This window comes from Danio rerio, chromosome 24 (assembly GCF_052040795.2).
Source record: "Danio rerio strain M-AB ecotype USA chromosome 24, GRCz13ab, whole genome shotgun sequence".
NCBI lineage: Eukaryota > Metazoa > Chordata > Actinopteri > Cypriniformes > Danionidae > Danio > Danio rerio.
Genome location: NC_141044.1, coordinates 10,828,620 through 10,931,801, shown reverse-complemented (window position 1 = coordinate 10,931,801; position 103,182 = coordinate 10,828,620). Strand labels below are relative to the sequence as shown.

At 35.9% G+C, this 103,182-nt stretch overlaps 3 protein-coding genes and 1 long non-coding RNA gene across 9 annotated transcripts in view; 1 reads left to right on the top strand and 3 right to left on the bottom strand.

Moving 5' to 3' along the window:
* Window positions 1-1,976: 1,976 nt before the first annotated feature.
* LOC147837961 (uncharacterized) lies at window positions 1,977-44,786 on the bottom strand. 5 transcript variants are annotated; one of them, XM_087309308.1, is made up of 12 exons: window positions 44,667-44,765; window positions 44,414-44,562; window positions 40,591-40,988; window positions 35,294-36,319; window positions 31,491-31,667; window positions 25,196-25,483; window positions 22,811-22,896; window positions 22,584-22,690; window positions 18,198-18,341; window positions 17,128-17,256; window positions 14,343-14,612; window positions 1,977-2,523 (listed from the first exon to the last, which is right to left on the bottom strand). In XM_087309308.1, exons 3-12 carry the CDS (start codon window positions 40,722-40,724, stop codon window positions 2,308-2,310), a joined length of 2,577 nt encoding a protein of 858 aa, XP_087165434.1. In that variant the 5' UTR covers window positions 40,725-40,988; window positions 44,414-44,562; window positions 44,667-44,765; the 3' UTR covers window positions 1,977-2,307. The 5 variants fall into 5 exon arrangements, with proteins under 5 accessions (XP_087165434.1, XP_087165437.1, XP_087165433.1 ...); XM_087309311.1 differs by having other exon boundaries at window positions 35,294-36,316; window positions 44,667-44,764; XM_087309307.1 differs by having other exon boundaries at window positions 44,414-44,786.
* Window positions 44,787-45,131: 345 nt separating this feature from the next.
* Window positions 45,132-52,017, bottom strand: LOC147837960 (protein YAE1 homolog). 2 transcript variants are annotated; one of them, XM_087309317.1, is made up of 3 exons: window positions 51,760-52,017; window positions 51,418-51,669; window positions 45,132-45,990 (listed from the first exon to the last, which is right to left on the bottom strand). In XM_087309317.1, exons 2-3 carry the CDS (start codon window positions 51,477-51,479, stop codon window positions 45,561-45,563), a joined length of 492 nt encoding a protein of 163 aa, XP_087165443.1. In that variant the 5' UTR covers window positions 51,480-51,669; window positions 51,760-52,017; the 3' UTR covers window positions 45,132-45,560. The 2 variants fall into 2 exon arrangements, with proteins under 2 accessions (XP_087165443.1, XP_087165442.1); XM_087309316.1 differs by having other exon boundaries at window positions 51,418-51,539.
* Window positions 52,018-54,747: 2,730 nt separating this feature from the next.
* LOC147837959 (uncharacterized) lies at window positions 54,748-60,389 on the top strand. The gene is made up of 3 exons (XR_015524798.1): window positions 54,748-55,329; window positions 55,424-55,477; window positions 57,806-60,389. It is a non-coding gene; the product is annotated as an uncharacterized LOC147837959 (long non-coding RNA).
* A 20,448-nt stretch (window positions 60,390-80,837) lies between these two features.
* LOC147837958 (POU domain, class 6, transcription factor 2-like) overlaps window positions 80,838-103,182 on the bottom strand; it is a 58,536-nt gene continuing 36,191 nt past the window's right edge. Inside the window, exon 5 of the mRNA XM_087308948.1 lies at window positions 80,838-85,249. Within this exon, the coding sequence (XP_087165074.1) occupies window positions 84,742-85,249 (508 nt within the window). The 3' untranslated portion in view covers window positions 80,838-84,741. The remainder of the gene's footprint in view (window positions 85,250-103,182) is intronic.

The following is a 103,182-nucleotide window of genomic DNA, read 5'->3' as shown; positions in this document are numbered from 1 at the left end:
GAATAGTCGGATTTCATTCATGAACCAAACACTGTTGTTTTCACTGACAAAAATCTCAGTATTAACATTTTACTGAACTGTTGTATGAACTCAATATATCACAGTTAGATTTGCATTCTGATATTTGGCAAATGGGATTCTTGCTTGCGATACTTCTTTAGATCAGGGGTGTCAAACTCAGTTCCTGGAGTTAAGTTCAAACCCTGCTTCAACACACCTGTAGGTTTCAAACAAGCCTGAAGGACTCGATTAGTTTGATCAGGTGTGTTTAATTAGTGTTGGATCTAAACTGTGCAGAGCTGCTCTCCAGGAACTGTGTTTGACATCTGTGCTTTAGATGGTATGTTTTAAAAATGAAAGCAAAAATATTCCTGTATGGGATTTAGATGTTTATAACTAATGGTGGCACTCTTAGTTGGCATCAGCATTGAGTAAATGCTTTTAGAAAAGGATTGATGTTTCTGCACATTAAAACAATAATTATGATCTTAGACAATACATATCACACACCCCTACATGGCAGTGTCAATCAAAACCAGTATTAGACATTTGTCGCAGTGTGTCCGTTTATGATTAAAAAGTATAAAAAAAATATGATTAAGGATATTTGACAGTCTTTGTTTTGTAAACGCCACAATCCCAAGCCAGACTCATTCTGAAAACGTACCGCTATATACATTTCTGGAGTGCGCAAAATACATTCCAGGAGCTGTTTTTTTTTTTTTTTATATTTGTTTTTGCGAATTCACCAGAGGCCGCTGTTTACACTTTTTGAGCTCTGAAATTTCTCTCTCATGTACCATTTGTGCCTGCTCTTGCGTAAATCCACCATAGGCCGCTGTGTATGCTTTTTGAGCTCTCAGCAAGTACCATTTGTGCCTGCTCTTCTCATGTAAATCCACCAGAGTACGCTGTGTATGCTTTTTCAGATCTTGAATTTCTCTCACGAGTGCCATTCATGCCTGCTCTTCTCACGTAAATCCACCAGAGGACGCTGTGTACGCTTTTTCAGATCTTTAATTTATCTTGCGAATGCCATTCGCACTGGCTGTTCTCACAAAAATCCACAAGAAGACGCTGTGTATGCTTTTTTCAATCTCAATTTCTCTCCCAAGTGCCATTCGCACTTGGTGTTCTCAAGTAAATTCACCAGAGGATGCTGTGTATTTTTTTCAGATCTCAAATTTCTCTCGCAAGTGCTATTCGCACCTGCTGTTCTCATGTAAATCTACCAGAGATACACTTTTTTTTAGGATCTCAAATTTATTTCGCAAGTGCCATTTGCGCATGCTATTTAAGCGTAAATTCACCAGAGGCCGCTGTCGACTGATTGTTTGACAAACTGACTAAGTGATGGATCGACTGACCCACACTTCTCCTTCCCTAAACCGAACCAATAGTATTTTTAAAAGCACCGATTGACCCGCCCACCCCATTTCCAAAACCCAACTGACAATTTTAAAAAGCAATCTAGAAAAAGAAAGGTCCTTGCTTAATTTTTATCAGGTTTTTAGATTTCACTATATTCTCACCCTGTTATTTACTTGTTTATTTATTTTTTTGGCTTCTGTTTTTGTCTTACCCGCTTTCTGGAATCGTTCTTTACCAGACTCGAACGCCGTCGTCGTAGTCAACTCTTCTATGCATCTCAATTCCACCACAGGAAAGCAGTCCATACAGAAATAAGCGGTCAGCTGGTAGTCGCAAAAAGGAACAGCGTCATACCGCCGCATTGCGTTCGTTTTTAAGATGAAATACAGCCATACGTACATCTGGCTACATAATTCGCAAGCTTCTTATATAGGGCTACGCTTTCAGAATGAGTCTTGCAGAATCCATGCCAGTGACTTTTATGTAGAAATTTTATATATTGAAATAATAGAAAATTTAACTAATTGACTTACAGTAATTATACCATTATCTCATTTCCCTTACTAAACCCACAATACATTCTTTTGAATTAAAATTCTCTAAAATTATTGTTGTAAACTCTTTAGTATTTTTTTTTTAAAAGAAATTTCCAACAGTGGGGGAAAAAAGATCATAGCTACAGTAGAAAGGCAGTAAGGTTTTTTTTGTTTTTTTCTTAACCAGTGTTAATCATCACAGCGTTTCCTGGCAGACAGATGTTCATTCTGTGATTCATTTGGGGGGGAAAAAACCTGAGCACTTATGCATGCAATTTGATCTTGGTAGATTGCTGTAAATTCCCTTCGTGTTCATTCACTGCATGAGCAACGGATCAAATCAGAAAACAAAACGTCATGCCACTTTGTAGATCAGCTTTGCTCTCTGAAGTGTCTGCCGTTAGGTCATTGTGGAATCATCTCTGTGCTGGTGTTGAACAGTCCTCCTGACGGGAACATTGTAATGGCGATCGTCCTCCGTGACGATACACACACATGGCCACTCGTGCTTGTGGTCATCTGGGTAATGCGTCACAAACTCTTCTGTGTCGGTCATGTACAGACGGAAGGCTTGAATGGTGTAGTTTAAGGCATAGCCCAGCAGAAACATCTCTACCTACAACACACAAAGTAAAAATACATTCATTTCAACCAGTTTTCTAATTTAACCCTCTATGGCAAGGGGGGGCAAACTCGGTCCTGTAGTTCCGGTGTCCTGCATAATTTAGCTCCATCTCTAATCAAACATACCTGAACATGCCAATCAGTGTCTTCAAGATCACTAGAAATCTATTAGCAGGTGTGTTTGATTAAAGTTAAAGCTAAACTGTGCAGGACACCGGCCCTCCAGGACTGAGTTTGCCCATCCCTGCTCTATGGCATGAATTTTTGTTTTAGGGGGAAAAAATATTTCACCCTATTTTTTTGAATGCTTGGGGGTCCCTTATAATAAATCAATCATAGAATGTGCTCCCCCCTAGCCCCCCACTAGATTTTGGTTTGTTGTCTTTCAGGGGACTAAAACAACAATATATTATTATATGTCAAATGAGGAACAAACGAGATGTAAATACATGGTGTCCTGCAGAGTACAGCTCTAACCCCAATTGGACAGCTACTCAAGCATTAACCAGCATATGTACTGGCAGGTTGGCAACTAAACTCTGCAGGACACCGGCCCAACATTACAGAGTTTGGGCACCCTTCTTTAGATGAATCTTTGCATACTCTGTATCTCCCTTTCTGTATGATCATCAAGTGGGCTGAATCCAGATGCGCATCAAACTTAGTTCCTGGAAGGCTGCAGCCCTGCTGAGTTTAGTTGCAACCCTGCTTCAACAGACTCACCTGTAAGGTTTAAACAAGCCTGAAAAACTCAATTAGTTTAATCAGGGTTAAAGATAAACTGTGTAGAGCTGTGGCTTTTTGCATCTTTGAATGCCGTAAGCAGGCTACAGTCCCAAAAATGGCTTGTTTGCCTCCAAAAGAAAGGTCTAACCCACACTTTGGGCTTTGCGGTATATCAAGTTCTGGGGATATATCGATATGATTCCCCAACGTGATGAGGTATTATCTAATATTGTTCATATCGATTTGGTTTGAGGCCACATGTGTGCATTCTGTGAGAAACAGACCACTCTAAGGCAGCAAGCGCAGTATTGTTAACTAGTTTCATTGAAAAGTAGCAAACCGTTGCCAGATTACGTCATGCAATAATTCGCATATCAGTGACATCACCCCGTAGTATCTGACAAGCGTAAGCCTGTCATGTCTCTACTCTCAGAGGAGCCGTGTATTATATTAAGACATTACATCCAGATGCATAATAAATAGGTTCTTATTGACATATTACTTTGCGTGATGGCATCATTGCGTAATCACAACTCAGAACTACATCTTTATGTAGTATACAAAATAATTACTGTTTTCTCAAATTGACTGGCCATCTCAGCAAAAAGATTATTTGAAATATGTCCATTCAGATTTGCATGAACATATTGACCTTATTCTAAAATGCCTGTTTTCGTGATTGTCTTAGAACAGGGTTGCTCAATCCTGTTCCTGGAGATCTACCTTCCTGCAGATTTCAGTTGCTACCCATATCAAACACACCTGAACCAATTAATTAGGACCTGAATACCACGTGATAATTACAGGCAGGTGTGTTTGATATGGGTTACAACTGAAATCTGCAGGAAGGTGGAAGGAAATATCAGTTTGCAACATCAAACAGTGAAACAAGCAGTTTTTAATGTCTAAAAATGAATGGAAGTGAATGAGACCGGAAGTCTCGAGCTAAAGATTCAAATGGCTGCGCCCGCTCGTCGGCGAAGAATAAGGTGAATAGTTGTGACTATTGTATACTATTTGTAAAAGTAAAACACTTTCTTTATAAGACTTTTTTATTTTTAAATGTGAAACAGTTACATTCTTTTAAACAATCACAGCTTGTGTACTTACTCTTTTTAACTTGTAAAAAATAACACATTTGTGAAAGTGACAATTATAGCACTGTTGGAATTTATTGCTACCTAAATTACCAACAATTATATGTGCTAACAAATATCAGTAAATTAACAGTTATGAAAAACAATACTCTACTAGAGCAAGTACTCTACTAAGTGAAGCCAACAGCCACTGCTCTTTTGAGTCACTTTTTAAAAATTGCTAAAAGTAGCCAAATGAATGTTAAAAATTGCTACATTTGTTGCTAGGTGCTTTTTGAAAAAAAAAAAAAAAGCTGCTAGGGTAGTGTTAAAAGCTGCTAAATCGAGCAACAAAATTGCTAAGTTGGTAACAATGAGCAAGCGAGCTCCGCTTGCACAAATGTGCAAATGCACAAATGAATGACTCACTCCAAACACACAAATGATTTGTTCAAAATGAACGATTCTATCAAGAACGACCCATCACTGATGTGACATGGAGGAACATGCAGTACTGGTCTTGTATCGAAATCTGACTTTACGGACAAATATGAATCCTGCTCGAGTGCACGCACATCACAGCGCCAGAAGCTGCCACAACGGTTTATCAGAAACCTTTAATCGATCAATTATTCCGCAATTGACAGCAAGAACAAACATAGAAGCCTTGTCAAATTGACAAGCAGCACTTGAATGTGTTCAAAAGAATTAAAAAAGCTAAAATGGGACGAATTTTTACTGCATTTCGAAAGTGAAACCACCTCATATTCACTTCAGAATTTATTACACGACACTCTCTTCTTTACATTTACGTTATAACACATTTAGCCCTGCGTTCTGGTCTGTTATAATGACTGTTTACATCTATATGTTTAACCAGCATTTCATCACAGTACTCTGAAACTATTTCGTTGCTTCTCATATCTATAGTCTATTCCTTTTCATCTCCTTATTTAATATTTAGTAAAACAAGTTTAGCCAAAACGAAAGAAAAGAAAAAGTGTAGGATTTTTTTTACGTGGAATGAAAGACTTTTTTTTAGATATCTTTAATAATTGTGCACAATACATGTAAATGTGTAACTAAAACATATACAGCTGATTTAATTGTTTATAAATCACACAACTGTAGTGTACAGGATTACTTATAACACTGTAATTGTGACATAAAATATCATGTTTCATATTTACATTCAATGTGGTTCTTTTCAAACCTACAAACTTTTTGTTGTTACTATTTAAGTGTTTCTTTTTTACTCTGACAATGTAGCTATGTTTTCTATGGTTCTGTTTTTGTTTTTTGTTTTTTTTGTTATTTGCACAGCAGCACAGTAGAGCTGTATATAGTATTAAGTAGGGAAAAAACCCTGTACTGTTTTTTTTTTTTTCCAAATCGTTTGTTTCCCTACTGCTCTACCTTCATTTCGAAAGAATGCCCCCTTACACCCTACCTTTTCCTTTTCTAAGGGGAGCTCTCAAGACCTACCTGATCTTGCATCCCCTTATATGCCTATTGACTGGGTGAGAGCCTTGGGCTCAAGTATCTCTGAGCTCAGGGTTCTCTCCCGGGACAGCATGCCAAACCTGCTATTAACGCAAATGCTTGAAACAGTACCTATAGGGAAGTGACAATGTGTCTTTGCCAGCTCGGTGCTTGTATCCATGTATAACTTGCCATGTGTGTAAGATGTATATCTGCTATTTGGGAATAATGTGAAGTAAACCCACACTTTGCTGATGATGCATTAGGAAAAATTTGAGCATGAGCATGACTTTGTATGTTTGTTTGCAAATGACTTTAATATATAGACCCCTAAACAACTTACTATGCATGCGCGTAACATCATCGTTTTCAAAGACTTTCATTTTCGAATGTTTTCACGGACACAATGAGTACATTTACATGGACAACATTAATCGACAGTACTATGATTAAGAGTCCACCATGTAAACAGTGATTTTTGACGACCTTTATCTGACTAAAGTCATATTCAGACTAAACAGAAATCAAATGAAGACATGTGGAGTATGCGGATTTTAGTGGCATAATTGAAGTGCAGTAAAGACATGTAAACACTGCAATCAAACTATTACCATCATGTTGGACTTTTCACTGCATTTTGCGACAGGATAGTCTAAACACACTATTTGTTTGACACTATTCTCTGCACCTACCGAGTCAGTAAATGACCACAGACACATTTAAAACAACACTATGCAAGCAGTTCAGACTTGCATCTAATAATTTGTTTGTCATGGGGGCATGCAGGAAATGTTCCCGAATGGATATGAAAGTGTCAAACTGCAGTTAAAGTCCGCAAATTAAAAATGAAAGATCCAAAACTACATGAAACTCCAGAGGAATTGTGGATAGCGTGATGACACAACGAAGTTAATCAAATTATATTCTATAACATGTAAAACAGGATCATGAATGGAACATTCAAAAAGCAGCTCATGTAAACACCTTAATCATATTATTTTCTTATTCATGCTTGCTTACATATGTCCAAGAAACAGGCAAAAAATGCTGTATTGTGTATGCCACATCAGAATTTGTACTGTCAGCTTGTTAATAAACAGTACCTACAGGGAAGTGACAATGTGTCAGCAGCGGCTCAGTGCTTGTATCCATGTATAATTTGCCATGTGTGTAAGATGGGTATCTACTTTTGGGAATAATGTGAAGTAAACCCACACTTTGCTGATGATGCATTAGGATAAAATATAGTGCGATTTTGTATGTTTGTTTGTAATCTACAGACCCCTGAACAGCTTACTATGTGCATGGACGTGACGTCATTATTTTCAAAGACTTTCATTTTTGGATGTTTATACGGATGCATCAATGACAGCGTTTTCAAAAACATCGACTTTGAAACCCATTTTTAAATGTATGTCTTCATTCCCAAAAATGGCACCAAGTAATTGAACAGGCAAAACGCTTCCAAATTTTGGCTGAAAGCATTGTCATGTAACACTAAAACCAAAAAGGGACTGACACTCAAGGGCTAAATCTGTCAGTATTTCAATGAATCAAAGTTAGCAAGTTGAAAATGTTGTGATTGATTTTGAAATTCCAGTTTGTTTAAAAGGGTACATTTGCTAGGTTTTGATTTGGAAATTTAAGGTTTGATTTTTCCCTGACTTTGTGAGGCAAGGACAAGTCTCTCACAAATCCCACAAGGTAGAGGGGAACTGTTTCTTGGGAGTAGTCATGATACTGGAATTCGGTACTGAAATTTTTGAACATTTGAGCGCTATCGAGTGCGATCTTAAACATTTGCTGTTATGTTCTCGTGCTCAACAGAAATGACTGTGATTGGCCTTAAAGGTCATCAATTGCTCACTGCTGTTCACTTAGTGTAAACTACAGATACACGGACACTGGAGCATTTTAAAGTAACGAAGATCAGCTGGTCTGTTTATGAGCTGACATACGAATGATCCGCAGATGAATCAACTGTTCTTCATGGCTTTAAAATCAGAGGCACTCTGTTAAGGGCTGTCTCGTCCCTTTATGAACGGAGTAGGATTTTGGTTTGTGTTACGGGCAATCTACGTTCCTACTCTCACCTATAGTCATAAGCTTTGGGTCATGACCAAAAGAACAAGTTTTTGAATACAGGAGGAGGCCTCAAGGAAGACCCAGGACACGCTAGAGAGACTACGTCTCTCGGCTGGCCTGTGAATGTCTCGGGATCCCTTTGGAGCAGCTAGAGGAAGTGTCTGGGGAGAGGGAAGTCTGGGGTTCTCTCTTAAGACTGCTGCCCCCGCGGTCCGGCCCCGGAAAAGCAGAAGAAAAAAATAAATGAATTGATGTTTCCCTATTTAGACAGAATGCCTGAGTATACTGCCCAAAAGGCAATTCAAATATGGCTGTCGAATTAAAAGACTTGCCTTAAAGGGACTTTGCCAGTAATCACACAATTATGGAATCATATCACAGAATGATTCATTTTAGACATTTGACTAAAGTTATTAGGTGAGTTTGGAGTAAAGAATGTTAACTGGGGTTTAAAAACAGATTATGCTGCTCAGAATTGTCTTGTCTTAGTCCTATTAGAAAACTGCAGGGGCCAAGGTTAAATTGCTGGTATTGGTTTGGCCAGGAGTCGAAACCAAAAACTGGTATTACCATCCAGGCCTGTAGCCAGCCTGGTGAAAGGAGTGGTTCTTTTTTTCTTAAAAAGTTGACTATTTTGCAGTTATTTGCCTATTTTTTACTTAATTATGAAATATAAATACTGAATATAAGTGACATTTTAAGCACTGTTTTAGCTGAATTAGCCTGTCGTATGGTCTTCATAACCAAATTTATTTCCTAAATATTTAGAATAATAAAATGTGATATATTTATTTTTAAAATACAAATTTATTTCATCAAATATCATTAAATAAAAGGTTTTAAATTAAAAACTGTAGCCTATTTTAATTTACAGGCAAATAACAAACTGGCCAACGGCCAGCACAATTCACTTTCCTCAGTCAGAATTTGGTCATTTCATATATAAACCATATTAATAATAATAATAACTAGATTCTTAAAGTTTGAGGACAAACTTTGAGGCTGGCTTGTGAACGTCTGATGTTAATAGTTTATTTAGTTTAAACAGTTTTAAAAAGTATGAAAAGATAGATAGATCGACAGACAGACAGACGGACGGACGGACGGACGGACGGACGGATAGACAGACAATAGATAGATAGATAGATAATAGATAGATAGATTACCATGTTACTAGCATGATTCTAGCATAAATTAGCATGTTACTAGCATGATTCTAGCATGACTTAGCATGATTCTAGCATGAATTAGAATGTTACTAGCATGATTCTAGCATGACTTAGCATGATTCTAGCATGAATTAGAATGTTACTAGCATGATTCTAGCATGAATTAGAATGTTACTAGCATGATTCTAGTACGAATTAGCATGTCACTAGCATGATTCTAGCATGAATTAGCATGTCACTAGCATGATTCTAGCATGAATTAGCATGTCACTAGCATGAATTAGCATGTCACTAGCATGATTCTAGCATGAATTAGCATGTCACTAGCATGATTCTAGCATGAATTAACATGTTGTAAGCATGATTCTAGCCTGAATTAGCATGTTACTGGACGGACGGACGGACGGACGGACGGACGGACAGACGGACAGACGGACAGACGGACAGACGGACAGACAGACAGACAGACAGACAGATACAGATAGATAGATAGATATAGCTGCTGTTATATCGTTGCTAGATTAGTCTGTTTTGTTGCTATGGAGTTGATTGACAGCTTAGACTGATGATGTATCAAAGCTTCTTGCCAGTATGAACAGTTAAAAGCAACACCCATGTCTCTATCACACTGCAGCATGACGATATCAATCTGAACCTCTATAATGGCAGTCTATGGGACCGTTGCTAGGGGGCCATATCTGGTTGTTAGGGGTGTGGCTAGAAAGTTAAAAGTTCATCAGTTATAGGTAGTTTGGTAGTCTGAGTTAAATGAGCCCAGTTCAAAGTCTGTGCGACAGTCTGATGTAGAGTTATGAGCTCACAAAGTTTGGTGCAATGTTAAGTCAATGGGATTTTTCCGATGGTCCCGGGACGTTTTTCGGAAAACCGAAAGTCGGATCAGTCCGAAAAGATATAGCAACCCGAGTCAGACCAGTTTGGAGGTCTGGTGTGAGTTTGGTGGTCATAGCTCGAAAGCTCTAGGAGGAGATAGAGTTTAATTTTTAGTCTCAGAAGAAAAATAGGATAACAATAGTCTGGCTTGCTACACAAGCCAGCCTAATAATGTAGAGCTTCACAATTTTTCTAGCATCTCTTGTAGTTCATCTGAAAATTCACCGATAAACACACAAGCCAAAATAGTATTCAAATTGATTTTAATATGAGTCGCTTTGATGCTTTACACTTTTTTACTGGTCATTTTTGTTTCAAGAATAATGTCCCAGATTTAGAATAAAAGTTACTTGTCAAATCTTTTCTCCATTTAAAAATAATACAGTAGGGAAAGATGTCTTTGCATGTGTCAGATATTTTTTTGCACAGCTGAATGTTGGACTCTTGAAAAAATTATTGTTTGCATTGGTCAAAACCGATTAGCTGAAGTCACACCAGGATTCCGCTTGGTCTTAAGCCTTTTTCAATGGGTAGCAGTCAAAATAGGACAAATGAGCTCACGTTTGGGACAAATTCTGGACCTTTGTCAGTGAGGGGTGAGTCTTCTGAACCAACTAAATCCCCCCTGGCTACGTGCCTGTCGTCGCTGATGCCATCGTAACATCACATCTGCATCACCACCACTGCTCAACACAAGCCAAGCCAGAGTTTACAAACAGCCTGAGCAAAACGCGCCACCAAAGCAGCTTCCACAACAACATCCTTCATATTACCTATAAAAAAAACTGAAGCACATCTTATCAACCAGATCTGCCTCTTTGGAAAGAAGAAAAATGAAGTTGGGTAACTTAAAATGAAGAGGAACTCGAGAAAAACAGAGATGTTTTTTTTTTTTTCCCCAATGGTTTAAGTGGCGCTTCCCCAAAGAATTGTCCTTTTTTTTTTGCCTATGGTCAAGAAAAACATTTTTAAAAAGGCTGTAAGACACTTGTCTCATCCCAAAAGCTCAAAAGAAAAAATAGCTACAGATCTTGAACTGTATTGCCAGGAATTCAGCCCCACTTTGCAAGAGACTGAGTGCTGATGCTCAAGTTGGGGCAAAAGTCTGGCACAAAAATGAGAAAAAGCTACATAAGGGTGCTGTGACCCTGTATAAAAGTTTACAAGAAGTGAGCAACAGAGGCTGTTAGATGAGGGTGCAGTAGAGGACAAAGATCTTCTTTGATTGATCCCGAAACTTGTCACTTGTGTCAAGAAAAAGGACTATCCAGGGTTGCGGAATCAAGTGACACAAAAGACAATGAAGACCATACCAGATTCAGAGCGGGCAAAAAGGGTGGGGGGAATCTGGAGCAAAGCTCACCAAGGCCACTCATCCAACACAGATAAGAACAATACACACCACAAACCACACTCGCTCATACTCTAAACTGCAGTGATGACTTGCTTTCCTGTTTACATGAACACGCTTTAGTAAACCAAAAAGGTACAAGTAGGCTCTATTTTAATGATTTAGCATACAAATAGATGGCTGTTTTTGTTAACAGGTAAATGCCCTGCAAAAAATAAATGTACATATTGGGTATTTCTATTCTCCTGTGTTCAAAGGTAATTTAAGTCAACTAAAAGATACACTCACCCACCCACCTTTCTTAATCCCTTACAGCTATGCAGGCTTTCACCACATCTACGGATTTACAACAGTCGGTGAGGGCTGAGTACAAGCCCAAAACAATCTGGTTAAAGACCCAAGACAAGTAATTTTTCCTAAAAACTTCTCTAACTTTGCAAAAGTTACGCATGGTTTAGATCACAAGTGTCAAATCCAGTTCCGTGTGGGCCGCAGCTCAGTACAGTTTAGTTCCAACCCTGCTTCAACACACTTACCTGTAGGTTTCAAACAAGCCTGAAGGACTCAATTAGTTTAATCAGATGTGATAAAGATCAGATGTGTTAATTAGAGATAAAGCTAAACTGTGCAGAGCTGACAAGATTTGACACCTGGGGTTTAGATCATGTAAAAAGGAGAGGAATGATTTGCTAAATCAGTATTGGTTCACAAAAAGATTTACTTCCTTTGTGGACAGATAATGCAAGTGATGCATAATTAGTGCCACAAATGTTGTGATCTGAGGACAAACAATAGCTTTGTTTACATCAAGGGTGTCCAAACTATGTCTTGGAGGGCAGGTGTCCTGCATATTTTAGTTCTTAACCCAACTAAACACACCTGAACCAGCTAATCAAGATCTTTCTAGGTATACTAGAAACTTCCAGGGAAGTGTGTTGAAGGATGTTAGAGCTAAACTTTGCAGGACACAGGCCCTCCAAGACTGAGTTTGGACATCCCTGGCTTACTTGAACCCAAGAAATCCACTTGTAACCAGACATAACTCAATCGGAATAACAAAAGTCATGAGCTAGCGGTCCAATCCCAGTGGAGAAAGGGCAGTACAAATACTAAACAGAAATCAGCACTGTGGATATTTAATCTCCCCCAGTGTCTCATTAAACGGTGTACTACAGGACTGCTCTCAGTTGTACATTTTCAGAAAACACTGATATTTTCAGCAGCTTAAAAATGCTTTGGTGGACATGTGGCTTGATACCCTTTCAAAATGTTCCTTCCACTTTCAGAGAAATACTGCAGGACCGGGTTTCTTCAGTCATCCATATACAGATGCCTTGTTTAGTTGGGGGAATGCAGATATAAAGCTTAATAAATAAAGGCAGCAGGTCATAAAGGTATTCTGTGGCATTGATGCAATGCTCAATTGGTACTAATGGGCCCAAAGTGTGTCAAGAAAATATCCCCACACCATTACACCACCACAACCAGTCTGAACTGTTAATACAAGGCAGGACGGATCAATGGTTTCATGTTGTTGATGCCAAAATCTAGCTCTACCATTCAAATGTCGCAGAAGAAATTAAAACTCATCAGACCGGGGAATGTTTTTTCCAATCTTCTACTGTCCAATTTTGGTGAACCTGTGAGAAACTGTAGCCTAAAGCCTGGTTTATACTTCTGCATCAAGTGACCGGCGTAACCCACGGCGCATGCAACGCGCGTAGCTGTGCATTTATACTTCTGCGCACTGTCTCTGTTGGTCTGCATTAACACTTCCGCAACGCTAGTTGGCAGTGAGTTGTAAATGTTTCTCTGTGTCGAGTTTCTTCGCTGTTGTTTTGTTTTCCTGAACACTTCCGGGATGTACAAGTGGCTCAAACTCGCTCATTTTGAGGCAAGAACTGGCGGACGTGCAACAACTTTGACTATGAGGTAAACACAAAACAAAAATTTCCATCCGGAGCTACTTCACAGGACTCCACACTTGTAAACAATTGCTCCACATGGCTCTCAGTCCCGCCCAGACTCGTCAGCGCTACCAAGCAGACCAATCACAGACCTTGCGCTACGCGTCGTTGCAACGTGTAGTTACATTTTTTGAGCTACGCCGACGGCCACGGCGAAGGACTATGCGCCAGCGCCGTAGCATACGCGGGCGTTTGACGCAGAAGTATAAATCAGCCTTTAGTTTCCTGTTTTTAGCAGTGTGGTCTTCTGCTGCTGTAGGCCATCTGCCTCAAGGTTAGACGTGTTGTGCATTCAAATATGCTCTTCTGTATACCTCGGTTGTAACGAGTGGTTATTTGAGTTACTGTTGCCATTTTATCAGCTGAAACCAGTCTGGCCATTCTCCTTTGCCCTCTGGCATCAACAAGGCATTTGCACCCACAGAACTGCCGCTCACTGAATATTTTCTCTTATTTGGACCATTCTCTGCAAAGCCTTGAGATGGTTGTGCGTGGAAATCCCAGTAGATCAGCAGTTTCTAAAATACTCAGACCAGCCCGTCTGGCACCAACAACCATGCCATGTACAAAGTCACTTAAATCACCTTTCTTCCCCATTCTGATGCTCGGTTTGAGCTGCAGCAGATTGTCTTGACCATGTCTACATGCATTGAGTTGCTGCCATGTGATAGACTGATTAGAAATTGTCATTAACAAGCCGTTGAACAGGTGTACCTAACAAAGTGGCCAGTAATGGTATTTGTCAGTTATTGTTAAAAATTGATTTCTAAGATAGAAAAGGAATATCTTTCTGGAACCAGACTCACACGGAACGAGACATACTCTTTCTGGAACAAGACATACACCACACGTGCGTGAATGCAGCTTGCTGCCCCCAAACAAACTGATGACCTCAAAATCAAAATCTGAGTTTTCTTAACAATTGTACAAAGTCAAACTATCCAGCAACATTACTGACAACTGAGATTGTTCTATGTGAGCATGTGCAACTGACAAGAAACAACAAAATAGGATTATTATTACAAGCTGTACAGACTGCATTAAGTTTGCCGGTGCGGTCATACCTGTTCTACTCCTCCACTGAAGCCGATCTGGCTCAGGTGATTGGCCAGGAGGGATTGTGGGTTTTCTGATGTGTCGCGGGCAAAGAGAAGCCAGCAGAACACAGGCACTTCTTGATCTGTCACCATTTTACGATGAAGCTCAATGGCTTTGGCCAGCATCAGGAACTTGAGTGCTTCCAGGAGACCATATTCCTCATCTCCACCTTGAAACACATGTTCACAGAGACTCTGCTTCTCCTCTGGGCTCTCACAGGCCACTGCTGCTCTCCACTGAATATGCAAAACATAAAGACACTAATACATGAGAAGAAAGTAACATTGATGATATTTTCACTTTCATAACCACACAAAGTTCTGTCAAAACTGTAATTGACTTAGAGTAGGGGATTATGTACACTACCAGACAAAAGTCTAATCCCCTATCCAAGTTTTAGGAACAACAAATAATAACTTGACTTCTATTAAGTTGATCATTTGGTATGTGAAGGGGCTTATATGAAAGGTAAAGCCCTTCTACATTATGCTTATTTTACCAAAATAAAATCTGATCATGTCTTGATTTTTAATTATTTAATTAGTACAGTAAGGTCTCACTTTGCATAGACAGAAGTCTTGTCACTCAACAGAAATAATGTATTGTACAGAATATAAAGTCAGGGTGCAGTGGAAAAAGAGTGAATATTGTGTATGACTCCAATGAGCTTGAAGGACTGCCTCCATACATCTCTGCAATGACTCAAAGAACTTAATAAAGTCATCTGGAATGGCAAAGAAAGCGTTCTTGCATGACTTCGATAGTTCATCAAGATTCTTTATATTCATCTTCAATACCTTCTCCTTCATTTTAGCCCAGACATGCTCAATAATGTTCATGTGTGATGACTGGGCTGGCCAAACCTTCTTTGCTTTCAGGAACTTTGATGTGGAGGCTGAAGTATGAGAAAGAATGCTATCCTGCTGAAGAATTTGCCCTCGCCTGTGGTTTGTCATGTCACAGCACAAATGTCTTGACACCTCAGACTGTTGATGTTGTCATCCACTCTGCAGATCTCTCACATGCCCCAATACTGAATGAAACCCAAAATAATGATTTTTTTCTTCACCAAACTTGACTAATTTCTGTGAGAATCTTGGGTCCATGTGGGTTCCAATAGGTCTTCTGCAGTGTTTGTGATGATGGGGATGCAGTTCAACAGATGATTAAACAGTTATTATTTGTTGCTCTTACAACTGAGATCAATGATGATACTTTTGTCAGGTAGTGTACTTGGACTAATCAGAATTAAGCACTCCATAAAGACCTGTACATTACTGGATAAAACATTCACATTTCACATCCTTTCCACATTCTATTACATTTATGTAACTTTGGAACTACATTTCACAAACAAGTCATTGCTAGACTTTCTGCTTAAAATCTGCCAACACTTGATTTTGTTGAACTCCTAACAGACGTCCTACTGTCTATAAAAATGATAAAAGTATGACTTTTTTATTTATTTATTTATTCATTCATTTTCTTTTCAGCTTAGTCCCTTTATTAATCTGGGGTCACCACGGCGGAATGAACCACCAACTTATCCAGATTATGTTTTACGCAGCGGATGCCCTTACAGTTGCAACCCATAACAGGGAAACATCCATACACACTGATTCACACACAGAAAAATTTAGCCTACCCAATTCACCTATACCGCATGTCTTTGGACTTTTTTGGGGGAAACTGGAGCACCCGGAGGAAACCCACGCGAACACAGGGAGAACATGCAAACTCCACACAGAAATGCCAACAGACCCAGCCGAGGCTCGAACCAGCGACCTTCTTGCTGTGAGGCGATCGTGCTACGCATTATTTATTTATTGACTAACCCTAATCTAACAGTCTACTAATCCTCTAATATGTGAGTGGTGTGTTGTTGTGAAGTTATGTACAGTACAACCTACTGAAAAAAATGCATCTTACACTGTACGTTCCAGTGTATTCATTTACTTATTCTTACTTGTCTAAAGTGATTTCAGAAATAAACATACATTATTAAAAAAGATAACCGCCTTGATGTTTTTTTATCTCTTATTTATTTATTTATTTACTTACTTAATTACCTATTTACTTACACTTCAACGCTTAAAAATATATATGAAAAAACAGAATGGCAAAATATGGGTGAAATAATAACATTGAATAAAGTCATTCAGCATATAATCATACACAAATACTGCAGAAGACCTATTGGAACTCGCATGGACCCAAGATTCTCACAGAAATCAAGTTTGGTGAAGAAAAAATTATGGTTTGGGGTTACATTTAGTATGGGGGCGTGCAAGAGATCTGCAATGTGAATGACATCATCAACAGTCTGAGGTATCAAGACATTGTGCTGCCCATTAAATTACGAACCACAGGAGAGGGCAAATACTTCAGCAGGATAGCGCTCCTTCCCATGCTTCAGCCTCCACACCCAAGTTCCTGAAAGCAAAGAAAGTCAAGGTGCTCCAGGATTGGCCAGCCCAGTCACCAGTAATAAACATTATTGAGCATGTCTGGATTAAAATTATATAATAATATCAACAAAAAAAAACAACAACTTTAACTAAATTATTAAAATGCGGACAAAAATAATCTTGATGCCCAAAATGATTATATTTTAAATAATTAGTTCTTGCTAACAAATGTTTAAAACTAGAGCTTAAACTAGTGGCAGTGCATAGCGATTTTAAGGTTGGTGTTAAACACATTCATTTTATTTAGGCATTTCTAAATAAAAGCAAGAAAACAGAGCTTTACCTGAGTTTTAAGAAGATCCAAATAATATTTCAGCTTCTCCACAGAATTCTCCTCACTTCCCAACTTGCATTGTGGGGGAAACACCCATCCACCAATCAAATGCTCCCGAGTTTCAATACTCTCTGGCAACTGTAAGAATAATTCGCAGCTGAGAATTTGAGCTAGAAAGCATTTGTAATCTTGGGGGGGTTGGGGGGATTGCAGATATTCGTCCAGCACTGTATTTTCTTACATCAGTGGTAAATTAAGATGTTTCTCTGCTACAACAAAATCTCTGTTTAATAGAACACTCCACTGCAAAAAGTGGGCTCATTTTAGAACTACCCTGTGGTATGGCAGCAAAGTTCCTTCATTATTATGCCAGAATGAGAGGATACTTCCTAGCCATAACAACCTAGAAAATAGCAACATTTCATATTCCGTCAGTTTTAGTACAAGATTTAACTACAGATGGGTCAAGCTTTAAATTGGAAAATTATCTTTTTTGAAATTTTCGAATGGGATGCTAATGGTTTAATCTGATTCAATGATCTAAGCTAAGCTAATCGTGCTCCTGCCAGACCCACTGACTGGCTAAATGGATTCAAATATGGTAAAACACAACGGTCAAACTTTAGAAATGAGTTTAAAAGTGCTGTGCTCCTTTATTTACGGGCTAATGTCTCATAGATAATGCACTGTCCTGCCAATGAAAACCCAGAGAATTACATTTGTTAAATCTCACTACAGCAGTTTTCTCTGCTCTCTCTAGCCATGTAGCCACTGATGGTGGATGAGGAGATTCAGCCCAATGTGTAAAGCACTTCCAGCACTGTCCAGAAAAAGCGCTATATAAATGTAAGGAATTATTATTATTATTATTATTATTAGGTACATATTACTTCTACCACAACCACCACCACTAATAATAATAATAATAATAACAACAACAATCACAATAATCATAATAAAAATGAAATTACTAAAAAACAACTACTCCATAGCTGGCCACATTCCCAAAGATGAATAAGCCCTAATATAACATTCAAAGACATCAACTGAGCTCCATAAGAATCCTCAGGTCTCCTTACCAATAGAAAGCTTTCGTCCTGCATCCAGGTGGGCATGTTTGTGCTGGTTGCCAGCACCTGGTACAGTGTAGCACGCAGGGCACAGTAGTTATCGCCTCTGACTCTCCTCAGACCACTGAAGCTATGAGACATCTCACTGTAGCCCTGAAACAAACATAGTCAAGCAAGTCAACATTTGCATGCATCCTTAAATGGGATGCACTTTTTTTTTTTTACACAGCCAGGATTACAGCAGTCAACATTTGAAGTGGATCAAAGCCTTTTATCAAAGTTCTCCTAAAACTATTGAACCCCTTCCTGTCTACTTTGAAATATCACCAATCTAAGGCCACTGTTGCTCAGATTGTACGTCATGTTCTGCACCATCACATGAAGTCCAATTTTTGGGGACTGAGCATGTTGAAGTGGCATGTTCAGATTCTGATGATGGTGAGAGCGACAGTGAGAAGTGACAGTGACAGCAGTGAAAGTAAGAAAACGAGAAAGTCCAGTAGATATAAAAACAAAAGTCCATTCTCACTTTACGCCATCTTAGCACAGAATTCCAAGGATTCACAATAACCTTCTGGAATTAGGACAGAGTTCAACATTAAAATGATAAGCAAGCACTCCCTTTTTGAATGACAAATGTGTGTCACGTACTGATATAAAGATTTATTTCCCCCTTAGGCAAAGCATGTAGTTCACTGTTGTCTCTGGCTGCATCCAGCTAGACTTGTTTTGAATTAGTAATTACTTTACCACTGCTAAAAAATGTGTCTATACAGTATATCTGAGCCATATGAATCTATTCTGGCCTAATGGAGTAGTTACATGTACATTGTATGAAAATTTTACAATCACATCAGAAGCCTACTATATCCATCTTTTGCCACACATGACAAGTCTAGATCACATATATCATAACTTATGTGATGCTGTACAACAATAATTCATATTTTTACAGTACTGTGAGGGTTGAGGTAGGAGTAGATGTCAAAAAATACTGTATAATGATTAGTTTATTAAATAATATGAACAATACTTTTACTATGATGGTTGGTTTTAGGGTTGGGGTAGACATTAAAATACAAATAATAGGTAATTTAATAAAGAATACAAATAGTTCTTGGTAACTTCTGGCAATGGCACATGACCAGGGCTATTTTTGCTATTTCTGCAGAGAATTTTGATAAAAATCTGCGCATTTCTGAGGAATTATTTTGGAAGTATCCAGCGGAGTATTATAACTAAAACCTTAATATAATAAATAAAAAGTAATAAATTACTGAATAAATGCAGATTTACACATTTACTCAAGTAAATAAACAGAGTTAATGATGGGCTAAAAATCTGCAGAAATTCTGTGCGCGCAGATTCCGTGTGGGCCTACACGACTACTGTTTCAAATCAGAGGTTACACTTCCTGGTTGGAGAACTTATAATCAAAGAGATTAAAATGAATCACTTCAAAATTCTGGTTGCACAACAAACAATCCATACTTAACCAAAGACTATAGAACATACAAGACATGTTACTCTTAATTTTTTAATAGGTAAAAATGCAATAGTCAGTATGGATGCTCTAGCAGAGGAAGCCCTGCCTTCTATTAATGGAGTCAATTAACAATCGCTAAAGACTGACTATTTTCTGGAAGAGGGTCTTGGATCAGTGTGTTTTTTATGAAAGTTTCTGCTTTGCTATTGGGTCATTAAACATGCTGGATTATCATTGAATACTTGTCGAATACATCAAAAACAATTGTTCTCTGGTTTTGTAATCTGTACGAAACAAATGCAAGGTGCACTCTTCCTTGTCTGGGCTCTATTTTAATGATCTAGACGCATTTTAAGTCCTAAGCGCATGGCGCAAAAGCATTAAGCACTTAGCACTTTAAAGACAGAAAAATATGCTTTGCACCCTGATGCATGGTCTAACAAGGTTGTGCTTATTCGCTTCATGAGTTATGGGTGTGTATTAAACCAATCAGTCTTATCTCATGTTCCTTTTAAGAGTTACTTTGCTATTTATTTATTTATTTATTTATTTACATACTTTATAAAAGGAAAAACTGAACACTTCACTAGCAATAAAACTGCAGTGCGAGGATAACGAATAAGTCTCTTTCATTCGACCTCTATACTTTCCTTTTACTCTATTTTACAACTTTACTTTCGTGGATAAGGAAACAGTGTTGTACGCACTCCACTGAAGACATCCATTAGCATACATATTTAATTAAGTTCGTTAAGCACAACGATTTGTTTCAAAACTATTTCTAAATTCAGTTCTACAAATAAATGAACAATAATAACAAAGTGTGGTCAAAAAACAGTAATATCCAAACACACATCCTATTTTAATGCCCCATATGGTGATGAATACGTCTCCAATACCTGACAGGTGGACAAATCTAAATAGGTTTTTAATAAAACAAACATAAATATGCTTATAATAAATGTAATATGTATTTTTGTTAATGTAATGTGTATTTTATATAGAGCATTTATTGTGTATGGCCATACACCCAAAGCGCTTTACAATCATGAGGGGCGTCTCTCCACACCACCACCAGTGTGTAGCATCCACTTGGATGATGCCACGGCAGCCACAGGACAACGGCGCCAGTGCGCTCACCACACACCAGCTATTGGAGTATTATAAATAATACTGCTAATTATAATAACATTATAAAAAAGCTAATTGTTATAAGTAAACTGAAAAAAAGCCCCACGAGATGAAGAAGGCATGGAGGTGGAGTTGTTTTTTATATGTATGTAGAGAATAACAATTTTTATAACATTAATTATTATTTTTTCAAATGTAAAGATATTTGTGTATTGTTGATCATGTTTGTCTTGAGCAATGTGTAAGCATTTTGGACCTGCATATGCGTATAACTAACGCGTTTTTCGCTAGACTTCAGACCTATGGACTTTTAGCCTATTTTAGTTCTTCAAAATAGCAACGCGCCAACAATGCACATTAACCAGTTAAACTCTGCTGTTATTTTGGGATTTCCGCCTTGATTATGCCTACCCAAATTTAAAAGCTTCCCAAATCCACATGCAGAGGTGTAAATGCAAAAATTTGGTATAATTTTAAAGCAAACCATTTTCATAAAACATAATTGAAAGTGTTTAAAATAACTGTATATGTTGTCTGTTGTAACATATTGTTACACTGTGTTATAATAAACACCTAAAAAAGAGGCGCTTTTTGTATTTTTTTTTATAAACTCGAATTTGAAAGTGTATCTTTTAGGTTCTGTGTGCTCTAGCTTGCTGTAATTAATTTTGGTGGTTCCTGCACATGTCTGTAATCATAGGAAAAAAGAAAAATGTCTCTACCATAGTCTATGCCAGGGGTGGCCAACCCTGTTCCTGGAGAGCTACCTTCCTGCAGATTTCAGTTGCTGCCCATATCAAACACACCTGAAGCAATTAATTAGGACCTGAACACCATGTGATAATTACAGGCAGGTGTGTTTGATATGGGTTGCAACTGAAATCTGCAGGAAGGTAGATCTCCAGGAACAGGGTTAGCCACCACAGGTCTATGCAAAAGTTATTGTATTCCAACTGATGAGAGGTGCTGTACAAGCCACAGGGACCGATCATTGTTTTCATATTTCACTATTCTTTTGTTTGATCAAACATAGTTCACTATGTTTGGACAACATCAGACATATAAAAGGATTACTCATGCACACCACCTCAAAAACAGAGGAGAAATGGCCCTGAAGAGCACAGCATAAAGTAAGAGATGGCAGATGTCAAAGAAGTTGTAACATTACCGATAATTTCCCGGAATTATGTGCTGTGTGAACGCAGAAGGATGATTGCCGGAAAGAGCGCGTGCATATCTACAATGCGCTGATGGAGACGTCTGCTTTAGCCAATCAGAGCAGTCAGACGCATTCACGTCCGCACGGTTTATGAGAATAAAAGCCTTTGATCACATGGGAGTTGTTGGGATAATTAGGTAAAAATAAATGCATAATATAAGACAATGAAAGTAATTTTGACCTTGCATGTGTATCACCTTCTTGTTGGAGCTCCAAACCAAAATATGACTCTTTTTAATGCATAATAGGGGCTATTTAATACTAGATGCGTGAACTATAAGGAGCATAATGTCAACACTGTACCCAATTCACTGATTATCTACAGTTTAATGAAAATCACGTATTCTAAGCAATGCACCATAGGACAAAAGAAAAAGGTGAATAGTTGATGACTAGCACAAGCTGGGAACAGTCATTTTCCATCTGCACTTGTTCTTCAATTTTGGATTGGTGTGTCGTTGCAAAATACCAAACCAATGTATATTTATTTAAAATAATGATCATATTTATATACTATAAATTATACATCAAATCACAGAAAAAAAGATAGTTAGATCACCTTTCGTATGCGAGCACTTTTATCTGTGCTCCCCTTCCATTCTCGCTCACTGTAGGCCAGTATGTCCACAGCTGATGCTAAGCTACATCTGGTCTCGACACCAGGAACTAAAAGAAAAAAGGAAAGTTATCAGATTTTAACATAGATTTGACTGTCTCTAATCACTTTCCCAAACAGCAATATTAGCACGATATTCCTATATTTCTGACATAAATGAATCTGTGTACTTGTGAGCTCTAGCAGTGGTTTGGATGGCTTGTTATTGCTGGCTCCCATTTCAATCTCCTCAGCTCCCAGATACAGATCTGCACTCCTACAACATAAAGAGGAACTGTCATGCATATTTTTTCCACTATGACATGCAGTCATGAGTAGTCTAATATGAAGAGCTAAACTGTTATATTTATGTACAACGTGCATGAAATCACATCCAGATAATGATTCATCATGAAGGGCAAGACTTTACACTCGGTGTAAAGTGATTTTTTTTAGCTCTTTTAGATCAGTTCCTTGTTTTATCAGTCACACATCAAACATTAGTCTGTTTAGTTATAGCTATGATTGTCTTGTTGATTTAACAGAGGCTGATTAATAGCTTTATTCACACAAGGACGAATATTTTAAATTTACACTCACCGGCCACTTTATTAGGTACACCATGACCAACTGCTTGTTAACGCAAATTTCTAATCAACCAATCCCATGGCAGCTACTTAATGCATTTAGGCATGTAGACATGGACAAGACGATCTGCTGCAGTTCAAACGGAGCATCAAAATGGGGAGGAAAGTTGATTTAAGTGACTTTGAACGTCGCTGTGGCTAGATTGGCTTGTCTGAGTATTTCAGAAACTGCTGATCTACTGGGATTTTCACACACAACCATCTCTAGGGTTTACAGAGAATAGTCTGAAAAATGCACAAATTATCTTAGAGTGGTTTCTTGATAATGACATTGAGTTCAATGTACTCAAATGGCCTCCAAAGTCACCAGATCTCAATCCAATAGAGCACCTTTGGGATGTGGTAGAATGGGATATTCGCATCATGGATGTGCAGCTGAGAAATCTGCAGCAACTCCGTGATGCTATTATGTCAATATGAACCAAAATCTCAGAAATATTTCTAGAACCTTGTTGTATCTATGCCAAAAAGGATTAAGGCAGTTCTGAAGGCAAAAGGGGGTCCAACCAGTAAGGTGTAACTAATAATAACGGCTGGTGAGTGTAAAATCTATATTTTATGTTCTACAGAAGTGTTGATTGATTTACATTTCATATTTTATAATTTTATTAGACTCTACAGCATTTTATTGCCAAAAGTTAAAAAAAAATATATTCATTAAATTAAATGAACGTAAATTAAAATTGCAAAACTACACTGCACAATTACAGTTGTAATATTTAAATTTTTAATAAAATAAAAATTGTAATACAAAAGCTTTCCTAATTAAACATCTAAATAGATCTATTCAGAGTTTTTTGTTTTTTTTTGGTGGCATTGGCACAAAAGGACTGACATATATAAAAAAAAAATAATAATAAATATATATATATATATATATAGTCGTATATAAGGGATGTAAATTAATTAATACACATTTGAAAACAAACTCAGGCTTCCAAATCTTAAATAACTCTTTGTGTTGAAAAACAAATGTAGTTTTTAGGTTGTAAAGAATATGGTATAGAGGGATCAGCCTTAAGAGGATTGAAGATACTCCAGTTTATCCATTAATTTGATCTAATTATCAATTAAAGGAATAGGTCACCAAAAAATATCATCATTGTCATCATTTACTCAAACTTCACTGGTTTAAAACCTGTTTGAGTATCTTTCTTCTGTTGGATAAAAAACAGACTTTGATTTTGTTCTTTTCTAAATAGTTTCCAAATTATGTTTAACAGAGCAAGGAAATTTTCACAGTATCTCTGATAATATATTTTCTTCTGGAGAAAGTCTTATTCGTTTCATTTTGACTAAAATAAAACCAGTTTTTAATTTTTAATCACCATTTTAAGGACAAAATGATTAGCCCCTTTAAGCTATTTTTTTCGATTGTCAACAGAACAAACCATTATTATACACTAACTTGCCTAATTACCATAACCTGCCTAGTTAACCTAATTAACTTAGTTAAGCCTTTAAATGTCACTTTAAGCTGTTTAATAGTGTCTTGAAAAATATCTAGTAAAATATTTTTACTGTCATCATTGCAAAGATGAAATAAATCAGTTATTAGAAATTAGTCATTAAAACTATTATGTTTAGAAATGTGTTGAAAAAAATCTTCTCTCTGTTAAACAGAAATTGGAAAAAAATAAACAGGGGGGCTAATAATTCAGACTTCAACTGCCTATTTGAAAAATGCTGATTGCTGGCACCCATTGAATTCTATAGAATTTATTTATTTTGTTCCAGCTATGGAAGTCTATGAGTAACAGCAACCAGCATGCGCTCAACAGAATAAAGGTCATGAATGTTTAAAACCACATGAGGCAGAGTAAATGATGATCTTTATTTTTGGGTGAACTATCTGGTGTCCAGACATTATCTGACCATGTGTTTTCCGAAACCACAGCTGGAAAAACTAAATAAAAGAGTGACACATACTCATCTAGTGCCTCCTGCACTTCCTCCACATTCTCTTCTGGCTTTCTTATGACCTGAACCTCCACTGAGGTACTGCTGAAAATGGTCTCTGATTTTGGGGTGTCGGAAATGTCTTCATTTTCCCGGGCAACACTAGTTTCGTCTTCCTGTTTGTCCTTTTCTTCTTCTTCTTCAGTTTGTTGAGGTCCAGTCTCTGCAACATCTTTTACAACTTCCTTCAGTAATTCTGCCATGCTCGACTCTGTAACCTCGGCTTTGGCTTCAGTGTCTTCTACAGCAACAGAATCACTGTAAACACAAAATGACTGAGTGCCAATTTTGGTGAAGAAAAACAAGTTGATCAAACACTACTTCACAGTAAAGGCTTGTTTACATCAATTATATGAATATATCTGTTTTAATAATTAAATATTATTCATTCACTCACTCATTATCTTTTCAGATTAGTCCCTTTATTCATCGGAGTCGCCACAGTAGAATGAACTGCTAACTTGACTGCTAACTGCTATCTAGCATATGTTCCAACTGCAACCTATCACTGGGAAACACCCATACACTCTCATTCATACTCATAAACTACAGAAAATTTAGCTCACCCAATTCATCTATAACGCATGTCTTTGGACTATGTGGGAAACTGAAGCACCCGGGGGAAACCCAAGTGATCATGGGGAGAACATGCCAACTCCACAGAAATGCCAACTGACCCAGCCGAGGATCAAACCATTGACCTTCTTGATGTGATGTGACAGATCTACCCAATGTGCTACCCTGCCGGCCCCCTAATTATTATATTATTTCACCCATATTTGGACACATTGAAGACGTTTTTATAAGTATTACCTGCATTTAATGTGCTTTTCATTTATATAAAATAACTATAAAATTAATTTGATTAGAACATCAATATGTACTTGACTCATATCATGTATTTTAAATAGCATTTTTATATTTTTCAATACTTTTTCTATTTATTCAGACCCCAAAATATTGCAAATATGACTGACTAAACTAAATAATACTAGTGTTTAAAAATGCAATAAAATAAAGCTAAGATTTTAATACTAATTTAAAAACTATTCTTTATATATTATTTACTGACGATTTCAAATTTGTATAATTTCTCAGTGAATATAGCCAATAATTTTTGGTGCATTTAAACAAAACCATATTATTAAACAGTTATATCCATCAAAATAAGAGATTGGTTACCAAACATATTTAGGAATAGAAAGATAATACATTTAAATTTAAACAAGTAAAAAAAAAACTACATGCTATATAATAAACGGTAACACTTTACAATAAGGTTCATTAGTTAATGCATTTACCAACATGAACTAATCATGAACAACACATGTACAGCATTTACTAATCATTATTGAACATTTACTAATGCATTATTAACATCCAAGTCCATGCTTGTTAACATTAGTTAATGCACCATGAGTTTACATGAACTAACAATGAACTACTGTATTTTCATTAACTAACGTTAACTAACATGAACAATTACGGTAGTAAATGTATTCTTCATTGATTGTTCATGTTAGTAAATGCATTAATTAACATTAACTAATGAACCTTATTGTAAAGTGTGACCTAATAAACTATAATACTTAAACTAAATTTGATATTTTTTATGTTCCTCTTGATTTTTCTTGTTAATTAAAAGTGTGTTGACTATTTTCCCACAACATATTAAATTTGGCATAATAATTATTGGACTGCATTCCTACAATTTTTTTTGTTTGTTTCTGCTGGTTTCAAAGTCAAATTTAGGACTTTTTAAGACCTTTTTACGACCATAAAGAATTACATTTTAGACGTATATAGGGATAAACACGAAAGATTTTTTAATAGCCCATAAGAAAAAAATGTACTTGCCCTAACAAATGATTTGCATAAAATTATAATTAGCTATTTCTTGGCCACATATTTTAAATAATGTGTCAAAACAAGCAGACCCTAGTATATACATATTAGGGCTGGGCGATATTGCAAAAATAATATCACAATATCATGTTTTATATCATTCAATATCGATAATTTTAAAATATTTTTAACAATCCATTTAGGAATATATATTTTTTTATTTAACTGCCTTATTTTAATTTACCAACATTATTAAGGCAAATAGTTTTAAGTCAAAAACTAAAATATTTAATCAAAATATCTGATCTCTTTATAATAAAATAACATAAGTGTTCAAGAGACTCTTAAACTTGATAAATAAAATGTTTTAAAGTGTGTGCAATGGTAAAGGTAAATCAACATCTGTAAGGTGTAAATAATAATGATACAGTAAACCTCAAACTCTGTAAACACTACTAATTATGATCATCACATTTGAGCTTTCAAGCAAAGGAACCAGCCATCCGGATTCAAATACATACTGCAACATTACTAATTGTGAAGTTGGATGACTACATTACCCCCATGCTAAAAATCTTTCAGATGGGGAGCTAGGGGCTGGGATGCACAAGAAAAGAAACCAAAAAGCCACTCAGGCAACTCCCTTACATCCTTTTTCATTTACAATCACCTCACTTTTGCGTGTGTTGCTATTTCTAAAGTGACCAGCGTGGCACGTGCTTTCCTTCACCATTTTCTATAGCGTCTCTCGTAAATAGGCGACCATTTTGTCAGAGGATTACAAATGGAGAAACTATTGCTACTGCTCCGAAGCAACTTTATGGAGAAAAGTAAAAAGCACTGCAGTGTTTGGATGCCCTGTGCTTGTCTGAGGTACTTAGTCGTTACTGAAATGTATATATTCCATACAAAATGTGAAGCAGATTGGTTAGTTCTACTTACATAAATCGCAGTGCCCCCGGGGCATTCAGAAAAGTTTAGATGTTTTTCAACTAGGTGTACCTGGAAAATGGACATGGGAGAGACATGCTTATAGTGTGCCAATGGTACGCACATTACATGCGGGCCACTTGCACACTATGTGCACGTCGCTCCCATGTGCATGTCGTGCACGGCGCACATGCGCCTCCATTGGAACTGACACCCTAAGCTTATTAGGGACTGCTTCCAAGGTGCATGCTAACATGCAAGCTACATTTTAATAAAACTATATTGCTTTATACCGAAACTACATACCAAACCTTTTTTATTATTGATATTGACAATGGTGTTCGGTCAATAAATACCAATGGACGATATTATATCGAATCGTGATAATATATATGTCAATAACAATGATAAGCTCTGGGCTATTTTACACTATACTGATCTAAGAGCCAATCACACCTAAAAAAAAAAAAAAACCTAAAAGTGTGTTGATACTTCAGTAACTGCTGGTGTACTCTTTTAAATCTGGAAGCAATAACTGATTTTGATATATATATTGTTAAAGTTCAATATAGAAAATAATTATCAACATTGCATTTTTGCCATATCGCCCAGCCATGCAAGCGCAACAAACTGTTTATTCTGTTAATTTTATTTACTTGTATTTGTTGGTGACTGGATGTGTGTTGGAATAATTGGGTAGCTTTACACACTGTAAAACCCAATAAGTTAAGGTAACTCAAATCATTTGAGGAAACTGATTGGAACAAACCATTTAAGTTCAAAAACTAATTTTAATGAGTACTGTGAACCTAATCCAATTTAGTAAATGAAGCAATTTGAGCAAAGTAAAACCCAATAAATGAAGAGAACTCAAACCGTTTAAGGAAAGCGATTGCAACAAACCATTTGAGATAAAAAAACAAATATATTTGAGTACTGTGAACTTACTCCATTTAAGTTGAAGTAATGAAGTATTTAATTAACTCATTACCTTCAACACTGAGTTCAAAACTCTTTTCAAATGAGTAGAATGAACTTTCAGTGGATTTTGAGTTCACACTCTACACTCATTTCAATTGATAAAGTTGACTGTTGGGTTTTACAGTGCAAAAACAAAAGAAAATTGATTTTAGATCTACAAGACAATATTTTAGTCAATCAGTCAAAGACTTTTTAAGGCCTAAAATTATTCTTTTGAAATGTAAGACTTTTTAAAACTCCACAGATACCCTGACAAATATATTACTGTAAAGCATCCTGTAGAAAATATTAATTTTAAAAAGAGGGCAGGAGAGGTGTACTCATTCTCAGCACTAAATATGAAATATACAAAAGGCCTGGGCGATTAACCGAAAAACTTTAAATCGAAAATCGACATTCAGAACCTACAATCGATCTAATTTTCCCAGGTTAATTTTTTCAAATATTTCTCTTGCAGTGTATGGAGTCACGTGACCCCGCTCCATCAATAGCACACGTATGGTCCGGTGCAGCCTTTACGCAGTCGCATTCCCATGCACCTCTCAAAAATTGACCAACACATTGTGATGACGCGTTGTGGAAATTGTGTGAATGGTTGGTTTGTTAGTGTTGGCAGCGTGGAGAGCCGAAGGACAGCAGAGAGCCCTTCGTTGGAGTGAGTGTTTACAAGTGTGACGTCCCGTCAACTATTTTAAAATCAAGCAATGCACCCTTCATTCAAAAATCTCTGACTTGTAATTTGCGAGCATATTTACTGTATAAAACTTGTTTGTGAACTATGAAGGCAAATGGTTCATTAATCGTAATCAAGTTAAAATGTTCAATTAATCGAGATTTTGATTTTAGGCCAAATCGCCCAGCCCTAAAATATGATAACTACTTAAGTGCCACATGCTTTTTTTTTTTTTTGTATTAGTCATACTATGACAATTTGTTTCCTAAAAAAACATTTCTGCTTATTATCACTATAAAATGTAGTGAGCAAAAGAAGAGGAACTGTTCAGACTGTCTAAATGTCGCCATCCCAGATATCTTAAACTATGTCAAAGGTCACTATGCACTTCAATCACAAATTCCCAAAATAAGAATGATAGGAATGAGTTTATCTTTTTTTTAGCTATTGTAAAAACAACTGAATAAATACTTAACCAAAATAGCCTGATCACAAATAATAAATAAATCACATAAATAATAGTACCACAGAAAGTAGACAAAGAATTTAACACTGTTTCAATAAGCACTCAATAAATGTTTTGCTACTTCTTCAAACTAATTTATAATGAGCTAAATCAACACAACTCTTTAAGGGTTATTTAGGGTATAACTTAACTGTTTTATGTTCAATTACGTTTGCAAAAAACAATTAAGTGTAACTATTTGTGTTGGGATAACATGAAGTAATTGTGTGAAATCCTACATTTTGAGGGTAAGACAACATTAATCTAGAAACAAAGTGCCCAAAGTAGGATCCTTTGTAACCTTTGATTTGGCCCACCATACTAAGAGGAGAATGAGAATGAGAGGGTTAGGGTGAATGTCTTTAACAAAGAGATCGTCATTTTTAATTTGACATAAACATTTGTGTTAGTTTTATTGCTGAGCTACAAAAAAGCAAACTGTAATTAAATGTTTCAATTAAATGTTGTAATTAAATCCGAGTTTTTAAAATGTAAATACTGTCACTCCACGGATAGAGGACTACTGTATGCAGAAGACATTGGCAAGCAAATCAAGGCAAAAACTAGTTTAATTCTGGGTAACACTTTACAATAAGGTTCATTAGTTAATGCATTTACTAATATTAACTAATCATGAACAACACATGTACAGCCTTTATCAATTATAATTGAACATTTACTAATGCATTATTAACATTCAAGTCCGTGCTTGTTAACATTATAATGCACCATGAGTTAACATGAACTAACAATGAACTACTGTATTTTCATTAACTAACGTTAACTAACATGAACAAATACAGTAGTAAATGTGTTGTTCATTGTTTGTTCATCTTAGTGCATTAATTAACATTAACTAATGAACCTTATTGTAAAGTGTGACCTAATTCTGTTATAAATGTTTTGTTTTTGCTGTAACAAGTTCATAATAAAATGTAAAAAAAATACTGTATTAGTTCATATAAAGCAATGTTTTCTTGTCATTTTTTTTTTAATTTTATTAAATAAATTCCAAAATTACCTATGGCAACCTTTTTTTTACCTTTGGCCCACTAGCCTCAATCAAGTTTGGTTTTTGGCCCTTCATAAGAAAAGGTTTGGGCAGCCCTGATCTAGAGGAATGATGCAATATTATATCATTTGTTTGTACGTAATGGCTAGTTGTTTGGCTTGGCATGGCAAATAAGCTTTTGTTATATCATCATTGCTAATATGAGAGGTCTGATTATACTGTGTTAACTACTGTACATTTAGTAACTGAACACTTCTGAATGTAAACTGAGAATGTTACACCACCTAATGGTAATAATGGTGAACTGCAGAAAGAATACCTCATAGTCTCAGTGGGTCTGCTTTGTTCAATAGGGCTTGACGGTAAAGAGGCACAAGTGGAGTCCAGGCCATTCTGAGTGGGTTCTGTAGCTTCACTCTTCTCCTCTGAAACCTTCTCACTCTTCTCTTGATCAGTCAATGAGTCTGAGACTTCAGGTATGTCCAACTCAATAGTGCTGTAAAAGAATACAAAGACTGGTTAAAATATACACGAGAACCAAGGCTATTAGGGGTAACTAAGGCCCAATCCCAATATTTGAAACAGAGTGCCAAGGGGAAAGGCTTCAAAATTTACCCCTAAATGGGATACCACTACAACATACTGTATGAGATTGAAGATGGCGACTGCTGTAGTTATTACAGTTGTGTATTTTTTGGTATTTCTAATAATAAAAGCAATGAAATCATGTTATCACAATGATATAATGTGGCAATAAAATCCTAACTGTACTGTGAATTTACACAGTGGCCATATTAATTTATGTAAACACACAAAACATTATACCCGACACTGTAAAAAGCTCTTCGAGTGTCAGAATGCTGTGGGACTGCTATACAGGAGTTATTATTGGGGATTATAGACGTTTTTTTATAGACGTTCATTTTTTTTTAACCTGACTATAAAACATGAATGTGGTTTTGATTGTATTAAAACATGTGCTTGTTTGTTGTAAAAATTTTGTAATAATGACAAAAAAATATGAATTTGTGCATTTCTTTACCTGTTTGTTCAGCCATGCTGCTGATGTAGATGTCAAATCATACGGTTTTCAGTGACAAATTTATCAAGTTTCTATTATTTACAAATATTTCATTGGCTTAGTCCAGGGGTGCTCAATCCTGTTCCTGGAGATCTACCTTCCTGTACAGTTTAGCTCCTACCCTGATCAAACCCACCTGAACCAAATAATTAGGACCTGAAATCCACTTGATAATTACAGACAGGTGTGTTTGATAAGGGTTGCAATTGAAATCTGCAGGAAGGTAGATCTCCAGGAACAGGATTGAGCACCCCTGGCTTAGTCCCTTTATTCATCAGGGGTCACTTAAGCGGAATGAACCCCCAACTTATCCAGCATATGTTTTACACAGCTGATGCACTTCCAGCTGCAACCAAGTATTGGGAAACACCCAGACCCTTTCATACGGTCGGATTTCGTTTGAATGCCCAGAGAGCTTGGTAGCCAGGTTTCAAAAAACGTAAGAGGGCGATCACCTTCTATATTCTCTGGAAGCCCAACGATACGTATGTTCTTGCTTCTTCCTCTATCTTCCAAATCGTCAAAATGTTCGGCTAATTCCAGAATTCACCTCTCTAGCGCCTGTAATTTACCCTTGACTGGAGCAGCAGCATCTTCCATGGCGGAGATTCGTTTCTAAGTTTAGTTTTTCGTGGTCATCGAGTTCTTCGTTCTGTTGTTGCAATAGTTGAGAAACTTTTTAACTCAACTTTTCATCTCACTGGAGATGTTACTTCCTGTCTCCGATTTGCGGGATTTTTTGTGTTCTGTTGAGGCATGGCGATTGATTGCTTCAAAAAGTATGTGTCTAAACTCATAGCAAAGTGTGCTGCAAGTAACACAGAGGATAATGAGCTCCTCCGTCAAAAATAATGATAATTAAATTTCAAAGCATGCACCGTCTGATAAACGTGAACGTTCTTAGATCTCCCCACCCATACACTCTCACATTTACACACATACACTACGGCCAATTTAGTTTATTCAATTCACCTACTGTATACTGCAGGTCTTAGGAACGTGGGGGAAACCGAAGCTCCCGGAGGAAACCCAAGCAAACACAGTGAGAGCAAACAAACTCTACAGAAATGCCAACTGACCCAATCAGGACTCCAACCAGCGACTTTCTTGCTGTGAGGTGACAGTGCTAACCACTGAGCCATCGTGCTGCCCCATTCAGAAATATATTAATGAAAAAAAGATTGGCATTTACTGAAATAGCCACTTGTAAAAATAGGCCTGACGTATTTAATATTGATTTTATGCTTGAGACAGAGACAGAGATTTGGCTTAAAAAGTTTTTTATAACAAGAGGTTGATGAAGGGCTAGGCAACGTTTAGCCATTTACTACATTGTTAATGATGATAATACTAATTATATACGCTTGTGTCATGTGTGACACTGAAAATGCAATGTCATGTCAACAACCGGGCGACGCAGTGGCACAGCAGGTAGTGCTGTCATCTCACAGCAAGAAGGTCGCTGGTTCAAGCCTCGGCTGGGTCAGTTGGCGTTTCTGTGTGGAGTTTGCATATTCTCCCAGCATTCGCGTGGGTTTCCTCCGGTTGCTCCAGTTTCCCCCACAGTCCAAAGACATGTGGTATAGGTGAATTGGGTAGGCTAAATTGTCCGTAGTGTATGAATGTGAACGAGTGTGTATGGATGTTTCCCAGAGATGGGTTGCAGCTGGAAAGACGTCCATTGTGTGAAACATATGCTGGATAAGTTGGCGGTTCATTCCGCTGTGGCGACCCCCTATTAATAAAGAGACTAAGCTGAAAAGAAAATGAATAAATTAATAAATTAATGAATGTCAACAACCCATATATATAATTTCACATTTAGATTTAGTTTAACTTCAAGTACTAAAATAACGACAACTGGAACAAGAAAACAGAATATACAGTGCTCAGCATAATTGAGTACAGCCCATTTTGAAAATGAACATTTTAATCCATTTCTCAGTGAATATAGGCAATTTATGTTGGTGCATTTAAACAAAACAGATTTATTAAACAGATATATTTATTGAAATAACATTTTAGCTACTAAACATGTTTAGACATTGAAAGATAATACAATTAAATTCAAGTAAAATATTGCAAAATAATTACAACCTACAAAATTTTTACTACATTTTTCAAATTAGAAAATTTGCTTCTCTTGATTTTCCCTTTTTAAAATTTGTATTTAATATTTCTCTATAACATATACATTTGGCTGTACTAGTTTTTGGACCGTTATTGTAAGGTGTTTTGTTAGATAAGCTCCAGATTTGGCTTCAATACTGACTAATCTAATGTATATGCACATATTAATATTGTATAGCCTCCTATTAAAAATATGAATTTAAAAGATAGATTTGTGATGGGTGTACTCATATATGCTGAGCACTGTATAAAAAGTAAATAAAATACTGTAAGATAAATAAAAATAATAAAATACAGTCATTTATTATCACAGTGACAACTAAAATAAAAGTGACATTAACTACTGCAATGTTGATTGAATGTTGGTGTTAAGACCAAAATTGTATTTTAAAATATATGACAATTATTTTTTTTTTATTTTATAATCATGAATGTTTAGTAAAACTTATTGAAGCTGCAGAAATAAAATTAAAAACTTAATGAGAGAATCAAAAATTACCATCTTATAATCATTTACTAAATTCCGCTGTGGCGACCCCTGATCCATAAATAATGGATTAAGCCAAAATAAAAATAATTAATGGTTTTATGACTTTTTGCATTCGGCCGGACTCGGATGTTAAGGACTAGAACTGAAGTCCGACTCAACCCCTTTTGGACTCGGACTTGTTCTCGACTGGTTAAGCACTTGATCTTGACTTGGACTCAACAAAGTTGGACTCAACCCCAACTCTATTATTTAGAATAGCTTAAATTTTATATTGTCGATTAATATACAACAAATAAGAATGATAAACTTTTATAATGATAGACTCAACTTTCTACCAGTTCATTGTGTCAACCAGTTTACTTCCTACCTCTAATAAATTAATTGATTGGTGATTAATTATAATTGAATATTTATCATTTACCTTTCAGTTTGTGCTGAGAGTTGACTCTTGGTTTCCAAGACTTCCTCATTTGGTTTCTGGACTGCATCCTCTTTCTGAGGCAGCTTTTCTACCACCACGACATCAGCACTTCTTTCAATCTCGCACTTCAGACTCTCAGAGTCTTTCACTAGACCGTTCTCAATGCCAGGAGATCCTCCATTGGAAACATCTACACCTGGGGATTTAACTTCCTGTGAAAGTTCCTGAGTATGAGAAGCTTCAGATGTTTCTTGCTTCTGTTCTTCCTTCTCAGACTGAACATCCTCTGAAAGTTTCTCCTCCACTTCAACTGTTGGTTCAATCACGGGTTCCTCAGCAGTCACTTCAGGTACGCTTTTCTCAATAACAACCACCTCATTAATTTGACCTAAAAGGCAAAATTCAGGTTCAATGCTACTCTTCTCCATCAGTGAAACATCTCCAGTGTTACTGAGACTAGCATCTTCAGTGGCGTCGTTCAAAGCTTGTTCCACTTCCTTCTCATTCACAACATGTGTTTCAGGCTCTGGTTCCGGCAAGTTCTTTTCAGCTTTTACCTGAGTAAGCGCGATCACCTCTTCAACAGGTGCTTGTTTAACAGGTGTCTCCTCAGCAGGTGTGAGTGTTAAGTCTGAACTTGCCGGAGCAGCAGCTGCATCACCTGGCGGAGCAGCTGTGATGTTTCCCTCTTCAGCTGACCCATGCTGACCCTCTATCTCCACTTTCACCAAGGCAACGGTTTCCGCAGGTGCTTCGACAGTTTCGTGAGGTGCTTCTAAGACTTCAGTTGCAATGTTTTGGAGTTCTTCTGTCATTGTTTTTGGCGTTTCTACAGCTGAGATTGGAGTGTCTGTTTCAGGCGAAACATTGTGATTAACTTCAGTAGCAAGAGAGGCTTCAGTGTGCAACAATGATATGGTTTGAGAGTAAGAGCTCTGTGCTTTGGGAACTTGAGCCTCGGCGACTGGCTGCTCAGTTACAATGTGTTCATCCTTCGGCTGTGGGGGTTTTAGTTCTGCATGCCTGCTGAGAGATTACAAATGCTTTCAAGTCAAATGTGTCATGAAAAAAAACATTGGAAAAAAACATTCACTAAACTTGATGTACCATTAATTTCACAATGCAGAGCTCTCTGCAGACCATCTACAGATACTAAAATAAATAAGAAATAAGCTACTGAAAAAAAACATTATATTTTTATATTATAGTTACACAGCAAAATCCTATGAGTAAAATTTACCAAGTTCAGACAGAATTTGGTCCCTCTCTACATAAATTTTAAAGTAAAGCCGTGGTCACACTGGACTTTTCTCCCTATAGACTTCCATTCATTTGCACGCGAATGTATAAGACCGGAAACGCAAGCTCTTGCAAAAATTTTCACAGTTCGCTGAATTGCAAAGTTGAAGCTTGGTGAACTTTGACCTGCGTCATCGCATCACTTGACTGCATGATACCAATCGAGGATCAAAACTTGACCTCTCTGGACAGAAATTTAAAATATGGACCAATCGCTCGCTTTTTTAAATAATCTTGTTTATTCCCGCCCCTTTTATGCAGTGCCGTACAACAGAATTTCGCTAGCACAAACCCTATTGTGACCGCAACATTTAAAGGATTGACAAAGTGATTATTGAGCACTGATGATGAACACCTGCTGTTAATTAGCAGAAACACAGAAGAGAAGTAAAACTATAACTGACTTCAAACAGCAGGTGTCACTTATTACTAACTTGGGGTGCGTTTTCCAAACAACGACATACTTCAAGGCTGAACTACCATAGTATGATGCATCGTTTGGAAAAAGAAAGATGTAGTGACGCGTGTTTCCTAAAACCACAGTTGCTTTGTCGCAGATTCATCGTTTCAATGTAAGTTATAATGTAAAACGTCCACAATGATGCTCTAAACTAAACGTAACACTTTTAATAGAGACAAACAAAAAATGAATGAATGAATGATCACTATATGGAATCTTGTATAGTCTGGCAGAAATAAGGCCAAGCAGGTTGGTAATAAATAAAGCGGCTGTTTGTAGAGTTGCTTAATGATCCTCTGTGGTGATTCAATGTGTTTTATTTCAGTTGATTTAATCTAAACCGCGACTGAAGTCAGTTGTACTGTAGTTTTGTATTTCTCTTCTGTGTTTCTGCTAATTAACAGCAGGTGTTCATCATCAGAGATAAATCAACACTTTATTATCTCATTCTATAATGAATGATGAGCATATATAATGAGCATATATAATGTAAAAAGCAAGAGACAAAGAACTGAGCCTTGTGGTACTTCAACAGTGTCCTTTTGATTTATATGATGTCTTTGTTAATTGATGAAATTGGTAAGCAAGGCCTGAACCAAGCCAATGCTGTTTCAGTAATATCTATATATATAAGTAATTTAGTAATGTAATTAAGTGTAAACATAATTACATAAAAAGCTAGTAAATAAATTAAAGGGATGGTTCATACAAAAATAAAAATGTAAAAACTTACCGGAATTTTGTTAGGCCATCAAAGGTACATGTAAGTTTTTTTTTTCTTTAGTAGATCATTAAAAACTAAATCTGTGCTTTTTTTATGATTCATTTAATGTGATTCAATGGTTACCCGTTTTTTATATTAAAAATAAACACACAATGTTTCATTTCATTATATAAATGTTCATATTCTTTCACAGACCAATCATTTTGATTCATACGACCTCAATATATCCTCAGAATGTATCATCAAAATAAGTTGTACTCATCTGTATGTGTATCTATATTTTAACCTCAAAAATGGGTGACAATTAACTTACATTATACAAATTATACCACAAATTTAGCTAATAATCTTCTTTAATGTTCTACTGAAAAGAATAAAATTCGCCTTCAATGGCCTGAGGGTGAACAAATTTACATTTTCATAATTTATATATAAGTAAAATGCTAAAAAAAAAAAGTATTCTAAAATGTTGCTCTCATTGCTCAAATTAATCGCTCTCATTTTTAAAATTAGCCTACTATAGCAAAAATAAATGAAGTTTAAGATCCATGTTTAATAAAATGTTAATTGAACTGAACATGTTTATTAAAAAAAAACTTTATTTTTATTCAGTTTATTATACTACACATTACTTCTATATACAGTGTATCCATAAGTACCCATAGTCCTTCTCCTTTTCATTTTTTACAGCTTTATTCCACAATTGGGGAGAAAAAAAAACTGTATTTTCATCTAAATTAACATGAAAAAGTTCGTATAATAATATACATCAATTTAACATGCAAAATCAAGCTCATGTTGTTAACTCTGAGCAGTAATGTTAACATACATGCATTGTAAAAATTGATTAATAAATGTTAAACTGTGATTAATGATAAATTCTGTGTGAGTATTGTAAATATTTATATTAGTAAATGCAATAATAACATTAATTAATGAAACCTTATTGTAAAGTGTGACAATTTTTTTCTAATATCACATTTTGGTTTGGTACATCATTTGTATTGGGGGTTTGGACTGTACTAAAATCTAACATTCTCACTGACGTCCTATCAGTTTTTCCGCAATCTTTTCAGTTCATAGACAAGAAAATAAAGACCTAAAACACAATACTTAAAGGAGCACTCCACTTTAATTATTTTTAAATGGTCTCAGATCTCCAGAGAGCACTCTTAGCTTAGCTTAAATCAGATAAGACCACTAGCATTTCACACACACAAAAAAGAGTTTTAATTTTCCCATTTAAAGCTTCACTCTTCTGTAGTTACATACTACTATTACTCTTATTCCAGAGTTTTAATTAAGGCACTTTGCTACCCTACCATGGCTGCAGCAGGCTTAATGACATTATGTAGCGCTGTTACCTAGCTGGGGACTATTTTCAGATGCTGTGTAATATCATTGTGCCTGCTGCAGCTGTGGTACAGCATTAAAATTCCTTTATTATAACACTGGAACGAGAGTATTGTTCCAGGTCATATATTTAGGTGAAATGAAAGTATTTAAGGCCTAAAACTTTGTTTTTTGAAATTTAAAACATTGTGAAGGTAACATCGGATGAAATGTTCAGGGGGGGTTTGTTTGTTTGTTTGTTTGGCAGATATTTTGTATTTAGCAAAAAAAAAAAATGTAAAAGGATTTTGACACGGTTAAAATTGTGTATATTTACTCCACAGTTGAGACATGTAACAAAAGTAAGACACTTTTCATTAAAACCACAAAGAATCATTTCCACTCATGCAAAACCCACTTCAAATGTTATCACTCAATGTAATGGGCGTTATCAGTGGTTATCAGCTGATAGATATGGGCCTCTAGGGGCCTTCTGGTATGCCCAGAAGGCTGTTATTATCCATCCACATGGTTAATCAGCTGTACTAATAGCGAAGACTCCAGATCTAGATCTGTTTTTACATTACTGTGACGGATGGGTTTAGGATTAGGGTAGGGGTAGACATTAATAAAATACAATTAACGGGAAATGTAATAACTAATATAAAATATTCGCTTATGGCCACAGCCGTACGTAATCTATAGCTTATTAACCATGTGGATGGATGATAATAGCATTCTGGGCATACCAGTAGGCGCAGAAGGCCCCTACTGGCTCATATCTATCAGCTGATAACCACTGATAACACCCATTTAACCGAGTGATAACATTCGAATCGGCTGATCTTTAAGTGCAGGGACACACCAAGTCGACACCAAACAACTAGCGCAGACCAATACCAGCTGTGTTGTCAGCTTGTGTATGGTCCCATCTGGACTAAATAGCTGCACCTGAACACACCAAACGGACAGCAGCCAACTGAATCAAGAGTGCACGTTCTCTGTCTGCATGAGAGGATGTGTCTTTCTGCAACCTTAAGAGGCTGTAATCTGTATTCTCATTCAACAAAGAGAAACCTAAAGATAAATTGCACACAGCATTTAGTACCATCACAGTTATTTTCACTTAACACAGAGGGATTTGCTTGTGCAAATATGTCTGATTATCTAATAATCTATATCATTTGCAAATATTTGTGAAAAGTAGTGAAATTACAGCCAGTTTTTTTTTTCTTTTTTTTTATTGTTTACTTGGTTATTTGATTACAGTTTTTGTTCTCATGGTCTGATTCAATGCTGAATAACCAATCAAAGCACTCTCTAGATCAATCAACTAGATGCATCAATAACCTGAAGAGAGGTGTGGAACACACCAGTCAAACAAGTCTGACCAATGGACGATCGTTGGCTTGGTGTGTCCCAGCCTTATGACTTTGGAAATTATGAAATAACCTGAATTAAAAAGACAATTCATATATTTACCTGCACTCCTCATCTGGACTGGTGCAAACTTCTGTTCCAGTCTTTGATTCAGAGCTGGGCAGTAAACCTTTAGTTTCATCCTCTGTATGGTCACATGGGGCTTTTTGTCCACAACAGTCCAAACAGTTCCCCATATTGGCACAGAACTCAGTGAAAACTTTTAATAAATCCACTTTCACTGGGTCTAAAACCAAAGTATGTGCAGTTATCTAGCGCAAGCCGCTTTCACTTCCAGAGGGTTAGCCATATACAAATATTATTTCTCCAGACGGGATCCTACATGTCTTGTACAAATACATTTGAGCAGTGTCTGTGAATAAAATCTTTCGGCAAGACTAGTCCAGCTGCAGGAGCAGACTGTAAACTGCACTTCTTGGTATCTGGTCATCTGTTCAAACCTGTAGATGAAATCACAAAACTCTTTATTAGTCTGTACATTTAAAAAAAAAAAATACACACACACACAAAAGCAAAAAAACAAAACTGACATCACATATTTACAATGATAATCATGATTACAAATTTACAAATTAAAAAAAGAACTATTCTAAATGTAATGTTATTTCTACAAATTATTATTGCTTTTATTATGACTTACTAATAATTATAATAAGCTCATTAAACTGTAGCTAAATTAAAGACAAAATTTGCCCTAAAAAGAAAATTGTCAATAGCTGGTCACTATTCAGGCCCAGATTGGCTAATCGGGAGGACCGTGAGAATTGGGTCAGCCGGTCCGTTTTTTGGCCGCAAGAGCCGGTGTCCTTTTTTTCATTTATTTATTTATTTATTTGACTATAGCCTCACACTTTTTATTTAATATTTTGCCGCAGTTCTGCTCTTTTTATTTATTTTATCGCAGCCCCGTGAGCAAAATGCAGCCTGCAGGTTAATGATGACAGCTTTAGTCATTTTACATTTAGTCATTTAGCAGACGCTTTTATCCAAAAAAAAAACAGCTGCACCTTAGTGAATACAAGAATTACAATAATTAATATTAATGAATATTACACATGCTCAAAGAAAATCAGATGATGAACAACATTAATAAATCTAACATTACTTGATCAGAAATATAAAAAGGGGAAAAAAAGTTTAGGCCAATAAGCCAAAGTCTTGCAAGTAACAGTACAATGCTTATTTTTTATGCCACACGTGCCAACATAACAGCGCCATTGTGGTCCAGTGGTCAGCATATTGTGTTACGACGCCGCCGACCCGAGATTGAACCTCACCTAAATAATAATACTTTTTTTTTGTGTGTGTTTAGACATATAATACTGTTTGGGTTACTTACATAGGTGTACATATTTTATTTTTATGTGGAAGTTCAAACCTCACCTAAATAATAATACTTTTTTTTCTCATATTTTGGTGTTAAGACATATAACTGTTTGGGTTAGTTATGTAGGTGTACATATTTTATTTTTATTTTTTGTGTGACCACTGTTACAAAGGACTGGATATCTACAAAGAATTTTGCACCGAATATACATTCAGATATTGCAGGAAAGGACATTGTGATGTTTTAAAGAATAGTGTTGGAGATTTAGCTACCCTTTAATGTTCTCATATTTATGAAAAACATTTGAAGTTTTAAAGCAGTTACATATGCTCACGGACACAACCTCTCATTCTTACAACTGAAAAAAAAGTGTACTTTGACAAATGAAACTACGTTTTTGTATCTTAAGTATACTAAGATATTGAACCAGGCTTTGATACAACTTAAAATTTTTTCTCTATTATGGGTTTTTGAAAATGACCCTCCATGGTGTTGTTGTGTAACAAATCTAAGTAAATGAAAACATCTGAGGTTTAAATCTGAAAGTTCACCATGGTTAAAGCTAGAATCGCTCCAAAAAAGTGGACTCAGAGTCGTTTTACTTTCGAATTTTTAGCTGTTCCGTCGTGACGCCTAAATGTAACATTGCCCAGGGAAAACTTGACCCTCATAAAAGTCCTTTTACTGATGACTGCTACTGTTACCTAACCTAGCAGGATTCGCTGGATGTTTGATCAGCACCAAAGGCTACTGATGTATGGGACTTTGTCACACAGTTTATTTAAACCAGCTTCTTCTTCCTCAAAACCACCTGAAAGTGTGATTAAAATGGTTGCCTCATTCTTCTCTAAAGCTTACAAACTATGTATTGTGTGTTTTATTCGCTTCAAGCAGCTTGTAGCTCTCTACTTATCTGGCTATGGGGTTATTTTACATTGTCTTCTAAACTGCATAAAAACACAAGGTGAGTCGTATCCAACAAATGTATGATGGCTAAGTGAACTATTTTCAAAATATTAATGTGATGAATGTGACAGTACTGAGAACATTAACATAAACCTGAATTTGTAGTCATTTTAACTATTAGACACATTGAATCCCCTGATTACTGAATTAAAACAATCGCAACAAACTGTATGTTATTGTTTTAAAACCTTTTAAAACATTTACACTTATTCTGTTCTTTTCAAGATTTAGATTTAAGAAAATCTGATGGTGTTGGGATCTGACGGTGTTAACATTTTAGCTATTTCTTTCACAAACCATAACGGAGCTTATGCATAGTTGCCATTGTTTGTTCCCTTGAAGCAAGCTGCTAGTGCAGCCAGTTTCAGAGAAAAATCATTTCCTCAGAAACTGGAGGACGGTGTTGTTCATATATCCTGATTGTGACAGGATATTTTACCATTAGCATTCTAAAACTATAAAACATATATAAACCTATCTGACACTGATGTACTTTGCAGAGGTAAACTGTGGCAAGGGGTCCTTTAGAGTGATGACTACCACTTATAACTTAACACTATAAAAACAATATAAAACAACATAAAAATAACAATTGATATAAGTGTCTAAATTGCTAATAACGATATAAAAAACACCATACAGTGTTGACATTAATTGCAGACATAACTTTAAAATCATAACATATGTCATTGTCACAGAACATTAGTTTAATATGAGATGTTGCTATTGATAAAAATGTTTGATGACATGACTAACTCTTCTCTGTAGAAGCACTGTTTTAGATGTAGCAAGAATTTGCTAAAATAAAGATAAACATCAATTCTAAAAGAAAAAAAGGAATAGTTGTGTTAAATTGATTATTAATGCACTATTTGCCCCATGTTCCATGAATCAGTGATAAATACTGGTTTTACTAGCTATAGGATTCAATCAAATGACAACTGATCTGACTGAAATTTAGGGTCATAAAATAATGATTTATAATTTCATCTGAAGTCAAAGCATAATCTGAGCTGTCTAAATAATAGTATAAAAGAGTTTGCACTAAATGGTTAACATTTTTATGCAAATACGAACTAATCTGACGACATTTTTGCTTAAATTTGTAAAAGTGTCATACATTGTCTATCTATACACTCACGTTTGAACCACTTTCAATAGTTCCAGCTAAACAGGTTGTTGCTAATTACTTCTTTCAGTTTCACGAAGACATTGATGTTCGCTATCCTTGCATTCTTCCTTATACGAGTTTTAGTGCGTTTATTTGTTATGGTGACAGAGGGTGTATAGCCCAGCATGGCACAAGCGTCCGCAGCCTCGGAATGATGGTTGTTGACAAGACACAGTTGCAGCACTTTGTCCAAAACACATATTCGAAGTGCTCTTATTTCAAAATAAATTAAATTTTAAGAGATTCAAATACAAACTGAATATATTTTTTACTAATGTTCAAAGGTTTGGCGTTAACAACGTGAACTGTCAACAACATCACGTGTATCTGTAGGCTAATCAATATTGCACATTTATCTTTATGTCACGAACGCTAAAATATATAAATGCCATGATTCCTACCTAAATCTGAAGACTTGTCCTTTCACTTCTCAATAGAATCGTCCATTTTTGCGTCCAGGAAGATCGACGTGTATTAATGACTGTAGTTTCACTTTCCGTCTATGAATATACTCCCCACAGGAACTCATTGAACTGCAAGCTTTCTTGAACTGTTAAAAGTAAGTTTTAATCGAATAAGTTGTTTTAACTGACCAATAATATGACTTAAAAGTAGCCCAGGGAGTACCCTTATTTGTTCTTGAGTTTTGCTTACATGTGAGAAGCAGTGCAGTTTCAGATTAAAGGAATGTAGTGAAATCTGATTCTAAAGGTCTCCACATCCATTAGCCACATATTATCCACACAGCACACAACTATATCAACCCCGCCGGTCAGAACTAGGATTAGGAAAGTTATTATAACTGCTTTGATACATTTAACTAGAACTGCACTTTCACTACAATTAAGCTCACTTATTTTCTGGAAGGGTATAGACTTTTCCTCATAGATTAATGTTCAAAACAGGATGGTTTATAGATTACTAATAATTCTGCTGACATTTCTAGAGATGCAACCCGCTAAACAAAAATACACACACATTAGAAATCGTGCCCTAGTTATTTGATACCTGACCCATGCTCCAAGCTGCTTAATTTTGTTTATATAAATACATCATATAAATCAAAATGGCTAAATAAATAGGATAAATAGAAGCATAAATAAGTTGCTACACAACAGCTTGCTTAAACGAATCGCTTTATTGGGTGGTAATTCGCTCAGTTTGCCCATGTATGGTGGAATTAAAATGAATCACTATACAAAGTTGAAATGTTTTATTGCAAAACATAGATTTCTTATCAACTCATTGCATTTATTTTTTTTATCCCTGACAAGTGAATAAGGATTCAACTGTTCACATCATATCACACAATTCCTCAAAAGGTCTCAAAATGCTCAGCGTTGATGATAGTGTATGTAAAAAAATGCAGAAAAATCAATCACAGTGTAAAAAATATATAAATAAACTCCCTCAAGTACTTAATCAGTTTGAGTCAACTGATGCACAGGCTATTTTCTTTCCAAGAATATGCTGTTTGTTTCCTGCCCACACAGGATGTTACTCAGACGTTATGCCGCAGTTATTAGCAAATGCAATCCTGAATCCACTTTAAGTGTCTATGAGCTGCTGAATGTGCAGTTTTAATTCTTCTGGAAGCCCGAGTTCTGTTACCAAGTCCAAGCAGCGTTTCTGCAGCTCTCTGAGACTCTCTCTTTTAGAGAAAGAACCATGAGGGGGAACTCCTGGGGAATCTTTACTCTCTGCTCTGACGTCACAGCATTCACGATTCGCTCCATCTCTCCGACAACAGTCCCCATCATTTGAGCATTTAGATTCTCCACCCTGGTTGGTTTGCTCAACATTTAGGTCCTCCATGTCATCCACCATCTCAGTCACACTAGGTATAGGCCTCTGCTGGGCTTTCCTCATGGCTTCCACCAGTTCATCCTCATGCGTCTCCAATCTCTGGAGGAGATCAGTGACAGAGGCTAACTCGGGGCTTTCAGGCAGCTGAACCTGACACCAGCACCGCAGCGCACTGTGAAGAAGAAGAATACAAATACAGTGTCAGAAACAACAGAAGACTGAAATGAATAATCTTAGTATTGTAGAATCACCAAATAGAAACAACTAAATTATTGTCAGTGATAGGGCTGCACGATATTAGAAAACTTTAACATTGCAATCATTTGTATTTGTGCGATCATTACTGCGATATAATTTCACCACATGACTTCGACATGAGATCGACATGAGTGCATCTCCATAAAATCTAATAAGCAATCTATAAACTTTTTGGGGTTCCCCGACACATTTTCATTGTGTTCGGATAGCATAGTGTGAGTATGCCCTAAGTCTTTTATCGTTTCCCGAGTCTAACGGTTTTCAAGTACAGTAATTGAATGATAAAATTAATTCAATAAAATTTGTTGTAGTAAGGGCACAAATGGTACAATTTCTTATACCTGAATGCTTTTAAAATCATTATACAATCAGAGGCATCAAAAACACAAGTGATAAATTATAAAACAAACTCAACATTGCATACATCCTGCAACGTGACTATTGCGAATGATCACATTGTAATCAATGTTGAAATACTATATTGTGCAGCCCTACGTTGTGATATCAATATTGAAACGATATACTGTGCAGTCCTACGTTGTGATATCAATATTGAAACGATATACTGTGCAGTCCTGCGTTGTGATATCAATATTGAAACGATATATTGTGCAGCCCTAGTCAGTGACTGATTTTCTTTAGGCTCACACAACTCTCTTAAATACGTTTAAACAAAGATTTTATGCTTGACAGCTGTGGCTGAATGATATAATTATTACAGCGTATAAAATATTTGAAGCTTTCCTTATAAATGTTTTTAATTTTCAGTTGAATTTGAGTTTTAGGATTTGTTCACACTTGTAGGTATGTTGAAAATGATACATATAGTCATGGTTTGCTAAGCATCTACACTGTAATTTTTGAGTAAAACAGATTTTATGATGTGCATATTTTGTAACAGACATATAAACCAAGTCAATACTGTGTGCAAAAAAAAAAAAAGTATTATTAGCAGGGCCAGACATAACCTGTGGACATTTTTTTGCTATTTATGCAGAGAATTTTGTACAAAATCTGCAAATTTAAGGAATGATTTTGGGAGTATAATACCTAAACACTTAAAACAAGAATTAAATAGTAAGAACTTTTTAACTTATAAGGTTTACCATGCAAATCTAATTACAGCCCCTTATTTGTTAAACAAAGCAACCTTTTCATGTAAAACATTTACCAAATGACAGAAAATATTTCTTTACAAACAGTATAGTAAACAAATCGTTTAAAGATGTGCATATTAGTAAATAATATTACAGAAATTAAAATAAAACCGAAAAAATATACAATGCTCAGCATATACAAGTACACCCTGCACAAATCTATCATATTTTGAATCGAAAGCTATACAATATTATATTTGTACATATACAGATTAGATTTGTCAGTACTGAAGCCAAATGTGGAGCTTATTTAACAAAATAACTTCGATATCAGTCCAAAAACTAGTAAACCCAAATTTATAAGTTATAGAAAAATATTAAATACAAATTTAAAAGAAAAAGAGGAAATTGTAAAAATTTTGTAGGGTGTATTTTTATTTTTTTTGCAATATTTTGCTTGAAATTAATTGTATTATCTTTTAATTTTTAAAGATGTTTCGTGACTAAATTTGTTTTTAAATAAATATATCCGTTTAAAAAATCTGTTTTGTTTAAATTTTCCAAAATACATTGCCTATGTTCACGGAAAAATTTTATAAAAATGTTAATTTTCAAAATGGGTAGTACTTATCCCCATCCTGTCATCCTGAGCACTGTACATTTACACATATTTACATAGTAAATAAACAGATTCAACAATAGGCTAAAAAAAATCTGTCGAAATCTGTGGATTTCCAATGTGGTCTACTATTGTACATGTGATGTTGATTTTGTTATTGTTTCCATATGGTGTAAAGAAGTGAAAACAACACTAGGATTTCCTATTAAGCGACACACAAAGATTTGCAGCAAAGACACCATTCATCGTCATCACTGCCTGAACTGAATAGTAATGAGCAAGACACAGACAAAAATCTGAGGGCAGGTACACTTGAAGAATTTTGTCCTGTTGTTGGTTTGTTTACTGTTTTTTTTAAATCTGTGTTTTATTCATATTTCAGACCCACCAAAACAGAGTTTGTTTAAAATCTGACTAAGCCAGCTGAAAAGGCTTCTTGTTTAGTTGGAGAGCAGTGTTCAGTCACACACCACTAATAAACAAGAAGTGGTAGAGAGGAAGTCAGTCATTTTCTGTGTTCAGAATGCATAGAATGCAACCATCTGACTGGACGTAATGTATTGCAGTTAAAACTGTAAGCTTCAGGATAAAAATACCAGAGCATTTTGACTAAATGTTATTAGTCCAAATGTTATATGTTATAGTTTATTATTATAATATTCCATTTTCCATATCTGTAATGCCTGTATTTTGGCATTTTTTGCAGTCCACTTAGAATCCAACATGGAAATCAATGTTTTTTTTTTATTTTTTTATTGGCATTGAAATTGGCATTTTATTGGTTTTAAAATTCAAATGGCGTTAACATGCCTGTGTTTTAATTTCTGTAATAAATATGGCTGTCAAGCCAGGATCTTGATTGGGGGTATGTTGTTTACATGAAGAAATCTGTTACAAGTTAAACAAAAATTCTAATAACAATTATATTTTGAATTTAAATAGTTTTTGTCTTGCGTTTACATTAATTTTACATTTGAATAGCCAAAATTACAAGTTTCAGTGTTTTAAATGCGATTATTTTTTTTAAAAAGGTGCAATTTAATTAGTTAATTTTTTTTAATCGATTGACAGCACTAATATATATATATATATATATATATATATATATATATATATATATATATATATATATATATATATATATATATATATATATATATATATATGTGTGTGTTTGTGTGTGTGTGTGTGTTCATATATATTTTGCACAAAGAAACACCCTCATCACATTCTCTGTGAATGTCTAGATTTCCCCATGTGAGTGTACAGTATTTCATCACAATAGGTGTAAAAAGTGTTTAGCAAAAAAGTATTCATAAAAGTTAATGGTAGAAGATTTTTATTGTGTGTGTGAGCATATGTGTTTGAGTGTGCCTATAGTCAGTGTGCGAATTAAACATTGACCATCAGCGGGGTCAAATTTTTTGGTTGTTAGTTTGTGTAAGACATCCTTCAGTCATTTATGTATTCATTTAAAATGACATCTAATTTATTAATAAAACATATTTAAGTTTTCAGTGTTTTGAGACATTTACATTTAGCAGACGCTTTTCTGACCTACACTATCCTCTGATTAGCTATTTCAGAGGTTACTGTAGGTCAAATTATGTGTCTAATTTGACCTTACTTTCAGGCTTTGTGTAGAAACAAACAACTATTTTACAAGAAAACAGTCTTGTAAACACTTAGGGCCCTATCATACACCTGGCACAATAAGGCACAAGATGTGTTTTCCCCAACGTGTTTCTATTTTGTTTTCCACCATGTTGTTTAAATAGCAAATTCATTTACGCCACTTTGTGGACTCATGGGTGTTGCGGTCTAGAAAAGGTGTGTTGTGCGCATTGTTGGTGCGTTGCTATTTAGAGCAACTAAAATAGACAGTGCAATAGTCCAGCTAAAAGCAGGTCCAAAGTCCAGCTCAGAGCGCTTTTGTTATGCACCTCACTTACACATTGCTTAATACAGCAATACGCAATTTTTTTTAATATATGTAAAGATATCTAAGGAATAAAATATTACAAAAATTATTATTTTCTACATGAATATAAAAACCACTGCCTCCATGCCTTCTTCGTCACACATTATTTTTTTTTTTAGTTTATTGACAACAACTTGCTTTTGTATAGTGTTATTATCAGTAGAAGTTTTTATAAGCATATTTATATATTTTTTTTTTTTATTAAAAACAAGCTTAGATTTGGCCACCTGTCAGAATTTGGACCATATGGAGCACAGCATGTGTGTTTGGATATAAAGTGACCACACTTCGTTATTATTGCTCATTTATTCGTACTGAATTTAGAAATAGTTTTGAAACAAATATCTGCGCTTGAACAAAATGAATTATGTAGGCTAATGTATGTCTGTGCATAGAACACCGTTTCCATATCCATGAAAAGAGAGAAGTGAAATTAAGGGCCGAATGGAGGAGGGTCATTCTTTTCCTTGCGCTGCAGATGCTCTGTTTAACTGTTTTCTCGCTAGTGAAGTGTTCAGTTTTTTTCAATTACAAAGTCCGTCATACAAATAGCAAATGCGCCATGGCGTGACGCAACTGACTCTTAAAGGGAATGGGAGACGAGATTCCGATTGGTTTATTCTCAAAACACACTCATAGCACATTAGGAGATTAAGCACAACCCTATTAAACCATGCGCCGCAGTGCAGTACGTATTTTACCGTCCTTAAAACTGCAAAAGTGAATTTGGACACGGCCTTAATGCTTTTGCACACTGTGCTTTAGACTTTGTGCCTAGATCGTCAAAATAGAGCCCTTACGGTGTCTATCGGAGCACTAGATCTGCAGTTTCAATCTGTTAAATGAATGTTTATTCTTGCATAGACTGATTAGCGCTAATATCCATTCAAAATGGTATTAACCATAAAAAGGGTGGTCAAATGCATATATTTTATTATTTTATTAAATATTATTATTTAAAATACAGATCAGAGAAACAATTTTTCAGTAATAAAGGGCTTACCCCCATATATCTCGTTTTCATGTCCTTCAGGGGGGGATCTAGCATAAATTAGGGGGGTCAATCCCCCTCAAACCCCCCTGTAATTTGCACCATGCCTATAGTTTATTTGGTGTAAAAATGTTTTTTTTTTTTAGCTGGCGGTTCACAATTGTACCCTAAATATGAACAGTATTCATGAAAACAAGAAGATGTGATTCATTTTTTATAATGTTGGTGTCATTTTAAAAGAAGTCACCAAATTTTGGATAAAATTTAAGGTTTATTTCTCCTGTTAAAATGTATTGAAACTGGCAACATTTAATTGTTTACTTTAATATTTATAATTAATGACATTCATACTTTTGACTACCAGAACATTTTGAGAATGTAGTTACAATAAATTAGCCTTACTTCTGCAATTCTGTTGGCTAGTATTGTTGGTTACTCTCATAATTATGCCATTGTTATGTGAATTTCACATAACAAATATGTATAATAACAGTAAAGTATAATAATTAAAATAATTTGTAAGAACTGCAAAATTAAGTATCACTCCTACTAAATGTATCTAAAAAGCTGTCTGACTATCTAAAAAGTCTCACTGACGGTGTACTAAAAGAAACCTTGAAATAATGACAAATAAGACAAAAGCACCTACTTACCTTATGATTCCTTTGAGCTGACCGATGACTGTCATTTTAGTGGCTCCTTCTCTGTATCCCATGTTGAAACCAGCCTGTAGTGACGCTTCTTTCCCTGCATCAATGCCTTCTCTGAAACCATCCTGACAGAAAACCACATGGCAGTCGTTTCTAGACTGCGCTGCTTTCTCTTGCTATACACCCTGATTGTTGCTTTTGTCATCGGTTTTTGTAAAGACTTACAACCAACATATGAACGGTCTCATTTACATTCTAATAAAATAATAGATTTTAAAAAAGGATTTCAGTACACACAACGATTTAAGTAAAAGGTTCGACGTTCATAAAGGACTGTTCACATACCTTTACGCGTTTTTCCATGTTGTATTTCCATTCTTTGTTCTGCAGACTAATATCATCCACATCCTCGTCGAACACTTCCTCGCTAGAAGCCACTGATTTCAGCCACGACATGATGTTACCAGTCAACGAATGGCGATGGTTAATTTCACTGACAGCGAACTCAACCTAAAGAAGGCGTCCGAAGAGTAAGAGATGCTTGTTTCGGCCTGTGACAGGAACCATAAACCATATTCACATCCACGTGGTCATGTGACTGACGTCATTAGAGTGCATATTAAGCGCTTTTCTTCTTCTGGTCGCTTCTGGGCTTATTTGCTCAGTATGTCGCCCCTGCTGGTCTGCCCGTGAAGAGCATGATTTTATTTAACCTGTGACTTCACAAACGTTTAACATAATACTTTTGTGTACAATATCCTGTTCACATTTTTACATTTTAAATTTTTAATTGTATATTATCTGTGTTTAATGATGTTGACAATGTTTTAAGTTACAAACTATTTATGAATCTCCATAACTTCTGCAACTTTCCATATTTAATACCTTAATAAAAGCTATTGCAGCTGGCTTAAAATAATAAGCCAAAAGTTATCTTCTGTTTAATAAAGCTAGTAGTGATATTCCAGATATTTGGGTTGCATTGATATCTTAGATCGGAAATTCATTCATTTTCTTTTTGGCTTATTAGTCCCTTTATTAATCTGGGGTCGCCACAGCGGAATGAACTGCCGACCAATCCAGCACACATTCCATGCAGCAGATGCCCTTCCAGCGGCAACCCGTCACTTGGAATCACCCATGCACTCTCATTTACACACATACACAATGGACAATTTGAGTAAACTGATTGAAACCATTTAAGTTCAAAAACTAATCCGAATGAGTACTGTGAACTTAATCTAGTTGAGTAAACGGAGCAATTTTAGCACAGTAAAACCCAATAAATAAAGAGAACTCAAACCAATTGAGTACTGTAAAACCCAATAAGTAAAGGCAACTCAAACTGTTTGAGGAAACCGATTGCTACGAATCATTTGAGTAAAAAAACAAATCTATATGAATACTGTGAACTTACTTCATTTAGGTTGAAGTCATGTGGTATTTAATTAACTCATTCTCTTTAACACAGAGTTTAAAACTCTTTTAGATTGAGTAGAATTAACTTTTAGTAATTTTTGACGCTTATTTCATTTGATAAAGTGGACTGTTAATCAGGTTCACAAAATATTTCAACAGAAGAGAAGAATTACCCCCAGAGGTAAATTCATCTGGGGTTCCTTTATATAAGATGTGAGCTGGAGAAAGGCCTGGCTTTGGGCAAATAAATTTGGTATAAGGTTAAAGAGATTCATTAAGCCTCCACAATTTCGCTCAAAATTTACCCTGTCAATTTATCTTCATCAAATATGCTGATGTTGATGCGTCTTGTTCATTTTGTGGATTTGTTGAAGAAACAGCTCCCTATTTCGTCACCTTGCAATTATAAGGTTTTATCTTCTGAATAATTTTGAGATATTGAGCTTTAAAGTTTTTGCATTCCAGCAAATGTTATGTGTGTAACATTTGTTTTTTTTAATAAAAAGTCTTAAAATGTAAACAAGTTATAAAAAAAACATCTGATAATGTAAATAAGTTGTAATTTAATAAGAATATGTCAATAACTCAATTTTAACAAAATTAGATAGTCAGATAGAACCTATACTTCTACTATACTTCTTCTTATACTTCTTATGTGGCATAACAAAAAGATTTTGGATTGAGTTAAGTTTCTATGTTTTTAAGTTTACAAATTTGGCACACTTTTGTCCTCAGAGATATTTTTTTACTTTAAAATCCCATTTTTTTGGTCTATTGAATACACTGTTAACTTTTTATAATGCAAATGTTTTTAAGCATAAATTACTTAAATCTCCTTTGTATTTTTCCCTTTTTTTTTTGCTGAATTTGACTCTCACCTTCTCTCTCTTAGACTAAAAATAAGAAAAATTGCTAAATTTTTGACACATCATGACAACCTTTTTAAGGACACATAAACCCTTGTTGATTTATATTTTCTCTATTTTCTTGTTCTTGTTATTATTTCTTTTACTCTGTATTTACAATTAAGAATTGTCATATTTCCCTGTTAATGTTAAGTTTGACATTACAAAATGTAAATACGATTGAAATAAACAAGCTAATCAAAAAAAAAGATAAAAGAAAAAAAGCTGTGTCAAAAATGTAAATAAATGCAATAAATAATAATAAAAAATGTAAACAAACAAAAAACAAATTAGATTAAAATGAATAATCCAATGTGATGTAAATGAATAAAACATATATTAAAATAGGCATATAAATCAATAATAATGTATAACATAAATTTACTACAATTCAATAGAATATTATTGTTATTATTATCATTATTGTTGTTATGATTATTAGTATTATTAGTATTTAATAATAAACTATACAAATGGCTTTTTGTATAGGTATATAAATCAATAATATTTAAGACCTATGTATAACATCAACTTATTGCAATTCCCAGTATAAATAGATTATTATTATTATTATTATTACTATTATTATTATTATTATTATTATTATTATTATTATTATTATTATTATTATTTATCAGTAAACTATATAGATGACATTTTGGTATAGGCATATCAATAATATTTAAGACCTATGTATAACATAAATTTATTGCAATTCCCAGTATAAATAGATATAATAATAATAATAATAATAATAACAATAATTATAATAATAATAATAATAATGAAAAAACCTATTGAGATGCGTTTTACATTTTAAGATTATGAAGTCCTAAAAAGGCAACTATAAAAACTGTACTGTAGTATAAAACCGCTAGATGACGCTAAATACATAATAATTTGTGTTTGGTTTCGAGAGGGGGTTGAGCTGATGATCTGTCCGAGTCCTCTATGAGTTAGCCTTGTTGTAATGAATCGACCGGGGAGCCAGAGCACCCGGAGGAGACCCACGTGAACACGGGGAGAACATGCAAAGTCCACAGAGTAATGCCAACTGACCCAGCCGAGGCTCGAACCAGCGACCTTCTTGCTATGAGGGGATCGTGCATTGCGCCCTGTGATAATATATCTATAATGTAGTTTTTTTTAAGGACAAAAATACAATTCTGCTGCCACATTAAATAAATTAAAACTGAAATTGCATAAGGAATCAGAGCAGAATGCGAATTCAAACGTCTCGGTCAATAGCCAATAATAAGTGTGAACAGTTTATCGGAAATGAAAGAATCTGACGATGGTCATTAGACAAACAATACATGGAACAATTTAGATTATTGAAAGACCCATTAAATCAATACTTCAAGTGTCAACATCACTTAAGCAACACCACTTTATTTCTCAAAAGTGTCATGTTTAATGAGAAATCTAATTAGTTTGGCTTGTCGAAGCTATTATGCTACATATGCTAAACAGAGCGGTTATTATAATGTGAAGATGAATCCACCTCGACAGAACTGTGACCTTTACAATTATGCTAATTAAAACGCTTCATTCATCTCCACTGCTATTTTGGGAAAGGGATAATTTTCAGGTATGCAACTTTCAAAATGAGTCGTTTGTCATCCTGGTGCCTTGCACAACAGTGAATAGTGCTTGATCCTGGTTATAAATTATGTCTCATAAAGGGCCCAATTTTTACAAGCCGGTGTGATGGTTCAGACAGTGAAGTGGCCCAGCAGGTGAGAGTTTTATGAGAAGAGAATCATCCTCTGTTGCCCAGTGGGTAGAAATGTATCCATTTAGGGTTCTTTTCCTCACCGTTAGCACTTTGTTCAGTGCTGATATCAGTGTGGAAAATCCAAATTCATCACAGGTGCCGGGAACCCTCAGGAATCCATGGTGAAATTTAATTGAAAAACCACCACAGAGTGATGTTACTCTGTGGAAAAGTTAAGCAGCTAAGCAAGTTTCAGCTTATAGAAGACTTTCAGAAAAGAAGTAACAGAGATTATGACATTTAAAACGTAAATGTACTATTCATTTCTTAATAAAAATGTATCTATATTTAAATAAGTTGTATAGGTATATAAATATAATATATTAATTATAAATGAAGGAGAATTAATTCTAAACTTGGCAGAAAATCAATATGATTCATTAATATTTGGAATAGGCTTAAATAACATTCATTTATACTGCATGTTTGATTTTAAAGAGTAAGCATTTTTTATATTAAACATTTATAAATACGCAAATAATATATTAGTAAATTATGCATCAGGAAACAATTTAGGTCACACTTTAGAATAAGGTTTATTTAGCTAATGTATTTACTAATATGAACTAAGACTGACCAATATATGTACATTATTTATTAATAAACCAAAAAACAGAAATGTGTGCACATCTGAGATTCTCAAAGGGAGGTGTTCGATCAAAAACACAGTGGAAAAAGTCCAAAGAAAATCGGCAAGAGGCCACTTTACCTCTCAAAATTGTTTTTTATTGTAACTATTAACAATGACAATAATAACTGTTACAATAAACGTTTTTGAGAGCTAGTGCTGCAGTGTGCTGGTTTTCTTTTTACAAAATCCAAAGTAAAATCCAATTATAAAATTAGGTCTTTATTTTTAGATCTTGTCATTTAAAATCCATCTTCTATTTCTTATTGGAACAACATTTTTAAAGATATTAAATGGTTGTATGTTTGGTCACTCCCCCAGAATTAAAAAAAAAAAGTAAAATTAAAGAAATGTTTTTTTGTTTTTTTTATTCATAGATTTTATCCAGTAAAACAATTTTTACAAAAATTCTGAAATGCCATTAAAGTCTTGTTCTTTCTGTGAGACTTCTTCTGAGTCTGTTGAACAATTTCTTAATTCAACTTTTTGTAAAAACCTCATTTAATTATTAGAAAGTTTTATATATATATATATATATATATATATATATATATATATATATATATATATATATATATATATATATATATATACATACATAAATGCAAATATACTCAATGTAAGCTAAAATTTGTATTTTTTTAACAAGAATTGGAACTGTACTTAAAAACCATAGTTCACCAGTCTAATAACAAGAAATTAAAACGTATCAAACATGTGCTTTATTTAATATTCTGCATTAATTTGTATTATTTTTCATGTGCCCTCATTTATATATTTATTTTTGTTTCTTTTTCTTTCTCATTGTCTTTCTTTTGCTTTACCTTTATTATATTTATTTAAAATTGCCACACTTCGCTTGTTGCAAAAAGTAATATTTGTATGGCATGTACTTCTGTCTGTTTGTACTTCCATCTGTTGTAATTGCCTATTTTGATTGCAGTAAAAAAAAAAATGTTGTTAACATGAACAAACAATGACTAACTTTTATTTTCATCAACTGACCCGAACAAAATAAATCAATTCATGAATAAATACTTTAACTTATGTTTTATGCATTGTTAGTTCATGTTAATGAATACATTAACTAACATTAATTAATGGAACTTTATTGTAAAGAGGTATTATTTTACCTCAAGATTGACTTTCAAAAAGCATATTCAATTATAGATATCTAAGTTTAATTCAAATGGGCATATTTTGTTAATCTGTTTGACTCAGTTAATAGGTACAGTAATTATAAATAATGGTAAATATTAAAATGTATAAATAATCTGACACATATTCATTTTGGTATAAGAACTAAAAAAATTATTCACTCACTGTGTCTTTAAAAATTACTTCGAAAATAATGTCTACATATATTTGAAAACATTTTAAAATAAATAATCTGATTCGTCTTTTTTTAGGTCAGTTTCTATGTAATAAAGCATGTATTGATTGTCTGTTTATTTAAATGTTGAGTAAAGTGTTTGATAAAGGAAGTATAACAGTAGAAGGGATTGGCTTTACTATAATATTATAATTATAATATGCCTACATAAATAAGTTAAAATGAATGCATATAAAAAAATATATAGTTCTAACACTGATTATTCTTTTAAAGCATGTTATCTTCTGGAGCAATATTTAGTTTTTTTCCTCTTCATCTTTTGTACTCAGGTTCTGGAGATACGCTACAAGTGATGACAAACACATTACTCTCATCAATATTGCATTTTCCCTTTCTTTCCTGCGCACCACAGAGACAAAGAAAAGAGGTCCCTGCTTTATTTTAAGATGGGCTATTCTTCATCTCGCGCTTTAAGGGAACACACAGGAGAGATGCAGCCAGTGGACAAATGCATTTCACCTTGCACAGAGTGCATTTGCAGGAGCCGGACAACAATGGCCCAGAGAATACTCGGGAGGACCGCGGCGAAGGCCTGAAAATGGATTCCGAGGGGCCTGCATGCGGATGCCAGGCTTTCTGCCGCCACACCTTCCTCCAGCACGGCGCTCTTGCTTCCTCGCTCTCTCTCGCTCGCTCTCCAGGAGAGCAAAACAAGCAGCCGGGGCAATCACCTGACACATTTCCATCCAATTTCCACTGCCGAATGTGTTCATTTTCGGCCCTAATGGCATGTCATTTCAGCGGAGCCTTTGGTCAAGAATTAATCCTGGAATCAAAACAGATTTTCCGGGGAGCAATCTTCCATCAAGTATTGATTTTTTTACACTCACAGAGCCTGTACTCCCTAATTTAACCTGACAGCACACTGCACAATGGACTAGAGAGCACCTTGGCGACTCGCAGAGGGAACTCTCTTGCGTTTTCTCTTTCTCTCTTGCTCCCACTTTTCACCCTCTCACCCCCCTCCCCCCTCCTCCCCACCTCCACCTCCTTTTGAGCAGCTTTTCAAAAAGTCAGAGAGAAAAGGAGAATTTCCAGGAGAGAGCTTTAAAAACAAAGGACTTTGCGATGGTTACGTGCAAGGATGATGGGAGATGCAGTCACTGTTTTACCTCTAATTATGCTTTCAAGCGCACCGCGTCTGAGGCGTGGAGCAGCGAGAAGGGCTCTAGGAGAAGGAAAAGAGGGAAATTAAAAGAAAGAAGAAAAGGGGGAAAGAGAGAGGAGTGTTTTCCAGGGGCTATCAGGTATCATTATGGGCCTGTTGACATCCAGGACTCTCTGTGCAATGCACCTCTAAGATTTTCTCCTCCTCCTGCAGCCATTTTCTTGCTCTGAGTGGGTGAAAAGGGTTTCATCAGGGCCTGGAGTGGAGAAGAGGGGGGACAGGAGAGTCCGAATGTTCAGGGTGCAGCTGACCACTAATGAGTGGACCCTCCTGAAAGGGCTTCCAAAATCCACTATAGCCTCAACCTGTCTCCTGGCAGAGGTTTTCCAGCTCATTTTGACACTCTTGTTGTTTCTCGGTTGACACAGAGAAGTCTTTAAAGTGATCCCTAATGCTGTTTTAGTGACTTCGTTAAATCTAAAACTATGTCATGTATAATAAAAATGACGTGTGCTAAATTAAAGAAATATTAAAAGGGATTGTTTGCCCAGTAAATAAAAATTAACTCATCATTTACTTACCCTCGTGTGGTATCTAGACATGGGACGATAGCCGTTTTGAAGGGACCGCTGTTTGGAAAAGTCAATGTTTTAAACCGCCAAGATTTTCTGTTATATCGTTCCTATATGTAAGTATATGTAATATTTTTGTTTTACGTTTTATTTCATTTTTAGTACAACAGTATCTCCAGCAGAAAAGATATCCAAAGTTGCCATTTTAAATTGTAATGAAATCTGTGATTCATTTGTATTATTTAGACACGTTTACTGTTCCAAAATATTTTAAATGTTTCTCAAAATAAAATATATATTGTGTTTAAAGGGGGGGAGGTTGTTGTTTTCTACCCAGACATTTAAAAAGAACATGTTTTGGAGCAGTAATCACAATGCGGTGAAACCATGTTTTATCGGAGGTTATCATACTATCAGAATCCTACCGGCCCATGCCTAGTCGTAACCATTGACTTTGATAGTAAGAAATGGTTACAGGCTTCCAACAGGAAAATCTATAAGTAAATGATGACAGATTTTTTAGTTTTGGGTGAACTATTACTTTTAAGATTGACATGAAATGAAAATGTCATATTCAGTAAGTCATAAGTTAAACTTTTAGTCATCATTTGCTCACACTTTAGAACAATACATTACTGTATTGTCAATGCCACATCATTCTTTTTCATACCTCAAAAAGTAATGTTAAGGATGTGGCTGACACATTATTTAAATGTACAATTCACACTCTTAACAAATCAATAACTAAGAATAGCTTAACAAACTACAAATTAGCTGCTTATTTTTAGTAGTAATAGGGTTTAGGTAGATTTTGGTAGGATTAGGGAAGTAGAACAAGATCACTTTATAAGTACTAATAAACAGCTACAATCTTATAAGCAGGTGATTGTTCCTTAATCTAAAGTGTTACCAAAATATCTAGTTTGTTTTGGTTGTAAACAATGGCAGTAAATATTGACAAGCATTACACTTAAAAAAAAAAAAAATCAAAGATTCAAACGAATGGTCCCATGGAAGTGTCCTGGGACTGCCGGTTGCAACCCAGGCTCATTCTGATAACGTACCCCTACATTTCTGGAGAGAGCAAAATATGTCCCTGGAGCTATGTTTTTTTTATTTTTATTTTTTATTATTATTGTTTTTTTTTTTTTGCAGTTTTACTAAGCAATCCAGAAAAAGAAAGAAAAAAAGCCTGATTTTTAACATGTTTTCAGAATTTACTTTATTCTCCAACCCATGTACAGAATTTATTAATCATAGTTCAACATTCAGTGGTGATTTCTTAGAAAATGTTTGGGGAATTTCAATAGACACCTGACAAAGATCAACTCAAGCAGGTTAATAATATGTGAAGTTGTTGATACACTGTAAAACCCAACAGTCAACTTTATCAACTGAAATGAGTGTACAGTAGGTGAGAGTTCAAAGTGACTATTACCGCCGCGTTATATACCGCCGCCGTTTGAAATAGGAGCCGCTTTGTTTTTACTGTATGACCGCAGTTTGTGAATGAGCCGCCAGGGGTCGCAAAGGGACGGGATGCAAACCGACAGAAATAGCCCACACAGCAACCTTAAATATGCTATTGTGCTTGTAAATGAGATTAAACAATAAGTCAAAGCCTTATAATTCCTTTATTAATCATTTAAAATTTGTTAACACGATTTATTGTTATTCTAAACTTTTTAAGTGCAAAGAGGTTGCTTTCACTTTAGTTGTCTTTCATTTCTTCAATTCTATTTTCCAAAACGAATCCTCTTTGCACTTAAAAAGTTTACAATAAACCAGGTAAACAAATTTTAAATGTAAGTTGAGGTGATCGCAAGTTCACAACTGTGAGGTGATGTGCTCTACCGGCAGGATAATCTATATTATTTTGCTGTTTTTCATATGCGCACGTTTAAGATTTGAGATAATAACATTGCCATGATAGTCAAAGAAATCAAAACATTATTTTCACCCCAACGCAATTTAATCGGGCACTGAAGGCTAATAACTTAATTCTTATATTTGCTTTTTGACTTCTCACCATGTATCTTTTCTACAGCATAGTATAGTGTAAGAGCATGTCTATTACCAGAAAAACTAAATTAAAATTATATTTTAATTGAACACATCACATCACACACAGTAAGCTACGCCTACAGAACAGTCTGTTTAGCATTGTGAAAAGGCAAAGCTGAATATCTGTGGTTAAAGTGTGGCGGCACAAGGAACACATTGAAGTAGTAACATCTGTAATTAACTCAAAATTTACTAAAAGTTAATTCTACTCATTTGAATAGAGTTTTAAAATTAGTGTTAAAGGTAATGAGTTAATTAAATAGCTTATTACTACAACTTAAATGGAGTACTCATATATATATATATATATATATATATATATATATATATATATATATATATATATATATATTTTTTTTTTTTTTTTACTCAAATGGTTTGCTGCAATCGGTTGCTTTAAACGGTTTGTGTTGCCTTAACTTATTGAGTTTTACAGTACTCAGTTGGTTTGATCTCATTTATTGGGTTTTACTGTGCTAAAATTGCTTCATGTACTCAAATAGATTAAGTTCACAGTACTTATTAGGATTAGTTTTTTCACTTAAATGGTTTGTTGCAATTGATTTCCTCAAGTGGTTTGAGTTACCCTAACTTATTGGGTTTTACAGTGTACCAATGTATTATTTAAATTCAAATTTAGGCTTGCTAACATTAATTAATGCACTGTGCGTTAAAATGAACTTTATTTCCATTAACCAACATTTGCAAAGATAAATAAATACTGTAATGAATGTGTTGTTTATTGTTTCTTTATGTTTGTAAATACATTAAGATGAATTAAGTAAATTAATATTCAATAAAATAGTTTTCTGTTTTGGTGCAAAAACATTGGACACTTCACATTTGTAGTGTGGTTCTCTTTGAAGAAACCTTTTTTTTCTATTTTAATTTTTTTTTTCATAAAACAATTGATGAAAATTATGCAAAAATTAATTTTTCCAACCCAGGCTCTTCCTGAAAACATACCCCTGTATTTAGGAGGTACATTATTTTGCAGTTTTTGTTTTGCGCAAAGAAGCCGCTGTGTATGCTTTTAGAGATCTCAAATTTCTGTCACGAGTGCCAGTTGTGCCTGCTGTTTTTGCGTAAATCCACTAGAGGCCGCTGTCGACTGACTCACTGATCAACTGACCCACCCTCCCCCTTGCCTAAACCCAACCAATAGTGTTTTCAAAAGCACAGATTGACCCGACCACCCACTTCCCTAAACCCAACCGACGGTTTTAAAAAGCAATCCAGAAAAATAAAAGCCCTTGTTTGATTTTTACCACATTTTCAGATTTTACCACATTCTCACCCTGTTATTAACTTGTTTGCTTATTTTTATTTTTTGGCTTCTGTTTTTGTCTTACCCGCTTTCTGAAACCGTTCTTTGCTGAACTCGAACCCCTCATCATGGCTAACTCCTCTCTGCGTTTGAAATCAGCCAGCATATATGGCAAGCTAACTGGAAAAACTGGTAACAGCAGGAAAGCCGTCCATATGAAAGTAATCAGTCAGCTGGTGAGTGTGAAAAGGAATGGCGTCATACCACCCCATATTGTTCGTTTTAAAGCAAAATGCAGCCGTACATACTTCTGACTACATAATTTGCGATATCCAGAAACGTATATAGGGCTACGTTTTCAAAATAAGTCAGTGTTAAAATTATTAAATGAAAAACAGGCCTATTTGTTATCAACAGAAAACAACTAATGCATACATTTTTGAAATCTTTCAGGTAGTAGCTATACAGCATTTTGCATTGCATCCTGGAGCTCAGGGCATTTTGTTGTTGGCCGCTCTCACCTCAAAGTTCTACTTACTGAACGCTAAAACGCGGCTTTAGCTGCTAAAGATAAATGGAGCGGAGGGCAATTGGATCTGTTGTCCCAGTCACATCTCCATCAGCATCAGAGGCAGGGGCATTATTTACCCTGTTGATAATGGAGAGGAGAGATGGACGGAGGGAGAGCGTTGGGACGGGAGCCCATCCACTGACACCTCAGACAGGCTGTGAGCATCGGTAATTGCCCCTCCGGAGGCAACAAGGTGTGCACAAACAGCCGAGATGCCTGAGTGGCTATATATTTGTGTATGCGCCTCGGAGTGTGCAAGGTAGACGCGTTTGAGGTATATGGCGACAGTTCATTTTCAGAGAACATCGTCCTGCCACACGTCCAGCACTGAGGAGATAAGCCAAGAGAGCACCTTGCCGCTGATGGAAAAACAAAAAGAACAATTTAAAAGCATCGGGATCGCACAAACACACGCACACATTCACCCGCAGCCGAATATTCTCTCTCACTTTCCTTTTCAGAGTGTCTTGACTGATATTGAACAGTAATCCATTTGAGCTGCTGACATTTCATAATGTTTTCTTCTCTCTTGTCTTCCTTCTCTCTTTCTCTCTCAGGGCAATTTCTGACACTTGGAAGTTGAGCAGAAACGTGTTCCACTGAAGCAAGCAGTAAATATGAGAGGATTCTGCTTTTGAAAAGCAGCGTGAAGTCTAGCGTGAGGATAATTATTGCTTTCACTGCCCTGAACAAATCGATCCAGATACGGCGCATTATCGAGACCTCTGCTTTTAGGAGAAGTTGGTCCACAAGCAGGACGCGCTTCTGCTTTTCATAAAGGATAAGAAAACATTACGGAAAGCAGAATGAAAACAAGCACTGGTGCATTCACGTAACTTATCTTGTGCTGAAGTTCTTACAATTTATAGCTGGGAAAAAAAACAGCTTGCAGGAATAGATTTGTTTTATGAAATGTATTAGTAAAAGACATTACGGAAGTTATGTGAAGCTGTTCAGTTGGTATGTTAGTTAGTTTAGACAAGATTCATTTTTATTTAGCTCTAGTAGATCAGGGGTTCCCAAAGTGTGGGTCGCTGAACAATGACAGAGAGTTGCTTCAAAGTTTCCAACAGACAAATAAATTTTATTACACTAATAAATTATTATTTATGTAATAAACTATTATTTATGTAATAGTTACATAAAAACAACAACATTGCAAATAAAAAGACATCAGCCTTTCATTTTTTTGGGGGGGGGATTGGTGTGTTTGCGTTAGATTAACAACACAGCAATAGCGTCATCTGCAGAAGATTGATTTTATCGCAGCAGGTTAAACATTCTGACACCTTTCTGGCAATCAAATACATTAAAAATAAATATATGCTGAAAACATTGTGCCCAACAATCTCATTAGGTGAGGTAAATAATAAATTAAACTAATTAATAAATGACTATAAATATGATATAGTTGTTAGACTGTTGCACTTTTTCGTGTTGTCAATATGCTCATGTTTATGTAGGAATTGTTGTGCGCTCAACATTTGTATATTTATTACCCCCTCAGAGGATATTTGGGTCATGAGTCACTGGCATTGTTATTTTAGAGGTCGCGGGCTGAAAAGTTTGGTAACTCTGTAGATCAGGGGTGTCAAACTCAGTTCCTGTAGGGCCGAAGCCCTGCACAGTTTAGTTCCAACCCTGCTCCAACACACTTACCTGTAGGTTTCAAACAAGCCTGAAGGACTCAATTAGTTTGATCAGGTGTGTTTAATTAGGGTTGGAACTAAACTGTGCAGTTTTGGAACTGAGTTTGACACCTGTGCTGTAGATCAGGGGTTCCCAAACTTTTCAGCACGCGACCCCTAAAATAACAATGCCAGTGACTCGCGACCCCCAATATAAATACAGAAAACTTGCATGCAATGGCGCACTTACACACCAATAGACCAAAGTCTATTCTTCGTTTAATTTTTTTTAATGTATATCAGTGCTGTAAATGGGCCAGAAAGTTTAAGCTGGTGTTATAAAATCAATCTACTGCATCTGACGCTATTGCTGTCTTTAATATAATGTATTTACCCCAGGGGTCGCAATCCAATAGACTAGTAAAAAAGCTACTATAGTAACTATAAATAACTGTTTTATTCTCTTCAGTTGGTTATGGATAAAATATGGTAATTCTTATGGCCTAATAATAATAAGTAGATTTTTGGAAATAACCAGGCGACCCCCCTTCATTGTTCCGCGACCCCTCAAGGGGTCCCGACCCCCACTTTGAGAACCACTGCTGTAGATGATCACTAGATAATGCTCTTTTTACCAAAGTAACCCTTGTTCCCAGAGGGGTGGAACAGAAATGCTATGTGGAAACTTCCACTATGGGATTTCATCAGAATCCAATCATCTGAAAGAGTATACAACTGGGAAATGAAATGCCAATGGGTTGGCAGCATCAGCACGCACAGCTGGCGCTACTTGCAATCAATTTGGAAATAAAAGCACAGCGCGTGCCAAGCTGAGGCATCCTTTTCTAGCTGAAGAGACTTTCACCTCAACTGCTAAGGGGCGATCATTGTGGTAAAGGAACATAGCATTTCCGTTCCCCCTCTCAGGGAACCAGGGTTAGTTTAGTAACCCAACCCCAACCTCCCATGTTTAAACAAAAACCTATATTAAAATATTTCCTGATGTTAAAATAGGATCTAAATCCCAGTGATTTTGAGTCCTATTGCGAGGTGACATACCAATGTGGTTTTCCCTGCCCACCGATATTAATTGGCAGATGCATATTACCATGTGTCAGTATTAATGTGTAAAAACATGTCCACAAGACAGGATTTGCTAAGAAACTGAGATTAAAAGATCTGTTCTGTGATTCAACTGCATTTCAAAAAGAAGTAAGTGGTACACAAAAAAAAAATATAGCATTTGAAAATACTTTTTGAACTACGTAATTCATGTTAGCTGGAATCACCATAGCTGCATAGTGTACACAACTATAAACGAGGATGCTTCAATCACACTGGAGTCCCAGTTTGTGGACATTAAATCAAGTTTATTTAGTATAGTAATATAGATATAATGGATCTCTATATACAAGCATATTTGCCTGTTTGGAGGGCAACTTATCACATTTGCTCTGAATAAAAACAGCATAACATGTTAAACACATGCGCAGCTAGCATTGTTATGGCATTTGTGTGTGCTCATTCCTTTTAATGTGGTATGTGTGGTACTTGTGATACTTAAAATATCTGCACAGAGGAGTCAAGTCTTGATCTTCTGTCAGAAAATCGCAGATCAGAGTTCAGAGTTCAACAAACTTGAACTTTTGAATGCACCGACATGCAAAACCTGTTGCACGAGCTTGCTGTTCCAGTCAGCCACATTTGCATGCATATGAATTTAAGTCAATGGGGCAAAAAGTGATGTGTGACTGCAGCTTTATACTTCTCTGAGGGTATATGTCCCAAGAGAAGGCAGGATTGGGAGAACCAGCTCATTTTTAATTGACACATGTTAAAGGCACATACGCCAAAACTGCTACAATTCCATCTGACCCCAAAACTGACATTTCCATCAGGCCATAATAAATCATCCGATTGGTATTTGACCTGAAACTTCACAGACATTCTGGAGGCAGAAAAGACTTATTTTACATCTTGCAAAAAGGCCAAAATTTGAGCCCTTTAATGCTTGATCTCCCCTGAAAGGCATCAAAACAAGATGTGGAGAGGGTCAGCCCTTTAAATTGTGGAGTTCACACTGATCTGTAGCTTTAATAATAATAATATGGAGTCATCAGCGGTAAAATCAGATACCTGTAGAAATTAATTATTTACATGAACAAATACTGTAGCCAGCTGTGTTACATTACCTTTGTGTTTAAGCTTATTAGTTGACAGATGAACTGGAGACAGTGGTTCTTTTGGTCAATGAATCAAGATCTGTCCTTCAGTCTTCTGAAACCAAAGCCACAGCTTGCAGATTTGGTTTTTGATCTAATTAACATTTGCCTTTTAATTAACATTATCTCAGGCTCTGTTAACACTAATATGTTTGAAATCCTTCGTTTGCTGTGGATAAGCCTTCTTTTCACACTTCCCTGAAGTTATCGACCACTGAAAACGGAGAGTTTTGAAAATGCTGAAGAGGCTATATTCATTTGAAAATGCTGGTGCTCCATGTCACTGTAAATGGAGGAAAATGGAGACATCTGAAAACGGAGGCTTGGCTGCTGATATTCACTCCCTGATTGGGGTCGTTTCTCAATATCAAGTACACAAATTTCCAACTTGCATCCTTTCCATGTAAGTTCAGACTTAACAAGTTAGATAGGGAGAATGAACCAGCGAGAATGCAAGAACATTTGACATAATGACATTTTATTTTTATTCATAGTTGAAAAACATTATGCCTATTTTAACGTAACAAGAGTATCACAACCATATCTCTTTTGGATTGTGTTTTGGTCCTTAAGATTATTTTGTTCTCCCTAGAGTAAATAATGAGAAATAATGAGAAGTGTGCACAAACACACACTTAATTGTTTTCATTTAAATTGTTTACAAAAATACATATCAACACAGGAGGACAGAAAGCACATCTAAAATAGTGGAAATAACTACTAAAGTAATACTGAAGGGAACAACACACACAGCATAAATGTGTGTATGTGATTTATGTGCATCGTTGACTCTTTTAACTGTATATGTGGGTTTAATATACATTGTAAATTTTTTTTTGTCAAGTTATGTTTACCTTGTCACAGTCAAATTTCTTCAGACTTTTTCAAATCCATAACATGTTAAACCTTGAAGCAGATGAGCAACAGCAGCAGAAGTGCACTGCTGCAAGCTGAAAACATGACATGACACAACTTCTGCTGCCACATGTTTAAATGACACAACTGTACAGTATTGTTGTCGACCATGTCCATTCCCGTAGTGACCACACTGTACCCATCTTGATGTCTAATTTCAGCAGGATGAATTAATTCTTGAACATGAGTTCACTATACTCAAATGGTCACCTAAATATCTACAGTAGATTTTAATTTAATATAGCACCTTTTGGGATATGTAAAACTTTGTTGTGTATAAAATAAATCTCTCTCAACTTAAATAACCCCTCCACTCTTATTAGACCATTATCATCTCACTCAAAAAAAAAAAAAAAAAAAAAAAAGAGTTTTAGGGCCCTATCATCATACACCCGGCGCAATAAGTGTAAATGTTTCTATGACGTGTTGCTATTTTCAGACACTAGTTTTCCTGCATTTCCACCACATAGTTTAAATAGCAAATCCATTTGCACTTTGTGGACTCATGGGTGTTTCGGTCTAGATAAAAGGTGTGTTAAGGCGCATTGTTGGCGCTATTTTGAGGAACTAAAATAGACGGCACAATAGACCAGCTGAGAGGAGGTCTAAAGACCAGCGCAGAGCATGTTAGTTGTGCGCCTCGCTTAAACATTGCTTAAAACACACAGGATGTACAGCGATAGGCAAATATATTTACAAACATTAATTATGTAAGCTAATGGATGTCTGTGCGTACAACAAGTTTCCTTATCCCCGAAAAAGAGAAAGTGAAAGTAAAGAATGAGGAGGATCATTCTTTATCCTCGCGCTGCAGATGGTTTGTTTAACTGTTTTCTCACTAGTGAAGCATTCAGTTTTTCCACTTACAAATGTACAATGGCAGGACGCAACTGTCTCTTAAAAGGAATGGGAGATGAGACTCTGATTGGTTTATTTTCAAAACACACCCACACACTCATTAAGAGAATAAGTTCAACCCTGTTACACCATACGCAGTGGCGCAGAGCAGATTTTTCCGTCCGTAAAATAGAAAAGGTGGATTCAGACACACCCTTAATGCTTTCGCGCCCTGCGCATTGGACTTTGCACCTAGATCGTTAAAATAGAGCCCTTAGAGTTTAGAACTTGTTGCTAGGGGCGGACTGTACATAGGGAGCAACGGGACATTTCCCGGTGGCCTGAAGGTCAATTGTGAATGTATGCATTTATATTGAGGCTGTAATAACATTAGAATCATTAATGTAACATACTCCCTTGTAATACCATGTTGTAAAGCCAACATATACTTTTTTTGAGCATGTCAAAAACAAAAAGAACATAAATTCTGGTTTGGAACAAGTCAAGGTTGAGTAAATGATAACAGTTTTCCTTTTTGCGTGAACCATCCATTTAACCCAATTTAAGTTAAACCCTTGCTTAAAAAAGTTGGCCTAATTAAAAAAAAAAAAAAAATTACAGATAAATTAAATCATGGATTTGGAACTTATAAATCTGCAGGAACAGTGTGATGCTGTCATATGAGAATCAAAATCTCCCTTTTTGGGTCTTCGCTAGATAATGGAAATATATCTGAAGACATAAGGGAAAGGGACTAAAAGAAAATGAATGAATGAACGAACATAAGGGGTCCAGCCTGGTATTAGCAGCGAGCACTTAACAAATGGCATAAGTTAATGGTTTCAGGCTATTACAATCCATGTACATCTATTACTACTTCTCGTTGCCTGAATCGCTACCCGAGAGCAACTAGAAAACTGGCTTATTTAGCAGAAAGATCCCTGTAATTGCTTCAAAAATGGAGCCGTTGTACTTTCTTCCTACTTGGAAAAGTTTTTGAAAAGCTTCAGCTCGAACGGCAAAAACAATGGCTGCAAAAATAGCACATCTCTGCGCGTTCATTACAGAACTAATAGAAAATATGATGAAATGGTGTAGACAAAACAAAAGAATTTCAAATAGCACAACTTTTAGCCTATACAACTGAAAAATACATCTGCTACGTTTGAAATGAAGAGCAGGATGAGAAGAAAGGACGGCGCAAACATCAGTTCTCAGCCTAATGTTAATAATTTATGTTGTATGTGCTTCTTTATGATTAATATTTATTTATTTACCGCTCTTCAATTTGCCAGCCAGTCAAGCTTTCAAAGGCTTCGTGGACAAGAGAAGCCGTCACAAACTTCAGAGTTTACTTTCAAAAGCCTTTCAGCAGAGAATGTGCTTTCTCTCTTAGAGACGGCTCATTATTGTTATCTGTTGCAGCAAAGAAATGAAATATTGATGCGAAATAACCCTGGCAATGGATTCCTCTCTACTGACCCTATGGAAATCTAAATGAATTGCTGCTGACCCTGGAAGCCCGTGGGCCGCCGGTTTGCTTTTAGGTGTGAATTCACCATTGAAAGCTTGTTCGGCTTTAAGAAGAAAAGCATTTCTGTGCGCTCTTCGCTTTATATCAGCGATTACATGGAAGGACGCTGCATTACAGAGCGACAGAATGAAAGACGGCTATTGTTCACAGGAAGAGACGAATCACTGGAAAATCTAGTGGCTTTAACGTGGTTAAAATAGCAAGACAATGTGTCTTTTAAAGGTTAAACGAGATTGTTTTGCCAAACAAACGTTTGAATTCAGCCAAACTCTTGAAAGTACATCGCTCTGTTGCGTGACAAAAGCTTCTAAGGCATTATTCAGAGTATGCGCAAGTAATTTCAAGTTTGACCATATGGCTATTATTTACCATCATCATCATATCTCTTTTAAGCTTTTGTTGTTTTAAAAAAAATATAACATTTTGCTGTTTTATACTTGAAGTTGAAGAACTTAGAGAAACAAACACTGTAGAAACTTCTAATTAAAAGTTAGCTGTAGGTTGTGCTATCGAATTGCATTATGGGAACTGGATCTTTGTTTTGTCAACTTTTCCAGTCGAGGCAAGCTTTATTGTCATTCTGCTACATGTGTGGACATACAGAGAAACGAGATGTCATGTCTCTAAATAATATAATATAAATAATATAATATAATAACATAAATTAATCATAAATACAAACACAACACTGGACATAAGGTCTTAAAGGACACCTATGGTAAAAAATCTACTTTTAAAGGGCACCTATGGTGAAAAATCTTCTTTCCAAGCTATTTGGACAAACATATGTGTATATATAGTGTATAGACCATCATATTGGGGTGATACAAACACACCCAGTCCTTTTTTTTAATTTAACAACATAAAAACGGTGGACCAATTAGAGCGGTTTTCAGACTGACCGCAACTTTACATAGGAGTGCGATCCCCCCGCCCACCGAATTGATTGACAGCTGCACGCATTAACATGTTTCGGTAGTCACGTGTATATGTCAACAAGACCAGGCAGACATACGCAAAGCGACCGGGAATAAAAGGTCTGTTCTGTTCGCTAGGATCAGCAATCATCATCAAATGTGATTAAGAGTAAGTTTCACATGTTTAAAGTGTTTTAAAACAGAGTATTTGTGTACTTAATTAAAGCAATTTACTTCAGCTTTATTTCATCAGCACAGCCGCGTGTCAGAACAATTATAAAAGAAGACGCCTCAATCCCGGTTTGTGGAAGTTAAATCAGGTTTATTTTGTACATTAACATCACAGATATCCACACAGTACTGAAGGTTAGCCTGTATCCTGTCACATACGAGTGCAAAAACAGTGCTAAGCGCGCTCTGTCTGTCTCCCTGCCTGTGTGTGTGTGTCAGCTGTGGTGTGCGTGTACATCTGTGTGTGTGTGTGTGCGCGCGCGTAAACTTTGTAATGATATTGTGTTTGACTCATCCACGCAACTTCACAATACTGATTAGTAAAGGTTAGTTCTTACTGTAGTATTTCTCACAAACGCTACATGAGACCTTCTTCCTTTAACTCTGTCTGTTGTCTGACGCAGCCGAGGGAGGAGATTAAAGCACGCGGGAAGGCATGTAAAACAGTAGGCGGGAAAGACTCATCTTAAAGGCGCAGTACGACAAAACCACCCCCTGCTGGAAATCAGTATAAAACAGCATCTTGTAAAAGGTATAATGAAAAATCTGATGGGTGTTTTGAGCTGAAACTTTATATACATATTCTAGAGACGCAAAAGACTTATATTAAATCTGAAAAAAAGGGGTAACCTAGGTGCCCTTTAAAGCTGTTTGGACAGACATGTGTGTAAGTTTAGTGTATATACTGTCATATTGGGGTGAAATAAACACACCCAGTCCTTTTTTTTTTTCAAATTTAACAACATAAAACTGGTGGACCAATTGGAGCGGTTTTCAGATCAACTGCAACCTGTCCCCCCGCCCACCAATATTGATTGACAGCTGCACGCATTAACATGTCTCCGTAGTAACGCATATAATCATATCAACAAGACAGGATGAGCGCAAAGCAACCGGGAATAAAAGGTCTGTTCAGTTTGCTAGGATCATCAGTCATCATCAAACGTGATCAAGAGTGAGTTTTACAAGTTTAACATGTTTTAAAACGTATGCACGGGTGTAATTAATTACAGCTATTAACTTCAGATTCACTTCATCAGCACAGCCGCGTGTCTCTCTCTCTGTCACTCTGTGTGTGTGTGTGTGTCTGCGCTATTTGTGTGTGTATGTCTACGCTATGTGTGTATGTGTGTGTCTGCTCTATGTGAGTGTGTATGTGTCTGCGCTATGTGTATGTGTGTGCGTGAACTCCTTGTTGCAACTCCACAAAAAATGCATCAAATACTGATTGATAAAGTTCTTACTGTAGTAAAAACAGCAACAACCTTTTCCCAGCTATAATACAGACACTTCAAACACCTATAATAAATAATCTGATGGGTGTTTTGAGCTGAAACTTTACAGACACATTCTGGGGACACAAAAGACTTTGAGTGATGTGAGCACTGGTGAATACTATAGCAAATCAGCGCTGTTTATTAACGCACTCAGCAGCGCTTAAATGTTAGCGGGAAATGGACCTTTTAAAACTTCAGTACCAGGACAACACTATTACAGACAACACGAGGATGTGCTACAGAGGAATGCAATGTTTTATCACTCACCGGGTATATCGCTCACCGGTATTAAGGTATATAAGGCTTAATAGTTCAGTTCAGTTATTTACTGTAAATAATATGCTGTACTAAACAGAAACACATTATAGTATATAACCGCAAAAACAAAAAATCCAAATAAAAGCAGGTGTTACATATATATGGTCACGAGGAATCCTGCTTCAGAGAAAACACCTCTCTCCACAGTCATCTTACCAAGCAAGTTCACACTGGTTCATACCAAACAAGGGCAAAGAGGCGGAGAGTGAGGGGTACTACAGACAACTGCTGGCATTTTGCTTGGACCTGGCTTAGACAGACTTAAAAACGCAGAAATGACGAATGGTGATAAAATGACAATGACGAAATGTTGGATGTAATACATCCGAATTCCACTAATACTTCTAACATTCATACCGTATAGAACATACTTTTCTAACGCCTGAGTAGTATGTTTAAATACAAATGCAGTACCTACTGTGTACTAGGAGGTTTCGGACGCAGCCTAACACCTAACCCAAACACACATTCATACATGTTGAAGAAAAGAGTAAATGGAGAAAAATAAGAGTTTAAGAGAGTGTTAATCATGAAAAAACCTCGGATTCTGTAAGACCAAACCAAGCAAACCAAAAATAATCAATTTAACCCTTCTATGGTTTCTTTAGGGTTGCATTTAATTTACACCAGTTCAGTGGTAATCTGGAGGCATTACTTGCATTCTGTTTGTGATGTGAAGAACTTCCTCTGTTGAGCTATTCCCACATGCTCAGCTGGTGGTCGGCTCTTTGTCCTCGTGAGGCTTGGAGTGGGGTGGAGTCTGGATTTTCAGTTGAGGTGGCAAAAATGGTAGTGGTGTTGACTTTTGGTTTCACGGCACACTAAACTTGAGCAGACTCTCGACGGAAAAAAAAGAAAGAATGTTATCGAAATGGGAATGTCTGAGCTGTGCGGTTAACCCATTTTTCTAGGGTCCAAGTCTCTTCACTAAATCTTAAGAGAAACTGTGTCGGTTCTCTTCCTGTTTTGTTTCTCTCTGGGGTTCTCCTGGGGTTTTGTACCCACCCTCTGCAGCTGAGTTGACCAATGAGAAAGTTATTTTCCCATAGGAAGTTCTATGGGGCGAGGCAGTGGCGCAGTAGGTAGTGCTGTCGCCTCACAGCAAGAAGGTTGCTGGGTCGCTGGTTCGTACCTTGGCTCAGTTGGCATTTCTGTGTGGAGTTTTCATGTTCTCCCTGCCTTTGCATGGGTTTCCTCAGGGTGCTCCGGTTTCCCCCACAGTCCAAAGACATGCTGCAGGTGAATTGGGTAGGCTAAATTGTCCATAGTGTATGAGTGTGTGTGTGTGTGAATGTGTGAGTGGATGTTTCCCAGAGATGAGTTGCGGCTGGAAGGGCATCCGCTGCGTAAAAACTTGCTGGATAAGTTGGCAGTTCATTCCGCTGTGGTGACCCCAGATTAATAAAGGGACTAAGCCGACAAGAAAATGAATGAATGAATGAAGTTCTATGGGCCTTTGTTCCAAAGCATAGTGATCTGCATATGCATTCTGGGTGTAAGCTGATGCAGAAATGTTTAAAGCTTCGTAAATGTTAATATGTTGCACACATATTAACATAAAATGTAAACAATTGTTCAGTTCACCAAATTAGTTCTCAAACATAAACTATCTATGATCTTGTTTAGCTGTGGTAGATTTAAACATTGATTGCAGAAGTGTTAAAACCGTAATATTAATACATGAGCAAGAGACTTGTTACAAAACACCTGATTACACATAAAGAGGGAATAAATGTTTACATTAAAAGTGTCAGTCTTAAGCAAGTCATTTCTCAACATTCCTTCGTGTCGTAAATACCTTGGAATGGTAATACACACTGACCATTAGGGATGCAACGGTTCTCTGTGAAAAAACACATCGTCCTGTTGTACTCCCATGGTTCGGTGCGCCCTGTGATCTGCAGTTCAGAATATGCAGCATTATTATTGGTTTCTTAATAAAAACAACTGTAACAACTGACTAACTACGCTTCTGTTTCCCATCCATTACACATGCGAAGACCTGTCCAGTCACCTCTTTGTATGTAAATCTGTTGTTGACATCACGTTTCCTCAAGTGTCGGTGTGTGCGTGTGGAGCTTCTGTGTGTTTCAGCATGGCAATTAAAGGAGATAACGATGTGCAGGTGAGGCCAAATCACAGCACATTGCCATCATTATTTCAACAGACACTCAATATAAAATCAGACAGACACAAAAACATAATCAATGTCATTGTGTTGTTGTTGTTGCAAAGCATTAGATTGGTGGTCACTAACAGTCGGATCGAGGTCTGCGAACATACAACAGGTCTGTTACTTCAGTCCCGCTTCTGCTGGGCGTTCTTTTACACACCTGATCACTCCCGTTATTCCCTCTGTTTACCCGCTGTCTGCTAAGAACAGGGGCCTGTTTCATAAACCAAGCTTAAAGAAAGAGTCAGGCTTATTTTGCTAAGTTAGGTTTATTAATGGCGAATTTGGTTTTATAAATAAAATTTACGATAGTTCAAACTCAGCTACTCTGGCAACTTATGCTGGGATCTAGCCTGGTCCGGGGCAGGCTAACTCTCAGGCTAAGTCTTAAGTTAAAGCTTAATCAAGGTAATGTTAAAATTCACCTGCTGTAATTTGATGCCATTTTAATTCACTTAACCTCTTAATAATGATTCAAACTTTATAGTCATTTAGCTTTAAAACTTAAAATTAAATTTCATAGTAAATATATAGTAAATATATCCTCCGGGTGCTCCGGTTTCCCCACAGTCCAAAGACATGTGGTTCAGGTGATTTGGGTAGGATAAATTGCCTGTAGTGTATAAGTGTGTGTGGATGTTTCCCAGAGATGGGTTGCGGCTGGAAGGGCATCCGCTGCATAAAAACGTACTGATATATTGGCGGTTCATTCACCTGTAGCCACCCCGGATTAATAAAGGGACTAAGCCGAAAAGAAAATGAATTAATGAATAACATCCCTTTACGTATTCATTTGGGTGTACTAATATTTGGACTGATCTTCAGTTAATTGTTTTGTTCGATTAGTTCAAAATTTAGCTTTAGTACTGAATAATATAATGTATATGCACAAATATAGTATTGTAATGCATTCTGTAGAAAATAGTCATTTAAAAGAGATATTTGTGTATATATATATATATATATATATATATATATATATATATATATATATATATATATATATATATATATATATATATATATATATATAAAAGCCTTGGAATAATGGAATAAGTGTGGAATAATCGGAGATGATCGGGGCCGAGCAGTAGCCTCACATTAATATACAGATATTTTCCCACGAGCTGCATTTTATTTGAACATACATTTTTCAGAATGCCCCATTTTTATTTAATTAATGGAAGAGCACAAATCTACAGTCATATGCATGAAGATGTTGCATTGTCTGATGTTTGTTACCCAATAAATATGTATATTGTTCTTTGAATTGTTCTGTTTGAACTTTTTTTAAAGCGTAGCACAAACCGTACCGTAACTGTGATACATACCGAACCATGAGTAGATTGAACAGTTGCACCCCTACTGAACATCCAGTCTTTTTCTGGGTAGGAGAGGTTGATGGGGTATTATTTGTGGAATAAAGCTAAATAATTATGTGTCTGATCAGCCATATTCGTTACGTACATTTTGGTGATGTAATTAGTATAAATTATGTTTGCAAAGTAACTTACCCAACACTGATCCTCACCAATAAGAATCAAGTATTCCACAGATTTTATATGAAATAGTAATCTACTATATATCATCTGGGGCCAGTTTTTTAAAAGGTTTAATCCAGATAAAATTTATCCGGATTTAGTAATACTTTTTTTTTTTTTTTTGCGATCAGTGATCATGTAATCCATCTTACTTTTTGAGCCAGTTTTTCAAAGCAACATCGGATTGGATCAATCTGATCCGGATGGGAACTTTTCAGGATCACTAAATCTGGATAACCAGTGCTCGAACAGGATAGGAAATCACAATGTGGAACTATAGATATGTAAAGAGAAACAAGTAGAATAGCCAGTGTGCGGTCACTTTTTTTTTATTTGATATGAAAACACACACAATTTAAAAAAATAAATAAATAAATAATGAAAAACAAGAAAACCCCCCACCCCATTCTCTTCCAGCAGTCCACTCTTCTGAGACCTACAACACAAACACAGTACATTGAGGATATTTAGAACAAGTTTTAAATATAGATGTATTGAATTAAAAAAGGACTTAATGTCAAAACCTCCACAATAATTTCAGACTTCCTCATCTGATGTGTAGAGACCAGCTTGTCTGAGCGAGCCTTTAGGAGGTGGATCTCAAGTCTGGCCTTGGTTTGCTGCAGTTTGGTCAGTTGTTCCTTTGCCAGATGAAGCTGTGCTTCTGCCCTTTCAGGCTCATTTTGTAATTGTTAAAAGTGATTTCAAAAATCAGAGATTGCCATTCTTTGCATTTTTTGGTTATTTTGTAATCATTGTGTGTATAACTAATAAATATTCTAAAAACAAAAATATTTTCCTTTGTGATGAATATTTAAATCAATTAGTGACAGAATAAAATTTATTGTTTTTGGTCAGTTTTGAAAGCTGTTTGGGGGATTATTTTAAAAGGCCAAACTCTTTCTACTTTGCTGTAGGCCTATACTGAAAGGCTGAATACATTAAAGCCTACCTAATTAATGTAGCCTGATGGATGAACAAATACAATTAAAACCTTATGAATAAATAAAATATATTGTAAGATACATGATCCAAATATAGTATTATTTGATACGTTTTTAAAGTTTTCATTACATTTTGGGCATGAAATCCACGCAGAATCCACCCTTCTGATGGGATCAGTTTAATCCAGATTTTTTAGGTCAAAGTGATGCAAATCCTACAAAAAAGGTCTAAAAAACCCTCAAACTAAATGTTTGATCCAGATCAAAACCAAGATTAGATTACGTGATCTCACCCAATTATGTAATCCGTGTTTTTCTTTTGAAAAAACAATTTTCAAGACTTGATCCAATCCGTTATCCAAAATCCTAGTGGATTACTTAAAAAAAAAGGGCCCTGGCTACATGGTAGCTTAGTACTGTTGCCTCACAGCAAAAAAGGACGCTGGTTCGAGTCCTGGCTGGGTCAGTTGGCATTTCTGTGTGGAATTTTCATATTCTTCCTATGTTGGTGTAGGTTTCCTCCGAGTTCCCCTACAATTCAAAGACGTGTGGTATAAATTAATTTAATATACTAAATTGCCCATAATATATGAGTGCCTGTGTGAATGCTAGTGTATGGGTGTTTCCCTGTACTGGGTTGCAGCTGGAAGGGCATCCTCAGCCTAAAACATATGCCAAATAGTTGCCGGTTCATACCGCTGAGATGGCCCCTGATAAATAAGGCACTAAGCCTAGGAAAATGAATGGATGAATAAATGAATATATTACTTATAGGGGGTGTTGGGGGGTGAGGTTTAGAACTGGGATAGGATGCAGCGGGTTTTGGGTGGCCGCTTCGATCGGGTACTGTGCCAAAGTTGGCAACCCGAGGGTGTTTAGTTTACAGACTGTACCAAAGAGGGGGGTGGGTGAACTTACGAGAGTTTTTTTTAGAAAGACATAAAAACGGGATGTTTGCGGGAGACTGGTCTGAAATATGGGATACTCCCATGAAAAACGGAAGTGTTGGCAGGCTGCTTACCAGTTTAATGTTGATTTGATCTGCTATAGTTAGAAATCAGACTGTTATATCTTCTAAGCGTAAAGGTTTATTATGCTGTTCAGTCGCCTTCTTGAAGATAGAAAACGTCAACTGTCGCCGACGAGCTGTCTCTCAGAAATTGTAAATATTTTAAAATAGGCACTATTCTTGCAAACAAACTGCATAGTTGCAATCTAAACAACTATATTCTCAACTAAAAGGCCTCAAAACTATATTTTGTTGTGTAACGGTAGTACTATTTGTTAAACTGTAGTGTCTGCTTGTTGCTGGCTGTATGTGGGCGGAGTAATACACAAAGGGTAAAGAGGCTGTACTGATGCTGATATTACTTATTATATATATATATATATATATATATATATATATATATATATACACGGATGGATGGATGGATGGATGGATGGATGGATGGATGGATGGATGGATGGATGGATGGATGGATGGATGGATGGATGGATGGATGGATGGATGGATGGATGGATGGATGGATGGATGGATGGATGGATGGATGGATGGATGGATGGATGGATGGATGGATGGATGGATGGATGGATAGATAGATAGATAGATAGATAGATAGATAGATAGATAGATAGATAGATAGATAGATAGATAGATAGATAGATAGATAGATAGATAGATAGATAGATAGATAGATAGATAGATAGATAGATAGATAGATAGAAATCATCTTCTGGACATTCTTCCTTTTTGTCTTTTAAATCTGATGAACATTCTTCAACAAGAAATGCAGCCATCATGTTTCATGTCAAACAATTGTTTATTATTAATTATTATGGTACAAATTAATGTGACAGACTTGAAGCTGTTAAGAAATACACAAAGTGCAGCTTAACTGACCGAACAGATATTGCTCTATATAATACATACAGTTTTCAGTCTATAAAATTTAAAGCATCCTTAGCAGGTTAAACAGCTTTGGTTTCGAGGTCTTGAGAGTAATAACAACGTTGACTTTTTAAACTCGACTGCGTGTTTGTGTGCGTGTGTGTGTGTGTGTGTATTCCAGTCTGTGTTCTTCAATAAATTTCAAAAGGTTTCCATCAGCTTTCGAAAGCAATTGCGTTGAACTGCCAACTTTTCTTTGTTCTCCATTTATACAGGGCAATTCCAGGCAATCAAACTCAAAAATGCATCTCACATAGTGGAAAGAGAAAAACAAACATTAACAATGCAGAAACCCAATGATAAAAAAGAAGAAAGTCAGGTAACAATCGTCTGTTCTATACACGTGACCCTGGAAAGCACATGGTAAAAGTAAAGCAGGTGAGAATCTGAAAACTACTTACAAACATATACACAAGTCCTTCATGTTGAACTTTTACAGAAAGGTATCGTGTTTTGACATTGCTCACTACTTAGCAGGACAGTGCTGAGGTAATTCGAAATGATATACTCCTCCGTTTAATCAATTTTCTTCAATCGGTTACATATTTCAAGATTGTCAGCGACATTTAGCCATTTCTCTGTACAATGTGCATATAACTATTGAGCTTTGGTCCAGCATTGAAAGGATGAGCAGAAGGCAGAGCTTAGATCCCCGTCTCTTGGTTTTCATTTTTGGTTACAGCTTTTGTTTCCTAAGCCTGTATACCTTAAGACGTCCTGTCTCTGCAACCGAGCGCAGATGCCATGCTTCTGAATATTCAGGAAAAACAACAAGCTGGTGAAATGGCATTCTACCATACAACAAGAGTTCAGTTAATGAAATTAGACATCTCTTTTAATATGAGCCGAGATTTCTGTTACGTGGATGATTTTTTAGTTAGTGTATAGTAAATGTTCATTGTGATGAACAGCAAGTGTAAATACCTTAAAATATTTTCCTTTTTTGTTTGTTTTTGCTGATGGACAGGTAGATTGGGTTTAATTTTAGATTTACAAATTTACAAATCAGTACAAAATTGTAAATTTTATGAACTTCGGAATTCTGATAGCATATTTAAATGCCATAAAGCAAGCCCCCTTTGTAGTTTTTGACTTGTTCAGTGGAGGACAGAGACATAAAATGAACATCTGCTTAATTTACTCACCCTCGGGCCATTTAGTAAATATGTGACTTTGCTGTCTTTGATTTTGCCTCACTTTAAAACTCAAAAAGTTAAGGTAACTCAAACTGTTTGAGGAAACAGGACTGCAACAAACCATTTAAGTTCAAAAACTAATCCTAATGAGTACTGTGAACTTCATCCATTTGGGTAAAGGAAGCAATTTGAGCACAGAAAAACCCAATAAATGAAGAGAACTCAAACAGTTTGAGGAAACCGATTGCTACAACCCATTTGAGTTAAAAAAAAAAATCTATATGAGTACTGTAAAGTTTCTCCATTTAAGTTGAAGTAATAAGGTATTTATTTAACTCATTACTTTAAACACGGAGTTCAAAACTCTTTTCAAATGAGTAGAATTAACTATCAGTCAATTCTGAATTAACTACACTCATTTCATTTGATAAAGTTGACTGTTAGGTTTTACAGTGTGGGTTTACACTTTAGTTTCGCCATATAAATGGCGGTAATTTTAATATTAAACATGTAAAAATACTGGTCAACAGTATGTTTCCTTTTATATGATGAATAACTGTAAATTATTAAGTAATGATTATCAGTAAATCCCAGAATTCACTTCCTTTGTTGTTGACATTGTTATGATTTTCTTTACTATTGTTCTGCTTTTTGTGATGAGCATTGCTTCGTTATATGACTTTCCCATCACCAACATGCTTTTGGTTGTTTTTGTCTGTGTAGTAAAGGTAGACTCAAAAAACATTTTTTTGTATTGCTTGTTCAAACTACTTATTTAAAATCAGCTAAAACAACACAATTATTTAGATTTCATTGGGGCAACTTAATTCTTTATGTTCAATCCACTTAAATTGGGTAAACCTGTAAAGTTAATTTAATCAATTTGTGTTAGGACAATATAAATGAATTGTGTGGAACCCTGCATTTTTTAAGTGTATAACACGCTCAAAAATGACTTATTTAATATGAGTTGAACCAACACAATCCATAAAGTGTTTTTGGGAAAATGTAACTTACTGCTTATTCAAACTACTTATTAAATATAAGTTGAACCAACCACTACCATAAGGTACTTTTAGGACAACCTAATTGTTTTATGTTTAATCCACCTAAATTTGTAAAAACAATTCATTTATCATAACCACATGCTTTTGGTTGGTTTTGTCTTTGTAATAAAGGTATAATGTGCTCACTTACTGCGTATTCAAACTGCTTATTTAAACCAACATAACCCATAAGGTACTTTTGGGACAACGTAATTGTTTTGTGTTCAATCCACCAAAATTTATGAAAACAATTAATTCATCATAACCACATGCTTTAGGTCGTTTTTATCGGTGTAATAAAGGTATAATGCACTCAAAAATTACATTTGCTGCTTATTCAAACTACTTTTTTTAATATGAGTTGAACCAACAGTCCATAAGGTATTTTTGGGACAACTTAATTGTTTTGTGTTCAATCCGCTTAAATTTTTTAAAACAATTAAATTAACTGCACTGTAAAAATGCAGGGTTACAATTCATTGCTGTTGTCCAAACAAAAATAGATTAAATTTATCGCAATTATATTTACAAATTTAAGTAGATTAAACATAAAACAATTGACAAGTTGCACCCAAAAAAACTTTGAATTGTGTAGCTTCAACTCATTTTGTTTTGAGTGTGGTATCACTTTATTCTGATGGCCCCTTTAGCGCATTTCGTTGAATTTAAGTTACATTGCATCTGCATGCCAACTAATTCTCATTGGATTATAAGTAGATTGATAAATTGGCTTTAGGGTTAGTTTAGGTTGACATGTACTTGCAAAGCTACTTATACACAAAAAAAAAAAAAAGATGTCTGAAAAATTGTTGCACATGATTTATATGTGTTGAAACAAACAAATTAAATTTGGTATTGTTTAACTTAATTTGTTGGTTTAAATTCAGCCCAAATACATTGTTTACAACCACTTACCTTAAATAAATAAATAAATACAAAGAATAATCTTTGAATAATTTTTAGTTTAGTCAGTTAAATGTTAAAGTATCAACAGATATTAAGCAGACAGTCTACTAATGCTCAAATGAGAAGTAGTTGCAATGCAATTTTTAGTCAACAAAATGCGCAATAGGGACCATTAAAATAAAGTCTTACCAATTAACTTCATTGATTTGTGTTGGGACAATATGAAGGAGTTGTGTTTGTTTTTTTACAGTATGTATAGATTTTAATATTTTAAAACTTTGGTGTATTAACACTAAAATGAATGAAATAGAGCTTATATTTGAATTCTTCTACCATATTTATGATGGTAAAATTTAGGCAACTACAGCTGACTTTTGACATAATTGTTTTTACAGTTCATGTTTATTGATGTAATTGACTCTAAAAGTGTCAGTAGTTTTGAGTTACATTATTTGGAATTACTAAATAGCTTAAACATTTCAGTTCCAGTTTAAAATCTTTAATATTCTAAAAATAAAAACATCACCTAACTTTCAGATGCTCTAAGGGTGAGTAAATTAACTGTCAATTTTATTTTTTGGTTGAATATCATCATCATTTATCTGTAAACTTACACCTTTTACTTTTAGTTTTACTTGTAGTCATTAAATATGAAGTGAATCCATTAGAGAAGTGTTTCTCAACCACATTCCTGGAGGACCATCAGCTCTGCACATTTCCCATGTCTCCTTAACCAAACATACCTGATTCAGATCACCAGCTCATTAGCAGAGATTGAAAGACCTGTAATGGGTGTGACAGACTAAGGAGACACCCAAAGCATGCAGTGCTGGTGGTCCACCAGAAACGTGGTTGAGAAACACTGCATTGGAGAACACTTTCAACATTAGCATTTCCCTTCGGTTGAATTGTAAGCTATTTATATCGCTGTTAAATCATTAACATACTTTCTAAAGACATTGCCAACAACTATACGTAAAATTTCCTTTGTGATTCTTGAAATATAATATAAAAAGGAATAAAAAAGAATTATGAATGTTGAAATATTTGATTTTCAATCAAAATGAGCATTTTCCAAATTTTTTTTGACATCAGAGAAAATAGTTCTGACACAATGTGAGTTGTTGCACAGTCCAAATGATAAAGACACACAGACAAAAAGATAACTTGCATAACCCAAGAGAAATCTTTAAAAGTAATCCATCTCATTTACTTGAAATCTTTATGAATATATTTATATATAGAATATATTTAGTTGAGTGTGACGAGTAAAATAAAACCCTTTGCTTTAAAAAATAAAACATCCGATCACATGTAAAGAATAATAGAATTTGAGTAGTTTCAGGCCAAGGTATAACACAATGTCCTTGTTCTTTGGCTAGGAGGCTTTGGCAATGCCGTAAAATAGCTTCAATCAAAGCTGCAACAAATGCGGTACATGTGGTATAATCACTGAGAATCTCTTAGCAAAATATTCCTCCCAAATGCACTCTTCACTGGCTGATGCCTTAATGTTAATGAACCGATGACACAGACGACGAGGACTTCACATAAATAATGTGACAAGTTTTGAAATAAACGTTGATATTTTTGGAACTTGTGATTTCAATTTTGGTGACAGATTAGCAGAGATATTTACATTAAAAACCCAAGTGATAAAATAAGACATAGATTGAATGTCACACCCACCAACCCCATCCCTCTTTTTTTTGTTCCTTTTTTTCTTTCGTTTTTTTTTTCTCCCCAGTAAAAATGTAAAAATGTAAAACACATTTACAATTAAAAAACCTTAGGAATCAGATGCAACAAACTTTGGTAAGTAGTTTCTTCACCATCCTTGATTTAAATATGATCCCACAATCTGCTTCACACAACTCTGTTTTTTTTTTTTTCTTGACTTTTTTGGTTTTTGCTTTTGTGATGATAACACTGACAATAATTCTTTTAGCCTTTGTCAACAGCTCATCCAGTCGACAGAGCATTGGATAGCAATCGTCCAGTTCTTTAAAGTCCGCAACATCAGATGTTTGACCATCGCATTGGATGCTCACTGGTGTTCCTCCATATTATCAACCAGAGGGTCCATCGGTGCGCCCGGCACAAGTCCCTCAGGCTGTTTAAGCCTCTTTATAGTGTTTTTCAAAGCTTGCCTCTTATTGCAGAACCAGACGCGCACCACCTCGCGATCATAGTTCAGTTTCTCAGCGATTTCTGTCATCTCCTGACCGGAGGGGTGAGTATTCTTCTCGAAGTGGCTGTTGAGGATTTCCAGGGCCTGCGGCGTGAAAGAGGTCCGGCGTTTGCGCTTTTTGGAGGGCTCGCTGCCGATAAACTCGGTCAGGTTCTGCATGCCAGAGCGATGGCGGGCTTCCGCCTCGGCCATCCAGCGCTCCAGCACGGGCTTAATCTTCTGGGCGCTTTTTGGGGTGATGTCCAACTTCTCGAACCTGGCAGGATATAAAAGGCCAGGGTTCAGTTTGCCTGTCAGACTGCTAGCTATAGTGTTCTCTTGGGCTTCCTGTGGTAGGAAAAAGTGGCTTCTCAGGATGGTGTGTCTGGGGGAGAATTGAGAGAGAACAAGCTTACTCAAGTGCCCGGATTGAGCGAGGGGTTTCCTGTCTGACCTATTTGCCTGAAAGGGATCTCCTGGCCCAAGCTGCCAATGGGACAGAGAGTATTTGTGGCTTCTACTGCATCACTTTACCTGTTCAATTCATCATTATGCAAGTTCACGGAGCTTTTTTTTTTTAGGTCTTCATGCGTCATTTTTGTTGACTCTCTGTACCCATGATGCATTGAACCAAGAGGACTCTTCCACGGGCCGGTCCAAAAACAAACAAGCACCTGACTGATATCATAAAGACAACCCAGGCTCATTGGAAATATGTGCCTTGGGCTAAGTTTTTGTGAAAGTGTAAAGAACGAGCTTCGAGCATACATTTGCCTGCTGTTTCTGGGTAATACAAAGGTTTTTTGCTACGATAAAATCATGTAAGCAACATTTGTTCCTTTTCACACATGTACATACAGTGCATCCAGAAAGTATTCATTTTTCCCAAAACATTTTATGTCACAGCCTTATTCCAAAATGGGTTATATTCATTGTTTCCTCAAAATTCTACACACAATTCCCCATAATTGCAATGTGAAAAAGATTTTTTGAAATTGTTACAAATTTATCAAAAAAAAGCCTGAAAAATTACATGTACATTAGTATTCACAGCCTCTAAATTGAGCTCAGGTACATTCTGTTTCCACTGATCATTCTTGAGATGTTTCAGCAGCCTCATTAGAGTTCTTCGGTGGTAAATTCAGTTGATTGGACATAATTTAAACAGGCATATACCTATCTATACAAGGTCCCAGGGTTGACAGTGCATGTCAAAGCACAAACCAAGCATGAAGACAAAGGAATTGTATCTAGACCTCCGAGACAGGATTGTCTCGAGGCACAAGGTAGGTTACAGAAAATGCTTTCTGCTTTGAAAAGTTCCAGTAAGCACAGTGGCCTCCATCATCCTTAAGTGGAAGATGTTTAGAACCACCAGGACTCTTCCTAGAGCTGGCCGGCCGGCCATCTAAGCTGAGTAATCGGGGGAGAAGGGCCTTAGTCAGGGAGGTGATCAATAACCCAATGGTCACTCTGTCTGAGCGCCAGTGTTCTTCTGTGGAAAGAGGAGAAGCTTACAGAAGGACAACCATCTGTGCAGTAATCCATCAATTAGCCCTGTATGGTAGAGTGGCCAGACAGAAGCTACTCCTTAGAAAAGGGCACGTAGCAGTCTGCCTGGAATTTGCCAAAAGGCATCTGAAACCAAGTTCTCTGGTCTGATGAGACTAAAATTTAACTCTTTTAAGTGAATGCCAGGCGTTAGGTTTGGAGAAAACCAGGCACCGCTCATCAGCAGGCTAATACCATTCCTACAGTGAAGCATGGTGGTGGCAGCATCATGCTGCGGGGATGTTTTTCAGCAGCAACTGGAAGACTAGTCACGATAGAGGGAAAGATGAATGCAGCAATGTACAGAGACATCCTGAATGAAAACCTGCTTCAGAGTGCTCTTGACCTCAGACTGGGGCAACGGTTCATCTTCCAGCAAAACAATGACCCAAAGCACATGGGTGGCATCATCTTCAAAAAGACTTGAGGCTGTAACTGCTGCCAAAGGTGCATCAACAAAGTATTGAACAAAGGCTGTGAATACTTATGTACATGTGATTTTTCAGGTTTCTAATTTTTTTGTACATTTGCAACAATTAAAAAAAATTGTCATTATGGGGTATTGTGTGTAGAGTTTTGACGAAATAAATAAGTTAATTTTGTAATAAGACTGTAACATAAACAAAAAAATAAAATAAAACGTGGAAAAGATGAAGTGCTATGAATACATTCCAGATGCATTGTACATATTATCTATGAATAAAAGATTGCGATTCTTTGTGCTGAATAAATACCACAAAAATGGTTAACCATAGTAAGTCTATGGTTTGTAATCGCAAGGTGATAAATACATGGCAAACCCCTAGCTTCTCACTGACGTGTGTAAATAGCACATTTACGTATCGCAGTAAAGTATTTGAGATTCACAAATATAAAGACAGCGCCCTCTAGTGGATTTGTCATCACAAGCACTAAGGAAAAGTCGCTGGAGCAACACATTTGACGTTTCGCAAAAACGTAGCCCTGGGCACGTATTTCCAATGAGCCTGGGTTGCATAAAGAATGAGTCATTTATTTGGCCTTGCCGTTTTCTTCTCTAGCTCTTATGTATAATCAAAGCCACAGACAGCATCACATATGATTAGGAATTCTGTTTTGTGTGAGAGACTAATACATATTGTCAAATGGATAACACAAGCATGCGGTAAAACATTAAAAGCATTATTAATTCACAGATGGCTTAAATTATTCACTCAAATGCACACACATTTTAATACACTTTTCTGACATCTTCCTCAAGCAACCCTGATGCTCATTTAATGTTTAATGCTAATACATTTTCACCTTCACTTTTGAATATGTCTGCAAGTTTAAAGGGTCTCCAGGGAGGCAAATCAGTCTAATATGTAGGTTTTGCTATTGCTGTTGAAACTTTGCTTTCTGTACAAAAACAATGATGGAAAATTTGTCACGGTAACTAGTTTCACACTTGTTTAAACAAAGCACTCAGAAAAAGCTATGGCTAAATTTTATACAGCAGCCACACAGAAATATATTTCAGGATCTTATTTAGATCTTCGTTTGACTTTTTACTCAATTATGGAAATAATGACAAATGAGGAGATGGATGTATTTTCAGTTATGCTCTAGTTTGACAAGCTGGTAGGTCATAATACAAAATCAAGTCTGTTGGGGAAAAAAGTGAGAAACATTATAGTATATTATAGTAAACGTTCATTTATTGAATTAATTATTTTTTTATTTTACAGGTTACTATTTGTATACTCTGCAAGAAGTGCCACAGTTAAACTATTGCTGTAACAAAACCATGGTTATTTTGTAATCAACATGTTTTTTTTCGTTTCGTTTTTCTTGATTTTTTGTAAGATCAGCCCAATTTCATAAGAAATTGTTATTATTTTATGTATTGTCAGAAAAAGGGTTAATTTGTATGAATTAATACATTGAATATGAAAATGTAAAATTTTTAAAAGGGAACTGTCCCCAAAGCCCACTTCTATTACTTTCCGTAATTGGGAATGTGTAGGGCTAGACGGAATCTGCGGACATTTTTTGCTATTTCTGCGCAGAATTGTGTTAAAAATCCACCATTTCCTTATGCAAAGACACCGACAAAGCACTTGAGTACTTTACTGTATTGTTTTACTTCACACTTATTTTTTGTTGTCAGTGCACTTTTATTATGTGTTTTCTAATTCCTGTTGTTACTAACACTCGCAAAACACGGGAGGTGCGCTGCAGGCGTAATCCTCACAACCTTCGTTCAATACATGTATCTACTATTTCACAACTCTCTCTCTCCGTGGGCCTCTGGAATTGTCAATCAGCTGTTAACAAGGCTGATTTTATTACCTCCATAGCTACATATTCTGACTATAATCTCATGGCTCTAACTGAGACCTGGTTGAGGCCGGAGGACACTGCTACACATGCTACTCTTTCTGCTAATTTCTCTTTTTCCCACACTCCTCGTCAGACAGGGAGAGGGGGTGGGACTGGACTACTAATTTCCAAAGAATGGAAATTTACTCTGATACCGTCCCTGCCAACAATCAGCTCCTTTGAATTCCATGCAGTCACCATTATCCACCCCTTCTACATAAATGTGGTTGTCATCTACCGCCCACCAGGTAAATTAGGTCACTTCCTAGATGAACTGGATGTTCTTCTCTCATCTTTTTCTAATTTTGCCACTCCCTTATTGGTGCTAGGTGACTTCAACATTTACGTTGACAAACCGCAAGCTGCAGACTTTCAGACTCTGCTTGCCTCTTTTGACCTAAAAAGAGCACCTACTTCTGCTACCCACAAATCAGGTAATCAGCTAGACCTTATTTACACACGACACTGCTTCACTGATCAAACAATAGTAACTCCACTACAAATATCTGATCATTTCCTTCTGTCTCTCAACATCCACATTACTCCTGAGCCGCCACACACTCCAACACTGGTTACCTTTCGCAGAAACCTACGATCTCTCTCACCCAATAGACTATCCACCATTGTTTCAGACTCTCTTCCTCCATCTCGCAAACTCACTGCACTTGATTCGAACAGTGCCACTAATACACTCTGCTCCACACTAGCATCATGTCTAGACCGATTATGTCCTCTTGCATCCAGGCCAGCCCGTGCCAGTCCTCCTGCACCCTGGCTCTCGGATGCTCTCCGTGAGCATCGCTCAAAACTTCGGGCTGCAGAGAGAATTTGGCGGAAAACTAAAAATCCTGCACATCTCTTAACATACCAAACTCTTCTGTCCTCTTTCTCAGCTGAGGTTACTTCTGCAAAGCAGACGTATTACCGTCTGAAAATCAACAATGCCACTAATCCTCGCCTACTTTTTAAAACATTTTCCTCCCTCCTCTATCCTCCTCCTCCACCCGCATCCTCCACACTTACTACTGATGACTTTGCTACATTCTTCTGCACCAAAACTGCAAAAATCAGTGCTCAATTTGCTGCACCTACAACAAACACGCAAGATACAACACCAACACCACACACACTCACCTCTTTTTCTCAGCTCTCTGAGTCTGAGGTGTCCAAACTTGTGCTATCTAGCCATGCAACCACCTGTCCACTCGATCCCATTCCCTCTCATCTCTTGCAAGCCATCTCTCCTGCAGTCATACCAACACTGACTCACATAATTAACACATCTCTTGACTCTGGTTTATTCCCCACTACATTTAAGCAGGCTAGGGTAACCCCACTGCTAAAGAAACCCAACCTGGACCATACGCTACTTGAAAACTACAGACCAGTATCCCTGCTTCCATTCATGGCCAAGATTCTGGAGAAAGTAGTGTTCAATCAAGTCCTGGACTTTCTTACTCAAAACAATCTCATGGACAACAAGCAATCCGGCTTTAAGAAAGGCCACTCAACTGAGACTGCCCTGCTCTCGGTCGTGGAGGATCTCAGACTGGCTAAAGCAGACTCTAAATCATCAGTCCTCATTTTGCTGGACTTGTCAGCTGCTTTTGACACTGTCAACCACCAGATCCTGCTATCTACGCTTGAGTCACTGGGCGTTGCGGGCACTGTTATACAATGGTTTAGATCTTACCTCTCTGACAGGTCATTCAGGGTGTCTTGGAGGGGAGAGGTGTCCAACCTACAGCATCTAAACACTGGGGTACCTCAAGGCTCTGTTCTTGGGCCACTTCTCTTCTCCATCTACACATCATCTCTAGGACCAGTCATCCAGAGACATGGATTCTCCTACCACTGCTATGCTGATGACACCCAGCTATACCTCTCTTTTCATCCTGATGATCCCTCGGTTCCAGCTCGTATCTCAGCCTGCCTGTTGGATATTTCACACTGGATGAAAGATCATCATCTTCAGCTGAACCTCGCAAAAACGGAAATGCTTGTAGTTTCTGCCAACCCGACTCTACACCATAACTTTTCAATCCAGATGGATGGGGCAACCATTACTGCATCCAAAATGGTGAAAAGCCTTGGAGTAACGATTGATGACCAACTAAACTTCTCTGACCACATTTCTAGAACTGCTCGATCGTGCAGATTTGCACTCTATAACATCAGAAAGATCCGACCCTTCTTATCTGAACATGCAGCTCAACTCCTTGTTCAAGCTCTTGTTCTCTCCAAACTGGATTACTGCAACTCTCTACTAGCTGGGCTTCCAGCTTACTCTATCAAGCCTCTTCAACTGCTCCAGAATGCAGCAGCACGAGTTGTCTTCAATGAACCTAAACGAGCACATGTCACTCCGCTGCTAGTCCGTTTGCACTGGCTGCCAGTTGCTGCTCGCATCAAATTCAAAACTCTGATGTTTGCCTACAAAGTGACTTCTGGCCTAGCACCTTCTTATCTGCACTCACTTCTGCAGATCTATGTGCCCTCCAGAAACTTGCGTTCTGTGAATGAACGTCGCCTCGTGGTTCCATCCCAAAGAGGGAAAAAATCACTTTCGCGAACGCTCACGCTCAATCTGCCCAGTTGGTGGAATGAACTCCCTAACTGCATCAGAACAGCAGAGTCACTCGCTATTTTCAAGAAACGACTAAAAACTCAACTATTTAGTCTCCACTTCACTTCCTAAGCTGCAATTGCCTCTTTGAATATCACACTAATTGTACAAAAAAAAAAAAAAAAAAAAAAACTACTAACACTTCCCTTCTTAGACTTTACAGACCTGAAACTTGCCTTTAGTACTTATTCATTGTTGCTCTTAGTTGTGTAAATTGCTTCCTTGTCCTCATTTGTAAGTCGCTTTGGATAAAAGCGTCTGCTAAATGACTAAATGTAAATGTAAATGTAAATGTATTCACGAAAGTAAAGAAGTAATAAGTAAAAGTAAAGAGACAGTAAAGAGGCCGAATGAAGGAGGATCATTCTTTTTCCTCGCGCTGCAGATGGTCTGTTTAACTGTTTTCTCGCTAGTGAAGTGTTCAGTTTTTCCTCTTACAAAGTCCACCATGTAAATGAAAAATGCACCAAGGCGTGACGCAACTTACTCTCAAAGGGAATGTGAGATGAGACTCTGATTGGTTTAATGCACGTTATGCTTAAAACACACCCAAAGAGTAAGCACAACCCAGTTAGACCATGTGATGCAGCGTAGAGCATATTTTTCTGTCCTTAAAACACCAAAAGTGGATTTGGACATGACCTTAATTAATTTGCGCCCTGCGCTTTAGACTTTGCACCTAGATCATTAAAATAAAGCCCTTCAAGTTAAGAATTGCTGTAAGTTTGCGTTGAGTAAAACAATGGGTACTTTTCTCAAGAGGGTTCCAGCATGTCTTAGCACATGATTTACATGTTGCTAGCATGTTTTAACTGTTAGCATAATTTGTCATGATGCTAGACTGTTTGTAACATGTAACTAACATCTTTTAGCATTATGCTACAATTTGTGTTACTGGCATGATTTCAGTTTGTTAAAAAAATCCTAGCATGTTTGTAGCATGTACCTAACATCTTTTAGCGTTATGCCACGATTAATATGTTAGTAGCATGTTTTCAATATGTTCAAAAAATTGCTAGCATGTTTGTAGCATGTAATTAACATCTTATAGCATTATGCTACAATTAAAATGTTACTAGCATGTTTTCAGTATGTTTAAAAAAAACCTAGTATGTTAGTAACTTGCTTCCCAGTGATAGGTTGCAGCTGGAAGGGCATCCGCTGGATAAAACATATGCTGGATAAGTTCATTCCGCTGTGGCAACCCCTGATTAATAAAGGGACTAAGCTGAAAATGAATGAATGAATGAATTTGTAGGATCTTTTAGCATTATGCTACAAGCTTAATTAATACTGTAACTTACTTAATACTGTTTACAGTATTAAATATTTGCTGACATTAATTAGCATGTTGTTAACATATTTCTACAATTTACAACATGTTGCTACCATAAAACAACAGGATGAAGCTTTAGTTCGCATGTTTGCTAAAAAAAATGATGGTATTTCTCCACTTGCTGTCATTGATAAATAGGTTGGCAAACACTTAGATCTACTGATCTAAAAAACCTGATCTGTATAACCAGCTATAGAGTATAGTAACAGAAGATCCACAAAAAGAACTTTAGTCTCCAATGACTTCACTGAACGTGGAGATTTCCAAAGTGCTGAAGCAGGTGTGCCTCGCACAGGCTTTAATGGAAAGATGTTTCAGTGAGTTCCCTGACCTGCGCTCCTATCCAACGCATGGACATCTGTCAGACAGACAGAGAAAAGCCCAGCTGAGAGAAGGGGAGAGAGGTGAACGGCTGCTCTCTGAAACAACACACAGTCTCTCTTGGTCCATAACTCCTGGACAGGCTCCTGCGAGGAGACCTTTGATGGAATCTTAACTGGCATTTGAAAAGACGCCTGAAGCGGGGGCAAAGGCCCTCGCTCTCCCAGGTCCTCAAACGCAAAGACGCTTTTTTCCAGCACGGAGATGAGTGACAGCACCCTGTTAAATCCAGCCAAGCAGGAAACAATAACGGAGTCTAGGCATATTGGATGCCTCATTTATTATGTTGTGTATTATTTAACTTCTTAATTCTAGACTCTGTTTGTTGAAGCAATGTCAGAAAATAAAAGTGAAATATTTCAGCTTTTGGAGAGAGACAGCAGGAATCACAAGGGTTTAACAGTGACTACATACTTCATATTTATTATTATTAGTTTTCCTATTAGCAACAGTAGTAGTAATAGCAGTTAAAAAGAACAAAGATAACTGATCAATAATATAATAATACACAACCTTTAAACTTTTTAATTATTATTATAATTTCTTTTTTTTTTACAAAATTACAGATAATTTATATTATTATCAACAAAACTAAAACTATTTCTAAAAAGTTGTTAAAAAATCTATCCTTTTGCTAAAAATGTATTATGTTAAATGAAAATGATGGTTTTGAGCTATTTTAGGATTTAACTATTTATTTAATTCAAGGCTGAATTTACTGCAGCACACATATAGCATGTATATTAAATACAACTTTAATATAATTAATATAACTTAATATAATTTCAAATAACTATTTTTCATTTTAGTTTCAAAACAGTATTTATTTTTATGCAAGCACAACTAAATTTCAAGACTCCAGTTCTCAACGCAAGACGCATGAATGATCCATTAGAAATCATTCATTTGATATCAGCTCCAAAAAATCACATCCATTATGAAAATAGATCTTTGAAAACAATAATTCTTTGAAAATAACATTTTAGAATTTTTAAAGAACATTTGTCACATTTCATCATTATTAATATACTTACTGCTACTTTGTATTAATCTTCATATTAGCCCTTGTAAAGTTATATTAAATATATATTTTTAAATATGCCTGCAAGTGATGCTTAAGACAGAAAGACCATTGTCACAGTATTTCCTATAATATGTATATGTGTATATATATATATATATATATATATATATATATATATATATATATATATATATATATATATATATATATATATATATATATATATATACACTGTAAAAAATTGCTGTTAAAAAATGGTCAGATTCTACGGTAAAATAATGTTTTTTTACTAAGACAGTAATATTCTGTTAAAAACAGTGCTTTCTGGGTAACATTTTTGTTTTCGAGAAAGTAACCAACTGCAGAAAACTGTGAGCTAACAGAGTTCAGATTCGATGTTTTGAAGTCTGTGTTTGAAATCACACTTTGTGTCCTTGTTCACTATTTCATACACTAGTTAACTAATATAGTTCACCTGACAGTTTTAATGAACACTAATGAGTGAATTCAGACACTGATGAACACCTGCTGTTAATAATTACAATTACTGAAGAAAATAAACAAGAAACACAAACAGTGACTTGAGTTACAGCATTAAATCAAATCAAATAAAACAGCTTCAGTCTCAGCAGAGGATCATTAAACAACTCCACAAACAACAGCAGACACACTTATTACTGACTGATTTGACTTCCATACTATTCTCATTGAGATCCAACAGAAATTAAGGTGTTTTTTGTGTCACCGTAATGGAGTGAGGGGCTGATTTAGTTGGGCTCTTCACCCTGGAACTCATTTAAGAAGACTTTCCAACTGCTGTAATACAGAGTTAACAAAACGTTTGTATTATAACAATAAAGTTGGAAAGTCAATAAATAGAGAAATCTATTTGTCTGAAATTAGTTCTGATAAATGTTTTGATATAAATCTGGAAGAAGGGCCACATGCAATAGATTTTATGCTTAGTTGCAGGTATTAATTTAATTAATGAGAAGTGGAAACAGAAAAGATACCTCCATAATTACTTAACAGCTAAGAAATAACATACAAAAACAGTTCAGTTATGACAAATACACACTCAGACCTGATGAATCTGACCTTGTATCTCAACAATGGTAACATCTCAAATGTTTCATGCTGCAATGCATGCTGGGAGTGGCACAATATAAATATCCCAGCATGCATTGCGGTATAAATAAATGTTGTATAATGGTCTAACAGTTTTCTTTATTTGTGTTTGATTCTGCTGTTGTTTATGTTTAGACTTTCAGTTGCCTGTTTGTGAGTTAAACTGTTAATTTTGTTAGTTGTCACCATTATTGAGGTTCATATGCTGACTATTGATGTCTCTTTGAGTGCGATTTACACCATAGAGCAGTGTTATTGTCCAAGATATTCTTTAAAACTTCCAGAAATTATTGCCATATATAGGCATATAATGTAAAACAATAGATTTAACATTGAATAGGAGCAGTAAATTTTATTACACTCAATGAGAACAGACTCTGCCATTTAATAGCAACATGAACATCACCAGATCCTATTTAGGTTTTTGGCTGGCTTGCCTCAACAAATGAGCTTTTTAAACAAAGTTCTTAACAATTGCAGCAGCCAAGATATATAAATGTTACAAACGTCAGGGCTAAGAGCCCAACTAAAGTAAACTCTGTTCTCCATGATGGTGACGTAAAACTTTCACTTTTTCTCAAGAAGAACTTAAGTAGATGTTATACAAAAATACATGTATTAAGTAATAAGTGTAGCTGGTGATGATGTTTGTAGAGTTGTTTAATCATCTGCTGATCATTTCAATGATTTAATCATTTGTTGTTCTTCAGGTTATTTCATTATAAAGCTGTGACTAAAGTTTTGTATGTTCTGTTCTTGTTTTTTCCCTTCAGTATTTCTTCATTTGTTCATTGTTAATCCTCAATTATCATTTAATTAGTCAGTTAATTAATGAATTTACTTCAGCTTTGCTACATGTTTCTTGAACACTCAGTAGTGTGGACACTTCAATTAAAACTGAAGTATATGCTCTGGGGTTTAAAGGGTTAAAGGTGTGAGAGGTAAAAACACAGTGTAAAAATGTATTTTAACAGTAATATACTGTTAATTTACACTATGGAAATAGACTGTAAAAAAACAGTAGATTGCTGGCAACCACAGCTGCCAGTAGATTACTGTTAAATCAAGGAAAAAACAGTATTTTACTGTAAAACCTGAAGCTAATTTCTTCTGTGTGTCACCGTTGTGGAGGAGAGTAGAGCCAGTGTATGAGTTAAAGATGAACAGTGAACTGCTGTTGTTATTCTGCATGTTTCTCTATTTAAAGACAGCGGCTGTTTAGTTGCTGATGCAGTCAGAATCTCTCTGGTAATTCCAGGTTTACATGTATGTGTACTGTTGTGAAAAATAAGACATTAGAGTTAAACCGAACTTTTTTAATTAACTAAAATAAATTATCATTATAAGTATGCTTCTAAGCATTTATAGCACATTACTTCATAAACTCATTCAGCAGTTGACCAATTTGAGGCAGTTGCTTTCAGTGAGCAAAATGAGTTCCCTTGAGTATTGTGTAAATCAATGTAGTCCGTGTATTTTTACAGCAACATACTGTAAAATAACAGTACATTGCTGGCAACTGCAGCTGCCAGTATTTTACTGTTTTTTAACGAGACAATTTTTAACAGTGTATATATATATATATATATATTTCCCATAATTATATAGGAAATATATATTTATATTTATATATATACTTCTTCAGAAAGTCTTAATTTATTTAGTGTGGCTGGAATAAAAGTTTTATTAAAAAAAAAAAAAAGGTCCATATTATCAGCCCCCCATAGGAATTTGGCTACAAAACAAATCACTGTTGTCCAATGACTACCCCCCACACGGAATCTGCAAGTGCAGAAATCCAGATTTCTACAGATTTTTAGCCCATCATTGAGTCTATTTATTTAAGAGTCTATAAAATTTATATTTATTACCTAATATATTTAAATTAATTTCAGTACTCTTACTGACTAATATAAAAACGTTCATATGATTTACTTACTGTACAAAACAGTTTGTAAAATAATTATTTTTGTCTTTTAGTAGATACAGAATTATTAGCCCCTCTGTTTATTTTACTCCTCAATTATTGTTTACGGAGAAAAGATTTTTTCAACACATTTCTAAACAAAATAGTTTTAATAACTCATTTATAATAACTAATTTATTTTTTCTTTGCCATGGTGATGATTCAAGACTATACAGCTTAAAGTTTCATTTAAAGGCTTAACCAGGTTAATTAGGTTAACTAGGCAGGTTGGGGTAATTAGGTAACGATGGTTTATTCTGTAGACTATCGGAAAGAAATATAGCTTAAAGGGGCGAATAATATTGACTTAATTTTTTTTTTTTAAAACTGCTTTTACTCTAGCCAAAATAAAACAAATAAGACTTTCTCCAGAAGGAAAAATATTATTAGACATACTGTGAAAATTTCCTTGCTCTGTTAAACATCATTTAGGAAAAATGTAAAAAAGAAAAAAATTCAAAGAGGGGCTAATTACTCTGACTTCAACTGTATGGTAGATATATTATATGAGAGACTTGCTTTGTGTACCGAAATGGATCTAATAGGACTTGCTTTGTAAATATTAAATAAAAGTAAAAAAATATATATTATTTTTTATTAAACATGTTAAGATTTTAGTTACAATAAACCCAAAATCATTCCACAGAAATCCGCAGATTTTTCACAATATTCGGTGCAGAAATAGAAAAAAAATACCAATACCGTACCAATGTCTAAGTTAAGCATTGAAACGGCACTATAAGCTGAATATTAGTATGTTGCCAAATAGTAAAATATTATATACTGTCACCGAAAAAGACAAAATAATTTAATTACCAGAAACTAATTAAGTAAAAAAAAAAAAATCTCTCCATTAAACAGCCAGTACCAAATGTAATAAATGCAATTAATAAAGTTCACAAACATTTGTGCTGGATATTTATTAACATTCAATCATGTTATTAAAAAACATTAAACTTCTCACTGCTCTCAAATTACAAAAACTGTCATGTAAGAGGCAGAATTGTCTTTATCGTTTCAGATGAATACGGAGGACAGCCTTCAGACAGAAATGAAGCAGGCGGCCAGAAGGGAAAGTAGGTGTGATTAAATATATATACAGTCATGTTAAGCAGCTCTTCTGCCCAATTTGTTGTGCAAATTACAGATGGCAGCTTTGCAGCCTGAGACATGAATCATTGATGCGAATCTAGTGTTCTGGTGTGGATTAATGTTGTAAATCCACACAGCTTAAAAGTGGAAAAACGATTCCCATCTCGCAATTATGTGATGATATGACATCTCATGAGCAGCGGCGCATGCAAAAGCAGCCTCGTTCCAGGAACGGCTGTGAAATGTGCCGTGTAAAAGGAGGAAAATTGAATTTGTCGCACAGAGTATGGTGTATTTAACCAAACAAACGAAAGATCAGGATATGATTTAGATTTGTATTATCTAATGTATTCGCATTTATATTCAATTCAGGTTTATTTGTATAGCGCTTTCCTCAATAATTATTATTCCAAATCAGCATGTTATTACATTACAATCAAAACCAGAACAAATATGTGGCATATAGGAACAAAATCTTATATTAATAAACTATATTTGATAACATTTCTGTAGTTGATAACACTTCAAAATATATTTATTATGGTACTTATTCATCTTTCTTAACTATAGTTCATGTTAACTCAGTGTCTATTACCTAATGTTAACAAGCATAAGATCGGATTTTAATGCATTATGCATTAATGTTGAGCTATGATTAATAAATTACAAAATTATTTATACTTAGTAAATACATTAACTAATGGACCATTAATCTAAAGTGTTAACTTTTTGTCTTTTCCATGGTGACAGAATTTTTTAGTAACACTTTAGATCACAATTATGATCTAAAAGCCAAAGCCACATCACCCTGCAGCCCAAGACCGGTTCCTCACTGAAGCTAAGCAGGGCTGAGCCTGGTCAGTATCTGGATGGGAGACCACATGGGGAAAGTAGGTTGCTGTTGCACGTGATGTTAGAGAGGCCAACAGGGGGCGTTCAACTATGCGGTCTGTGTGAGCCCTAATGCCCCTGTAAAAGTGAAGGGGACACTATACTGTCAGTGGGCGCAGTCTTTCGGATGAGATGTTAAACTGAGGTCCAGACTCTCTGTGATCATTACAAATCCCATGGCACTTCTCATAAAGAGTAGGGGTGAAACCCTGGTGTCCTGGCCAAAAGTCCCTCATTCTGCCTTTTTCCATCATGGCCTCCTAATCATCCCCATCCACCAAATTGGGTCTATCACTATCTCTTCACTCCACCAATAGCTGGTGTGTGGTGAGTGCACTTGCGCCATTGTCCTGTGGCTGTCGTCGCATCATCCAAGTGGATGCTGCACACTGGTGGTGGTGTGGACAGACCCCCTCATGATTGTGAAGCGCTTTGGGTGTATGGATATACACAATAAATGCGCTATATAAAATACACATTACATTACATTACATAATTCATGCTATCAACTACTGATTTATTACTTGTCTTTTATTAAGATATTAACTGTTCATTAGTAGTTATATGATCTTATTCTGCATCCTTAATCCTGCCCTAAACCTAAACCCGACTTCTACCTTACTAACTATTAATAAACAGCTAATTAGATTATTAAGCTAGTAGTGGTAGTTTATGGTTTGTTAATACCATGAATTGTGATTAGTGTTACATATTTTTTTCAGTACAAATATATTTGCAAGATTTTATTAATAAGCTTAAAGTGCAAATTAAAGACTGTTTATTATGTTAACTAAGCAATTAGGTTAATTGGATAGCAGTGTTTGCTTATTTACAGAGTTTCTTTAAAAATTAAGACTTTTTAAGACCTTTTAAAGACCATTATGAATAAAACTTTAGACTTATTTACAGGGCTAAATGCTGAGGATTATTTTGAATATCCCAGTTGGAAAAGATTTTCATTTGCCCTATCAAAAACTGATTATAATTGAATACATTTAATAATACATTAATAATGATTTAATAATGAAACATATAGATCAGGTCAGTATTCTCAGCAGTGAATAAATGGAGAATGCTTAAACAAATATTACTTAAAGTAATATTCAAAACAGAAATGTGTGCACATCTGAATCTCTCAAAGGCAGGTGCTTGATCAAAAACAAACACAGTGGATAAAGTAAAAAAAAAAAAAAAAGTACAATCAATTTTTTTTTTGAGAGCTAAAGTGGCAGTGTGTCGATTTTCTTTAGACCTTTCCCAAGGAAAGTGATTAAACATTATAGTAAATACAGTTTAAAATGCTATTTTTTTAAATAAAAGGTTTTATTGAGATGGATTGTTGGTCTTTGTATGAGTGTTAATGGCGAGATTGTGTATCTTTGCATCAACAAAGGAAAATTAAGAACTGTTAAAAAGATTTAAGACCTGCAACACAATATTTCAGTAGATTTAACACTTTTTAAGGCCTAAAATTTACCTTTTGAGATTTAAGACATTTTAAAACGTTTTAAGCACCTGCTTTGAATGTTATCACTTGACTGAATGGGAGTTATCAGTGGTTATCAGCTGCTGGATATGGGCCAGTAGGGCTTTTTGCGCTTATTAGAAGGCTCAGAAAGCTGTTATATTAGATTCACATGGTTATTCAGCTATACTAATAGAGAAGTCTCCAGTTCTGATTTTACATTACTATGACGGTTGGGTTTAGGGTTTGGGGTAAACGTTTATAAAATACAATTATTGGCAAATTTAATAAATAATATAAACAATTCTTGTGGTTAATCTGCTATACTAATAAAGAAGACTCCAGATCCAGATCTGTTTTTATATTACTGAGACCATTGGGTTTAGGGTTGGGGTAGGTGTAGACACTGTTTCAAGACCCCGCAGATGCCCCTGTATTAAGACTTTTTTTCCAGAAGAAAAATATTATAGGAAATACTGTAAAAATTATTTGGTCTGTTAAACAGCACTTGGAAAATAATCAAAAAAGCATACACATTTTCACAGAAAATTTCACTAACTAATTAGTTAAATGACTTTAATTGTACAGCAGGGCTTTTTATTGGTGGCTCGCAAGCCAAACTTGGCCCCCAAGGCAATTTGTTCCAGCCCTCCAATATTGTGACCATTAAAAACAAATTTAGTTCAGTCGAAAAACGGCCGTTATTGTTATGAAGTGACGTGCATCTGTTTAATACAGCACAAGCTGCAGTTGAAGGCTGTGCAGAGCATGAGTCACCTGACATCAAGCGAGTGGCGCGGGCAACTGAAAACATTTGGATATGTTTTTGTAGAAAAGGCCTTTTGTACAATGCACTAATATCGTTATAAGAGATGCAATGATTAGCCGATTACACTATTAACCACACTTTAATTTGTCATGCTTAATTAATCTTAAAGGCTTCCAAACGCTCTGTTGCACGGAACGCAACTGCTGCAACTAAGCAAAGTTGTGTCAACTGTGATTTAGTTTAAAGTTCCTAGCTTATACAACAAGGCTAATACACAAGCACACTAGATTAACTATAGCAGCGGGCCATTCACATATCACGTCTTTTCCATGCGCAAATTTGTTATTTCCAATGCAATGTAAACAAAAGATATGATAGACGATTTATTACAATATATAAAAATGATTTTGTATGTATGAACGCAGATGATAACAACAGTTCATTTAAATAGTTAGCTAATATAAAGCTTAAATTTACATTAGACGTGATAACCATGAAACCATGATTTTTCTTCAGACTATTTAATCGAACAACCAAAATGTATAATTGTTGCATCCATAACTGTTATGTAGTTCAAAAATAACATATGAATGTGTCTGAATGTAGAAGAAGCCTACTTCAGCAATGCACTGCTTTTGTTTTGCTTTGAAATACTACTACTACTACTACTACTACTACTACTACTAATAATAATATTAATAATAATAATAATTTCTTACATTTATATAGCGTTTTTCTGGGCACTCAAAGAGCTTTACACATTGGGGGGAATCTCCTCATCCACCACCAGTGTGCAGCATCCACCTGGATGACTCGACGGCAGCCATATTGCATCAGACCGCACACCACACACCGGCTGATTGGTGGAGAGGAGACAGAGTCATGAAGCCAATTATGATATGGGGAGGGTTAGGAGGCCATGATGGATATAGGCCAGTGGGCAAATTTGGTCAGGATGCCAGGGTGAAATCCCTACTCTTTTTTAAAGGACATCCTGGGATTTTTAACGACCACAGAGAGTCAGGACCTCCGTTTAATGTCTCATCCGAAAGATGGCGCTCACTGAGCAGTATAGAGTCCCTATTGCTATACTGGGGCATTAGGACCCATACAGACCGCAGTTTGGGTGCCCCCTTGCTGGCGTCACTCACACTCCTTCCGGCAGCAACCTAGATATGTGGTCTCTCATTCAGTTACTGACTGGGCGCAGCCCTGTTTAGTTCCAGTGGGCGACCATGTGAAAGTTGCAGAGAGCTAACATGCCGGCATTTGAATATGTTCGTAAAAAAACAGCCACATTGTACAATGCAGTGATGTTATGTAGTTTCAAAATACAACAAATTAACATTTTAATGTAGTAAAATCCAACACGGGTGTATTAAGGAGTAAAAATACCACATATGGGCTCTTATATGCTATTAAGTCATCACTTATATTACAAGTCATATCTCCCTGGGCCCTCATTTGGGATGCTTTTCATCAACTGGCCCCCATGACAAACTAATTGAATAGCCCTGCTGTACAGGATACACATAATTCACAACGGTTATACAATAAAGTATACTTTTCAAAAAAATGAATCGTGAAATGTTTATATAAAACATTTTCAATCTGATTATTACAATAATTAAGAACAATCTGATCATTGTGTATATTGTCTTTATTTCTGAATAGTAAGCTAAGCTCAGTATATCAAATGTGCGTGTTTTTTAGATTTCACCGCACTGATGTCAAACGCTTCACATC

What these genes read in the sequence shown, in the direction of transcription:
- LOC147837961 (XM_087309307.1), bottom strand. Translation starts at nt 40,724, where the DNA reads ATGGGGAACTGTTTGGACTGTTGTGGACAAAAAGCCCCATGTGACCAT. An exon ending in CTCTCAGCACAAACTGAAAG is followed by an intron (nt 31,668 to 35,293) that starts GTAAATGATAAA and finishes ATTCTTTTACAG; the next exon opens with CACTATTGAGTTGGACATAC. An exon ending in AAAGTGCTCGCATACGAAAG is followed by an intron (nt 18,342 to 22,583) that starts GTGATCTAACTA and finishes TGTTTGTTTCAG; the next exon opens with GGCTACAGTGAGATGTCTCA.
- LOC147837960 (XM_087309316.1), bottom strand. Translation starts at nt 51,870, where the DNA reads ATGTCGTGGCTGAAATCAGTGGCTTCTAGCGAGGAAGTGTTCGACGAG. An exon ending in ACATGGAAAAACGCGTAAAG is followed by an intron (nt 51,540 to 51,759) that starts GTATGTGAACAG and finishes GTTTTCTGTCAG; the next exon opens with GATGGTTTCAGAGAAGGCAT. An exon ending in CAGCTCAAAGGAATCATAAG is followed by an intron (nt 45,991 to 51,417) that starts GTAAGTAGGTGC and finishes TCTTCTTCACAG; the next exon opens with TGCGCTGCGGTGCTGGTGTC.